The 144,179-nt window shown below is 37.9% G+C and overlaps 9 protein-coding genes, 1 long non-coding RNA gene and 4 pseudogenes across 13 annotated transcripts in view; 4 read left to right on the forward strand and 10 right to left on the reverse strand.

Moving 5' to 3' along the window:
• Window positions 1–5,538: 5,538 nt before the first annotated feature.
• Window positions 5,539–24,788, reverse strand: LOC116293854 (stress-70 protein, mitochondrial-like; annotated as a pseudogene). The gene is made up of 11 exons (XR_016119469.1): window positions 24,741–24,788; window positions 24,231–24,371; window positions 23,906–23,971; window positions 20,352–20,367; window positions 19,453–19,678; window positions 18,778–18,882; window positions 8,832–8,953; window positions 8,064–8,158; window positions 7,269–7,364; window positions 6,218–6,359; window positions 5,539–5,945 (listed from the first exon to the last, which is right to left on the reverse strand). The product of XR_016119469.1 is annotated as a stress-70 protein, mitochondrial-like (transcript).
• Window positions 24,232–38,313, reverse strand: LOC116291739 (stress-70 protein, mitochondrial-like). Its single transcript, XM_089028100.1, has 14 exons — window positions 37,734–38,313; window positions 37,580–37,638; window positions 35,789–36,058; window positions 34,836–35,034; window positions 34,273–34,379; window positions 31,628–31,790; window positions 30,305–30,397; window positions 29,485–29,694; window positions 28,326–28,553; window positions 27,654–27,758; window positions 26,910–27,027; window positions 26,036–26,130; window positions 25,363–25,458; window positions 24,232–24,371 (listed from the first exon to the last, which is right to left on the reverse strand). Exons 1-13 carry the CDS (start codon window positions 37,821–37,823, stop codon window positions 25,393–25,395), a joined length of 1,803 nt encoding a protein of 600 aa, XP_088884226.1. The 5' UTR covers window positions 37,824–38,313; the 3' UTR covers window positions 24,232–24,371; window positions 25,363–25,392.
• A 557-nt stretch (window positions 38,314–38,870) lies between these two features.
• LOC116307739 (uncharacterized) lies at window positions 38,871–54,357 on the reverse strand. The gene is made up of 9 exons (XM_089028101.1): window positions 54,035–54,357; window positions 51,827–51,973; window positions 51,198–51,660; window positions 50,517–50,620; window positions 49,627–49,673; window positions 41,903–42,066; window positions 41,577–41,627; window positions 41,224–41,322; window positions 38,871–40,084 (listed from the first exon to the last, which is right to left on the reverse strand). Exons 1-9 carry the CDS (start codon window positions 54,311–54,313, stop codon window positions 40,014–40,016), a joined length of 1,425 nt encoding a protein of 474 aa, XP_088884227.1. The 5' UTR covers window positions 54,314–54,357; the 3' UTR covers window positions 38,871–40,013.
• Window positions 44,613–47,459, reverse strand: LOC148911972 (zinc finger MYM-type protein 2-like; annotated as a pseudogene). The gene is made up of 2 exons (XR_016119493.1): window positions 46,189–47,459; window positions 44,613–45,887 (listed from the first exon to the last, which is right to left on the reverse strand). The product of XR_016119493.1 is annotated as a zinc finger MYM-type protein 2-like (transcript).
• A 633-nt stretch (window positions 54,358–54,990) lies between the features above and the next one.
• On the reverse strand, window positions 54,991–56,450 carry LOC148911973 (uncharacterized; annotated as a pseudogene).
• A 1,548-nt stretch (window positions 56,451–57,998) lies between these two features.
• On the reverse strand, window positions 57,999–59,225 carry LOC148911974 (uncharacterized). The gene has a single exon (XM_089028381.1). It carries the CDS (start codon window positions 59,223–59,225, stop codon window positions 57,999–58,001), a length of 1,227 nt encoding a protein of 408 aa, XP_088884507.1.
• Window positions 58,251–61,761, forward strand: LOC148911975 (uncharacterized). The gene is made up of 2 exons (XM_089028414.1): window positions 58,251–60,110; window positions 60,925–61,761. The coding sequence occupies exons 1-2, from the start codon at window positions 59,791–59,793 to the stop codon at window positions 61,070–61,072; spliced, it is 468 nt and encodes a 155-aa protein (XP_088884540.1). The 5' UTR covers window positions 58,251–59,790; the 3' UTR covers window positions 61,073–61,761.
• LOC116307740 (uncharacterized) lies at window positions 61,757–65,868 on the forward strand (annotated as a pseudogene).
• Window positions 65,869–67,010: 1,142 nt separating this feature from the next.
• Window positions 67,011–100,434, forward strand: LOC116307738 (bactericidal permeability-increasing protein). 2 transcript variants are annotated; one of them, XM_089028441.1, is made up of 15 exons: window positions 67,011–67,277; window positions 68,665–68,776; window positions 69,371–69,493; window positions 70,364–70,434; window positions 71,274–71,364; window positions 72,343–72,406; window positions 92,125–92,188; window positions 92,752–92,849; window positions 93,170–93,349; window positions 96,083–96,226; window positions 97,731–97,798; window positions 98,141–98,177; window positions 98,836–98,905; window positions 99,010–99,086; window positions 99,891–100,434. In XM_089028441.1, exons 1-15 carry the CDS (start codon window positions 67,160–67,162, stop codon window positions 99,930–99,932), a joined length of 1,359 nt encoding a protein of 452 aa, XP_088884567.1. In that variant the 5' UTR covers window positions 67,011–67,159; the 3' UTR covers window positions 99,933–100,434. The 2 variants fall into 2 exon arrangements, 1 of the variants encoding a protein (XP_088884567.1); XR_016119477.1 differs by lacking the exons at window positions 67,011–67,277; window positions 68,665–68,776; window positions 69,371–69,493; ... (9 more) ...; window positions 99,010–99,086; window positions 99,891–100,434 and adding an exon at window positions 76,218–78,540 and having other exon boundaries at window positions 92,125–92,189.
• On the reverse strand, window positions 75,799–79,467 carry LOC148911976 (uncharacterized). The gene is made up of 2 exons (XR_016119478.1): window positions 79,403–79,467; window positions 75,799–76,900 (listed from the first exon to the last, which is right to left on the reverse strand). It is a non-coding gene; the product is annotated as an uncharacterized LOC148911976 (long non-coding RNA).
• LOC148911977 (uncharacterized) lies at window positions 85,721–88,361 on the forward strand. Its single transcript, XM_089027876.1, has one exon. It carries the CDS (start codon window positions 86,178–86,180, stop codon window positions 87,729–87,731), a length of 1,554 nt encoding a protein of 517 aa, XP_088884002.1. The 5' UTR covers window positions 85,721–86,177; the 3' UTR covers window positions 87,732–88,361.
• Window positions 98,916–108,197, reverse strand: LOC116307737 (uncharacterized). The gene is made up of 8 exons (XM_031718038.2): window positions 108,136–108,197; window positions 107,670–107,697; window positions 105,213–105,472; window positions 105,000–105,117; window positions 104,351–104,473; window positions 103,346–103,468; window positions 102,936–103,164; window positions 98,916–102,701 (listed from the first exon to the last, which is right to left on the reverse strand). The coding sequence occupies exons 1-8, from the start codon at window positions 108,181–108,183 to the stop codon at window positions 102,302–102,304; spliced, it is 1,329 nt and encodes a 442-aa protein (XP_031573898.1). The 5' UTR covers window positions 108,184–108,197; the 3' UTR covers window positions 98,916–102,301.
• A 14,513-nt stretch (window positions 108,198–122,710) lies between these two features.
• On the reverse strand, window positions 122,711–123,989 carry LOC148911978 (uncharacterized). Its single transcript, XM_089028383.1, has 3 exons — window positions 123,735–123,989; window positions 123,309–123,689; window positions 122,711–123,034 (listed from the first exon to the last, which is right to left on the reverse strand). Exons 1-3 carry the CDS (start codon window positions 123,987–123,989, stop codon window positions 122,711–122,713), a joined length of 960 nt encoding a protein of 319 aa, XP_088884509.1.
• An 18,270-nt stretch (window positions 123,990–142,259) lies between these two features.
• Window positions 142,260–144,179, reverse strand: part of LOC116288224 (jeltraxin-like) — a 6,337-nt gene continuing 4,417 nt past the window's right edge. Inside the window, exons 2-5 of the mRNA XM_031694991.1 lie at window positions 144,176–144,179; window positions 143,869–143,974; window positions 143,495–143,732; window positions 142,260–142,717 (exon numbers count right to left, since the gene is read on the reverse strand). The exon at window positions 144,176–144,179 is cut by the window's right edge and continues 238 nt beyond it. Coding sequence (XP_031550851.1) covers window positions 142,387–142,717; window positions 143,495–143,732; window positions 143,869–143,974; window positions 144,176–144,179 — 679 coding nt within the window. The 3' untranslated portion in view covers window positions 142,260–142,386. The remainder of the gene's footprint in view (window positions 142,718–143,494; window positions 143,733–143,868; window positions 143,975–144,175) is intronic.

Here is a 144,179-nt window from a genome sequence, read left to right on the forward strand (position 1 = left end):
GAAAGCTCGCAAAAATACAAGCTACCAAGGAAGACGTAGAGGAAAAGCTAACGAGTACGTCGTCGGGCAGCAGCGCTGCCTTGCAGCTGCAGCAGTCTTTAGAATCACTCAACATGGAAGAAAATGCGCAGCAAAGAATCATAGACGAACACAAACGACAACTTGACGAACTCACAGAGCAATTAGACGAAAAAAACGCTGAATTGCAGCAGCAGGCGGAACATATTGAAGATCTAAAACAAGAAATGGATACTAAGGACGAGGCGTACATAAGAGCAATACAGGAATTACAAGAAGCTAACGAAACGGAAGACGGCGACACTCAGCACCGCATTAGCATGTTGCTGCAAGAAAGGGACGCTGCTAGAAGGAACTTCGACCGCGCAGTCATGGACGTTGGAGATAGGAACGCCGAACTTAGGCGTCTGGGTGCGGAGCTGGAAGCCTCGGTAATGCAAGAGCGGCGGTTAAACACGGAAATCATCGTTAAAGGGGAGCAATTAAGACAAAGAGAGCAAGCCATAGAGGACCTGGAAAGGCAAATACAAACGCAACGGGAAATAATCGACGATCGAACTCGCGCCGACGGGGAAAGAGAAGCAGCTCGGGCGCAAGTAGGGTCCCTAGAGGAAAGGATTGCGGAGTTGCAGGCGCAAAGAGAAGGCTTGGAAAGGGAGTTGGGGCTTACCACAAGGCAAAAAATACTGAGGGTCCTTCGGAGGTACGGCATTCCATTGGCGTTCGCCGTAACGCTCGCAGGCGCTATTGCTGGAATTATGAATGCAATTAACGGCGTGGCCTCGGGTGCAAAGGCGCTTGGAAAAAAGGTGGGAAAAGAAATGGGGGAAATGGGAAAAAAGGTGGGAAAAGAAATGGGGGAAATGGGAAAAAAATTAGGTGCGGGCCTAATAACCCTGGGAAAAACAATGGCAGCCAGCGTTCCTGGGCTGCTTGGTAGCGTTCTTAGCCTGGTATTAAGAACCGGCGGCGAACTGTTGAAGTTCGTGGGGAAGTAACATTTGGATATTAGTCGTAGCTATTGGCGTGGTATTCCTGAAGAAGATGAAGGCTTAATCTTGTCCTTGTGTATTACTGGCGGCTTATAATCGTCAGGCATCCGAGGCGTCCTCGACTGGGGATAAGTAAAGATAGTATTCGCACCGCCTTGATAATGCGGAACTAGCGGTATGGCAGTCATGGTGCTAATGGTCTTATGATTCCAGGTAGCATCCACCACGGCACTATTAGACGTCGCGGCATTAAATACGACGAAGCCTTTATACTTATCACTTGCGGCGTCGCTGGGGCGAAGTTGAAGCTTCACGTATCGACAATTAACTATCATATGAAAAGTCATCGGCGACTGATTTTCCCCACTACTATTTGAAGCCTCATACGTAAAGTGTGATGAGTGCCTGTTATTTACTTTTTTCCTATATGGAAATAGTGGGGTATTATTTTCGTCAACGATTCTAATCCCAAGATTACAGCTATTGCGTAGGTTAATGTTAAGGGTGCATATAAGCAATCCTAAACCACCAACCTTTACCCAAATTTCGGTATCGTGCCACTCATCCCCTTGGTAATAAATCTCTCCCGGATAGTAATAAAAGCCTTCTTCCTTTACATGTGGGTTCATATATTTAGAGACTTATTACCGTAAGGGTGCTAATGGTAGCGTGATTATAGGCTGTATCCCTTTGATTTTCTATGCTATTTACCGTAACCTTTCCCGTATCGTCTACTCTTATCTGCAGCTTTACCTTCCCATGGCAATCAGCAACCATGTGGAAAGTCCAAACCGATAGATTTTCGGCGCTGCCGGGGTTGGGTTCTACGGAGAAGTGTGTGGGCTCCCTGTTGTTTGTCTTATTTCTCATAGGCTGCAGTACGCCATTCTCATCCAGGAACCTAAAGCCGACGTTGGCATGGCTGCTCGTACCAATGCAAATACTACAAATGATCAATTTCTTTCCTGAGTAATTCAAATTCACGGACATGCCCGTGACATCAACCCAAGACGCCTGGGTGTATTTTTTCTCGCCTGTGTAAGTCGTATAAACACAATCTACTCCAGCTACGTAGGGGTTATTCATCGCCATATATAATAGCTCAGACCAATGCTTGCGACCGTTAAGCCGGCCTTTAATAAGTTATGGTCATATTCCTCCTCTTTTTTAGGCGCTCGGTGTGGTTCTTTCTTAGGCGCTTGCGTATGGTGCGCTTCCTTAGGTGGTTGCGTATGGTGCATTTTTTTAGGCTGTTCAACAAAGTGCCTTCTAAGAGTGTCAGAGTTCACGTCATTCACCCCAAACTTCATGTCCTTAGTAGCTCGTTGAAGTTTGTTGTTGTATCCTACTACAGAGCCAGTATTTATAGATAAATTACTAGGCATTAACCAACAACCCGGGGCTACTGCATAGTCCAGTCGGGCCTTAGAATTTTGTATGGCCTAGTTGGTAACGCTGTACGCCCTTGCTAATGTCGCCCTCCAAGATCGAACTTTCGAATAGAATCAAGGCTTCGGCTCGCGTCTCTTCTGCGGCGCCGGTATTTCCCACTATGCTTGATCGGGTGTTTACCTGAGCTCCAAGGATAGAATACACGTAAGCTTCTATGCTGCGGTTCAAACGGGCAAGGCCGGCCTTAGTTAGTCCTTTACCTTCTGGGGGTATGAAATTAAAATATTGCTTTGCTTGCTCGTCGTTGGTAATCTTAATAATCAATGAATTAGCCCCGGCATACTTACCACCCTCGTCTTTAAACAGAGGCCCGTCTCTAACTTCCTTAGTGGTCTTAGCATTTGGTTCAAAGAAGGTGCTACTGTCGTGAGTTTCCTTATGATACCCGGTGTTCCATCGCAACTGCAATGCATGAACTTCCCTGTTGCTTAGCTCGTGCCCACCAATCCCCCAATAAGCCCAAATATGTCCCAAACCATTGTTAGCGCCCGTAGTGCATCGGAAATCCTTCCCTACAACACCAAACTCCTTACAAAGTCTATCATAAGCCGGCACGCTGTATTTGTTATCTCTTGGATAAAACGCGGCATCTCCCGGCAGCGCAATAACACCCATCTCATGCAGTATTCTTCGGACGGTAAAGTGGAAGTGAAACATAAATATCGAATTATTCATCAACTTCGCACTTACACCGCAGCCGCTGGTGGCACACCAAACCGCAAAGTTTAGTTGCTGCGGCCAATAACGCATGTTAGGACCACTTAACCATTCATGAGATTCCTTAGCGGTGGTATGAACAATGGGAACGTTTTTGAAGATATCTCGCACCTTTAACGGAAAGGAATGGTTGTTAGAGACCCGCATGTTCAACGTTAAGTCCAGGCTTGGGTGTTTATCAAATGAAACTGCGGGTATCGGATAAGTACTGGTACCCAGCAATAATTCCTTTGACCAACTAGGTTTAGGTTCGACATGCAAGGGCTTATGTTCGATATAACCAGAATTCTTCAGTTGATTGTCTATCTGATCGACCAGCGTAGGTTTCAAATCCTCATTGCTGTACATCCTAGAGCCGTTATAGTAAATCCCATCGGGTCTCCTTTCGAACTTACTAGGGTCTGCATGCGGAAACATCTTCCTAAAGGCCCTCCAGTTCCAGTAATCCCGGTTGTCGTGATGTGGCTGCTCCTCAATATCATTCCCAAAAGCGTCGTACATTAGTATATATAATGGATGTTATACCATCAGCACCTCAGTTGTACCCAGATGTTCCCTATACTACACCTAACGAACTAAACGCCGAAAACTTTCGTCTGAATAAAGCGAACTTAATCCTGGCTTACTTGGAAGGGCAGGCAAAACACTATGAAAAAGTTAGAAAAAAGTACGTTAGAGCCCGGAGTACGTTACATAAGATTACGATAACTTCAGGATCCATATCTGTTGTGTTAACGGGCTCTGGCGTTGCTACTTCGCTTACTGGGCCGGGAATAATCGTTGGAGTTCCTTTGGCCGGCGTTGGGGCAACCTGTGGTATTATTTCTGCTGTTGCTACGGGTATTATGAAAAAGCTATCCACGAAAATATCCAAGCATGACACGACAATAGCTCTATCTAGGGCTAAAGTAAATACTATTACCGATCTTGTCTCAAAGGCTTTGCGTGACAGAAAGATAGACGACGTAGAATTCTCGCTTATTCTGGCCGAAGAAGACAAATACGAGAAATTAAAGACGGACATAAGGAATAAAAAAACAGTCGTAAAAGATCTTTCCGAGGAATCTCGCAAAAAGATCTATCAAGAAGCGAAAGAAGAGCTTCAAAGAAAGCTTGCTCAGTAAACATCTGCTTCGAAAAGAGCGTGACAGGATTCTATTTACATATCGAACGTCAGTCTAGAAAATATGCAGATTAAATATAATAATTTTCACATACATAAGCGTCCAGATGTGTCTGGCGTTCGCTTGTGATCGTGGACTTTGGGGCTGGGGAGGCCTAAAGTCCCGAGTTCGAGCCTCGCTGTAGATGCATTTGGACCGGTTGCTGTGAGTGAAAAAAAAGCCTCCCCCACTCACAGCAACCGTGGGGGGAGGGGTAGAAAGTGCGATTCAACCCCGCGATGGGGGGTTTCGCGAGGAAAAGTTGGAAAAGTCAGGGGGTGTCTCGGGACGCTGTCCGGAGTTCACCCTCTGGTGGGTCGTAAGAAAGATATATGTGTATGTACTAGAGGGCCTCTGGCGCGGGATGAAATAAGCCCCGTAAGCCCAAAATGCAAAAAACCCCACTGGGGATAGCTTGGTGTTCTGCGCGATGCATTCCCCAGTGGGGTTTCTGGCAAAATAAACGCCAGTTTTGCATTTTTATTTTCTCGGAATCCATCCTAACAGGGGGTGGTTGGGGTCTATTTTGTAAAATATTTCGTAAATTACGTCAGGATAATAAGGAATATCCTTATTCAGCCGACAAAACATCCACTCGTCTTTTGTCATATCAGAAACCTCAGGAATAGACTTACCGGTAATTTCAGACAAAAGATAGGGAATAGCTTTGTAATATTTCCCTAGCTTTCATTTTTTCAACGCTTTCCGTAGGCTTTGTGGGGTTGGCTCTTCTAAATGGTCTATGATTTTCTTCTTTACTTCGTCGCTTAAATGTACCGGATGTAAACCTTGGATATGACTCATCCAGTCCCTGAAGTATTTTATTCTCTTATATGGCGTTTTCTTACGACCTCCATTGGCGTAATACTGCTCTCTGGTAGCATTTGGTACGGCATTACGAATATTCTTACCACATTCGTAACACTGCGCTGACGTGTCGTCTTCTATTTGCATTTTCTTACCACAATACCAGAAACCCTTGGGCTTAGGTATGTTAACTTTGGATCTTAGGCAAATTATACAGAAGTCATTGGTGAACTTTTTACATTCATGCATATATAAGACAAATATCTTAACATTCGCGCAACATGTAACAGAACACGGGTAATTCCCGCGGGGGACGCTAGTGCATAAACACGGGTAATTCCCGGGCGATTCCGAATGGTGACCGCGAGTCCCCCTTACTGCTGCTAGAATTCGTTCCAATCCGCCATGTTTTATTTTACTCGCCACGAGGCCCCATGATGCCTCGCGCACTTAACTAATTACAAATTCAACAAAGTGGAAAAAGTAACCAGAGTAAAAATAACATTATGAAGGATAAATTAACCCTTACTGCAGAACCAATATAGTACTAATATCACCATAACATTATTACACTAATACAGGTTACATTGATTTTACATTGGCTCGTTAGAATCTTTAGAAAACGTTCTTATCCAGAACCAGGGCAAGCTCTTTATAAGAACTTCGAAGTGAATTTTGAAAGTCTTTCTATGCTTGATGTTTTATTTTAACTTTCGTCCTTCTTTTTACCGTCGGTTGAATCGGTTGATTCTGAGCTGGTGTCGGTGGAGCCGGTGGATTCTCTCTCTGATGCCATCTGGGGAGGGAATATATTGAATAAGTAAAGGAAACATAGCGGTTTAATGGAGGCAGGAGAACCGAATAATAATAATAATAATAATAATAATAATAATAATAATAATAACAATAATAATAATAATAATAATAATAATAGTAATGATAAAAATTAAAATAACCTCTACTCGAATGTGATTCCGAGTCAAGCAAACTTTGCTTTAGCTTGGATAAACAAGGGAGGGACACTAAGGTTTGATTTACGAATGGACATGAAAAGATACACTCACTCACTTTTTTTGCAAGCCATCTCGAAGAGTTTAAGAGATTCCTTTTGTAGTTCACGGTAAGCCTGTGTGATGGTCTCTGCAGTCTCGTTGTCTTTGTTGACCAAGACTTCACGTACTTTGGTGATTTCTTCCTTGAGTTTGTCAGTCTTAAGAGAAACCAAACAAATGAGTAACTCCTAGTGAATGCTCTGTTCTTATTTCGCTTTCAGGGAATCATGGGTGGCGTAGCGGTGAGAGCGCTCGCCTCTCATCAATGCAACCCGAGTTCGAATTCCGCCGGGTTAGGTGTTATAAATTGAGTAGAGTCTCTAGATGGTTCTCTCCTGTGCTTCGAGGGTTTTTCTCCGGGTTCTCCGGGTTCTCCGGGTTCTCCGGTTTTCCTCCCACCACAAAAATCTACTCCAAAATTCCAATTCGATCACGGAATGAGGGCCACAGGTTTGTTAGCCAATGCCTATTAAGTGCTACCATCTTTAAAAAAAGGATGTTTTTTTAAAAAAAAACAAATGTAAAGACCAAACAAGTAAGGCGAATAAATGAAAAAACCAACAAACGAACGAAGAAACGAACGAACAAAAGAACAAACCAAAGAACAAACGAACCAACGAACGGAATAGCGATTGAACGAATGCATGAGCGAACAAACGAACCAACTAACGAACAAATATACGAACGATCGAAAGAACGAACAAAAGAACAAACGAACAAACGAACCAACGAACGAACAAATAAACGAACGATCGAAAGAACGAAAGAATAAACATAAAAACAAACGAACCAACGAACGGACTAGCGTTTGAACGAATGCATGAGCGAACAAACGAACCAACTAACGAACAAATAAACGAACGATCGTAAGAACGAACGAAAGAATAAACATAAGAACGAAAAAACAACAAATGAACTAACAAACGAGGGTGCGAAAATAAGATGAGTTCGTATTAAACACGACATAAAGGAAAACAAACGGACAAAAAGTTAATCCACATAACAGAAAACAATGTCAGGTGACACTGCTATCGAGAAATGACAAGTGATGTTTTTCCCCCACAAACCTCTTCTGATGGTAGTAGTTGGTCTTTGAACTATTCCATCTTGGTTTCTGTGTTGTGAATCATCGATTTCGTGTGATTGACAGCCTCTGTGGTTTTCTAGACAACAAGCCATGAATATTAAGTGCAAATACAGATTTGAAGACTGAAGACTTAATTAACTTTTGCTTGAGAATCTATCGAATATGATGGCCATGTTTAAAGCACAGCTCGTTATTTTTTATTATATCATGAGTGTTTTACTGGGAAATACGCCACTTGTATTTTTCGTACAAACTACATCCTGGACCTGAGTAACATATTTTCCATATCTTCACTAGTGAGGATATCGATGACGTCACTTGTAATGTTTTCCCGCTCACTTGAGGCGCGTTGTATTTGTTTTAATTTCTTTGTGGTTTTGTCTATGTAATAAAAAGAAAATTACACGTTGGCTAGCTTGAAGATATGAAGTTTATCTTCTCGTGTTGAAAAATATTTCACTCGTTCGTTGCTCTCCCTCAAGAGATATTTTCACCACTCGAAGATAAGCTTCATATCTTCGCGCCACCGTGTAATATCCTTGATACACGCCTTATACTGTATGGGCTCCCTTTTAAGATAAATAAATAAAAAAATTAATTGATAAACGAATAAATAAATAATTAAATAAACAAACAAACAGACATTAAATGAATAAATAAACTAAACTAAATAAATAAATAAACGAACAAATAAACAACACTTTTTCGATGGAATTCGTGATATTGAAGCGAGAGCGTAGTCAGAAGATTTAGCCAATCATATGTAACGCAATACCTTCTTTTGTCTGTCACTCTCGGCATGTTTCTCCGCTTCTTTGATCATGTTTTCAATGGTATCTTTGCTCAGACCTCCAGATGACTGGATCACAACTGAAACGATAATAATAATAATAATAATAATAATAATAATAATAATAATAATAAAACGTCATTTTCTGTTTTGTACGTGGATAAATAAATGTTTGCAATGTTGTGATTATGCATTCGTCAATCAACCAACCACCCCATCCACCCACCCACCTTGAATAGCCCACTACCAAGATATGCTTCGCTTATTACACGCAAAGGCTTCACTACGAGGCTACAAGCAAAATTCAATTTCTTTCACGAATTACTGAGCATTATGCACGAAGCCTCACATTGAAATCTTTGTGCGTGACAAGCGAATCATATATTAGAAGAGAGCTATTGACTAGTGCATTATGGACGCAAGTTGGTTGTTTTGAACAAAAAGTTTGGTCTTGGTTTCTTGCCACGTCAACCAACATGTCGGCTACATGTACAAACAACTCTCGTTACAGCGGACACCCTCGGAACCGTTACTTCATGTACGTAGTAGCGAGCGTCCACAATAACAAGAATTACAGTCTTTTCTTTGGAGGAATTTTTGCCATGGATTTTGGCTCCTGCCCCTAATAGCGAGGTGTCCGTAATTTGTCCGCAAGACGATAGGTGACTGTTTATCTTTTGTCCTCATTATATCTAAGGTGATGGTATCCCAGTATCAATCATTTATGTACTCAAAAAGAATTCCTTTACTCACTTTGCTGTTCTCTTCCAGTTCCCTTATCACGAGCAGACACATTCACAATACCATTGGCATCGATATCAAACGTTACTTCAATCTGGAGAACTCCTCGATCTCGGGGCTGGGGGGATTCCAACCTGCATGAACATTAAGAGGCAGTCTCTGTAAAAGCGGCCCACTGCATTTCGGGTCAGAAAATAGTTTTCCCTCAAACTTTTACCATAGAAAGGTAATTACTAGTAAGTAATGAAAATGACTTTATTTTCTCGAAATTCATCAAAACGATTTTTTTTTACAGCGCATAAATCCTGGACCACCGTTATCACTAAATTTACATTTATCAATTGAAAATTGCCCATATTCAAGTCGTCACTGCTCGCAAAATATAAAACGCTGGAACAAACTATTATTTTTCCTGACTTTTACATTCATTCTAGTGTCAAGAATAAGCAAAATTTTGAATGTTAAGCAAAAGGGAAAAAAGGAGAAAAGTAAGTATTCATACCCATTTGACGGCTTTTTGAAATCAAGACAAACCACCCTTCACTAAAAAGCTTTTTTCTCCCAAGTCCGGAACGGATTACTTAAGTCTTTTACTTCAACCTACTGACCGAAGGTTGATAAAAGTGGATTCATAAAAACATTTTGCGCTTTTTACGTATTTTCTAACAGCAACCTCGGACTTTTTCGTGTTTTTACCAAAATATCTCATGAAATATGCAAATCAAGTACTGAAATAAACTATAACTAACCATTATTACTTGCTTGAATTTTACTATATCCGGTGTTAACACACTAAATATGATCTTGTTTTCTATTTTAAACTACTTTGAACTAAAATCGTCTCCAAAAAATACGCTATGATGCGTTTGACGCGGTATATGAACTGTTTTGAAGTTTATGCAAATTACTTATTGATAATAATGTAAACTAATTTTTCTAAAATATAGTTTCCAAAACTGTATTTCTTTTCTTTTATTGTCTTGAAATAACCTAAAAACTTGTCAAAAAGCATCTATTTTAATATATCTGATCTTCTTGAACGGCCCAAACTAAGGAAAATAGTCAAAATACAATTTATCAACCACGTCGGAATGAACAACTTAGTTCAAAACAAGTGATTAAATACGAATTAAGACCAAGATTTTAGGTTAATTTGGTAAAAATGTCGGCATTCAATTAATTTAGATATGTCCAAGCGAACGTTTAGACAGGGCAAAAATTTCTCGGTGTAATCGCGCCTAAAGACGACTCGCCTCCACCGTCCCTTCCCTACCCCTCTCCTCAAAGCGCTGCTACGCAGACTATCTAAATGTCACTTACTCCGACGATTAAGGACTCAGCGTCCGAAATGTTTCGAAAAGTTTCACAAAGCTTTTTACGGTGATTCAATTTATCCACGAGTTCCGACTGTTTTATTCAGAAACACCGAACGCAGTCCAAACTAGTATTCTACTAGTCATCACCACTCGTTTATCTAAACGTTCGCTTGGACATATCGAAATTTTAATTGAATGCCGACTTTAGGTATTAGAGCTCTTGTAGCCTGGTATACCTTGTTGTGTTGAATAGAGGCAAGCCTTAGTGGGTCACCAAAATTTTCCAAGGCTAGCCTAAAGTGAGTATGATGCTTTACGCAAACTTTCATATATTTTGCTATGAAGTTGTCTTTAGACGCGATTACGCGGAGCAATGTTTGTGCTGTTGCAACACTGTTGCGAGTCAAGATTTAAGCTCGTGCTAAATAAGGGATGGACTATTAGATAAATGATGGGGGGTTGCAGGAATTTTTATTTTTTTAATTTTTTATTTTTGCTCAACCCTTGCACGTTATTTTTTTGCGTACAGTTAGATGTTTTCCTTCTAGCAGAAGAGGTTGCACGATATTTTAAGGTTTTTAAAAGTGCTTGCTCGATATTTTTTGTGTCAACTATCTAATGGTCCGTCCCTAAGATCCCGACTTGTCAGGAGTTGTTTTGATAGATAGATTGCAGCAAAGTGGCTTTGCATATCATCATTATATTCAGTGGGCAAAATATCCCTGAAATACCTCAATCGAGCATTTTGCAAAAACTCCAGGAAATTGTGAAAAGCAAGACATTTTTACTGAATTAACTCGTAAAATCTTGGACGTAATTGATCACTTGTTCATTTGACTATAAAGTTGTTTATTCCGTCGTCATTCTCCGTCGTGGTAGATATCGATAAATTGTACTAGTATTTTGACTATTTTCCTTAGTGTGGGCCGTCTAGGAAGATCAGACGTATTAAACTCTGTGCCCCTGGTAAGTTTAAAAAAAAGTTATTTCAAGGAGGTAGTAAAAGAAAAAAATAGTTTTGAAAAGTATTTCTTAGATTAGTTTGCATTACTAGTATCAACACTCAATTTGCATAAACTTCAAAACAGTTCATATACCTCGCCAAACGCATCATAACATTGTATTTTATGGGAACTTTTTCGCTTGGACATATCTAAATTAATTGAATACCGACATTTTTACCAAATTAACCTAAAATCTTGGACTTAATTCGTATTTAATCAGGGTGTCAACAAACCATGGACCCTACCTTTTGGACCCCCTTTCTGGACCATAATCTGGACCACCATCTGGATCACCATCTGGAACCCCGGTTTAAACATTAATACAATTATTTTCATGTAAAATAACTGATTATATAAACTATTTGATCTTTTTTTCAGCGTTCTTTCTTTTCATCGAAAAAAGGCCGCCATTTTGTCTCAACCGCTGACCAATATGTCAGTACTCTATTACACAGGAAGCCCAACGTCACACGTGTTATATATTTTGAGTTTATATTGACTATTAACTTAATATCAGGTGCTGATTGTGGGGAAAACAGTTCTTTTTATAAACTGTTCATGATGAATTGACTTACCTGCTAGCCATAACTGCTTCATAAACTGCTTGCCTTTGTATACTTGTGTTATAATTGCAAAATAAAGTTATGTCTAAATTGAAATTATAGAATTCATGATCATTTGTGCATTATTTTGCAATGCCTACCATGGCAAGTGAAAAGGAAGAGAGTTGTGATTAAATTGCAATGATTATAAAATTGCATGACCATTTTAGGCTTGTTTTCAATTATGGGCTTCCTGTGTAATAGAGTACTGACATATTGGTCAGCGGTTGAGACAAAATGGCGGCCTTTTTTCGATGCAAAGAAAGAAAGCTGAAAAAAAGACCAAATAGTTTATATAATCAGTTATTTTACATGAAAATAATTGTATTAATGTTTAAACCGGGGTTCCAGATGGTGATCCAGATGGTGGTCCAGATTATGGTCCAGAAAGGGGGTCCAAAAGGTAGGGTCCATGGTTTGTCGACACCCATTTAATCACTTGTTTTGAACTAAGTTGTTCATTCCGTTGTGGTTGATAAATTGTATTTTGACTATTTTCCTTAGTTTGGGCCGTTCAAGAAGATCAGATATATTAAAATAGATGCTTTTTGACAAGTTTTTAGGTTATTTCAAGACAATAAAAGAAAAGAAATACAGTTTTGGAAACTATATTTTAGAAAAATTAGTTTACATTATTATCAATAAGTAATTTGCATAAACTTCAAAACAGTTCATATACCGCGTCAAACGCATCATAGCGTATTTTTTGGAGACGATTTTAGTTCAAAGTAGTTTAAAATAGAAAACAAGATCATATTTAGTGTGTTAACACCGGATATAGTAAAATTCAAGCAAGTAATAATGGTTAGTTATAGTTTATTTCAGTACTTGATTTGCATATTTCATGAGATATTTTGGTAAAAACACGAAAAAGTCCGAGGTTGATGTGAAGAAGATACATAAAAAGCGCAAAATGTTTTTATGAATCCACTTTTATCAACCTTCGGTCAGTAGGTTGAAGTAAAAGACTTAAGTAATCCGTTCCGGACTTGGGAGAAAAAAGCTTTTTAGTGAAGGGTGGTTTGTCTTGATTTCAAAAAGCCGTCAAATGGGTATGAATACTTATTTTTCTCCTTTTTTCCCTTTTGCTTAACATTCAAAATTTTGCTTATTCTTGACACTAGAATGAATGTAAAAGTCAGGAAAAATAATAGTTTGTTCCAGCGTTTTATATTTTGCGAGCAGTGACGACTTGAATATGGGCAATTTTCAATTGATAAATGTAAATTTAGTGATAACGGTGGTCCAGGATTTATGCGCTGTAAAAAAAAAAATCATTTTGATGAATTTCGAGAAAATAAAGTCATTTTCATTACTTACTAGTAATTACCTTTCTATGGTAAAAGTTTGAGGGAAAACTATTTTCTGACCCGAAATGCAGTGGGCCGCTTTTACAGAGACTGCCTCTTAAAGAGCATAAGAACTAAATTTACACCCAAAGTATACATAGTCTCTGGAGTCAAACCTAATAGTCCACTTCCGAGATATGCTTCGCTTGTCACGCACAAAGGTTTTAGTGTGAGGCTACAGTACGTGCGAAATTAGATTTATTATTTTCTCCTTTCACGAATCACTGAGTGTTACAATATTAGCTTACGCAGTTGTAATTAGATACTTAGAGAAGTGATTGTTTGATTAAAGAGGCATAACTATTTCCCCACCAACACGAACACGTCTTGAAACATGGTGTCAGAAATAAATTGGAAATAGCGCTTCCAAAGTAGCTGAAAAAAACGTCAAGTTCCTACTGCCGAGGCATTGAAGAAGTAATATGTCAAGTAAGGAGGAAGCTTCGACCAGCAGCGGTCCACGAGGACCAATATTCACGTCGCATTTTCCGGTACCAACGCCGATGAATACCAAAGGAGATCAAGTAAACAATTGGGACTTCTTTAAACAACAGTCGGAGGACTACGAAGTCGCAACCGGACTGTACCAGCAAGACCCAAAGATACGACTAGCAACGTTTCGCTCTGTAATGGGGAAGGAATGTCTGCAAATATTCCTTAATCTCAAGTTAAGTGACGAAGAAAAGAACGACGTAAACACATGCTTAAACGCGCTAGAAGCCTACTTCAAACCAAAGCGCAACGTGATGTACGAACGATATCTGTTCAACAGCTGTACTCAAGGCCCAGAAGAAACCGTAGATGGCTACGTAAATCGCCTTAGAAAATGCGCTTCATCATGTCAGTTTGGTCCGTTAACGGAAGAGCTTATCAGGGATCGACTCGTTCTTGGTATACGAGAACACGCAACAAAACTACGTCTTTTAAAAGAGGACAGTCTAGATCTCAACAAAGCCCTCAACATTTGCCGCTCAAGTGAATTAGCAAGCAGTCAGTTAAAAGCCATGAGTCTAGTGGATAAGACAAATAACGAAGAAATCAATGAAATACGAGAACGGAAGCCTAAATCTCCAAGCAAGCCAAGTGACAAGTACAACAACAGACGTTCCCACAGAACGCCAAGCGAGGACAGTAAACGAACTACAAGTCGACGAACGAGCAGTTACAAGTGCTACCACTGTGGTGGTTCTCAGAAACACAAGTTAGAAGACTGCCCCGCCTATGGCCGTGAATGCAAAGCGTGTATGAGGCAAAACCATTTCGCGTCTGTGTGTAGATCGAGGTCAAGCAATGTCAAAGCGATGACAGCTGAATCAGGAGAATCAGAATAAGGAGAATACTCATCCGACGAATTCACGTTGAAGATTGAAGAAGTTGGTTCGGTGAAAACGAAGGGCAAGCAGCTTTTTGCAAAGCTTGAGTTTATGAACACCAATTCCAGTTATAAAACGGATTTGGACTGCCAACTAGACACAGGAGCGACCTGTAACGTAATCAGCCACAAGGATGTAGCAATCATCAACCAAGACGGTAATCCGACGCTCAAGCAAAGCAATGTCAAACTACGATTGTTTGATGGATCAGTCATGGAAACATTAGGTGAAGTGACACTTAAGGTCAACGAAAAACATTGCTTCAAATTTCAGGTTGTCAACGGAAACCACAAACCAATTTTATCAGCCGAGACATGCCAACAATTAGATCTAATCAAGTTAAACATCGATCATCAAGTCCACGCGGTTCAAGAAACCGGAACTCTGCCCCTAACCAAAGAAAGTATCTTAAAAGATTTTCGAGACGTCTTCGAAGGATTGGGAAACATTGGTAACGCTACAATCACAGTTGACCCAGATGTCACGCCAGTTCAACACGCGCCTAGAAGAATCGCAGTTACGCTTCGCCAGGAAGTCAAAACAAAGTTAGCTGAACTCGAGAAAAGGAAAATCATCGTCAAAGAGACAGAACCCACCGAATGGATCAGCAGCATGGTCGTTGTAACCAAACCTGGAAAGATACGAATCTGTTTGGATCCCAAAGATCTAAACAAAGCGATCAAACGACCCAAATACCAAATGCCTACGATGGATGAGATGCTACCCAGACTCGGCAAGGCCAAAGTCTTCACAACGTTAGACGCAAAGGATGGGTTCTACCAAATCGGTTTGGACGAAGCTAGCAGTAAGCTTACAACCTTTTGGACCCCATTTGGCCGTTACAGATATCTACGCATGCCTTTTGGCGTCAGCTCAGCCCCAGAGGAATTCGAAAGCACCCTACACGAGCGACTGGGAGACCTAGAAGGCGTGGAAGTGCTCCGCGACGATATGTTAGTGGTCGGTTACGGTGACACATTAGCAGAAGCCAACAAACACCATGACGAAAATCTGCTACGTCTGCTCAAGAGAGCAAGACAGATCAACTTAAAGCTGAACAGCAAGAAGCTCATCATGCGGAGAAAAGAAGTGAAGTTCATGGGACACATCTTGTCATCCACCGGACTCAAGCCAGATCCAGATAAGGTCAAAGCAGTGACCGAAATGCCAAAGCCTACCAACAAGCAAGAGACACTCAGCCTACTAGGCTTTGTAAATTATCTCTCCAAGTTTCTCCCTCGACTATCAGAAGTCGCACTGCCTCTTCGTGAACTAACCACAAAGAATGCAAGATTTGTGTGGTCACGCCAGCACGACAAAGCCTTCTCAGAAGTTAAACAACTCGTGATTGCGCATCCAGTACTCAAGTACTATGACATGAGCGAAGAAGTCACTATCCAATATGATGCAAGTGAGAAAGGCCTCGGAGCAACCTTGCTTTAAAACGGCCAACCAGTAGCGTTTGCATCCCGAACTCTCACACCAGTTGAGCAACGCTACGCACAAATCGAAAAAGAATGTCTTGCAATCGTCTTCGCTTGTGCAAAGTTCAGCCAGTACACATCACACGGAGAGAGCTGATAACAGTAGAATCAGACCACAAACCTTTGCAAGCGATCTTCAAGAAATCCTTGTTAGCAGCACCCAGCAGGTTACAGAGGATGATATTACGCCTACAGCGACACAACCTGAACGTAACTTACAAGCCAGGACAACAAATGTACGTGGCAGATCACCTCTCACGAGCCTTCCTCGCAGACCAAGGAGAGCCTGGAGACGAGTTCCAAGTGTTTGCGCTAGAACTAGAAGGAATCAACCCCCTCGACAATGTAAAGGTCACAAGTGAAAGGTTAGCGCAACTACAAAAAGCCACAGAGCAAGACCCTACAATGCAGTCACTTAAGAATACTATACTAATTGGATGGCCTGACGTACGTGACAAAGTACCAGTAGCTATCAGAGACTACTGGCATTTCCGAGAGGAACTGACACTCCACAACCGCATCTTATTCAAGAATCAACGCATCATCATACCTCGAGCCCTCAGATCTGAAGTAATCGCGAGGTTACACTCAAGTCATCAAGGAATCGAGGCGTGTGCAAGGAAAGCACGAGATCGCGTTTACTGGCCAGCAATGAACCACGACATCGAAAATGCAGTAAAGGCTTGTCATGTGTGCTCAGAATATCAACCAAGTAACCCCAGCATGCCAATGCAGTCGCACGAAATACCCGACAGACCTTGGAGCAGACTAGGCACAGATCTTTTCACGCTGCAGAACAGAGACTATATAGTCTTGGTAGATTACTACTCAGACTACATAGAAATAAGTCCTCTGAAAGATACAACCTCAGCATCCATTACCAAGTTTCTGAAGGAACAGTTCAGTCGACATGGGATACCCGATGTGCTGGTATCCGACAACGGGCCTCAATACGTCAGCAACGAGTTTGCTGAATTCGCAAGAGACTGGGAGTTCAAACATGTCACCTCATCGCCATACCACCCAAAGTCAAATGGAAAGGCGGAATCAGCAGTGAAAGTAGCCAAGAGCCTGCTCAAGAAAGCCATGCAAGACCGTAAAGATCCGTGGTTAGCCTTGCTAGATTATCGGAATACCCCCACTCAAGGAATGCAGAGCAGCCCAGTACAGCGCTTGATGTCTAGGAGAACAAAGACACTAGTCCCCATAGCAACTAACCTTCTGTACCCCAAAGTAGCGGAAGACGTGACAACCAAAATCCACCTTAAGCGCCAGAAAGCCAAAAGTCACTACGACAGACATGTAAAGGTCCTACCAGACCTAGAAATAGGCCAAGAGGTAAGAGTAGCGCCAAACCAGAGAGGCAAGCCCTGGGAAGTCGGGAACTGTAAAGAGAAACTCTCAGACAGGTCATACCTAGTTGAGTCGAACGGAGAGCTACTTCGCCGAAACAGACAGCTTTTAAAGCCCGTCGACGAAGCACCGAAAGAACCAGCTAGTGACACACAAGCATCACCAGAGGCAGACAGTGCAAGGACACCTCAAGTTCTACCTGCGTCAGAACCCGCGGTCAATCCACCTGTACTGCGAAGAAGTCAGATAGTGGTTAAGAAACCTGATCGGTTTACTTGACTACCGAACGTTTATAGGACATTGATTTTTGTTACAGTTGAGCTTTAATATCCATATAATCATTTCGTAGTTTAGTCTTTGTTTGGTCATTTATTTTTTAAATCTTTAAAATCTTTCTATATCATCCCAGCCATGTATTTCAAACATTATAAAAGGGGAGATGTTACAATATTAGCTTACGCAGTTGTAATTAGATACTTAGAGAAGTGATTGTTTGATTAAAGAGGCATAACTATTTCCCCACCAACACGAACACGTCTTGAAACACTGAGCATTGTGCATTAAGCCTTGCAATGAAACCTGTGCGTGACAAGCGAAGCACAATTCGGAGGTGGGCTATTGTACTTAGGTTCGGCACACGAGTAGAGTGCCGTATGAAATAGACCTTTTTTATTGATACAGCGGCCATCTTGAATTTTATTGTTTTAATTAATGCATTATGGGATGCGGAGGGTGCAACTATAGGTTGCTATCAATAGATTTCACTTCCGGTAATAGCTCTTTTTTGATGGCTTGTAGAATCCTGGAGGCTGTTTTGATCTCTTGTTTTCTGGTTTGATGTCGTGAAAATAGTCAAATACAATAGTTTGAGGACTTATTTTGATATGTTTGGACTTAACATCCGCTAGTTGCCCCCCAGTCAACCGCTTGTTTGCCCCCCAGTCAACTCCAAAAAGTCACGTGATTGATAGTAAGCAATTGGAAAATTTATAGACTGCACAGCTGTCAGGGTGTCCTTTTATATTGCTTGATGCTTTTCAATGAGAAGCACATCTGAAAAGTAATTGAATAGCCCTTTTTCTCATTCCGTAAATACCGCTGTCTTTTAAGACTGAAGACTCATCTCCGCAGGTTTAGCCTCGCTTAAGAGTAAATCATTTGCAAATGTCAACTTTAATGTAAAGAATGTACAGCTTGAACAATATCAATGTTTTGAAATCCCACGGACTTTTAATGGTATCTGTGAATAGCTGACTTATAAACGAGGCCAAGCCTGTACTCGTGTATTTGCTGGTAGTTGGAACAATATGCGAAACATCAAAACTTGGAATTACTTGAAAACGTAACCCTGCCACTCAAGATGGCAGCCATAGGAGTAAAGAGGTCTATTGGTCTAACTTCCGCACTTCACCGCTAAATTGCTTGACCTCCATAATTTTAACCCGGTCTGCTGAAAAGAATCTAAAAGCTTTTTTACCAGTTGAAACTGTCCAAGTAGCTTGTTGTCAGCAGCCATCTCTCTCTCGCCTTGGTGGACTTTGATCTCCACCTGAGTCTGGCCATCAGCGGCAGTGGAGAACACCTAAGAAAGAGATCATATGAACAAATAGTCAGTATTTGCTTTGCCTGTAGTTTAGTTTAGTCGATAGGTGGACGTAACATTTTGTAATGTTAATTTGCCAACCAAAAAATAGCTTTTGTCATGTTTAACCAAGGCTCGGGGGGGTTTCTATTATTCAAGGCAACATGGCTGCTATGCAAGTAAGGCCCCCATCGGGAGAACCTACATAGCACTCAGTTGATGTAATGTGTTTAGAAAATTTATTGTATTTTATTGCTGTTCTAACTATTGTATTTGGTGAGATTCATTGTACTTTTACGAACACACATTACATCAACTGCTAGCAAATGTAGGCTCTCCCAAGGTGCACACTGGATACAGAATCGTCCTTAACTACATTCAACTTTAACATGGTTTTTTTTTTGGGTCCAATTACAGGCAGGCCATTTTAAAGCCCCGAACACACTTCAATCTCAAAAATGTAAGAACAATTAGCCACACTCCTAAAGAAGTCTGGGCACGACCAACTCACAGATTGAATTGGAATTTGCACATGCAATCAATGTGAAAGAAGCGAATAAGGTATCCTACCTGGCTCTTCTTTGTTGGGATGGTAGTGTTTCTTACAATCAGTTTAGTGAACACGCCGCCAAGGGTTTCAATACCAAGTAACAGGGAGGTCACATCAAGCAACAGCACATCTTTCACATCACCAGCAAGAACGCCCCCTGGATAGCAGCTCCTTGAGCTACAGCTTCATCTGGGTTGACAGCTTTGCTTGGCTGTCTTCAAAAACTCTCTTGAACTGTTGATTGAACTTTAAGCGAAAAATATTTAAATTGTTAATTATTTTTTGATACTTATTGAAAATATAAATTCAAACTACTTCAATAAATATTTTTAAAAATGATGAAAGGATGCCATGTAAATGTCCAGCAACTTTCATTGCATTTGCTTTTCTAGTTAAATGTTTGTCCAAATCTCTAGAGTTATAACTCTTTATACTTGTTTATTACTCAGTTACAGGGTTCGTGCTAAGGTAACCACTTAAAATTCAAGGACTATTCAAGGAGTATACAAGGACCCAAAAATGAATTTTCAAGGAGTATGTTCAGCTAAGTATGCCAAGGTTTTACACGGTAGTTGCACGTGGCCGACTTTCAGCTTTTCCGATCTTTCTGACTAGATCTATTTCAGAACCATGCAAGTAATGATCAAAGCAAAAATTCAAGCAGTTCCCTTAAAATCGTAAAATTCGAGTGATTTTCAAGTGCCCTTGAAATAGTGAATTATATTCAAGGAGTTTTCAAGGAGTTTAAGGAGTTTAAGGAGTAGCACAAACCCTGTACTTAGCTGTGTGTCACAATGCACACTCTGACGTTTGAAAACTGTGGTGTATCAGTGAATAAACCATGTTGCTGATGCCATCCACGCACATGCATCTATACGCACATGCATCTTCAAACTTCTTGTGTGCTTTCAGAACTTACCGAGTATTGTAAGTTTCTAAACGCAGTACAAATAATGATGTTTTATTTCTTAAGTAAGGCTGACCTGCCTCCATGAATGTGAGATCTGCTTTGTTACAACTATTAATGCACATTTCTTGACCAATTAAAGTGCATATACAGCTGTACCGTAAGGCCCCGTCCACACGTATCCGGAAATTTTCGTATCCGCAAATTATTTTTGGCGGATACGGGTTGCGTCCAAACGTGTCCGGACATTTTTGTATCCGTATATCCGGAAATTTTCGAAAACGGTCTCCAGAGTGAACATTTTCGAATACGCTCCGAATACGGATACGTGTGGACGGTCGTATCCGCAATTTTTCGAATACAATGACGTAAACACGATTTTGCGCATGCTCAATAAGAAAAACTATCAGTCAAAGGGACTAGGCACTAGCGTGCATCGATGACAGATATTCTTGGTAGAGATCTGAGTTAGTTGTCATACCGACAGAGCCAACAAGTGACTGTGGCGTTGTGGTTACTAAGGGAAATTGTTCTACTGTCTGTTATTATTAGTTGTCATAGCGACAGGCGTAACACGTGACGTGTTACTGAAGGTCATGAATTTCTCATGCCGGTGAAAGGGGGATGGTTGCGAGCATTGAGTTTACTGCGAATCCCCCAGCCCTATCCCCTATTAAAAAACGTACCTTTCTTTTACACTGAGCTGCCTCGCAACAAAACTAAGGCCCCGTCCATACTATAGTTAGCTCCATTAGCTATGTCCATACGCATCCTGTCCGTATAAGTTTGAAAGAGGATTTTTTCCTTTATGGATTGGTGTCAAAAACGCAATTCTCTACTTTCACATCCCCATAATACTTTGCGTCTTTGGGGGGTAACCAGAGGGTAAGAACCCACTTATTTTGCTGAAAGCTGATCAGACAATGTTGAAAATACCTTGTTTGGTATCCAAAAATAAAATGAAGAAGTAAACAACAGAAAAAGATAGAAGCTTGAAGACGTTTTAGGTAAATTTTAAACATTTTTTCGTAAGTCAATACATTTTCTGTAAGACCAAAACTCTTGATGATCTGTATACGCAAAAATAACTTGGAATAAACTGATAATCAGTATCGTACAGATAAAAGCAGGTACATGTATAGTATAACGTGAATTAAGAAACCTTTCGATTTGGGACAGTTTTTTGATTGGTTACCCCCAAAGACGCAAGACATTATGGGGATGTGAAAGTAGAGAATATTTGGAAAACGAAAACGTGTGGAATGGCGAAAACGGTTCGAAAACGCGACGTGTGGTCGATAATTTTTGTGAAAATGGTTTAGAAAAATCCACTACAAATATCCAGATGCAAAGAACGGCTCGTAAGCCCTTGTTTAGGGGATTTGTATAATTCCCCCCAGCACGCACTGAACAAAAGGGGTTTGGAATAATTGTGGAATTTTGAATAGCAGATATCACAGCTAAACTCTGTTGCCATCAAACAATTGTTCCTAGTCGAGGCATTTGGGTCAATACAACAAATGTGTAGAGAATAGACCCCTTGCAGCACGTCGGAATGCAGCTCAATTTGGAGGACATATTCTCAGGATTCTTGTTTTATCCTCCAAATTTGAGCTGCTTTGACGTCACATGCGAGGAGTCTATTGTACCAAATGCAAATTTTTATTGAAAAGCAATAGAGTATAACTTGACATTTCTTTATGGGACATATAACACAGAATATGCTATTGTTGATTGGTCGAGTGAGTATGAACATTTTCTCCCAACTGTCATATATTCCTCCCTATCGAAGAATTCGGTGTGACTCTTCGACTTGTAAACAGGGATTAGGTTATGTCAAAACTAATAGACCTCTTTAGCTTGGGAGCATTATTTTCCTATATTTCCATTTCCTATCACGTGTCATAGTAAAGACAATGTTTAACGATTACACATTACAAGTCACATGAATATGAATACAACTCAAACGAAGAATCTTATTCTCAAGTTAATGAAACGTGTTCTGGAATGGGAAACCAATACACCCAAGTTGAAGAGGTCCATTCTCCCCGCCATTTCGAGTTAGCTAAAAGTTTTAAAATTAAATCGCAAACATTGCACTGTAAAAGGCGTGCCTACTTTAATGTTGTTTTTTTTAAGTTGGTGCGATTTCAAAAGTTTTAATCCTGACCAGAAAATCAAGTTAGAACTGAGTTTTGATTGATACAGCGTGGCCAACGAACATTTGTAGTCTATCGAAAGTACAGTTGGCTCTGCAAATTTTGCTTACGCCCAAAAACTGGTTTGCACTTGCAATAACATCTTTCGATAAATACCGTGTGTTTTATGACTAAAGGATAATCCGCGCAGGCTTCGTTCGGGTTTCGTGCTAATAGGAGCTTACAAAAATCCAAGAGTATAAATAACTAAAATAGTGAAATAGGTTTCCTTTAGAACAAGCGCCTTACTAAGTATTGGCATAGAAAACGCTTTTATTTTTAACTTCATTAGCCTAATATTTTACCCAAAATAAGTTTCGGCTCTTTCTTGGTATTGCAGGACACCTGAGCCATGAAGACAATAAAACAATAGCCGAGAACAATGAGTTTGGAGCTAAACAATACCACCCAATACAAAAACCCTAACCCAGAATACGATATACTTATTTCAATAAAGTTAGTCACCAAAAACCTAGAAAGCTGTGATCGCTGAGAATCATGGGGAAATGTTTTATATCCAACAAGTGAAGCTTTTGACACAAACTGCAGCAGTTGAGGATGCTCACTTGTAACTGGTAGAAAATCTCAAGTCCACCAACAGTTATCAAGCGGTTGAAACATGTAAAATGTATCTAGCCATAATCCTTGTCGGTCTCAGCTTTGTAGCTTTTCAGGTGACTAACTATATTGAAATAAGTGTATATCGTGCAACACCAAGAAAGACCCGAAATTTCAAGTTGTTTTCCAGGTCCATGGAAGAAAATTCAGGAGATTTCCAAGAATTCCAGGAGCAGTTCGAAACTTGTTAGACCACCTTAAGCGCAAATCATTTGCGAAAGTCAACTGTAATGTAAAGGATGTACAACTTGAACAATACCAATGTTTTGAAATCTAACAGATTTTTAATTCTATCTGTGAATAGGTGAGTTATAAACGAGGCTAAATCTGTGCAAGAGTCTGTGGTCTTCAAAAACAGCGGTATGCAGTCGAATGCGAAACTGGTGTATATGCACCAAGCACAAAAAGCATGGATAATCATTTTATTTCTAGATACTTCAGCTTGTGGTTGCACTGCAAATGTAAACCTCAACCCACGAATTCCTTCGTCGTGAAGTGGAAAAAGTAACCAGAGTAAAAATAACATTATGAAGGATAAATTAACCCTTACTGCCGAACCAATATAGTACTAATATCCCCATAACATTATTACACTAATACAGGCTACATTGAGTTTACATTGGCTCGTTAGAATCTTTAGAAAACGTTCTTATCCAGAACCAGGGCAAGCTCTTTATAATAACATCGAAGTGGATTTTGAAAGTCTTTCTATGCTTGATGTTTTATTTTAACTTTCGTCCTTCTTTTTACCGTCGGTTGATTCGGTTGATTCTGAGCTGGTGTCGGTGGAGCCGTGGATTCTCTCTCTGATGCCATCTGGGGAGGGAATATATTGAATAAGTAAAGGAACATAGCGGTTTAATGGAGGGAGGAGAACCGAATAATAATAATAATAATAATAATAATAATAATAATAATAATAATAATAATAATAATAATAATAATAGTAATGATAAAAATTAAAATAACCTCTACTCGAATGTGATGCTGAGTCAAGGAAACTCCATCACCTTTGCTTTAGCTTGGATAAACAAGGGAAGGACATTTACGAATGGACATGAAAAGATAAACTCACCTTTTTGTAAGCCATCTCGAAGAGTTTAAGAGATTTCTGTTGTAGTTCACGGTAAGCCTGTGTGATGGTCTCTGCAGTCTCGTTGTCTTTGTTGGCCAAGACTTCACGTACTTTGGTGATTTCTTCCTTGAGTTTGTCAGTCTTAAGAGAAACCAAACAAATGAGTAACTCCTAGTGAATGCTCTGTTCTTATTTCGCTTTCAGGGATGCATGGGTGGCGTAGCGGTGAGAGCGCTCGCCTCTCATCAATGCAACCCAAGTTCGAATCCCGCCGGGTTAGGTGCTAAAAGTTGAGTAGAGTTGTTTGTTGTTTCTCTCCTGTGCTTCGAGTTCTCCGGTTTTCCTCCTTCCAAAAAAATGAGCTCCCAAATTCCATTTCGATCAGGGAATGAGGGCCACAGGTTTGTTAGCCAATGCCTATTAAGTGATAGCCTCGTAAAACAAGGAAGTTAAAAAAATTTTTAAAAAAAATGTAAAGACCAAACAAGTAAGGCGAATAAATGGACAAACCAAAGCACAAACGAACCAACAAACGGAATAGCGATTGAACGAATGCATGAGCGAACAAACGAACCAACTAACGAACAAATAAACGAATGATCAAAAGAACGAACGAAAGAATAAACATAAAAACAAACGAACCAACGAACAGAATAGCGATTGAACGAATGCATGAGCGAACAAACAAACAAACAAATAAACGAATGATCGAAAGAACGAACAAAAGAATAAACATAAAAACAAACGAACCAACGAACAGATTAGCAATTGAACGATGCATGAGCGAACAAACGAACCAACTAACGAACAAATAAACGAATGATCGAAAGAACGAACAAAAGAATAAACATAAAAACAAACGAACCAACGAACAGATTAGCAATTGAACGATGCATGAGCGAACAAACGAACCAACTAACGAACAAATAAACGAACGATCGAACGAAAGAATAAACATAAGAAAGAAAAAACAACAAATGAACTAACAAACGAGAGTGCGAAATAAGATGAGTTCGTATTAAACACGACATAAAGGAAAACAAACGGACAAAAAGTTAATCCACATAACAGAAAACAATGTCAGGTGACACTGCTATCGAGAAATGACAAGTGATGTTTTCCCCCCACAAACCTCTTCTGATGGTAGTAGTTGGTCTTTGAACTATTCCATCTTGGTTTCTGTGTCGTGAACCATCGATTCTGCATGATTGACAGCCTCTGTGGTTTCCTAGACAACAAGCCATGAATATTAATTGCAAATACAAACTACATCCGGGACCTGAGTAACATATTTTCCATATCTTCACTAGTGAGGATATCGATGACGTCACTTGCGATGTGACGTCACTGATATGACGATGTTTTTGTGTAGTTTTTCTTTGTGGATATGTCTATGTAATAAAAAGAAAATTACACGTTGCCTTGACGATATATAAAGTTTATCTTCTCGTGTTGAAAAATATTTCACCACTCGAAGATAAACTTCATATCTTCGCGCCACAGTGTAATATCCTTTATATACGCCTTATACTGTATGGGCTCGCTTTTAAGATTTAAAAAAATGAATTGATGAATGAATGAATGAATAGAACAATAAATAAACAAACAAACAACACTTTCTCGATGGAATTCTTGATATATATTTTTTATTTTCATGTTTGCTTCGCATCCAATATTGAAGCGAAAGCGTAGTCAGAAGATTTAGCCAATCATAGGACCCATGCCCAGTCTCTTCAGAGCAAAGATAGCGAGGATTGCGTTTCTGCTTTTTTCCAAATAAGGCAACAACAAATGTAACGCAATACCTTCTTTTGTCTGTCACTCTCGGCATGTTTCTCGGCTTCTTTTATCATGTTTTCAATGGCATCCTTGCTCAGACCTCCAGATGACTGGATCACAACTAAAATTAATAAAAATAATAAACGTCATTTTCTGTTTTGTACGTGGATAAATAAATGTTAGCAATGTTGGTTTTATGCATTCATTTATCAACCAACTAACTACCACCCCACCCACCCACCCACCTTGAATAGCCCACTACCGAGATATGCTTCGCTTCAGTACGACGCTACGAGCAAAATCGAATTTCTTCTTTTACGAATCACTGAGCATTATGCACGAAGCCTCACATTGAAATCTTTGTGCGTGACAAGCGAAGCATATCTCAGAAGTGGGCTATTGACTAGTGCATTATGGACGCCAGTTGGTTGTTTTGTACAAAATATTTGGTCTTGGTTTCTTGCCACGTCAACCAACATGTCGGCTACATGTACAAACAACTCTCGTTACAGCGGACACCCTCGGGACCGTTACTTCATGTCCGTAATAGAGCAGGTACATGTTACGCCACTGCCGAAATCTTGGTTGACGATAACAAAGCATTCCTCATTAGCTTCTCTTGTTCGATCAACCAAGATGGCAGCTGTTTCAATGTTATTCAGATCTCAAGGGATTTTGAGTCATATGGTTGCACACACTCTATAACAAGCGTCCACAATAACAATAATTAATTACGGTCATTTCTTTGTAAGTATTTTTCTCCCTAATAGCGTGGTGTCCGTAATATCGCGGTGTCCGCAAGACGAGAGGTGACTGTTTGTCTTTTGTCTTCACCATATCTAAGTTAATGGTATTCCAGTATCAATCATTTACGTACTCAAAAAGGATTCCTTTACTCACTTTGCTGTTCTCTTCCAGTTCCCTTATCACGAGCAGACACATTCACAATACCATTGGCATCGATATCAAACGTTACTTCAATCTGGGGAACTCCTCTCGGGGCTGGGGGGATTCCAACCTAAACATTAAAGAGCATAAGAACTCAATTTTCACCCAAGTATTCACAGTCTCCGAGATATGCTTCGCTTGTCACGCACAAAGGTTTTAGTGTGAGGCTACAGTACGTGCGAAATTAGATTTATTATTTTCTCCTTTCACGAATCACTGAGCATTGTGCATGAAGCCTTGCAATGAAACCTGTGCGTGACAAGCGAAGCACAATTCGGAGGTGGCCTATTGTACTTAGGTTCGGCACACGAGTACCGCTGTCTTTTAAGACTGAAGACTCATCTCCGCAGGTTTAGCCTCGCTTAAGAGTAAATCATTTGCAAATGTCAGCTTTAATGTAAAGAATGTACAGCTTGAACAATACCAATGTTTTGAAATCCCACGGACTTTTAATGGTATCTGTGAATAGCTGACTTATAAACGAGGCTAAGCCTGTACTCGTGTATTTGCTGGTAGTTGGAACAATATGCGAAACATCAAAACTTGGAATTACTTGAAAACGTAACCCTGCCACTCAAGATGGCAGCCATAGGAGTAAAGAGGTCTATTGGTCTAACTTCCGCACTTCACCCCTAAATTGCTTGACCTCCATAATTTTAATCCGGTCTGCTGAAAAGAATCTAAAAGCTTTTTTACCAGTTGAAACTGTCCAAGTAGCTTGTTGTCAGCAGCCATCTCTCTCTCGCCTTGGTGGACTTTGATCTCCACCTGAGTCTGGCCATCAGCGGCAGTGGAGAACACCTAAGAGATCATATGAACAAATAGTCAGTACTTGCTTTGCCTGTAGTTTAGTTTAGTCGATAGGTGGACGTAACATTTTGTAATGTTAATTTGCCAACCAAAAAAAAAAGCTTTTATCATGTTTAACCAAGGCTCGGGGGGGGATTTATTATTCAAGGCAACATGGCTGCTATGCAAGTAAGGCCCCCATCGGGAGAACCTACATAGCACTCAGTTGATGTAATGTGTTTAGAAAATTTATTGTATTTTATTGCTGTTCTAACTATTGTATTTGGTGAGATTCATTGTACTTTTACGAACACACATTACATCAACTGCTAGCAAATGTAGGCTCTCCCAAGGTGCCCACTGGATACAGAATCGTCCTTAACTACATTCAACTTTAACATGGTTTTTTTTTGGGTCCAATTACAGGCAGGCCAATTTAGAGCCCTGAACACACTTCAATCTCAAAAATGTAAGAACAATTAGCCACACTCCTAAAGAAGTCTGGGCACGACCAACTCACAGATTGAATTGGAATTTGCACATGCAATCAATGTGAAAGAAGCGAATAAGGTATCCTACCTGGCTCTTCTTTGTTGGGATGGTAGTGTTTCTTACAATCAGTTTAGTGAACACGCCGCCAAGGGTTTCAATACCAAGTGACAGGGGGGCCACATCAAGCAACAGCACATCTTTCACATCACCAGCAAGAACGCCCCCCTGGATGGCAGCTCCTAGAGCTACAGCTTCATCTGGGTTGACAGCTTTGCTTGGCTGTCTTCCAAAAATCTCTTGAACTGTTGATTGAACCTTAAGCGAAAAATATTTAATTTGTTTACTATTTTTTGGTACTTATTTAATGCATTACTTTTGTTACTTTATATGAATTCACACTACCTTAATAAATATTTTTAAAAATGATGAAAGGATGTCATGTAAATGTCCAGCAACATTTATCACATTTGTTTTTCTAGTTAAATGTTTGTCCAAATCTCTAGAGTTATACCTCTTTATACTTGTTTATTACTTACAGGGTTCGTGCTGAGGTAGCCACTTAAAATTCAAGGACTATTCAAGGAGTATACAAGGACCCAAAAATGAATTTTCAAGGAGTATGTTAAGCTAAGTATGCCAAGGTTTTACACGGTGGTTGCATATGGCCGACTTTCAGAATTTCTAATCTTTCTGACTAGATCTATTTCAGAACCATGCAAGTAATGATCAAAGCAAAAATTCAAGCAGTTTCCCTAAAATCGTAAAATTCAAGTGATTTTCAAGTGCCCTTGAAAAAGTGAATCATATTCAAGGAGTTTTCAAGGAGTTTAAGGAGTTTAAGGAGTAGCACAAACCCTGTACTTAGCTGTGTCACTACGCACACTCTGACTGTTTGAAAACTGTGCTGTATCAGTGAATAAAGCATGTTGCTGATGCCATCCACGCACATGCAGCCTTCTTTACTAAGAAGTGAAAGAAAAGAGCAGAAAGAACTGCAAATTTGTTTCTTTTTAAAAATAAAGTATGGCTTGTGCTTGTCTTCACACTTCTTATGTGCTTTCAGAACTTACCGAGTATTGTAAGTTTCTAAACGCAGTACAAATAATGATGTTTTATTTCTTAAGTAAGGCTGACCTGCCTCCATGAATGTCAGATCTCCTTTGTTACAACTATTAATGCACATTTCTTGACCAATTAGAGTGCACATACTGTAAGTTAGTTAATAATGTATATAATACATATATACCTTTGGCATTCTGGTCATTCCTCCAACCAACAACACATCTCCAATATCACTCTTACTGATCTCGGCATCTTGTAGACATTTATTACATGGTCCTACTGTCCTATTCATCAAGTCACCAACAAGAGACTCAAACTTGGCTCTTGTGAGCTTCAGGTTCATATGTTTTGGTCCACTGGCATCAATGGTTATGTATGGTAGGGTAATATCTGTCTGTAGAATGAAAATATACAGAAATTCATGTGAAATTTAGGGCTACTTTTAGTGTCGCAATGACTGTTTGTACATAGTCAATTGAGGCCCCGTCCACACGTATCCGCAAATTTTTGTATCCGCAATTCTTTTTTTACGGATACGGATACGTGTGGATGGTGAAAACGATTCGAATACGCTGCGTGTGAACGCAAACATTTTTGGTATCCACAAAAAATAATTTGCGGATACAAACATTTCTGGAGACGTGTGGACGGGGCCTGAAAGACACTGTGGCAATGCTGGTGGCGATGAAAGATTAAAGAGAGGCGAATAAGAAATATTTTTTTAAATAAATACTGCCAAAATGACCACAATTAGGTAACAACAAAAGTCAAATATATATATATATACGTATATATATATATTCTGTTATCCAATATTACATATTCTTCATTGTTTGTGGGACAAGATGCACAATCCTAAATAACTTCTAGAGTTCAATGCAATCATGGAAGAGAAAACACACATTTGTTAGCCACTGGTTTTTAAGTGCTACCTTCACAAGACAAGGACAATACATTTATATTTTAATTTACTTTAACCATCTCATTTTAGAGAACCAAATTACCTGTACTGAGGATGACAACTCTATTTTAGCTTTTTCAGCAGCCTCTCTAAGCCTCTGAAGAGCCATGCTGTCTTTAGAAAGGTCAACTCCACTCTGAAAGCAAATGCAAAAAAATTATTGTAGCAAAATTAAATATGCACCAGAGATACCTGGGCATTTATATCAGTCAATCAAATTTCTAATTTAGTGGGTGAAATGCACTGCTGCTGTCTCTAAATGCTGATTATGTAGACACAAAAATTATTTTTCCCCTCTTGTGACAGAGGTACAGTACACGTACAACACCTAGTTTCCACCATCACTCCCCTGATGGGCTCTTTGATGAGATTTGCTCCACATACTCTATCCATACATTCAAGTGTACATTCTATATTTACAACAGACAACACCCAGCTCAAATGATGATATACATATATATATCAGATTGAAGTTAATGAGCTATTGGGCTGCGTGTAGTTTTGCCGAGTTTTTAGAGTGGACTACACGCGGATGGACGGACTACACTGGTTACGAGTGCACGCGTGTTACATGCGCGTTACCGTGACATACATCTGGGCTGTACTGTATACATTTCAGACTTGTTCAAGCATGGCAAATTTCTAGTAGAAATACTATACAGTACAAACAATCTACTGATGCAGTACGGCATGCATGGGAAACTTGCCAAGATTAGGTTATTGACTGCAAATTCTCTCCTCCACTCTATTTGGAGGACAAAACAATGACTTTTCATTGATCTATTCATGCACATTGCTAATTAGATGAGGCATTTGGTTACTAAGAGAGTCAGTTACAGGGTTGTCAATAGAAGCCGGCAACTGGCAGATTCCGCCATCTACTCTTGCTAATTCTGCCGTCTACTCCCGCCTATTCCCAATTCTCTCACTAACTCAGCCGTCCTACTTAGCCACTTCCCAATGTAATCGTAAATCTTGATTAAAGTTCTTTAAACTAGAAAAATGTGTCAATAAAAATCAATTTTAACCCAATCTTTGTTGCTGTACTACGAAAACTGCAACGCAATTGAAACTTCAATGATCGTTGTCTGCCATCTTGAATTTTTGTGAGAAGAGTGAGACTGGTGACAAGTATGCCTTGATTACATGCTCAAGTGATTTCCGGTTTACCGCCTATTTCAATTTCAAAACCGCCTACCAAAAATTTTATTGACAATCCTGCAGTTATGGTTACTCAAGAGTAAAATTTCACTGTTTTGTTGTCCTCTGAAATGGGCTGTATTGGGAATACAACTGTACACTGTATCCTGCAAGGGATCTATAGATACAGCATTAGAAGGCTTCTAACTTGGGTTTACATCTTTACCTCTTTCTTGAACTCAGAGATCAGGAATGTTAGGAGGGTATTATCAAAGTCCTCTCCACCAAGGTACGTGTCGCCATTAGTTGCTTTGACTTCAAAGACACCTTTCTGGATTTCAAGGATTGAGATATCAAATGTTCCACCACCAAGATCGTACACAGCAATACTATTAAGGAAATGATAAAACAGGCATAAACATATTGTATAGCTGAGTGAGTAATCAGAATGTTTTATTGTTCTGAATAATCTTGGTGGAAGAGTGGTTTTCATAAACCCCTGAAATACAGGTGTAAACCTTAGGCCCAAAAAAGGTGTGTCTCCTGTTGCGTGACCGACCGTGATTTTCTTGCCAATTTTTCCCAACCCTAATATTTTTTTCATTCCCAAATGCACCACAGGGTTCCCAGTAAGCTCATTTCCACTGTTGTATCAGTAAAAACATCTGATCTACATGTACCGACACCAATCATTTTTCTCATGCAACAGGAAACACACTAATTTTTTTGTTTGCCCTTTCACTCGAATTCTTTCGTTTTCTATTGTGTTTATCTGACTACTACACTTTAATTTGTACACTTTTAAGGTAGTTGGACTGGCTTAAGCTGGTGTCAGTTGGACAACATTAATTGTTCGAATAGTATTCAGTATATCCTAGAAGTGACTTGATAATAAAGATATTCATCAAATTTTCTTTCCAAATTGCATGTTAAAAGTGTCAAATTTCACACCTAAGGTGTCAAAAAAACGCAGGCAACCCAAGGCTCTTTTTCAGTAATTTATTCATATCTCTCTCTCTCTCTCGAGAAAATGTTATAAGAAATATAAAACTTCAGGTATGAAAATTTAGTGGAACCCCGCTCTAAGGACACCCTCTTAATAAGGACATCTCGTTATTAAGGACACGTTTCAAAGTACCCAACGAAAGCTCCATACATTTTCTGTTAAATTAACCCACTTTATAAGGACACCTGTTAATAAGTACAAAGGACACATTTCTAGGACCTGAATGACAGTTTCCATACATAAACAGCCCCGACACTTGAAATTTTAAGACGTCTTTACTGTATTTGTTTGTTGATATAATGAGCTTAATACGGATTATATTGTCAGTTTTTGCGTATCAACGGACGACACACTGATCATTGCAGTATAGTTTGCTATTACAGCATAATAAAATAGACAACACTCGATTTTAGCAAGACTTTAAGAGATGTTCAATTAGTTTGGTTCAATCCCAGTATTTTGAACTCTGTTCAAAAAAAAAAAAAACTCACTGATTTCTTTAAATGAAATTATACAACACAGTACAGTATAGTACAGAAATGATGTACTGCTTGTACAGTAATGTACTTTTTGTTTCAGTTTAGGCTGTTGTATTGAACTGTATTGTAGCTGCAAGTGTGCAGTACAGTCAAAAGAAAACAGTCAACAAACAAATCTCACAGACGTCTTTAAATTCAATTGTACAATACAATGCAAGTAATGCAAATGTAGTTCTTATACAGTAATGCATTTTTTGTTCCAGTTTAGGCTGTTCTATCGACCATTGTAGTTCAAGGTTTACAGTACAGTAAGAGGAAATGGTTTAAAATATGTTTTCAGCTGTTTTTCTGACACCTCGGTTAATAGGGACACCCTGTTAATAAGGACAGTTTTGTCTGTCCCAACGGTGTCCTTATTAACGGGGTTCCACTGTAAATTGTATATAGAAAAAACCGTGTTGCGTGATCTCCGAAACTCTAGTCATGTTTGTCAACACTCTGTACCCAGAATAGTCAAGTTGTATTAATTTCTCTCATATTTCAATCAAAATGGCTTCCATAGATATGAAGTTTTTGGCTTTTTTATTTCACATTGCGCTGAAGTATGGACTTAAATCCATCAAAAACGTATTTACATGTAACTATTACAGTAGCAGTTAGGGATTGAACAAAAATTGAAGATTTTTTCCCCACCCTGTACTAGTCCAAGTACCTTAATTATATGGGTTAATAAAAACTACTCTATATAACCAACAAGACACCCAGTCTACACAGTGCAAAAAATAATGATTGGTCAGTTGCTAGTCATGATGACAGTTTTAGTTTTCGTTCAGTCATCAGTCAAGTGTCATCACTGTAAGCCCTGTAGAGATTTTCTTACTGTGAACCAAAATAACTGCCAGTGCTTGACACTAACTTTTTCAAACACTAGGCAAAGGACTATTAAGTCTATAAATCCAGTAGCCCAACAGTAATTTACTAGCCCAGATAATTAGTAAGGCCAAACAAAAAAATAATCAGCAAAAACAAAAAAATAATCAGCAAAAAAAAAACCGACCTACTGACCCAAATTATTTTTCTCATGCAACAGGAAACACACTTATTTTTTGTTTGGCCTAATTCAAAAACCCCACTAGTCTATGGACTCGGTGAGTCCTTATTTTCACTAGCTTGGAGCAAAGCTTTACTAGTCTTACAGTAGACTAGTCCACTAGTCAGGGCATAAAATGAAAGCTTGAAAACTTGCAAAATGCTAGTTTGTATTTGGCAAGTAAGAAAAATTGAACTAGCTAAGTTTTGTGAGTATAACCACAGTCCAATAATTGAAAGACTGAAAAGTTTAGAACTTGCATCAAGTAAAGTTTTATTACTTAGAAATAGACTTACATTTTATCTTCTGTCTTGTCCATTCCATAAGCCAGAGCTGCTGCCGTTGGTTCATTAATTACTCTTAAAACATTTAGACCAGCGATTTGACCAGCATCTTTAGTGGCCTAAAAATGGATTCAAAAAAGTACTGTGTTACCCAAAGGAACATAGTCATTCTTATCCAAGAGTTAAAAATTTTATGAAACTGTCTAATTCTTGTTATACAGGCACCTTTTTGAAGGCAAGTTTTTATTGTTGAATTTCTAACCACAACGTATTTATTCAAATATTACTGTGGTTTTCGATATTCTGTGAACTCGAAGATACAAGCTGCACATTGAATGTTTTTTCGCTGCCGTCAATCAAACGTAATCAGTTGGTACCTTTTATATTATTGACTGGCTGCAGCAAAAACAAAAATCTCAACAAGCCGTTGAAATATCTGAGAATATCGAAAACCATAGTAAGAGTCAAAAAAGAGAATAATACGCAAGGGAAAGAGATGGATCTGAAATGGGAAAAACATAGATGAAATGTATTGTAACACCATGAATGAACTCCGATATTGTAATTTTTCTTACCTGTCTCTGGGTATCATTGAAGTAGGCTGGTACAGTGACTACAGCGTTAGTTACTGTAGTCCCTAGGTAACTTTCAGCCATCTCCTTCATCTTCATCAGTACAAATGCACCAATTTGGCTTGGTGAGTACATCTGACCATTCACTTCAAACCAGGCATCACCATTGGAAGCTCTGACTATCTTGTAAGCCATATTCTTACTGCAGAGAGTTTACAAATAAAGTGATACATTACTTTAGAATTTGTAATATATAGTTTCATTACGAAAATTATTTCCAAGTACTGTACACTCATTTTAGGTACTGTTCCACAGTATTGTTTAAATGACTAAATGTATAATCAACTTTAGCACAAGAGTATTTGATGTGATGAGCAAAATGTTAAATAAATGTGTATTGCCATAGATTATTTTTTATTTGGTGACACTGATCAGCCCAGAGGTTGTTTCAGGGTTTGATCTGTGAGTTAGCCATGCCCTGACACTGATCAGCCCAGAGGTTGTTTCAGGGTTGGATCTCTGAGTTAGCCATGCCCTGACACTGATCAGCCCAGAGGTTGTTTCAGGGTTGGATCTCTGAGTTAGCCATGCCCTGACACTGATCAGCCCAGAGGTTGTTTCAGGGTTTGATCTGTGAATTAGCTGTGCCATGACTTTGATCAGCCCAGAGGTTTTTTCAGGGTTTGATCTGTGAGTTAGCTGTGCCATGACTTTGATCAGCCCAGAGGTTGTTTCAGGGTTCGATCTATGAGTTAGCTGTGCCAGGACTTTGATCAGCCCAGGGGTTGTTTCTGGGTTCGATCTGTGAGTTAGCTGTACCCTTACAGTACTTTGATCAGCCCAGATGTTGTTTCAAGATATCTACAACTGTATATTGAAGTTAGCCACACCCTGGTTTTGATCAGCCCAGAGGTTGTGTCAGGGTATTAATATATTTTTAATGTTTCATAACTTACAGATCTTTCTTGATTTCAGGAGCATCAAATCTTCGTCCAATATATCGTTTAGTAGCATACAAGGTGTTCTGTGGGTTTGTAATGGCCTGTCTTTTAGCTGGAGCACCGACAAGACATTCTCCTTCAGGAGTGAAAGCAACAACAGAGGGAGTCGTTCTCATTCCCTCCGAATTTTCTAATACTTTTGCTGTTTTGCCTTCCATGACGGCAACACAAGAGTTGGTTGTACCAAGATCAATACCACATACTGCACCACGAACACCTTCAGAACTAAAAAAAACACACAAGTTTAAATTAATACTCCAGTTTCAAGTTTTTAGTTGCTTGGGATAAGCTTTGATTTTGTGTAGAATATGCACATGTTCCATTGAAGATCCATGGAATATCAAAGTGTTTGTATTATTGAAGTTGGCATTCTTTACTTCATGGTTGGAATTTGTGAATATTTTGAAGCTACTGTAAAATGAAGCTAACCCTGAGTGAATGAGTCAGGGCCGTAACATGTGCATATTGTAGCACTTTTAAGTTTCGTCACCCACCCACCCACCCATCATTCCCCTTTTCTTTTTGGTTCTGCTTTTTTTTTTTGGTTCTGCAAATTATTGCCTGTGTACACCCCCTGCAAGTTCCCTGGTTACGCCACTGAGTAATCAAGGAACACAGCTGTATCATGATTTATATTGTGGTATATGAAAAACCTAAGCATCGGAGATAAATAAAATATTTTGTGAAGACTTTTATATCATATAAACAAAATATTCCCTTTTGCGTGATAAATAGTAGCTTTTTGATGACATAATGTAATATTGATCAATAGCTTTTCTCTCATTTTGCTGACTGTCATTCTTGTCCTTTTTTGTTTTTTGTTTTAAAATTTGTTATTCATAAAAATTAGCTTTTGATGTCTTTTCCAGTACGATTTTACAAAATTTGTACAGGAAATCGCATGATCTGGAATACAATTTTGAATTATAATTAGGAGTGATGTTTTCAAAGTTTTTCAAAATTTGACGGGCCTTTACTGGAAATTAATTAGAGGGCTTTATCACACGTATTTATAAATTCTTAATTGTAAGAGAAGATTGTATTACTTTTTGTTTATAATACACTCAACAAAATTGAGCAACTTAATAGACTCCTTCACAGTTCCCTGCGCCATCTTGAAAGGTAGCCGTGCCTTGAAGCGAGACGAAAGGTGAGCTTGCAATGATAGAGACCTTTTTTAACACCTTGGACAATTATTCACACATATCTCTATCATTGCAAGCTCGCTTCAAATGGGTCTATTGGGATTTAATTGTACTCCTCTTGTCCAATCACAATCGAGTAATTTTGTTGAGTGTAAAGACCAATATGATTTTTAAGTTTTTTGGCTGAATTGTTGAGCATATTTCATTGAAATCCTTTTTCATCAAGGAAATCAGAAGATTATTTGGTCACAATGCTATGATTCAGAACTTTTGTAAAATACTTGAAAAATATTGTCGAGTTACTATATAGAATTGGGGAAGGGGGTGTTAGTAAGATAAAGCTTATGCAACACTTTTTATAAATTACGATTTAAACTTTTGGTCCATATTACATAATAATTACAAAAAAAAAAAAATTGAAATAAATAGTGCTAAATTTCGTAGTTAAATTGAATTGATTAGCACAGGTTGAAGTCTGATGCGTTTTTGAGTCATTTTAAAAGATCGAATACCCACGTGCAAAGGTGCATAAACACGTGCAAAGTCGATGTCAGTCAAGTCCACACAAAAATTTAAAATTTTTCTAGAGAAAAAATCTTACCTGTAAAAACGGATTAAAAATTTCGAATCTTTTGCAATCAGGGAGTCATCGAGTTCATTCTATAAAAAATCAAACATTAGATCAGATAAAATCGGGAAGAAAATCATGAAATTCTTATAACACAAGCCGAAGCATGGGAGTAAAAGTGTCATACCAGATGATAAAGGCTTCCAAACAATCGCGTACCCTGGTGTAAACTTGTATTCTTGAGCAAGATTCTCCCTGCATTCAGTAAGGACGACATGTTTATCGGTGAAGGAAAGGTTGGTAAAATTAAGAGTCTTTTACACAAATCTGCCAAAATACGTCTGCAACGAAATTCGGTAAATAATTGCGTAATGTACGACCAAGGGGTATCATGGGAAGATAGCCATATATAGAATACCACAGGAAGACCAGCATTTGAAATAAGAGAATGTTGGTATGGGTTCCCTGTGCCTTTGTTTAGAAGCTGTGGTGTTTCTTGATTTCTCCACTATTTTATCCTTAAATGCAACATAATTAAGGTAACGGTCAATATTCATGTCGGCGGGGTGGGGATTGTATGAAGTTCTACATTCCCCTTTCTCCAGCCAAAAAAAGCGAAGGGGAGCGTCCTCTCCCTGAACACTCCAGTTCTGCCATGACACCCGCCTTCCTTTCTTCAAAATTCTTAGCTTAGAGCTCCTCCAGACTCATCTGGGGTGGCTGGTTGTGGGTTGTGTACTTGTGACAAAATACCTAAGTGGGAAAGTAGTAAAGTCAAAAACAGAGCGGAAAAAAAAAAAAAAAAAAAAAAAAAATTGTAGCGCACTTTAATATCTTTTGATCTCGAATAAGACAAATAATAGACCTCCTCGGCTGTGACGTAATGTTTTCCCATTTCAGACCACGTGTCATTCCTTAAAGTATCATTTCTTTGTTTAAAGTTTGCGCTCGGTTGCACATGCCGGAAGACACATGAATATGGGTACAACTCAAACAAATAATATTATCTATTATTCTCAAGGGAATGACACGTGGTCTGAAATGGGACAGCATTACGCTCGAGCCGAGGAGGTCTATTAAAGTCGATTTTCCCCCGATTTTATTTTCACCTTTTAGTTTTATATAAATTGGGCTCGCTGTGGCTAGAACAATGGGGGCACTTTTGGACAGTGCCGTGAGAAATATCTTGCTCCAGTCATTTATTAACTAGCTTTTGACTCCCAAGCCTGATAATATATTTACATCAAACGCATTTCAACTCCCTTAACGTTCAAACCCATGGCCATTCAGATCGTCGTGTTCCCTTAAAAACATATCTTAAAAATTTATTAAAATACTTTTATTACATGTTTATTATATTAACACGCACAGCTTGTTTTAATTTACATATGGAAAAGTTTTTTCAGTTTTTTTACCTATTGTTTCAGTATATTTTAGGCATACATAGCTTTTATTCTATAGCTAGTTTTTTTTTTTTTTACTTTAACCGCCGGTTACAGTGACTAAATTAAATGCGAAATGAACTGTCCTCCCTCGTGCTTGCGCTGTAGAATTCAATTTTAAATTATCAACAAGAAGAGCAATACAGCTGGAAAACTAGTTACAAAATCGAATTTGACTCAAGCAAAGATATTAACTCAATTTTTGTGAAACTGTAGAGTGCACACCTTATATCCGTGAAAAACGTTGTAAGAAATTGCACAAATTTGCACAATGTAGCAGTAAATTAATTCAGTAGACCTCAGTAAATGGCGGTAGACACCCGGGAAGGGGAGGGGTAGTGGTGCGATACTCCCCTATATTCGCTATACTCAGTGGTATGCCTCGCTAAACAGGGTAGATCTTATTCTGGAACAGTCTGGAACAGGGTATCTTTTTTCGCAAGTACTGGAACAATTAAGGTTTTTTATATGCGATAAATCATACCTTCATTATACTTTTACTCTGTTGCGACATTTACTCTGGAACAAGGTATGGTTTCCAGCGATTTTACTCTAGTGAACAGGATCAGGGTTCAGAGAGCTCAGCGACACATCCCTACACTAAACGGGCAAGAGTACTCCCCCCTCCCGGGGACTTATTATTATTATTATCATTATTGTTATTATTATTATTATGCGCCCTTATCATCATCATCATCATCATCATCATCATCATCATTATTATTATTATTATTATTATACTTTCAGACTTAATCGGTCCCTCGTCAGAGAATCACTGAATAAATGAAATGTACCTACATTCAAAGGGCTAGCTTAGTTAGCGCTTGCTCGTTAATCATCTCAAGCGATGTATTCCAATATCGACATTTGTAAATACATCTCATTCATATATTCCCTGATGACAGACCGATAAGATCCGAAAGCTTCGAGTAAATTCCTTTAAATTTACACGAAGAAGCCTCATTTTCTGCCAAATATAATTCCCACACCCTGAAAGAAATTTTAGATACAATTGAATTGTTCTTTCAGTAATTCACGTCGTATTCATGGCTACGCCCCACCGGCTTGAGAGAATAGCTGGATGAACGATGAAACCCTGATGAGAAAGCAAAAATATGTTTATAACTATGTAAAATGGAGGTTCGCATCAGTTCTCCACTGTGAGCCCTATATAGTGACTTTACAGCTTTGGTTCGATTCCTTCGCATCGTGATACCCCATGTGAAAGGAGTTTGTTTGATGTGTTGGTTTTGCCCTTGTTCGAGTATTAATTTTCTGCCGGACCTCCAATTTTCTTAGCCTCCGTTGCAGACGTCCTGCGGGGTTCAGTTCGGTTCGAACCGAACCCCGCAGGACGTCTGCAACGGAGGCTACGGTTTTCTTCCCCACGAAAAATCAACGTATTGGTTGAGAGTTACGCATATAACATTGGTTGTAGTGGTTAATATTATTGTTATTATTGTAGCAGTATAAAGTAAAACTGGTTTTTGATCATGAATCAAACTTCGTTCGCGTGGGTTCCCTGTGGTCTTAAAAGCGTTATTGGGATTCCTTTGTCAAAGGCCAGGTCTCTAATCAAAATTTAAGATGCTGGACAACTTCAAGTGTTTCTTCGTTATAATATCTGCCAGTTTGGATTTATATTTTCGACATTTTGAAAGGTTTAAATGGCGGAAAAATCACCAAAAGGGAATACAGTTGTGTGTGTTTGCTTCCAAATGAGGTAAGCTTACTAAATAAGGATATAGAGATGATGGCCACGCGAACGACAAATTTATTTGGGATACGTTTAAGTTTTTAAATCTTGTCCGACAAACAATTGCACAGTATCTGTTTTAAAGAGTACTACTATGATTGCTAGACAAAATTCTATTTTCAAAGGAAAGTACAATAGTAACGGAGTTACACTTTATTGCCTTCAGACAATTGTTACATTTGGGTCAGTTTCTATACATTTCATTGTATTGACCCAAATGCCTCGACTTGAAACAATTGTTTGAAGGCAACAGAGTGTAACTCTGATATCTGCTATTTATAAGCAATTTTCCGCTACAAGAGTTTTAAATTCTGTAATTCTGTGATATTCTAGCTAGGATTTGTTGAGCTTGTGCCGGGGACATAGCAACGAAAGCTCAACGCACGGTAACTACGGGGAGCGTCACTATGACATAGGGATGGATTGTTAAGTTTGACTGTTAAAATGAAAGAATGAAGATAGATTCCAAATATACTCACCCTTTCTGATACGTATTGCTAACACAATGATGACAATGAACATGACGAACAAAAGACCAACAGCAACCCCCAGTATGATGATGAGAATCAAGTTGTTCGCTGGAAAATATTGGACAAAAGTAGCTGATGGTCTGAGAATGGACCGAATAAACGTCTGCACGCTGCAATGTCTTTCAAAAAATAAGCCACTGTCAATTAGTCTAAGTAAAATTACCATAAACCCTGGTTAAAACTTTCACATTCTTAGAAGTGGACTGCTTATTAATTAATTTCTTTCTTTCTTCAAATTTGGTATCACAAAATATAACTGTAAAAAAGCTAGTATGTTTTGTATAGCTTTATTTGCGTCTTACTTGGCTCTGTAGTACAAATGGCGGAAGAACTTGGTTCTTGTTTAAGAGGAACTATAGAATAAATCGTGGTACAAAAAGAGTTTAGTATTGCGAAAGAGAAGGAGAGAGGAAGAAAGGAAGGAAGGAAGGAAGGAAGGAAAGAAAGAAAGAAAGAGTCCATCTCAATCAGAATTGGCCATCCACAAGAACCACAAGAAAATTCATTGCGTCCTTTCCTGCGGAAAACCTCAAACAGTTCGAAAAAGGAACAGAGGAGGAGAATGGAGCCCCTGCAGTCTTCCTCTGCAATCTCCGGCTTCTTGTGTTGTATTATAATTACACTTTACCTTTCATAGTCACGACAGGATCCATGGAAAATCCTGGATCAACAACAAAGTCTCCCAGTTTGCCTTTTTTTATTTCTCGATGGATATCATCAATGACTTGTTGAGTTTCTTGTAGCGATGAAGTGTTCATGTAGAGATCATAATCAACTATTACGCTTCCTTTTCTATTGACAAATCGAAATAAAAATTGATAAAGTTACTGGTTTTTCTGTAGCGTAAGAAAGATAGATTTTCATTGGTCAAGGGATTTTTTTTATTGCTTGGCTAATTAACCAGACATCGAGTGCTGAACCGTCGTATGGATTTACGGCTACGCTGGAGATTTCGGCCCCGGCACCGCTATCCCTGGAGGAATTACAGACTGATCAGGAAGCTCGGCCGAAGCAGGTTAATTGTCCCCTAGACCGTATATGATTAACCCCTTGCTATTTTTGCATAGCCACCAGTGACCATAAAATCATGGTCAACTTGGTGGTAATAATAATAATAATAATGTCTTTATTATATAAATAAAACACATATCTATATTTACAATTGTACCACTGAAAACTATATAAATTTAAGAATTAAAATAAATGAAATTAAAATATATCAAATTCCTAAATTATTAAAAGCTAATCTATTCATAAAAATTGCTTTATACTGCTCTGTATTAATTTTGGGTTTTATATTGCTCTGTTTTCTAAGATTACATCTTGTATGATTGATTTTTGGAAGAATGCTATGTTTAAAGGATGGTCTAAATTGTCCATGATTGAATGAAACAATTTTGTATCCATATCAGTCATTACCCTTTGAATATTTATGCGTTCTAAAACATATTTACGCTTGTAACACCTGTCTAAAAATTTTTGAACTGTTGTCAATTCAGGAGCTGAAGAACCATATACTGTAAGACCATAAGTTAATTTAGGCATGATTATAGATTTAAATAAATGACCTACTTCTTCAGGTGTTGCACCTTCTCTTCTAAAACTTCTTATAACAATTAGCAAATTCATGAATATTAATAAGGTGATTTGACCAATGGCGTCCTTGATTTACATCACGTGACAAGTTTTTTTATACCCCGCTAAAAAATCAAGATTCTTAAAGTCGGGGGCGGTTTTGAATTTTTCAGGGGAGTGCGGGGCTGATAATGAATACAAGATGCATTAAACATTAGTGGTCTATCACATTTAAAACACTCATGTTTATATTCATGAGTGTTCTAAATCTAGTGGAAAATAGCGAAAGTAACGCCTATATTTAAAAAAGGGGAGAAAACTGACCTAAACAATTATCGCCCAATCTCGGTCATTCCCACTGCTTCAAAGATATTTGAGAAGATCGTTTATGATCAACTATACGATTATTTGAATGAAAACCAGTTATTGACGGAATGCCAGTCAGGCTTTCGCTCCCTGCACAGCACTGTCACCGCGTTGCTCGAAGCAACGAACGAATGGTCAGTTAATATAGACAAGGGACTACTTAACGGAGTAATCTTCATAGACCTCCAAAAAGCCTTCGACACCATAGATCATGAAATTCTTTTGTCCAAACTATCGAATTATGGTGTAGATGAAGGCTCACTCAAGTGGTTCCGTTCTTATTTACTGACGAGGTCTCAGCTGTGCAGTGTTAACGGAAGTCTGTCTGAGCCTTGTACTGTGAGCTGCGGTGTACCACAAGGCAGTAATTTAGGCCCACTTTTATTTCTCCTGTATATTAATGACTTACCAAATTGTTTGGCGCAAGCCATAACAAGAATGTTTGCTGATGATACCAGCATCAGCGTTCATGGTAAAAATGTAGGAGACTTGGAACCAAGCATCAACACTGAACTCACTAATATACATCAGTGGTTGTTAGCAAATAAGCTAAGCTTGAATGTAGCGAAAACGGAATTTATGATTATTGGGTCCCGCCAAAAGTTCACAGCGCAATGCGATTCCACTATTAATATTGCGATTAATGGAGCTAGCGTTAAACAAGTTGATCACACCAAATCTTTGGGTGTCACTATCGATAAAAACCTTAATTGGTCAGAACATGTTAACAACATTTCGAAGAAAATCTCTTCAAGTATAGGGGCTCTAAAACGTGTTCGCCCATTTATTTCGACCGATAGTGCCATCCAAATCTACGAAGCCTTAATTCTACCCAAACTGGACTATTGTAGTGCAGTTTGGGATGGATTAAGTGATAAACTATGTGTTCAACTACAAAAGCGTCAAAATCGAGCGGCTAGAGTTATCACAAGATCTAACTATGACATAAGATCTAGCCATCTCCTTGACCAATTAAACTCGGATACACTTGCAGTTCGTCGTAAAAAACAAAAAGCCCTACTAATGTTTAAGACGATGCAGGGACGTACACCAGTTTACTTACAAAACCTTTTCTCCGACTACCATACTAAATACAACCTTCGAAATCATGATCATAAACTGTCAATACCTAAGCCACACACTGAATATCTAAAACGATCATTCAGCTATAGTGGGGCAAAATTGTGGAATGACCTACCGTTAAATATAAAAGAGGTCAAGTCAGTACGAAAATTTAAAACGGAAATTGATAGTTTGTACAGTAAGAAAAGTTGTAACTAAGGGCTCCACGGCAAACATGTAAAACAGTAACTAGCTTTTTAATCGTAAATCTTTACTTTTAAATATTTTTAGGCAATCGACTGATGTTTTTACCGTGGCAAAATAAAGAAGCTTCCTTCCTTCTAAAAATCTGATAGACCACTGATATTCGATGCATAATACTTGCCGGGATAAGCAAATAAAAACAATAGCAAAACAATTCAATCTCAGTGACTTTACTAGCTGTTTTTAGAGATAAATTACAAATACAGCACGCTTTGTCCATTATATATCATATCAGAAGTAGCCACACCCATGAAGCAAACGATATATGATTATTATTAACTTACTTAATTTATTGTTTAATATTGAATGTAATTGTGCAGTTGCTAAAAACTGCATTATTTAATAACTCAGCTGAACTACTGCCGGTTGCTACAGGCTCACAATTTAAAGACGTAGGTGAGAAATGGCTAGTTGGCATTTCTACCTGAGCTAATAAATCATCACTTATACTGTCAAATTCATTTAAAAAGCATTCGAACAAATCATTTGAATCACCCGGTAACGGAATGTTAGATAGTTCAACATCACTTATTTCTTCTAGGATCTCTGATGCACAGCATTCTGTTACAACCTCAAAATTTGGTAATTCTGCGTTAAATTCCGATGCAGTAGCCGGAGGGTCCAAAATTGAACTAGCATTTTCTAGCTGTGCAGATGAAGGGTGTTGATACTTCATAAGTGCATCCGACCGATGACCAGTTCGCTGTCGAATAATTTTTTCTTCCACACCTTGTTGAAATAATTTTGTGGCGCACGTGATTCTCAAGGAATGGCTAGTTTTTCTTTGTACGCCAGCTTTGCAACACAATTCATTTGGTAAAATGTTGTTCAAGGTATTGATGCCAAGTGGACTTTTGTCATAACTGAACTTACTAGGATCCCGATTTGGACGGAAATAAAAAGCTCCTAAGGATTCTGCAAATTGTTGTACTTTCTGAAAGTATAAATTATACATTGAAACTAAACATCTACTGTGATTTTCTTCTTTAATATCGTGGCATATGTGGGTCACTACTCGTGGAGAATATTTCATATCTTTTAGCCCGCCATGAAAGGTCTTGCTAAGACTTTCATCAAAAATTATCTTATTTTTGAAAACTTTGAAATTGTTTAATCTAATATTTCTGTGATCACTAGCACGTAAACCAAATAGTTTACCATTATAGAAGTAAATAGTATTTAATAACGTTTTGGCAGAACTAATTCCTAATAAACCTTTTTTCCAAAACAGTTCTTCTTCTTCTTCTGTTATCTCTTCTCGTGTGGGTTTCTTGTACTTCTGCGAAAGTCCGTCTCTTGTTCCTCTCTTCATTTCGGCGTCAAGACTTCTTCGAAATTCAGAAAATCTAGAAAAAGAAGAAAACTATTTTATTATTAATATGTGTATTTTCTTCGTAAATTCATGTTGCCGGTATTTTTTTATGAATTAATAATTCATATAGTCTTTAATCAATAATTAATAATAACAATAATCTCTAATCAATAATTAATGATTTTTAAATATTTATACATATATTTTTAAATATTTTTTATGAATTAATGATTTCCTTAGTCACATTTGATAATACGCCTCATAGTGGCTATGCTACGATGTAGTTTACAATCATTTCTAAACCTGAAAATTTACGATACTTTCGAAAAACTAACCTTAGGTCGGCCTTTTCCAGAATGTTGCATTTCATTTCGGTTCCTTCCAAGAAACGATTTATACCACAAACAATGGCATACAGACTTTTCGAAGGGTATTTCTTCTCCATTACTTTTTGCCACCTCTTGGACAAATTTCACTAACCAAAAATTTAAAGATTCAGCCGTCATTTGCTCTAGAGGCGTGTCAAGATTTTGTAGCGTTTCTTTTGCATTGAAATTGAAGCTACTTTCTTCCAATGCAGCAATGCGGTTCGTTCTTGCCATCTGCCATTCCTTGAATATTTTTACAGACCATTTGGTAGCTGCTCTTGTCTTGCTTGGAATTGCTGCGGAAATGCACTGCACCTCTTTTAAGGGAGTTTTTGGTTTTTTGAAACGACTTTGCGTAGACATTGCTCCGTTCGTAGCGTGAACCAAATGCAAATTTTCACCAAACTTCCTCGATATTTAAACCGATCCCCAAGGACTTTGTAGTTTTTGCATACCTTTACAGTATTTATACCAATTGATGCCATTTTACTCTTGTTCAATCAAGGCGGTATTTGTGTAGAGTGGTCGTTACCCATAAAACAAAGTGTGGTAATTAGAGTGGAACAGATCGTAATACTCTTGTAGAGATTATAAAATACAGTGGAGCAAAAGTGTAATTGTGCTGAATTCCCAAAAGACTGTTTCTATATCGTATGCTATGTTTGTGTTGATTTAATGCGACAATCAAACCTAATCAGTTCACTCTTGCATTGGAATGTATTCTCTAACTTAACAATTGCAAGCAATAACTAGTCCCAGGAGGATAGTTAACATTGGGCAAACAAGAAACCAACAACTTCGATGTTAAAATGCTTTATCTTTTTGCGTTTAACCACTCGAAACTTTTTTGTTTTTGAAGGTTATAGAAATACATGAATTTGCTAAGATGTTCAGAAAACGAGAGAGCGTGTTTTATCGGCTATAAAACTCTCGCCTCCGGCTCGAGTTTTATATGCCGATAAAACACGCTCTCTCGTTTTCTAAACATTATATAACCCTTTGTTGATACTGCTAAGTATTTCTTTAACGTGTATATTAAATCTATTGTCAGATTGAAACGTAATGCCTAATAATTTAAGATTAAAAGTTTGCGGAATTTGTGATATCTGAGCATAGACATCATTTACGCTTTGTTTCTTTCTATAGGACGGGATCCGATTAACAAACATCAAAAACCCACGAAAACAATAGCCTATTATCCTGGTCTAACGAGATAATAGTCTAGAATATAAAGACTTTACTATACGATAGAAGGTATAAGAAACAAACAAACAAAAAAACAAAAACAACAAACAACAAACAACAAAACAACAACAACAACAACAAAACAAAACATAAAACAAAAACAAAAAACAAAAAGAACAAAAAACAAAACGAAACAAAACAAAACAAAACAAAACCAAAATAATAAAATAAAAAATAAAATAAATAGAAATAAAATAAATAAAATAAAATAAAATGAAAGAAATAAAATAAAAAAAAATAAAATAAAATAAAATAAAATAAAATTAAACATAAAAATAAAATAAAATAAAATAAAATAAAATAAAAATAAAATAAAATAAAATAAAATAAAATAAAAAAATAAAATAAAATGAAATGAATGAATGCAATGAAATGAAATGAAATGAAACTGAAGATGAAATGAAATGAAAGGAAATGACTGAAATGAAATGAAATGAAATGGAAATGAAAGATGAAGGAAATAAAAATAAAAGAGAAATAAAGAAAAGAAAAGAAAATAAAAAGAAAAGAAAATAAATAAAAGAAAAGAAAAGAAAGAAAAAAAATAACAGTAAAAGTCAAAAGAAAATAAAATAAAAGAAAAAGAAAAGAAAAGAAAATGAAAATTAAAAGAAAATGAAAATAAAAGAAAATAAAATAAAATAAAATAAATATAAAATAATAATAAAATAAATGTAAAATAAAAGAAAATTAAAATAAAATAAAATAAAATAAAATGAAAATAAAATACAAGAAAATGAAAAGAAAAGAAAATAAAATTAAAAGTTAAAATAAAAATAAAAGAAAATAAAAAAAATAAAATAAAATAAAATAAAATAAAATAAAATAAAATAAAATAACAATAAAATAAAATAAAATAAAATAAAATAAAATAAAATAAAATAAAATAAAATAAAATAAAATAAAATAAAATAAAATAAAATAAAATAAAATAAAATAAAATAAAAGACGCAAAGAATTGACACTATTGACACTATAAGGTAGTGAAGCGGATGTCAGTTGAAAATTTGCCCAGAACATTCCAGCTACGATTAAAAATACGTCGACGACCCGGAGAACGCAAGCGCTTAGAATAAGATAAAAGATGGGCATTTAAACGAGTTACAACGAGATTTCGACTGTGTGTAACTGTGGTAGAGCGTTCTCGAAGCGAAAGTTAATACAAGCAATCCAGACAAAATACTTAATTAGGCCCCGTCCACACGTATCCGGAAATTTGTGTATCCGCAAATTTTTTTTTTGCGGATACGGGTTGCGTCCACACGTGTCCGGAAATTTTTGTATCCGTATCCGGAAATTTTCGAAAACGGTCTCCAGAGTGGAAATTTTCGAATACGCTCCGAATACGGATACGTGTGGACGGTCGTATCCGCAATTTTTCGAATACGATGACGTAAACACGATTTTGCGCATGCTCAATAAGAAAAACAATCAGTCAAAGGGACTAGGCACTAGCTTGCATCAGGGCGGATCAAGAAATTTCCGGATACTTGTGGACAGCGAAAACGATTCGAATACGCTGCGTGTGGACGCGAACATTTTCGTAAAATAATTAGTGAAAGAAAATAGAAAAATACTGGAGGAATTATTTCCCGTTCACTCGTATTATACTTCAAAGTTCACTCCTTTCCATGTGGGATGTACATTTAAACGCAGATAAAGATCAAAATTGAGATTTTCTATTCTTTTCTTTTTCTTTACACAGTTCAATATGATCTTTAACTGAAAAACATTTTACCAAATTTAATAGCCAATTTTGAAGTTGATATATATATATTTCTATTTGGGTTACCCTTTCGTCTCCCCGATGACGTCATAATTATATAATTTGCATATTGTATATCTCGGCAAAATATTCAATACAACAAATATATCGACAAACAAAAGCGTAATTCAAGATTGTAACCTTAAGCCATTAGGTGCACTTTATGACAGTAGGTATATATTATGGGATAAAAAACAAAAAGAGAAAAATCCTGGAATAAACTAGCTGTAATAAGACATGAAAAAGTGTACTTTTTCATAGAGTTATGCTCAGGTCAAACGTCGAACTTCACCTGAGCCGAACCTAATTACATAAAAAAAGACCGCATTGTTATCCATTGTTTCAATTAGGTTCGGCTCATGTAAATTTCGACGTTTGACCTGAGCCTAAGGTACCTTATTTCTGTCACTACAGCTTTCCAGATATGTTTTCTTCTTTCCAACTGAATTAAAAAGAAAAATTTATTTATTTATTGACGTTGGATTTAGCTGTTATTTCCACGCCCCATACTTGAAATACTCCCATTTGAACTTCACATCTGCTCTATCAGTCTTAAGGCCGGTTTAGACGGTACGGTTTTTGCCTACAACTATCGTACACAACACGCTCGTGCCATCATACAACTCGAGTCGTAGCGCGTAAATCAAGCCTACAACTCGCCTGTACGACAGACGTGAGCGTGTTGTATACGATAGTTGTAGGCGAAAATCGTACCGTCTAAACTGGCCTTTAGTGTTCTCTTAAGTAAGGAATGCACAAATTGGTCAAAATTCCACGCACAACGAGACTAAGGCTGAGCAAAGAGAACTCGAACCTGGAGTATTGCATTATATTGACACTCATCTGAAACAAACACTGGGCTGATCAAAGTTAGGGCACCGCTAACTCACAGATCAAACCCTGAAACAACATCTTGGCTGATCAAAGTCAGGGCACGGCTAACTCACAGCTCATACCCTGAAACAACCTCTGGGCTGATCAAAGCCAGGGCATGGCTAGCTCACAGATCGAACCCTGAAACAACCTTTGGGCTGATGGAAGTCAGGGCGGTGAATGTCCGACCAACAAACTGGAATTCATAAGATTTTTTAGTAGTCATCGATCTTTTTCTCAATATACCTTTAGAATGCATCATTTCTAAGACAGACATTTACGATTTCAGCAATCGGTGTCTGTTCCATGCTGTATATCAAAAACACATAGCTTGTCCGACATAGCGACAGTAACTAGGGAGGTAGAACAATGAATGCGGAATCGGTGTATTGTATTCTATTTCTATACATACGTATTTTTCCAGCTCACTCTTGAACTTTAGGTAATCAGGTTTCGTTTTGTCTTCGATAACTTCATATCGGAGGTTTGTTATCTTTGTACGAAGACCAACTCTTACTGCGAAAAAGAAAAATCAGATTTTAAGATCAGACGAATTTAATTAATGAATTTATTATCTCCATAATGTATGCTATTATTGTGTTTACTTTGGCTTATACTAACTGTGCGCCAGAGCACTGTTAACTCATATCATCAAATTAGAATCATTTTAGCGTGTTAGGTTTCGAAGAGGCAGCAAAACCGGAGAACCCGGACAAAAACTCTGAAATCTGAACTCTGGAGAGAGACTTAACAAGTTGTATACTCACATTTCATGCCAAGAATCTAACCCGTGGTGATCATGAGAGGTTAGTGCACTAGCGCTATCTAACCTTGATTCCCTAATTAACATACCATATTTGTCGTCAGGGGCGGATCCAGAAATTGGTTCAGGGAGGGGTGCGCCCCTTAGAATCAAAGGGAAAAACCTTATTTTGTATTAGTTAGATCTTTGAAGTAGGGGCACAAAGTCGAACTAGGGAGGGGTGCGCACCCCGTACACCCGTCCCCTGGTTCCTAGGGGGCTCTAAAACACACGCAAAAGATAAAGGAAAATCGTATGCCTGGACTCAACTCATACAATATAAAATCATACCGTTGGCCGAAGAATGCGGTGATGACAACGATGACGTCACCGAAGATGACGTCACAATAGAAGTCGACATCATTGACGATGATGGCATTATCGTAGGCAACATTGCCAATGACATAGTTCTCTGCTCTGAAGCCGTTGGATTCAAGTTTTTGCTTATTGGTGTTGAAGATGTGATTGGTGAGCCCAGAACAACGAAAGTAGTGGTCAGCGGTTTGAATATAGGAAGTTTGCTTGTAGGCATAGCAATGGAGGATGATCTTATAGTCGTATGTATTTGGCTTCTCAGTCGTGTTGTTGTACTTGTTGCTTGTGGATTGATGGTAGATGTGATATTTTGAGGTATTTTTGTGTCCCATGGTAGAAGAACCACTGTTTTGTATCCCTGGTGATCGTGTTTGGTTTTGTAAGGAGAAGGATAATCTGCTGTTGAATGGTAGGCATACACAAGCAGCATCGGGCCAAGCTTTTGAAAGACAAGACAATTATATTTATTGCTGTGAGCCACCAGGCAAAGTTTTGTAGGTCTACGGTCTACTGAGATCTACTGAACTTACTAACATGTGCACATTTGTGCAATTTCTTACGTTTTTCACGGATATTTGGTATAAACGTATGTATACCAACTTTACCTTGATATCCAAGTCCTTTGAGTCTCCAGTCAGTCTTTTCCTGTGAAACTCCAGTGTAGTTGTACCATTGACCTCTTCATAGTAAGTCATATTATAATCTTGTTGATAGTCACCAAGTGGCTCCTTGTACCCTACTGTATGTCTGTCCTAGAAAATACCACACATTTATCCATTAGTTAAACTATTTTCATGTGTCTGCGACCTAGACCAATCAAGAGGCGTCAGCGATGCCATGTCTGAATAGCCCATTTTAATTCGAATTAGTCAAATACCGCTGTGTTCCTTGATCTCAGACTTATTTTTGCAGGGTTAGGCGATTCTATTGTACGGTTATTCACAAATACCAACGGTTTAAGTCGAAAGAATACACATATTTAACTGATACAAACGATTTGAAATTCCGATGAACTTCACTTAAATGCATAAATATTCAAAGTAGTTCCTTACAAAATGGAGACTAATCCTACAAACAGAGATTTTGAAACTGGATTATTCACTAAACGTGTCCATCAAATATAGACATCTTTACCCTGGGCATATATAGTTTTTCCATAACAACGTAGTAGCATTCCCCAGAGTATCATTTCTTTGCTTAACGGTCATTGCGCATGAGAAACGGATATGGATACGACTGAAACAAAGAAATCTTATTATCAAGGGAATAACACGCGGTCTGAAATGGGAAAACTTTGATTAGATTGGCGAATTACTTACATAGCTTCCATCATTTATGTTTTATGCACCGGTTGCAACTAATCTTTTGTCAATCGTTTACTCGTTATTTTTCATTTTCATAGACGGCGAAAACGAGAGGATGCCCCTTAGCATCATCTTACCCCGCATTTTGTAATTGAAAACAAAAGCTAGCTTAAAAAACTTAAAAAACCATAAAAAGTCCATCGAAGTAATTGATTTATAAATGGTCTATTTAGGTTTTTAAAATTTCAAATCAAATTGTAAGTGCCATGTTTTTCTCGAGGGAAGGATATTGATGTTTTCAGGTGGATGGGAGAATGTTGTTCGCTCGTTTATTATCACCTTCAGATTTGATTGATATGATCGCGGGCATGACGATTCCATAGTCGCGTGATTTCAAAGATTTATAGCTTACGCATGCATGACAATTTTGGTCTAGTACTTATGTGTTGAATAGAAAAGTTACCCAAGTAACCAATTACCCAGTTTCTGTAGAAATGTATTTTTGCTTCAAATCGACAATTTCAAGCCACGCAATACATTTATCATTTTAATCCTACAAAAAAACGTTTGGCTTTTTAATGTTATTTATGCGAATTCGAGTAAAGGTTCGGATTTGTTATAAGCTACAAAGTCACATATATATATATATATATATATATATATATATATATATATATATATATATATATATATATATATAGATATGATATAGTTTAGAGATATCAATATTGGACATGTTCAGGTCGTAAATTAAAACACGAAATATATGTATATGTGACATTGTCATCGTGCAGCTAGCACTGATGAAATTGTGCTACGCAATAGGAAAAAATCTCATTCCTTGCTAGCTATTCTATTTTTTTCCTATGATGGATATATATATTATCTCGACTGCTTTTGAAACCCTTGTAAAGTAAAAGAAATCAAGTATATAAATCGGTGATATTCTAGATAAATTCATTGACTCACGAGGAACGAAATTCTTAATTAATATATTTATCCCTAAAAAAACTATTCTTATCTGGCAGTACCTCCATTATGAATGCCGACTCGACAGTGAAAACGTTGTCTTATATCTATTGTATTATAAATAACGATGAAAATTAGGCAAACAGGTATATTTTTAATAAGTATACGCAATACTATAAAAAAAGAGATGTATTGGCTATGATAGGTAAGACTTCAGTTGGTTTAGCCTGGTTTAGGCTTCTAAAAACTCTTGTTAATGACCTCCATGACTTGAGCTGCAGCTCAGTATGGAAAAACTAGACTAAAACTCGATCATTTTTTGTATATATAACCCGCATATTTTAAAACTAGAACTAGCTAATATGATTTAATTATAAGCTGAAATTTGAGGACTTTTCAGTGCCTTTTTATTGCGGAGAAAATCATGATTTTCTCCTCTTCATAGAATTTAGCTATGCTGTGGTTCTTTTTCCATTTCACATTGTGGTAAAAACTTTCATAGACTGATTTAAAAGTTCTAAACTAAACTAAATAACTCACCGTGAATGTTCCTTTTCCATTTTCAACTTTTCCAATAATCACATCATAGCCTTGCATTTGAAAGATTTTTTTCGCGAATCCAAAACCAATCCAACCAGTCGCCTTGACCTCCAACGCCATCAACAAGACATCTTGGCTTGCTTCATACGTCCAAGAAAATTTGACTGCTGAGGTATTTGCCCGGTCGAGGAAAGTTGAATTGTCGTAAATTCTGGTTAGTTTTCCTAATGAAATTTGAAAAACTGTAACAAGAATGACAAGGCTTTTAACAAAAATCATGATCAATTTTTAACCCAATAGCAGTGTGTTTGCGAAAACCTTTATCCCGTCAGACTAACTTTAAGTTCGATTGATGATTAATGTTGCAATTAATTATAGAACAATAAAAAAATGCTATAAAATAGTATTGGACCTTGAAATATTGTATTAGATTATGAACCGATACTCATTAACTTTGAATAAATTCGTTGACAAGTCTTGATGTGGTGGGAAAGAAAGCTTGCAAAATAATGACGTGATAAAAAAATAATGACAATAATAATGAATAATAATAACAACAATAATAATAATAATGATAATAATAATAACAACAATAATAATAATGATAATAATAATGATAATGATGATAATAATAATGATAATAATAATAATAATGATGATAATAATAATGATAATAATAATAATAATAATAATAATGATAATAATAATGATAATAATAATAATAATGATGATAATAATAACAATAATAACTTTATTGACAATATCAAATTAACTAATAATTCATTATAATATGAGACGTGATAAGAATATTGCTATAATTATAAAACAAAAAAGGAGAGATTATGAATATAAAATAACAAATATATATAATATTTACTTATTTATCTATGAAAACATATTTGTAAAATAAATTAATAGCTCAAAACACGAGTCCAGCTCTTCACACTGATATAATACTATATTAAAACTATACATTTATTATTAAAATCTAAAAAAATTTCCGCTACATTGGCGTTAAGATTAAAGTCATTCAAGAATTCTTTGTCCTTAAAAAAAGGGGTTCTTGTCCCCCTGACACACATGTGTACTGACTTAATTATTTCAAAAGACAATCGAGTTCTAATCCATGTTATAGTACTTGCATATGTGTCCCTTGTCTTCTTGGTTAATTTCTCAGTAAGTTGCTTTAGAAAAATCTGGCATTCTGCCCCCATCCCTCCATTTGTACCAAAAACTAAGGGCGTAAAAGTTACCATATCGACATCGATTACTCTTTGCTGTTATTTTCTCTTTTTTTCGCTTTCTTGATCCTTGAAGATTGTAGAAGTGGATTTGTTTTGGTTGCTCTTGGAATTAGCATGCGATACTCTTACATCAAAAAATGCAGTTACTCCCTGTGCCCAAAACGATCCAGCTTTGATGTCGAGCCTTGCATCCTGACTTGTGCTAGTAGATTTTAGATTAAATTGTTCGCCATCCAATGGGATAAGCTGTGGCTCCTTTTGAACGTTGTTGCAAACCTTGTTTAAAAGTATGGCAAGTAGATCACGGACATTGTCATGTCTTTGTGCAACAAATCCTCCCTTTTTACAAGATAGTGCATGGCTTACCGAAAAGGTTGTCCCACAAGCGCAGGTACTTGGTAAACCCGATAACGGTATATTATAACGCAGACAAAGAGAATCTCTGAATTCTTGTTTATTCAAAGTAAGTCCCTGTTCTTTAATTGGTATCGCATTGAGCCATGAGCTTGCTCCTTTGTCTCTTGCTTGGGTTACTTGACGGAGTATGTCAGGTGGTAATGCTGCATCGATTTCATCCATTTTCGATTTAGAGATTTCAGCTTTTAGTGATTGATGTTGTTTTTTCACATCTTCTGTGGTCGTATACATCGTTTTGCTCTGCGTTTTAATAGCCTCAGTGTGTGAAGCTGTTATTAGAAGTGATGCCGCATATTGCTGTGGAGCCTCTTCTTTTAGTGCAGGCATCCCTAAGCCTCCTTCCGCAGGGGATAAGGTAAAAAGCCTACTCAGCTCTTCAGGTAGTGGTTCAGTTTGACCAAAAAGCGTTGGAAGAAGCATTTCATTTATCACATTATCAACAGGATCAGTATAGTCCTCAAAAGATTCAATTGTTCGCATGAAGTATGTAAACTTGGATTTGTATCCCTTTGTAAATGCGATATAGGCCGATTGTGGCTGGCACCTTGCAATCTCTGAGAGGGTTTGTAATTCTTCTTTCCACTTGTAGATTTTCTCGTTGCAAAATTGGTCTTTATAAATCTTTGATCCAATAACAGCTCCAAGGTGACGTTTGCCTTCGCTTGTGACGTTAACCTCTTCTCCAAATACCTGTTTCGCTTCCAAAGCCAAAGCTTCCGACTTCACGATCAACCAGCTTTTGGACCCATTAACAATATATCCATTATAATGATGATAATAATAATGATAATGATAATGATAATGATAATGATAATGATAATGATAATGATAATGATAATGATAATGATAATGATAATGATAATGATAATGATAATGATAATGATAATGATAATGATAATGACTAATGACAATGACAATGACAATGATAATGATAATGATAATGATAATGATAATGATAATGATAATGATAATGATAATGATAATGATAATGATAATGATAATGATAATGATAATGATAATGATAATGATAATGATAATGATAATGATAATGATAATGATGATAATAATAATAATGTAAACTTTATTTTAGTTTTTCTTACACACAACTGTAAACCTCACTATAACCTAGCCAGTTTACAATTTTTCACTTGAATCGATTAGAAGAAAAGTTTGAATAATACAATCAAACGAACATTAAAAAGCACAACAAATTATCATAAAGAAAAGGAAAAACGAACGAACGAACAAAAAAACAAAACAAAACAAAACAAAACAAAAAACAAACAAAAATAAACAAACAAAAATAAACAAACAAAAACAAAAACAAAACAAAAAAAAAAAAAAAAAAAAGAAAAAAAGAGGAAAAGGGAGAAAAACTAATAGTTTAACAATTCAGGATTTGACCATTCCTTATTCCTAGAACAAAATATGTAATATGTTGCTCTTATTGCAATGGATATAATGTTCTTGATTGTATACTGAATGATTTTATCATCGAAACCGAGTTCAGCTAGCATTTCAAGAAATGTTGTTGACTCTTTAGAAAAAACTCCTAACGCACTGCTTGACAAATTTATAAAAACGATTGTCTTGAAATCATTAACATTGTTAGGATTCAACAGTTCTTTATACTTAGTTTGTTTACGTAATAAGTTCTTATCCAGGTTAGATTCATGGCCGACTGTCAATTCAAGTATATATAGACGTGCGTCTGAAGTGGTTATTAAGAGGTCTGGTCTTTGACTATCTCCGGTGATAATGGAAGGGGAGTTAAATGTTGGTAGATTAGCATAGAGTGTGACGTCGTTGACTGTTGACAATGATTTTGCGATGGACTGTAAGATGGAGTCATATCTCCAAGTATAGCGATCTTGCCTGATTTAGATAGTAATTGCACCCAGAAACAACGTTAAGGACCGATTCTGGCAGTAAGCGCGAGGAACGATCTGAAGACGAAGAGATGCCCCATTTGACCAAGTTTTTTCTTGTGGGAAGAGTATTATTGATGTAACGGATGGTGAAGTTATAGATGTTTTTGGGTAGTTTACATTGTGCTAGTGACCAAATAATAATAATAATGGAAACTTTATTTCATTTTTATATCTTTTACATTAACAATTGTAAATCTCACTATCATTAGGTAATTTACAATTGACTACTTGGACACATACATACACATATACATACTTCGGAACGAGAAAGCTGAGAAAAAAAATATATATACATATATAATATTTATAAAGATTAAAAAAAAAAAAGAAAAAAAAAAAAAAAAAAAAAAAAAAAAAATCAAAGAGGGGGGTCTAATACTTTAAGAGTTCTGGATCGAGCCATTCCTTATTTCTGCTGCAAAAAATATAATAGGTAGATCGGATGACTATTTCGGTTATTTTTCTTATTAAATATTTTTGTTGTTTTGCTTTCAATCCTAATTCGTTTAACATAGTAAGGAAATCAGATGATTCCTTTGCAAAAACACCTAAAGTACTGACTGATAAGTTGATAAATTTTACTTTTGTGAATTGATTACTATGCTTATGTACGAGCTCGGCATATTTACGATTTTTACGAACAACATTATTTTTAAGATTAGATTCGAAGCCAACTGTTAGTTCCAAAATGTAAAGACACTTCTTTGGGATGGCCAGGAGTAAATCAGGTCGCAGACTTTCGCCAGTTATGACTGATGGGCTTGTGAATCCAGGGAGATCGACGTATAGGGTTGAGTTGCTGGTGATTGGAAGGTGACGAGCGAGGAAATGAAGGACAGAGTTATGACGCCAGGTGAAGCGGCCTTGTTCAAGGTACGTTTTACAGCCAGCTACTACATGAAGGAGAGTTTCAGGCATGAGGCATGATGAACAGTCAGAGTTGGAAGATATGCCACATTTCGCGAGATTTTTGCGTGTGGGTAGAGTGTTATTGATATAACGGACTGAGAAGTTGAAGATGTTTTTTGGTAGTTTAGATTGGGCAATGGACCAGATGTTGTTGAGTTGTGGCAGGGAATATTTCATTACACTCGAGAAGAAGGAGCCTTTAAGGGTCAGTTGATTTTCCAATTTATGTTCCTGTGAGTAGCGGAAGTCTTTGATGACATCCTTTGTGGATTTGTAAATGTCGTATTGAATATTAGTGTTGCTGCTAGTAGACTTCCAAAGGACTTTTATTGATTCATTGGGGGAAGTTTTTAATGCGTTACGAAGGACTGTTTGACACTGGATGAATTTGACCGAAGGAGGGCAGATATTCAGACCAAACTTGTTGCGTGTGAGGAAGACGTTACTAAGTGTGCCAGAAACAGGAAGTTCAAGCCATTTACGTAGATATTTGTTCACTTCAGAATCGAGGTTTTCTGTGATCCATGTTTTAGATAAATCAGCGACAGTCAGATGCCAGGATATTTTCGAGAGGACATAGCGGCTATACAACAAGATTTTATTTTTAGGATGTAGAGGTTTGGTATCGATGTCAACCATCATTTCATTGGTGAGGGAGGTCAGTTCAGATTTATGTTCTTGATTTGTCATTTCGAAATCAAAGTATCTTCCTAGATATCGGAAAGATTTACCGATGTGGACACAAGGCACGAGATCATTATTAATCAGGAGTTTTGGCAAATACTGAGCTGATTTGGTAAGATATTTTTTGATTCCAAAAGTGCTGCACTTATCGACCCTTACTATCATGTTAGCCCACTGACACCAGATGGTAAAGCAATTTAGTAAGTGTTGATTTTCATTTTCTTGGCCGCTGATTACAGCTGCATCATCTGCAAACTGGAACCAGTGGATTGGACTTAAGAATTTGAGGGAGAAACCAAATTGGCGATATTTATTTGCTTTGATATGCTGGATGAAAGTGTTGAAGCACATGTTAAAAAGAAGAGGGCTGAGGCAGTCACCTTGGAGTACACCACGACCAACCGGTATGAAAGGAGTACTGAATTCTGATGTGATTATCGAAGTTTTGAAATCAGTGTACAAGCTGTGGACGAGGCTTTTCATATGATCAGGGATGTGATGATAGTCTAGGACAGTTTGGATTAGATTGTGATGAACCTCCCCGAACGCGTTTTTGAGATCGAGCAAGGTTATGACTAATGATCGTTGTTTGATGCGTGCTTTGTTGATGATATTGGCCATCTGTGCAGTGTGTTCGAGAGTACCAGAGAGATTAGGTGTAAAACCTTTTTGGATGTCATGTTCAATGAACTTGTTAACAGATAGGAAGGAGAATATGCTATTTCGAAGACATGATGTGAAAACTTTCAAAGGTACAGATTCCAGGGTGATTGGACGAAAGTTGGCAGGATTATCTGTGCTTCCTTTTTTATGGATGAGTATGGTACACGCTCTCTTCCAATCAGTAGGAATAGTACCAGAGGACCAAACTGTGCTGATTATTTCATGGAGGTAAGTGCGTAGATAAGGACATCTCTTAAAGCATATGATAGAAATCTGATCTAAGGGGCAGGGGCAACCAGAAGCTTTCATCTTCCGAATAACGTTAGTGACTTGTTTATAAGTAGGAGGATCAAGGTCAAAATAATAATAATAATAATAATAATGATGATGATGATAATAATAATAATAATAATAATAATAATATTAATATTAATAATATAAGTAGGAGGATCAAGGTCAAAATAATAATAATAATAATAATAATAATAATAATAATAATTGGTTAATTCAAAAAGGACTAGAACAATATGTCAACCATTTAAAAGGGGACATCTCTATTACAGAAGTACAGAAGATTGCTCTCCTTGGAACTGCACACATCATTAGAAAAGCTCTCATGAATACTTGATTCTTGATTTCTATTTTCCCTTTAAATTGATTTATTTTATTTTTTATTTTAATTCCACCTCGTATTGTGAATATATTCTTGTTTTCCCAAGGTCCATGGATTAGACTCGGGAAACTAAGAATTTTGTAAGCAAAATTGAAGCAAATTGTAAATAAAAATAAAAATAATAATAACTATTAAAACACTCTTGCAAGAAAGAACAATGGAAAAGAGAACTTGTGTAATTGAGAACTTTAATAATATTTCCTTCCATCCTTCCTTTCTTCCTTCCTTCCTTCCTTCCTTCCTTCCTTCCTTCCTTCCTTCCTTCCTTCCTTCCTTCATTCTTTCATTCATTCATTTATTTTATTTCATCTATCTACCTATTTTTTGATCTGTTCGTTTCTTTGTTTGACTAATTATTTACTTTTCCAGCTTACGAGATCTAGGTTGGTGGGTCGAGAACTTGGGTGCAGCCTTCAGAAAGATCCAAGTGGGAGAGCCTAACTCTATTCTTCATGTGGACGCATCCCTTACAGGGTGGGGTGCCAAATGGGGCGAGACGACCGCGCAGGGGATTTAATCTAGTCGGGAAAAAAGAGAGTACATCGATTGCCTAGAACTACTGGGTATTCGATGGGGCCTCCAATTTTTATGCCATGCTCAACATGATTATCATACTTGAATCATGAGTGACAATATCACCGCAGTCACTTACATTAATGGCATGGGGGGATGCAAATCGGAGATGTGCGATGCCATAGCTTATGAGGTTTGGCATTGGGCCATAGCGAAACGTGTTTGGCATTGGGCCATAGCGAAACGTGTTTGGCTGTCTGCTGATTCCTTATCAAGGAATCTGAATGCCAATCTGGATGGGGATTTTACTGACAGAGCATTCACCCAGATTATGGAGACTTTCTCTTTGACTCCTACCTTGGATTTATTTGCATCGCGCTTGGACCACAAGGTAGAGATGTATTCCTCGTGGAAACCGGATCCCTTTGCCACATTTATTGATGCTTTTACGATCCATTGGGGACGTTACTCTTTCTATGCTTTCCCCCCATTTTGTTTGTCATCTCACCAATTCGAGTTCTTAAAATATCTTCCTCCAAGAGGTACTCTCCGAAGATTGATTCGAAAAAGATATTACTGGGTGGGCGTACGGAAGTCTTGGGAAACAGCACAGATTTTTATTTTACTAAGGGTACGCAACCAAGAAGACACCTAAAGAGTCTTGGCTGCAGATGAAAACATGAAAAAAAAAAAAGAAAAAAAAAAAAAAAAAAAAAAAAAAAAAGATAAAGGTAATTAATAAGAAAACAACTAGGAGAATAAATAGGCGGTCACTGATATTGATGATGATCTGTAAAAACACTTGTAAGAACAGATGCGAGAGTCCTCAGGTAGATGCGCGTCATGTCAAGTTATCTTGCTATTGTGATGACGATTGTGGTTCCTTCAAAGATTGTTGTGTAGACTTTGAGTATTTTTGCAAAAGAAATTCGGGGAATGCCACAAAAAACATAACGGCAAACATTTCTAAGCCCTCGAGCAATGGATTTCAGAATTTAGTCAACCAAGAAAATAGAGATTTGTGGAATGGCTTTAATGGAGACAACTTAAGGGAAATATGGACGATTGGGTCGTGCCCGACATCTTGGCCAAAAGACGATGTGTGCTATCACTGTCGAAATCTTCCTAACGCTAACAAGATAACAAAATATACTTATCGCTATCTTCCTGTTTATGCCAAGGACAACAAGGTTTATCACATCCTTTCTGTGCTAAATGCAACGGAGTAGCCGAAGAGTCGTTGGAAATGTTTTCTTTTTTGTTCGAGTGTGATGTGATTCCTCCTCATTATTTCGCCTTCGAAGAAAAAATCGATTATCTCTTTATTCATTGTTCTCCTTATAATGTAAAGTGGTTTGTCAGAGGGAAGGACAGCCAAGGAGATATTGTCAATATGACATAACATCTAACAATTTTGACTTTGAAATACCGAATGTACCTATATCCAGAATTTTTGAATTTGATACACATTCTCTTTTCGTAACAGCAAAAACATCGATGCTACGGTGAACAAGTACACCTTTTGCTGTTCATTAACAGAAAATGTACATTCATTTGTGCCAATAGTTGTATCAATAACGTGTAATGTACTTTCATCAACGCCACAAGTAACATCAATAGCGCGAATCAACTTTCAATAACGATATTTGAATATGCGTGTACATTCATAGGCATCAATGGACAATCAATAGCGCGTTTGTACATTCATATGCGCGGATTGTATTTTCTTGTGCGCGAAATTCAACTTCAATAACACCAAATGACAAACAATTGCATTCATGGACAATCATTTACCCAAAAGTGAAAATTCATTAGTGCTATTAGCATAACCATTGACAATCTATAACGCGTTTGGACAATCATGAGGGTCAACGTTATATTCTATAGTGTGGTTCGACAAACATTTGCATGATTCGAATGAACAATAAGAGAAATAAAACAATCAATAGCGATTTTTTTTTACTTTAGCCTTCAATTTCTTCGCCATTTATGCATCGTGGCAAATACGTTTGCATATATCTGAACCACTGACCACTCTTAGCGGTAGTGATAGTTGCCACATTTCTCTGGAACCCTTCGATTAGCAACTGCGTTCTGTAGTGACCTAGAGCAATCCATTGTCGTCTTGCCTCAGCCCGATCATTCAAATGTTGTTGGATCTCTGGACGGCTGATGTCGGCTTTGATTGCTGCTTTAAGTGAGCTAATTGCTATTCTCCTACGGAACCGCTATTATGGAGGCAGTTTCCTGAGTTTTTTATTTGTTTTAAAGTGATAAAAAAGAACATCGCTAATGAAAATACAATCCGCGCATATGAATGTACAAACGCGCTATTGATTGTCCATTGATGCCTATGAATGTACACGCATATTCAATTATCGTTATTGAAAGTTGATCCGCGCTAATGATGTTACTTGTGGCGTTGATGAAAGTACATTACACGTTATTGATACAACTATTGGCACAAATGAATGTACATTTTCTGTTAATGAACAGCAAAAGGTGTATTTGATCCTTATTTAGAGAAATGTAGAAATGTAATACAGTCATTGCCGAGGTTGTCTCATTTAGACGAATATCAAATTCTTCTTTGGCTTAAACCAAGTACAGACGTTTCATGTTATGCCATCTTAATGAAATCAAAACTTGATGACGCTGAAGCTGCAAGTGAGGTTTCTCCACAGCAAATCAAAGTAGCTAACGTCATCTTATCTGCAACTGAATGTAGCCTAGAATGTAGCAGAAATATGAAAGATACGAGTACCAAGTCCTCGAAGATGGTACCTCTGTCATTATCAGAATGACGGGAGAAGTATTGAAAGTGGTTGGTTACTACTCAAACGCAACAACGCCAAACACGAGCCAAGCTATATATGTTTGCCGCAATCGTCAGATGTTTAGCTGCTCAGGAGTTTTCATTTTGTTGAATAATAGTAAATTCACAGCTTTGCCGAATAAGTCTATATTTGTGAATGCTTCTGGGCAATTGTAAGACTGGTCGGAGTATGTTTGGAAGACGAAAGGCGCAAAAGGCGCGAGTTTTCCAGATGAAGTTCTAACTATGATAACGTTGGTCTGCATGTCCTTGTCCATCATCGCCCTGGTGTTTGTCCTCCTGACTTATTCCTTGTTCAGTGAGCTACGAACACCACCAGGAATCAACCTAATGAACCTCAGTGTTTCTATTTCGCTGTGACAGCTGTTGTGGTTACTTTGAAGTGGACAGACAGACACACCCATGGCTTGTACTGTCATCGCTGTCATTCTACATTACCTCTTCCTTGTCTCTTTTGTGTGGACGACAATCATCGCTTTTGACACTTGGAGGGCTTTTGCTGCCAAAGGAGCAAAGCCATTGATTGATTCAAAAGCTGAATGAATGAAGCATTGCATACGTTATATGGCAGTTGGGTGGTTTTCCATTTTTTGTTATATATCGCAGTCTGTGTCCTACTAGACCTAACCGGTACCTTTGCAATTAGATACCAAGTCTACCTCAGCGTGCTGGATAGGCAACAAATTGGTCATTCTATATTTCTTTGCTATTCTAGTTGGCGCAGTGCTTATTATCAACTCGGTCTTCTATATCATGACACTCGGGGTGATCAATCTCCACTCCCTACAAGCAAGAGAGGCCTCAAATCGTTACACGAAGGAAAACTTTGGAATCTACGTACGCATCGCATCGCTCATGGGTTTTACATGGGTCTTTGGGTTTGCTGTTCCATTTGGCAATCAGTTCTTAAAGTATCTATTTACTCTGCTGAATAGCTCACAGGGAGTTTACATCGCCATAGCTTTTGGATGCAGCAAGAGAGCTAGAGGACTTTACAAAAACTTATTCCTGGGAACCATACAGCCTACAAGAACCATAACTTCAAATGCCATGACTAGTACTTCTCGTGAAGAAAAGTCGCGGAAGACTGGTTATATTATCTGGCGATAACGGAACATTGCACATAATAGTAAACTTCACTATCATCATCATTATCCTCATCCTCATCCACATCCTCATGGTCATCATCAGTAATGAACAAAAAGACATAAATATTAGGAGCAGAAGAAGGACAAGAGAAAAAGAAGAAAAAGAAGAACTAAGAAGAAGAAAAGAGAAGGAAGAAAAACTGAAGACACGATAAAAAAGAAGAAGAAATAGAAGAACGATATGAAGAAGAACAAGAGAAACTGCACGAACAACGAAAACAGCAACGATAACGATGACAACAACAACATCAACAACAACAACCACAAGACGCAGAAAAAGGAAAAGGAAAAGTGGAAGAAGAAGAAGAAGAGAGCAAGAACAGCAAGAACAATGACGAAAATAACAACAATAGGATGAGGAGAAAAGAAAAAAATAAATAAAGAAGAAAAAGGACAGGAAGAAATGAGAAAACCAAGAGGATATTGATGGTAATTCAGAGAGCTTTAAAACTTTTAAAACTTTGTAACTATATAATCAATTGATGATAATAAAAACAAAAAATTAATCAAAAGGATTACCTTAGCATTAAGAAAATAAGTAATTAAATAACTATAATAAATTACAAATATAGTGAATATTTAAATAACTAATTACAATAATGGAAAACGTATACTGCATACGCTCAGTAAAGCTAAAATATTCCAATGCGAGTTCAAATACGTACCCAAAAAAATTAAATACTTGCCAAATAATGTTATTGAAAAAAGTATCGTTGCCAAAGGCTTAAGCTAACCTGAAATAGGGTGTGAATCTATATACGTGCTCGTGCTAACAGATTGCATGTTCTCGGTAGAATTAATTGTACCAAAACTTTATTGAGTCCAAGTATGAATACATTAATCATGGCTTGCTATATTTATTAATTTTATGAAAGTCTTCAATATAAAATATATCGTGTACGATCACTTCGCTATTATTGGCTAACGAAATGAGTATAATTCTGAAGTAACGAGCATACGAGTGCAAATCTAGCGATTATCACTATTGATGGTTTTCAACCATTCCCAAGGGAATTGAATAACAAAAGACACGGCGGCCACGTTGGAGGATATAACAAAATAATTCATTGACAATTCTTTTGTTAAGTTCCTACAACATGGCCGCCGTGAAAACCATCAATTTAAACGTAATAAAACGTAACTATGAACTAACTTCTAGGCCTGCATGACAAAACTCAAAACTTGTTAGCATTGAGCCCGTGCATATCTGCAATGCGGCGTCGCACAAAAATATAAACAGATTGCAGTGAAAACCTTGCATTTGGCGAAATAAGTAAAAGAGTATGTAAATTTTCGCAATCAAATCATAAAATTCACGAGCGAAAAATGAAAGGTGATAACTTCACATGAATGTGCTACATGTGATGGTATATTCACGGGCCCAAGAGTAAAAAACTTAGGCCTAGGACAAACGTCGAACTTTCCATGCACCGAACTCATCAAAAACAAAGGATATCAGGTGGTAATGAGGCGGCATTCTTTGATGTAATTAAGTTCGGTGCATGGAAAGTACGACGTTTGCCCTAGGCCTAATAGACCTTATAATATTCACGGAAATGAAGCGTTTTGCAAATCATCTCAATAAAATGTTCAACGCCATCAAATAAGTTTGAATTTGAAGTCCCAAGTCATTCCAGGCGCTTTTTAACCGTAAAGCCTAAATCACAGCATGTCTTGTTTGAATCGGTTCTGCAACGAGACCAAGCTAGCAACCCCTCACGTCATACTAAAACCAAAGCAAGTCCAAAGAAGTGGTTTCCAAATATATAACAAACCGAACTTGTTAGAGCAGTTGCTCCGATTGCACTTAAGTCTGGAAGAAGCGAAAGCTAACTTTGAGGGTATCGAGTTGAAATGGATAATATCAGGGAAAAGAGAGCTATTTCAGCGTGACAACTGAGAACGCGTGACTATTGCGTGACTATTGCCGGAAATAGGCACTCGTACGTGTGGTCATGGCTTAATAAAGTTGTTGTCGATACCAAGTCATTATATTACATCCCAAAGGCCCTATATACGCATCATCTTTAACCATCTCTCTAAAGTTGTTTTGTGGTTACCGCGAGCTATTTTTTTGCAATTTGAGAGTGTTTGCCCGATTCCGAAAATGTGGATGCTTGTTTGTGTCGTTATCACTGTTTGTTATGGCGAAGCGCGTTCATCGTTGCCTTCTCCATCCGAGGCCAATGTACGACTCTTCCTCACCAAGAAAGGCATTGATTATGGTAAGAAATATCCTCTAGAAATTGTCAATGCTTCGCTTAGAAATTCACGTACATGTTTGTTAAAAGGATAATTCTTTATCACCGAATATCATATAAATGGCCCGGAATAAGTTAAGGACTTCGAACAAATCTCAAAATTCCAAAATCAGCAAGTCTAGAGTTGGGTTCTTATAGAATATCTCTAAAAGAGACAGGACTTTATACGCGTTATGGCTTTCGAAGAGTTAACATCAAAGGGGAATACTTAAGAATTATCAAGACAAAACATACAGTGTCGTCTTTAATTAATGAGAATCCCTCTTGAGAGGCAAGCTAATCGTTCAAGGTCATCAGGTTCAAGGGTATTAAAGATTAATATCATTTTTAACTTAGTGAATGTAATAATTTCAGTTAGGGCAAAAATAGGAAATTGAAAATTGGGCAGCGATGCTACAGGATGAAACAAATTCTTGGGGTGCATATTACGTCATAGCCGCGATGTTGGTTGACGATAACAAAGCATTCGTCATTAGCTTCTTTAGTTAGATGCTTGTCCACCATATAGCGACTTTTTCATTGCTACTTATATCTCATGCTTTTGTTTCTTTTAAAAGATGATTTTGTTTTTTTACCGGTTATTTTCAAGAAATGATAAGAATTTGGTGGATCGTGTTACAGTTTTTTGGACTTTTTTAGAAGAGGGGTGGCGACGACGTTGTGATAGGGTGGGAGGGGGGAAGGGGAATCCCACTGAAAATGCTTGTGTTTACTATTATTTATCATTATTATTATCATTATTATTATCATTATTATTATCATTATTATTATCATTATTGTTGTTTTTTGTTGTTGTGATGATGATGAAGGAGATGATGGTTATCATCATCATCATCTGATATTATTATCTTTGTTTATTTAAACTTTCAGTATGCTTAATACTTTACAAGAATAAAGCGGAACTTTTATAGTTCTAGGCTATATCCTTGGCGTGTCACTAACAAATGTCTATTCAAAGGTGCCTTTACTAGTTCGCAGTTTTTTCGATATTGCCTATTTTTGGCATTGTCTTATCAAGTTTTGTCCATCATCTATACCTACACTTTCCATATCATGTACAAGTTGTTTCTCTAGAATATCTAGGACAATATTTACTTGGATTACTTTATAATCGGGATATAGGCTCTTTATTATTATTATTCTTATTCTTATTCTTATTATTATTATTATCATTATTATTATTATTACTGTTATTGTTATTGTTATTATTATTACCCTAAAAAGCTTCTAATTACAATTGTTCTTATTATTATGTAATTATTATTATTATTACTATTATTATTATCATAATCACAATCATGATAATCATCATATTATGATGATGATAATTAAATTTTTAACTTTCTTCTAGCCAATCAACGGTTGATGTCCAACATTGTATCTGAGGTTGAAGGTCTTCGAATTCCGTCTGTGAGTATCACGAAGTCAATATGGTGGAATAGAATCGATTTGTCGCTTTATAAGTAAGTAATATTTCATTCTTAGAAGTTTCATTCGTTTCCTCATTTTTTCCTTCCTCGGATTTTTCCGTCCTTCCTTCTTTCCTTCTTTCATTTCTTCCTTTCTTCCTTCCTTCCTTCCTTCCTTCCTTCCTTCCTTCCTTCCTTCCTCCCTTGTTAGATTGTCTGTTAGTTAGTAAGTTTGTTCGTTCGTTCGTTCATGTATACTTCATGATTAAAGAGTGCCAATTGGTATTGTAAAAGGTGTACATTCCAGGACATGTTGATTGATACCAACCCTTTAAGAATCGATGTTATTACTATATCTCTTTTATTCTATGCTAAGTCCTATGAATTTTCCTTCATTAATTCCCTCCTCTCTTTTTCCTTTCCTTCCAGTTTTCCTTTTTATTTTTCCTTTCTTCGTATTCTTCTTCGTTTCCATTTCCTTTCTTTGTTTCTTCCTATAAGTTTCTTCCTCGTGCATTCCTCTACGTCCGGCACTCGAACTGCCCACATACCTTTGATATTATTTTAGACTGATTTACTTTCACCTTTAACTGTTTACGACATCACTAGCTATTTGTAGCTGACATTCATTTCATTTTAATGGAACAGTTCCAAGGTCAACAAAGTCAACCTGGGATCTTCGTCTCTCAGCTTCGGCTATGGGCACATGAAACTGTCACTTCACCTCAGCTCAGCTGAAATTGTTGGAAAATATAACTACAGGGGGGGCATGTGAGTATTTCTGAATGACCATATTGTCAATGTTACAATAGAGGCTTTGTACTATCACGTGATGGCAGGAGGTAAAACAATAGACCGTTTTCTCAAGGTTGCGTTCGCATCTAACTTTGGCCACAAAACTGGAAAACGCAAATTCAGTAAAATTGAGAAGGCAGTTTTATATTTAAAGAGGAGAATAATTGATTTTATGAATTGTTATCGAAAAACAATTCATAGCAATGCATGGCAATACTCCTGTTCTGATATCGTGGCCCGTCAAGTTCCTTAAATTTGGATGCGCACGCAACCTTGAGAAAACGGTCTATTGAGGTCTTTTTCTGGAAACTGAATGCTTTCTCATATAAATCAGATTAAAACAGATTCAATTGTTTTTGCGCCCTGTCATGCCTGCCATCGCGTGAAGGTGAAAAGCTTAAGACTCATCTAGAATTTGTATTTCGCTGTGTTTCTTGATTAGAGACTCATTTACTCAGCGTCAGGAAATCCTAAAATACCAACTGGGAGACACCGCTTGCAACAAGTTTCATGAATGGTTAAGAAAACAGCAACAGCAACAACAACAACAACGACAAAACAAACAAACAAACAAAAAAAAACAACAAAAAAACAAAAAAAACAAAAAAAAAGACAAAATTAATTTTTTAATTGAACGCATTTTAATTTTCGGCCGCCATTTTGACTAGGGGTCTATTGAACTCTATTTTTATGCAAAAACTGTGCAGAAAGTTTCTATTGTTTTGTACATCAATATGGCTTCCTTGTCACGTGAGTGAGAACGCTCTAATAGCCTATTTCATTCAACTAGCTTCCTCGTCGCATATATTTGTAAACAATATTTTTTTGTATATGTTTTTTTAATAGTATTGGCTGGGGTAGAGGGACATATCGAGTGAAACTGACGCGAGTCTCGCTCACCAAATACCTGTCCTTAGGTAAAGTATGAAACCTTTGACATCATTTCCGGTATGTCGTTTCCGTATTGCAGGGCTACATAGCCGCCATCTTGGTTGAATTTAACGAAATATTTATACTTTACGATGGTCCTATTTTGTTTATATCAAGTAACATGGCGGCTAAGTCTTTTTTTAAATAAACCAACATGACGGCTAGGTCTATTCTTGTAACAAACATCATGATATCCAACGTGGCAACCATTTCTCTTTTGTCATTTCATTTCCTTCAAAATCAGCAAAAACTACTCTCATATACATACACCTACTTGCAAGAACGTTGTCATACGATATTAGAACATTAGTAATTTAGTGAGAAAAGAATACATTAAAAGACAAAAGAAAAAAATCGGCTTCAGTGATCTTCTTTTGTTTTTGATATAATTCCTATCCCACTAAATCACTAATGTTGTATTTTCGTATGACAACGTTCTTGCAAGTAGGTGCAAATACAATTGAATGATAATAATAATAAAAGTTGATCAATTATCCACTATGAACGATGATACCAACTGAGCGATTGTATTTGGTAATACATTTTTCTTACTATTTCAACTCTGAAAGCTGGTGAAACATCATTTAGTCAATCCTTGCTTGAATGTAAACATGATAAATAGCTTTCTCTAGTATTTCTTTCTTTTCTAATAGACCCCTTGAAGCATATTACCAATGCAGCCCAATTCAGAGAACAAACCAATAGATTCTTACTCTCATCAGAACTTAAAGTCATAGTTTTGTACTCTGAGTTGAATGGCCCTGAGAATTTCTGAAAGCAGTGTTTCCAATTATTAATGAGATATCTATGCTTTTTACAACGTCAGGAGCAAATGCCAAAGGAAAACCTTATATTAAGAACAGAGGATGCAACACCTGGATTGGTGACATAGACCCAATATTTCGAGGAGAATCCAGGTACATGCGCACTAGCACTGACAACATTTCCTACCTCCATAAAAACCAATGTGTGAGTCGAGTGTCGTGTGAATAAAACCTAGTCATCGCTAACCACCATCGAAAGTATAGCATGTAAAGCCTGTAAAATGCGCCTCTGGCAGCTGCTATTCTTCGATTGCACTTAAAGTCATCGCGGCCTCAAGGGGGAGCGTTGCTGCCATTTAACAAAAGATTTCTTATTAGCATCCATTGTTAACGTAACCACAATGGCCGCCATGCTTTTGTCTTTTAAGTCTCTTGGGAATGCTTGCAACCCATCAATACAGTCCATGTATAACCCCGGAGCAAAGCCCTAACCATTTTGAATTAGTTACGTTTGATTTAAGAGGAGGGAGGAAAAACCGGAGAAACCCTGGGAGTCGGGAAGAAAACCAATTGGCCACTTTAAAAACGAGTGAAGGATTGGGAACGAGTATATAGAAGGTATTGATAATTAACCTTGTTAAAAATACATTTCCATGGCGAGAAAGAGCACATCAAAATTAACAGGTTTCTGCAATTTGGCTTCTATTGGCTTAATAACAGCTAAATTGTAAGCGTCCCCAGTAACCATACATTTCTTTGTAATTTTTGAGATGTTTGGGAGGTTGCTGCACAAAAGGTATAAAATCCAAAATCTTGAAATTCGAGAAATTTACCAGTTTCTATGTACTCTTTTTTGTTATGGTGTTTATTTTGTAACAAGGGTAGCTCTAAAAACTCGTTCCCAGTTCTCAACTTGTTTCTAAAGCTCATTTGGGGCGACAGGAATTCGATCCCCGGACCTCAAAGGTGAGAGGCGAGCGTTTTATCAACACGATATTTTTGAGCAACTACATCCGGAAATACGTCACAACTAAAAAGCTTTATAGTTATTACTATGGATGGAGTTTCAACAACACTGGCTCTTTATTCATCATGGGATAACATTCTTATCTTTTTCTTTTCTTTTAATAGCTTCATCCTTAACTTATTTGTGCAGTTAGTCAAGACATCCGTCCAACAAGATGTTCAAAAAATGGTAAGTCTTTTCCTTTGAACTCATAGCCTTCATAGCCACATTTTACTAACGTGCGAATGTTTATTTTGGTGGCTTTGGTGGGGAAGGGGTGTGCATGTGGTAGAGAACGAAACGACCCCTAAAGGTACATGACAGAAAAGAGCTGTTGAAGCTTTTTTGATTTCAACCCCTAGAACCATATAAATATATATTGTTAAAAGAGATCGTACTGATGTTGCTTTAATCAGTGGCTGTTCATTCATAAAAGAAAAAAACAAAAACAAAAAACAGCCACAACAACAAAATAACGATGGAACCTGAAAGGTATGGAGTCATGTTACGGAACTGACTTTTGAACCGGATTTTTGTGTGTACTCCTGGCACTTGTCTGCTAGTACTATCAATCTCTCAAATGAAAATAAAAGGTCTAGAAAAGGTTCATTAATTTTTTTAAGGTCTAGAAATCAAAATAGCAACGTTGTGCATATTTTAAGAAAAAACGCGAAACTTTTTAGTTTTAGTTTTATCATAACACATGCAGACATGTTTCAGCAGATATCTCTTCCAAGCTAAATTATGAAGCGAAATCATAACCCTGTGCTGTATATATAATTTCTAAATCATTTCTAAACAATTTTCCATGAAACGAGTAGAGCACGCGCGGAATGTTTACGACTTTCTGGGTGTGATTCCTAGGTGAGAAGCATTATGAATGTCCCCGGGTCGGAAGTTGCCTATGTAAGCGAGAAAATCCAAAGTTTCGACCTCATTTGCCTAGGTTTGCCGTACCAGTCACTGCTAAACGGATTTTTTCCTTTGCTTTTTCCGTACAAACGTCGCCGAAGCTTTCCCGAATACGCCATTGCCGCTCGATTCTTGGCATCGTTTTAAGATTTATTTGGTCTTGAGTCTTGAGTGTTTGGTCGTAGTTCAGTCCAGCCACATGTTTGCTCTCGGAGTTCATGTTAACTTTTCCATGGACTCAATATGTTTGCGTCGGCGCTTGTTTAAGGAGTTATGCGTTCCCGAGTTGTTTGAACCTGAAGTGTTATAACAACTGACCCCTACGGCCACCCGAGGCATGACATGTGACTGGGAGGGAAAGCCAACTGGCTGGGCAGGACGAGTCCCTTCACTCGAACTGTTTTTATCGGAACCGGGGAGTTTTGAGTTTTGGGGAAACGCATCAATTCATGAGAAATATTGGTTATGAAAGTATCAATTTATTACAGTTGTTGGCTATATGGTATTTTAAAATAACTGCTATAAATCTCGCGTTCTGATTAGTTGTGAGCGCATGCTTTATGAGAGCACATAGCACGCGCGCGCACTTTCAGTTGCGTTATTCCTATCTAAAATAACGTTTGTTGTAATTTGTATTTTATAAAAGAAATAAAAAACTAGCTTACTGTGCTGTGTGAAGTTATAAAGCACATGGGGAATGGCAGAGCACCCGAGAAGTTCTTCTCCTAACACTTGTCTCGTGATCTGCCAACCCCTGCTTGCTTTATAATTGCACACAGCACGCTCGCGCGTTCTCTATTTCTTCATTAAGTTTAGTTAGTGCTAGACCACATGCCGAAGACAAAACTCGTGTTCCCAAAACTTAACCGCGCCTATGAGGTGAATGGCTGCTTTGGCGTTGAAAATGATATACTATTAGTACTTGACAATAACATCTGAAGTTTTCGAACGCAGTAATATTTTGCGGTCGTTTTTCTAATAAATGAAGCTAGGAACGTGCAACTGCTCAAACTGTTGTTAAAGGTTAAACATGTTCATGAGCCATGAGTACTAAGGAGAAGAAGATTAAAGGGCCACTTGGACGAAAATCGCTCCAAAATTAAAACTCTTTTATTCGAGTTGGAACTTTGCTGAAATAATCTTGAATACATTAAGAACCACTCACTGAAATATCTTTCTGACATTCGAAAGGAAAGGGCCAAAACTTTACGATGTATTTTCGTCCGCCATTATTTCTTTGAATCACAGAATTCGGCTCAAGAGGAATGGCACGAGTAACGTATGACGTCATTTACTCAACCCAAACCAAAACATTGGTGGCTAAATGTATGTGCCATGTTCATAAAACTCGGTTTATTTGGCTTATTCAGAAAACATATATTGCTTCATTCGATTCCTTAACTACTATATGACTAAACAATGTCAAGGCGCTGAAATTTTTCAGTTTCACTAATACTGACGATCATAATTCGAAAATTTCAATACATCTCGGCACGCCAAGAATCACAACAAAGTTGGACGCATGGACGAGATTCTAGCGGCTCCATCGCACGAAGTGACTTGGAGGTTCGGGATTTATTCGAATCATTTTAAGGATAACAACTTTTCAAGGTATATTTACATACAAGGGCAAAGAGCAACCCCACAATTTGGGTCCGCGAGACATCCGACACAATGAAAGAAAAATCTACGAGCTGAGCGACGCCGCTGTCGCGCGAGTAATAAATAAGAAAACTTTGACATGTTCTTTTACAAAGATGATATTAGATAATCGTATGGTTGTACCTATTCTCCTCCTCCTTCTTGTCCTCCTCTCGCGGTTTTGGCCGCGACAAGAAATGTATAGTCAAAACGACGCTAATATACTATATACGTATATAATACCTCGTTGGCCGTGAGTCAAAAAATTAATGACGGACTAAAATAAATTTTGGCACTTTCCTTTCGAATATCAGAAAGATATTTCAGTGAGTGGTTCTTAATGTATTCTAGTTTATTTCAGCAAAGTTCCAACTCGAATGAAAGAGTTTTAATCCAAGTGGTCCTTTAATAATAATAATTAAAAAAAAAAAAAAAAAAAAAAAAAAAAAAAAAAAGAAAAGAAAATGAAAGTAGTAGGCACGTTTTCGCTCTTACATGAATGGCAACGTCACTGCCTTTCGAGACTTGCATGTCATGTATTTTTCCTTCTTTAAAAAACTTAGTGGCATAAGAAACGTACAGTAGTCGAAAAGGATTATCAAAAACTGACCTCTTATTAAGATATTTTGACATGTTCCATAAGTCACAATACACATTCTCTCCAGTTAATATTGTTTTTTTTGGTGATTTAGGAAGGATTGTTTACTTTAAACAGTCTGTTTTAATTAATTCAAGTTTCGAAACTAAACTACTGGTCATTGCAATTAAAGACATTTTCGTTCGCTTTGACATTTTGACATATTTCACGTTATTATTATTATTTTGTCTGATTTACGAAGGATTGTTTATCGTAACCGGATCCCGTTTTAATTAATTCAAGTTTCGAAACTAAAACTACTTTCGTTAGCAATGATTTTTTGAACGTTAGCATAATATACCAATGCATATTCTTTCCGGTTGCCAATTGTAAACAATCCGTTAGATTGCTTCAAGTTTCGAAACTAAAATCTACTAGTTGAGTGAATACATGGCTTTCAATTTTTTTTATTAAGATGATTATTGCACGAATTAAATCCATCTTCGTTCGATTTATGTAGATATCCATTTCACAATCATACAGAGTTTACACACACATATATATATAAACATACACACCCTAGTATGGTTACCAAAATCAAGATCACGAGTCAAATAACGACTGTATCGAGCTTCGAGAAATATGTAAATCCATACGCTCATACGGGACTCTCTAGCTCATGTGTGCGCTATCATTATTTGATTAAATTTGCGTACCCTAATACAAACAGCAAACTGAAAAAGTTATATGTTCAAGGATCGAAACGTCTGTGAAAATCGTCAGAGGTGACGAACTTCAATTAAAACACATATAAAATTTTCGAAGCTTCTTGCTTAGTGCTAGTAAATTGATTGTGCTTTAATCAAAATCATGATATCCGAAATTGCGATGCTGATAGCTAATTTGACTGAAAACTGTACAGGCGTTGTTCTATCAGAAACGATTGAAGTTAATTCAACGTGTTTGGAAGGATCGCCTCTGATTAGAGAACTGCCAAGCTCTCTAGAAGACTTCACAGAATTTAATCCCGAAGATACCATATTCCGAGAGCACCACCCACCACAGCATCTTGAAGGGGATCCTAAAGCATGGAAACAAAGCTTGCCACCATTCAGCAAGTCTTTCTGGGAGTGTCTGAAAAATGTGCTGCTGATCCAAGCGGTTGCAGGAACTCTCATTGGTATGGTAGCTGTTGGTATCGTTTTTCTTGATTTTAGTACCGTAACTTGGTGCTATGATGAAACTACAAACTGGTATAAAATGCCGAAGAGTGTGCAGCACCTTCGAGTTATTGCACAGTCTGTAGAAGGGTTTTTCATTCAATTCTGGGTATTCTTTTGTATCTGCATGGCCTTTCCAATATCGTTGGTACGGAAACTTAACTTGTTTATGATAACCTTAACAGCTGCTTTCATGGATGTCATATACCGACTTAACCTTCAAATGTTTGGTGCCTACTATGTCTCGTGGAAGTCTATTCCATCGAATGGTGTTTTTGTTGGAGTGATGGCCATTAGTCATTCCCTTTTGGCTCGACATTTTCATCCAAGATCCTGGAGAAATACAATAAGACTTTTTCTTATCATTTCAGCACAGTTTTTGCTAGGAGTTATCATATCATACTTATTTGTTTATAGATTATTTGAATTGTATATCAAGCAAACAGAAGGTGTGAAAGTCGTCATTGCAGGATTAAGTCCATTAATGACCGCTATTCCAAAAGTAGTTTGTCGTCTCGGTGCTCAGAGTTTGAAAGGGGTCATTCATCCTGGTAATGCATATGTTTTTGTTACTTTGGCGTATGGGGCTTCGGCCGTGGTGTTTCGTGTGATGCAAGCAGAACTGACAAGCATTGCTCTCTTCATAGCTTTGGGAATAGCACATGCAATCATAGATCTTCTGGAGAGAGTCACTATTACAATGAGAGATCATATCTTGGAGCTTTTGTATCGCTTGGTTCGACGACAGAGAAGTAGACAGCCAAAGTACCGGAGCCCAAGAAGCAGGCGTTTGATAGCTGATTTGAGCATCCAGATCATGATGCAAGAGACAAGTGCGTTGATCACTGCTTTAGGATTCGTGAATGTCTATCGATTGTTGTACAGCAATTCAATGCCTTTCACTGATTACCAAGCAATTCTAACAGACTTTTTTATCCGCGCAAGCATTGGTTTATCGATAGATTTGTTCTTTAATACCTTGTCTCTCTTGATCCAAACTCGTGTCATGAATATCGCATTCAACAGAGTTTGGAAGAAGAAATGGCGTTACCACTTAATCGTGAATTGTGGAGTTGTTTGGATGCCTGTATTATATTTTAGTCAACATTTGTTTGTTGTTGTTAAGGACAAATATGATTCCATGCATTCAGATACACATTTGCAATACAACTGTTCTTTCCCTAGTTTTTTGTAATACATTATGCCCCAGTGGGAAAGTAACTGCAGGTTCATAGTTAATGTCTGTTCTAGTTGATTATTAACCGATATTGCTCAAATAACTTATTTGTTTAAAAAAATATTTTTATGACATATCATTTTCTTTATTTGGTGCATTTTATGAATTGCTTACATTAGTTATTTGTTATTATTTGGACCTTCTTTTTGAAAAAAATGACAAGCTTTTGTGCTTTTAAAAACTGTTATTTGCAATTTATCAGCTTGAAAAAAATATTTTTACTTGGAAAAAGTGGCCAATTGTTATGTTTTAAATGATTGCGTAATATAGGGCTTTTACAGTGCAATAAGGCTTTTCTCGATAGTGAGTTACAGTCAAACGAGGTCACGCGTTGACTCCTAGAGTCGATTAATGATTTGGATTTTCGAATTATGATTTCATTATTCAGTTGAAATTCACAACGTCAAAAATGTTGATATGAAAATTCCAATCAACTTTAAATTCAATATACGACATTTTGATTGGTTAATCAGTGCTAACACCGGAAGACTAAGAAAACATAGCGGCCAGAATTAGTCTTGGCGGTGTTTATGTGCCGGGAAGGCCTTTACCTGATATTATTCGACAGGAAATTGTTCATCTCAGCAATAGCGGATTGTCCAATAAAGCAATTTCGCGACAACTGAAAATTTCTAGTTGGGGAGTCCAGAAAATACTTCAACATTACTGTGTCTCCATTCCCTCAAGGCAGAGCGTTCCCTACAAAATTACTGATGATATCCTCCAAGTAATTGAGGTATGGAAATTACAAAACCTAGTTTGTATGCTTATGAAATAAGAGAGCGACTTCTGCTCGAAGGTATCTGTAATTTAGATGATTTACCTTCTTCATCACGAGTCGAATAATGAACTGAATTTTCATTTGAATATTGCAATATTGTATTATTCCGGTTCGTACGTATAAAAGGAATAATTGACTAATGATTTCATTAATCGACTCTAGTGGTCAACGCTTGAGCTTGTTTGACTGTAATTGTAAATGTGAATGAAATAAAAGATAAGTTAAAACAATAATCAATATAAATTGACCATGAAAAGATTAACGATTTGTGAAGAAAATGAGTTAATAAATACTTTTAGAATGGGTTGAAAATGTTTCTAGTAATAATAAATATCCAGAATAAATATCGAAGAGATATAACATTACAGCACAAATGCAAAAATAACAGATTCATTGTCATAATATCAACAAATGTGTTCATTTTGAATTCTTTTCGATTAAACACACATGTATCGTGAAACAGGAATATGGCATTCGCAAATCAAGAGCATTATAGTTCATAATCATGTAAATAAATTACTATATGTACTTATGTAACTGACTAAGGGAAATTTTGGTTTCTCGAGAGACATTTCTAGTTCCCCGAGGGGAATTTATTGTGTCCCGAAAGACATTTTTGATTCCCAAAAGTGAAATTTTGGTTTCTCGAGAGACATTTTGGCAGTGAACTCTTGATAAACATTTTGATTCTGTAGAAATTCTCGATCAAGCTAGAAAATCTTCACAAGGCTTTAAAAATCCTAAAAAAATTGAGAATGTGCCTTATTACTGGTGCAAAATAGCACAAAATCATGGAAAAATTAATGAATTCACTCACCTCAGAAACTAACACCAACCACTTCCAACGCTTCTAGCTACAAAAGCACATGGCATGAATCGGAAGAGATGACTGCTGACGTCATAGACTATTTTTGCCGAGTTAGTAACGGAATTATACTGTAATATAGCGATAGCGAGCGATTTTTGCCGAGCTCGTAACGGAAATATACCGTAATACATCGTCTAAGCATCGTTGACTTTCGACAACTTTTCTTAATGTTAAAATCCGAATACTTGCTGTTGGGCTTCCTGTGGTGTTACATACTTCTTTCTTACACGAACGATGTATAATGGCTACCACTTCTATAGAAGATTCACAATTTTCCATACATTGTTTCACTGGTCAAACAGAAAGCGCTCAAGCGAGGCGCCAACTAAGGTACTTTAAAAGGCGGTATACTAATTCGAAATGGTCATTAAAATTATTTTAACATTTTGTGTAATTTTGATAAAATTTTAATAAAGATATTCTAGTTAAATGAATTGATATAATAAACAGTGAATATGAAGTAGGTTCTAGATATATAGCAGCAATAAAGTTTTAAAAATTACAAACCCCAACATTCTAATATTGAGCTTTTCTTTGCGACATATTTATATTGATTGTTTGCAATCATTGCCAAGGGAATCACCCCCCCCCCCCCCCCAAAAAAAAACAAAAAAAAAAAAAAAAAAAAAAAAAAAAAGAAAAAAAAAGCAGGCTGCCATATTTGCAGTAAATTGTAGAAAAAGAATCAGGGCAAGTTAGGGCTGCTTGTCCGCTATACCCCCACAGTATAAGTTTGGATTTTTACGAGGTTTTTCCGAAAATTCAGATTAAGCGAACCGTGATATTCAATTTTCCAGTTCAAGAAATTTCTATTGGATTTCGAATCTCCCGCATTAATCTATGTCTACTGTGTTATTTAATGGGTTCTGACCATATATGGAATCTTTTGTTTTCAAAATGTCTACCCCGATCTTTGACGCGACATACTTTCTTCTATGCAATTTATTAAAAAATCTTCGCTTGTCAGATATTAACTGCTCATATGTTCTCCTCTACTTTTGCAACTCACGTTTGACGAATAATTGTCCATTATCGGTTATGGCCACTGTTAACATTATTTGCATTTTCAACGTAACTTATATCAACATCTTTTATCCAACATTGATGAAGCAATTTAATTTATATTTTCCTTCGATCTTTTGGACACTAAATATTTGGTGCTGACATTTATTTTTTAGTGTCAATGTATTGTATCTCTACAAATAAAAAAATGCTAAAGAAAAAAAAGTTACGTACGTACAAGAAACGTTCCGCGAAACTTTTAAAGTGCCTATGACGCCTGAATCAATATTTCAGCATTGATTCTACATGAAGTAAATAGTGATACGGTAAAATATTTTTACATAATTTGAGTGATATTCATTTGTCATCATTTGTAAATTGAATCACTGATTATTGTGAGAAAATTAACTTTCAAATCTTCGTTTGCAATAGACGTCATAGCCGCCATGTTGGAAGAATTTGACAAAAGATTTTTCAATGAATTCTTTTGTTATATCTTCCAACATGGCGGACGTCCCTTTTGTTATTGTGCTCTCTTGGGATTTATTGCAAACCAAGAATAACCTTTCTTTAAACCATGAGTAAGACAATGATGTTGGCTTTTATATTTCTAGCACCTAAGTTTTCATGTAAGAGATGATCTCTCTAAAATTACTGAAGATTTTGAATCATTATTTATAGAAGTTCATAGTAATCTGCACCACAATTTGATCTGTGCAGTCATTTATAGGCATCCGAACAGCAATCTTGAGGCATTTCTAGAATCACTTAACGAGTCTCTCGATAAGATAAATAATGAAGGTAAATTTTGTCTTCTAATGGGGGATTTTAATATTAATTTGTTAAATACAGATTCTCACTTGCCAACGGAAGAATTCCTCGATACTTTAAATCAGTTTTATTATTCTCCGCATATATTACAACCTACTAGTATAACTTACCATTCTTCTACTCTAATTGATAACATATTTTTCAACTCATCAGAACATCACAATATAAGTTGCAATCTAATATATGACCTGACTGATCACCTTCCAAATTTCATTATTGTCAACAAATTTTGTGCACTTCCTAAAAAGATAAAGATAACCAGAAGAGATTATTCAAATTATGATGAAGAAAAACTCTTGTCAGAATTTCAAGCAGTTGATTGGGGGTGCATTCTCGATGACACTGAAGATGTGAATGAGCTATTTGGGAAATCTTACTCCAGAGCATCAGATATTATCGATGATAATATTCCTAACAAAGTTCTAAGTAAGAAAGAAATTAAAGCAATCTCAAAGCCATGGATTACAAGTGGAATAAGAAAATCAATAGCCATCAAAAACAGACTATACAAAAAAATTATCAACACTAGATCAGATTACTACCAACAAAAGTTTAGATTCTATAGGAATAAAATAAACCACCTTATACGTATCAGTAAGAAGAATTATTATAACAAATACTTTTCTGATAACAAGACAAATATTAAAAATATATGGAAAGGGATAAAACAAATTATATCCCTTAAGCCATTAGCTCGTGACATACCATCCAAGCTTATCACTAGCGAAGGTGAAATTACTGATAGTAAGGACATTGCAAATTCTTTTAACAATCATTTTGCAAGCATTGGCAACAAGATTGCATCATCAATTGGTAGGGTTAATATGTCACCCTATGCATACATGCCTTTAAAACCAACTGCAAAGTTTGTTTTGAGTCCAACAAATGCCAAAGAGATTGAAGAAGAAATCAATAAGCTAAAACCATCTAAAGCAGCAGGCCCCTATAGTATACCTACTAAAGATCTAAAATTGCTTCAGAACATAATTTCGCAACCTCTTGAAATTATCTTTAATGTATCATTCTCAAAAGGTACTGTACCAGATCAGTTCAAACTTGCACGAGTTATCCCTGTTCACAAAAAGGGTTCTCAACTTAGATTAGAAAACTACCGTCCTATTTCGTTATTGTCAATTTTTAATAAACTGACGGAGAAACTAGTCTCCAGAAGGCTGATAGAGTTTATTAATAATAATAATGTTTTGTTTGGTAAACAGTTTAGCTTCAGATCATCTTGCTCTACTAGCCATGCCCTTCTTTCTATCATACATAATGTACAACAAGCTATAGATAATAATTCATACTCATGTGGTATATTTTTAGACTTGAGTAAAGCGTTTGACTCTGTGAATCACTCTATCCTACTTAACAAACTAGATCACTATGGGATTCGTGGAATAGCTAAAAGCTGGTTCACCTCTTATCTAAGCAATAGGAAGCAACTAGTCTCAATCTCAGCAGTTGATTCAGATGTAATGAATATCTTCTGTGGGGTACCACAGAGTTCAGTCCTTGGCCCAACTCTATTTTTGTTGTACATTAATGACTTTCATAACTCTTCCTCAGTTTTTGATTTCCATCTGTTTGCAGACGATGCAAATCTTTTCTATTGTAATAATACTATCCAAGGACTAGAAGCACAAATTAATATTGAGCTAGTTAACATCCAGAACTGGTTACTTGCCAATAAATTGTTACTTAATATTGACAAATCAAATTATATTGTTTTTCATTCACCTCAGAAAAAGATTACCTATGACATTGAACTTTGTATAAACGCTAAGAGACTTAAACGGGTCAATAACACTAGTTACTTAGGGGTCCTGATAGACTCCAACCTAAATTGGAAAGCTCATGTAGCTTTTGTGGCCAAAAAAATCAGGAGAAACATAGGCTTACTTTCTAAAGTTAGACACTATACTTCCGAGAACATACTTGTTAATCTATATTACAGTCTCATATATCCTTTTCTCACATATGGAATTATAACATGGGGAAATACATATCCATCCACAACAAAATTGTTACATTTGCTTCAAAAGAAAGCACTTAGATTGATATTATTCTCTGGCTATAGGGATCACACAAACCCACTTTTCCTAAAATACAATATACTCAAATTTCCTGAGCTTGTCTTCTTACACAATGCCATTTTCGTTTATAACTTTAGAACTGGGAAGCTCCCCAAATGCTTCGATTCGTTTTTTGAACCAATTGAAAGAAGACATTATTATAACACTAGACTTGCCTCTAACTGCTGTTACTCTCTCCCAAAAGCACGTACCAACTATGGTAAATTTGCTCTGAAATTTGCTGGTGTGAAAACTTGGAATGCTATTGAAAAGGATTTAAAGCAAGCTCCCAGCATATCGTCATTCAAAAATACATTGAAAAAATCCTTGTTAAAGAATTATGAAACATAATTTTCCATGTTATGTCCTTGATTTTTCTCTCATGTAGATATCATTCTATCCATTTCCAGTATGAATATACGTCGTCACATACAAATATATTAACAATTTAAGTATTAATGTACATTATTATAAATATAAGTTTAATATAATTATGCTTATTCTTCCATTCTTCCTTACTTTTCTTTATGCATAGATTAGTACTAATATACATATCATACACATATATGCTTATTTTTCCTTTATTCTTGCTTTGCTATCTACTTGCCTAGTTATATTGTACATAAGTTGGAAGCTTGCTGTCCTGTATAGCCCTTATAGGTTATCATAGCGAGCTTGCATCTAATATTCAAGGTAATAGTTGAATGTAATTTAAAATTTGTAAAAGTGATGCAAATAAAACATTGTCATTGTCATTGTCATTGTCATTGATGTTTTATACAGGATATTTTACTGCCCCAGAAAAGTTTTGTATATTTGCCTCCTTTGACGTCATATCATTAATATATTTGAATATATTACTTCGAATATATTTACGAAACTGAAAAAAAACTTTCACTACTAGTGTTTAATAGTGTAAAGTGTCCGGCACTGTTTGTCCTGTACCCCATCTTTCCATGAGTGCACTTCTTTAAGTTTCATTAAAATAAAATTTATACATACAGGGAAGTTGAAACAAGTGTATCCGTGCGTCCACATTAGCGAAAATGAAGCTAGATAGGCTGTCAACAGCTTGCATGAATAAGCTATATAATAAAAATCTTGCGTTTACATCAGCGAAAATTAACCGTTATATGCATATTATATCTATTACAGCTTTATAACAAGCGAGATGCGTTGTAATTTACAGATGTCAACATAAAGCGCTATCGACAACACGAACGATACACTTCAGTATTTTTTGCCGTTATTTTCGCTGTATTTCACGATTTTGTTCGCCCGAGGTCTTTAGCGGCGCATTCGTATGGTTCGTATGGTTTGTATGGTTCGTAGAAGACGGATACGAGTTTAATTATTGATGGCGTACGCCATGAGAAATCGGCGCTTAGAAGCACTTGGTTTTGACTTGGAATGGACTGAAGCTTTTTTTCACCATCCATAGTTTGAGATTAAAACGGCAGTTTTTGCCAGTTTTCAAAACGCAAAAGGGTGATAGCTCCGAAACTGAGTGGAACTCAAAACCTGTGTTCAAATAGCGAGCTGTCATAAATGTCAAAGTGATTGACAAGAATAAAAGCATCATTATCAAGTTGAAAAGAAGAGCCGGATAACTAGCTAAAAGCTAGTGTGAGCTACGTCGGTGTTTCTAATGAAACAGTAATGATAAAAGGATAACTTTTACACCGTGAAAAGATGAAAAAACCTACTGACGTTTCGGACCCTAGTCCTCGTCGGAGTAAAAAAGGACGAAGGACTAAGAAGGACTAGCATCCGAAACGTCAGTAAGTTTTTTCATCTTATCGAGTTGAAAGTCGCTTTGACCATGTCCCGAGATGGATTGAGTTTTGCAAGTTTGCGGTGAAAACTTGACAAGAACAACTTAGACAAAATAGAAAATAATGCAAAAGGCAATGCAAAATACAAAATGACTAATTTCTTTGTCAGTAAATTGGTGTTTGTAAATGTTTTTGAATATTTTTTAGCTTTTTAAAGTGAAAGACAAGTTCTTTTATATACAATAACATCCCTCAACAACACAAATTCAAGCTCATTTTCATAATCATACTTGCTCGAACAGCTTAATAATCAGTTGAATATTTGGTGTAAATTTATATTTAATTCAATAATTTATTTTATTTTATCTGTGGAAAGATATAAAATTATTGAATGAAAGTCTTCTTTGTTTTGCCGATGGGACCCCGCGATAGGAGGCGAACGAAGCTGCATTTTTCTTAAACGAAAAACATACCATAGTTGGTTAAAAACAACCGAATTGTTAAAGGTTTACAAAGCTAAATAAAGGACGAATATTCGTTGCCGCAATATGCTCTCCGTGTTATATTTCCTCCAGCATTAAAATAAATTAAGCTTATCTATAGAAATATAAAAAGTCTTTGATTTGTTGATTCGTAGAGAAAAATGCTTCGGCCCTCGCGGGAGCTCCGCTTTAATCATTTGATCTATATCTCTATGACGAAAATTTCATTTTAAGAGCGCATTTTCTATTATCTGCAGTTACATATTGTTGCCAAATTAACAAAATACCAAATCATTAAACTATGTCCCTCATAAATTAAATGAATAGGTACAATAACTGTTTGTAGTTTAGTTCCCGATAACCTGATATTATGTTCAACCCGCGCAGTTTCGAGAAATCTGCCGTTACAGATTATTTTTCCAAATTTTACTTTCTGAACTTTGTGACGTGTATCAATACCCTGAAAAGGAAGTCGTTCTGTTGCTTTAACAAAGAGAGGTGTGAGTGGCCACCAATGAGAACGTAATTTCGAAAACATTGAGCAGTTTATGTAGTGGACTAAATGAAAATGATTGCCCAAATTCTAGCTGTGTTTGTCTATTTGTTTGAGAACTGCACTGACGGAGCTTTATCAGAAACGTTTGAGAAGACTCCCGACATAAATTCACTTCATTCAACACTTCTGGCTCAACCGTTAAACCATCTTGATGACTTCACGGAATTTAATCCCGAAGATACCATATTCCGAGAGCACGACCCACCACAACATCTTGAAGGAGATCCTAACGCATGGAAACAAAGCTTGCCAAAATTCTGCAAGTCTTTTTGCGAGTGCTTGAAAAATGTACTGCTGATCCAAGCGGTTGCAGGAACTCTCATCGGTATAGTAGCTGTTGGTATCGTTTTTCTTGATTTTAGTACCGAAACTTGGTGCTATGATGAAACTCCAAACTGGTATAAAATGCCGAAGAGTGTACAGCACCTTCGAGTTATTGCACAGTCTGTAGAAGGGTTTTTCATTCAATTCTGGTTTTTCTGCAATAGCTGCATGGTCTTTCCAATCTCATTGATACAGAAACTTAACTTGTTCACAATAACCTTAACAGCTGCCTTCATGGATGTCATATACCGACTTAACCTTCAAATGTTTGGTGCCTACTATGTCTCGTGGAAGTCTATTCCATTGAATGGTATGAGTACTTTCGTGACGGTCCTAAGCCGTTTTTTGTTGGCTCGACATTTTCATCCAAGATCCTGGAGAAATACAATAAAACTTTTTCTTATCATTTCAGCACAGTTTTTGCTAGGAGTTATCATATCATACTTATTTGTTTATAAATTATTTGAATTGTATATCAAGCAAACAGAAGGTGTGAAAGTCGTCATTGCAGGATTAAGTCCATTAATGACCGCTATTCCTAAAGTAGTTTGTCGTCTTGGTGCTCAGAGTTTGAAAGGGGTCATTCATCCTGGTAATGCACATGTTCTTGTTACTTTGGTGTATGGGGCTTCGGCCGTGGTGTTTCGTGTGATGCAAGCAGAACTGACAAGCATTGCTCTCTTCATAGCTTTGGGAATAGCACATGCCATCATAGATCTTCTGGAGAGAGTCACTATTACAATGAGAGATAATATCTTGGAGCTTTTGTATCGCTTGGTTCGACGACAGAGAAGTAGACAGCCAAAGTACCGGAGCCCAAGAAGCAGGCGTTTGATAGCTGATTTGAGCATCCAGATCATGATGCAAGAGGCAAGTCTGTTGATCACTGCTTTAGGATTCGTGAATGTCTATCGATTGTTGTACAGCAATTCAATGCCTTTCACTGATTACCAAGCAATTCTAACAGACTTTTTTATCCGCGCAAGCATTGGTTTATCGATAGATTTGTTCTTTAATACCTTATCTCTCTTGATCCAAACGCGTGTCATGAATATCGCATTCAACAGAGTTTGGAAGAAGAAATGGCGTTACCACTTAATCGTGAATTGTGGAGTTGTTTGGATGCCTGTATTATATTTTAGTGAACATTTGTTTGTTGTTGTTAAGGACAAACACGATTCCATGCATTCAGACACGCATTTGCAAAACAACTGTTCTTTCCCTAGCTTTTGGTAATGCAACATACTCAGTGGGAAAGCAATGGAATGTGCATTGAACTTATGATTTAAGCCACGTAGAAATGGGGCGTCATAGTTAATGTCTGTCCTAGTTTATTTATAAACGATGTTGCTCAAATAACTTATTTGTTTTAAAAATAGTCATGACATATCATTTTTCATTAGTTGCTACGTTTTATGAATGCGGCTTACTTTGCGGACCAATTATTAGAGACCTTTAGATCCGACGACGAGTACGAGTACGAGTACGAGTACGAGAACGAGTACGAGTGTTTAACTTTTAAAGAGAGGCACTATCTTTTCGTAGTCGTAATCGTGTACGTAGATTGAAACGTTAGATTGTAAGAAATCGGAAATCGACTACGATTCAGTGTTAACCACGTGCACAGGACCAATTTTAAAACTCGTACTTGTACTCGATCTCTTACTCGTCGTATCTAAAGGTCGCTATTATCATAGACAACGGGGCGGCTAGGAATGATAGCTAGTGTGCAGACTTTTATGTCTTATGCATAGATGTTCACTATATTATTTCTATGGAAAGCTGCCCGGATTTCTAGATTGATCCACGCGCAATCTTTATTATTATTTGAGCTTATTTTTTGGAAAAATGGCAAACTCTAGCAAACTTATGCTTGTAAAACTGTTATTTGCAATTTATCAGTTTGAAAAAATATATTTTTACTTTGAACAAAGTGGTCAATTGTTATGTTTAAAATGATTGTGTAATCATATAGTGTGCTTTTACAGTGCAATAAGGCTTTTATCGATAGTGATTTAATTGTAAACGCGAATGAATAATTTAGTCATCAATCCATGGATGCCTTTTTTTATCTATAGTTGTCATTGCACCTTCTTAAGCAATATTTAAGGTTAAAGTTACACAGATAAAAGATAAGTTAAAACAAATGGGTGAGGTGCATAAAACCATAAAGTCTAAACATATAACTTTTCTTTGCAACATATTAATATTGATGATTTGCAACCATTCCTAAGAATATATATATATATATATGCTGTCTGCATATAGTACTTCCTTTAAAACAATTCATTTCAAAACCTTCGCTTGCTATTTTGATTTATATTTTCCTTCGATCTTTTGAAACATGAAATATTTGGTGTAGACATTTATTATTCAGTGTCAGTTTATTGTATCTCTACGAATAAAAAAATTCTGTAGAAAAAAAAAAAAAAAAAAAAAATTACGTCCGTACAAGAAACGTCCCGCGTTTTAAACTTTTAAGGACTTGTGATATTTGTAAATATTATAAATATTAGACGATTTTCCTTTTACTTCCATGAGACATGAGATTCGGTTTCATTTACCATGAGAAAATGCGGATTCGCGGTTTGAACGATTTTTATTGATTTTTTTTTTTTACTGTGCGACTACACAAACCAAGGCCACCCTAATAATTTTTATAAGTAAATAAAATTCACAAATCACAATTTATAAGTAGAATAACAGGATGGTGATGAATTCTGGAGTTTAAACTGTTCTTTTTTCGTCTATTCCTGATCATATACACGTATAAACTAGAATTTATGCTTTAAAAAAAATGCATTTGTGCAGATTCTATTATCATGAATAAACAACAACTTCTTTTATATACGTTGCACTCGTAAATATCTCCATGAGTGCACTTTCCTATGTTTATTGATAAGGCTAAAGCTATACTTACACGGATTAGATATAGAGAAGTTGAAACAATTGTGCCAAATCTCTTGAGCTACTTGGCTTCGCGCACTTTAGCAACTAAGTCATTTTTTTCGCCAGATAAAATTGAGAATGGCTGTAATTACTTGCTCCAATTTTCTATGCCGGATATTAAAAATACGCTCAATGAGCCCAGTTTCGATAAGGTCTGTGGTTACGGAACGTTTTCAATTCATCTCTGTGCGGTGCAATAATGACCTAATTTGGGAAGTGTTTTGTCGCTTAAACAATGACAGGTTTGTGAGTGGCAATAAAGTAGAACGTTCTCTGCTAGCAGAGTCTCTCCTTTTTTTCTCCCTTCTTTTAGGCGGGGAGGAGGGAGACTGCTGATAAAGAGCGTTTCCTTTGATACACTGTCTTCCACGATTGTGGACGAACGAAACCAGTTTTAAAACCGGTTTTTAACCGAGTACATGTAGTGCTCATGAGCAAATGTAACACACCGTGGCGCCAAACGTTATTTGACGAGAGCGGCTGTCAAAATCATGATAGCGTTGATAATTTACGCCACGCAGGCGCGACAAGAATAACGTCCTACATCGGCAGAGTCTATTTTACTCACTCCACCACTAAACAAAAGGGCTCTGCTAGAAGGGAAAGTATTATTCAAGTTGGTCTGAGCAATATCATCGAAGACATCATGCATCTTGATACACAGACGGCCAAAATAGACTAAGTAAAGATACATAAATATCAAAAAATGCAAAAATTATTCAAATCTTTATTTCATTCTTCTCTAGTGTAAAACAATTCAAATAAAACTATTTATATTTTTGAATACTCTGGTTATTGCTTTACCTAAGCTATCGAAACAGCTTATTCTAAAGTCCCAAGCACGTGATTGATGGAGAAGAGAACGTGGATTTAGCATGGTACAATCCTAAGAGCCGCACCAACCAATACAAAACAAACAAACCAAAAAAAAAAAAAAAAAAAAAAAAAGAAAAAAAAAGAAAGAAAAAAACCCCCCAAATATTTAACGTACAAATAATAGACATAAGTAAAGATATATAAATAGAGTGCACGCACTGAACCCGTGAACAATATTTAGTACTAATTAGTAGTAATTCATACAGAATCGTTTCAGTTTCCTATTGTTTGATTATCCCTATTTAGTACTAAAAGTTAGTATTTGTTTCACGGGTTTAGTGCGAGCGCTCTATCAAAAAATGCAAAAATTATATTTAAATCTTAATTTCATTTTTCAATTTCTTCTCTAGTGTAAAACAATTCAAATAAAAATATTTATATATTTGAATACTCTGGTTATTGCTTTACCGAAGTTTTCGAAACAGCTTATTCTAAAGTCCCAAGCATTTGATAGATGGAGAAGAGAACTTGGATTTAGCATAGTACAATCCTAAAAGCCGTGCCAACCAAAAAAAATTAAAAAATAAAAAAAAAAAGAAAGAAAAGAAGAAAAAAAAAAACACCCCAGAAATTTTAAGGTACACATAATAGACAAAATTTAAAATGCATAAATTATATAAATCTTTATTTCATTTTCAAATTTCTTCTCTATTGTAAAATAATCCAAATAAAAATATTTATATATTTGAATACTCTGGTTATTGCTTTACCGAAGCTTTCGAAACAGCTTATTCTAAAGTCCCAAGCATTTGATAGATGGAGAAGAGAACTTGGATTTAGCATAGTACAATCCTAAAAGCCGTGCCAACCAAAAAAAATTAAAAAATAAAAAAAAAAAAAGAAAGAAAAGAAGAAAAAAAAAAAACCCCAGAAATTTTAAGGTACACATAATAGACAAAATTTAAAATGCATAAATTATATAAATCTTTATTTCATTTTCAAATTTCTTCTCTATTGTAAAATAATCCAAATAAAAATATTTATATATTTGAATACTCTGGTTATTGCTTTACCTAAGCTATCGAAACAGCTTATTCTAAAGTCCTCAAGCACGTGATTGATCGAGAAGAGAACGTGGAATTAGCATGGTACAATCCAAAGAGCCGCAGCAACCCAAAAAAACCCAAACATTTAACCTACACATAATAGACCAATAGCAGATATTATGGATTCATGCAAATGAGATGCAAATGAGACAACAAACAATGTATCGATCTGATACTGCCTCTCTTGTATGATTCTTAAAACAAAAGAATTTTTCATTACGGAGTCAACAGCTATTTAGCTAAAGCTGATGTTACACTGGACGATTCGCAACGAACTAAACAACGTACCGTCTAAACCGGCCTTTATAAAGAAGGGTTGGAACCATCGAGACAGCCCTAGCGTCGGGCCAACCTGTTTACATTCGCATATTTTCCCCTCACCTCTAAGGTCTCGAGTTCGAGTCCTGGATTCGGCTTGGCATGTTAGTAGAGTTTGATTTCTTTTTAGTTTACTTCCTTCACAAGACCCAACACACTAAATTCCATTTTTACTGTGACTTTAGCCGAACTCTGAATTGATATTTGATCAGCCCAGAGTTTACCGGTTCAATAAAAAGTAGTGATAAAATTTTATTCCAAGCGAAGAGGAGTGAATACAAGAGAATAGAAGGGAAAGGAAAGGAAAACGAGATAAAACGAAGAAGAGATTTATTTATTTCTTTTTTGGTGCTCTCTTGGGTCCTTATCTGTAAACGCAGAATAGGAAAAAGCGACACTTCAAACAGACTTCTGATATGCATTTATGTATTATATTTTAGATCTGTAAATCTATCACCGATGGTATCAATGAAAGAGGAAGAAAGCTACCTCAAATGTACCAAGGTAAATTAAGGAAATAAGGTGACGTATATGAGTGGGCAAAATATGACAGAGATCTACCGGCCGGGCGATTGATGGTATTTTTCATTCGAGGCTCAGTGTCATTCTTTTGATAATAGGGATCTTCACCATCCATATCAATATGTCTTCTCACATATTGCTGGCGAGTAAAGAACTAATGTTGGGAAGATAGGACTTAAATGTACTAGTGTATATTGTGTTGTAATTGCAAATATTATGGATGCATGCAAATGATACAACATGCATTGTATCCACCAGATAGCCTCACTTGTATGATTCTTAAACAAAAGAATATCTCATTGCAGGCTCAACTGTAATAACAGCTATTCTCTTGAGAAGATATGAATTCAAGCGGCAAAAGACAAAACAAAACAAAAACAAAACAAACAAACAAACAAACAAACAACAAAAACAAAACGAAAAACACAAAAAAAACCCCAGACATACAGACAGACACTTCCGTATCAACACGTGAATTATAGTAGACATTAACATCATCAAAATACACTTTTATTGCATATAATGAAATACATTTTTTATTTTAGACAAGTTCCCTGTTACAAAAGTAGCTTCAGCCGAGATTCATTTCCCGATACTAGAAAGCCCTAGTATCCAAAGAGGTTTCGTGGATTTTGTCATAGAGGTTAGAGGCGGCATTTTCAACTTTTGCAGTTCTAGAATTTACCTTGACAGAAACGAATGGGAAACTAGTTGCTAGTTCGCTTGAAGAATAGGCAAAAATTTAGGGTGCACAGGAATAATTGGTTTCCACTTCAGATGAACATTGCATGTCACAAATTGCACCGTTTAACCATAGTTAATAGCTTCTTAACTATGGTTTAACATAGCTCGCAACATTAATTGCCTGCGCAGCATTGTGGGTAATGTTGCACTGTCTGTCTATATTTTTTACACTTTCAGAATATTTTAAAGTTTTTACTGTTTTTCTCTTGCACATGTTAGGGAGGTGTCTATTCGAGTCTGTATACCCTGACCAGTGCAACCAGCGGTCAAGGAATCAACCATCTCAGTTATTACCCAAATCCATACAAGATGCTTAGCATTGTACTCTCCGATCGCATGTTCAATTCACTAGCTGAACTATACTACAAGGCAGGAGTCGTGCGCATCGATGAGATACAGGTAAAGTTATTACTATCAATGTGTTTCAAGATATTTGTTTCAAAAGGACGGAATGGAATAGATATGTGTTCAAAAACGTCTGGATAAATAAATTTTTAGAATAGACCTTTGCAGGAACACATGGATATTCTACACAAAATCGAGGCTAGCCCTGAGCGAGAGATAAATCTATATTGGAGTATTCACTGTTTAGGAATCGATGAACATTAGATTTTTAGCATTTCTTCGTATGTTTGCTTTTTTTCTTCTCTAAGAGATTCGCAGACATTTTTCACGGCAACGACGGCGCACGTTCGCTCTTATTTTGTCACATTTCCATCGTCATCTTTATCTTAAAGAATAAGAAAATGCTGTGTGCAGTTATAAAGCACGCAAGGATTGAGATTTATCAGAGACAGAACCAGACATTTGCATAGGAATGTGATGGAAATTTAAAAAGTGACGATATAGTGACGTCATTAATAATAATGATCTGACTTAAGGTGGCTGGACCCCCTCACGCTTGACCGCTACCTTCCACTTTTGGAACGCTAGTGCATAAACGTCTTTTATCCGATTGCAAATCTTTTTTGCACATAAGTCACATAAAGATTGAAAGCGGCCAAGCGAGATGAGACCGTGCATGGTGCGAAAGAATTTGGTGTTATGATCATTAGTAAACAATAGAATTCCCAGAGCATCAAATCATTGGGAAACGATCAATGTTTTCTGTATTTGTCGTTCGCTTTAGATCGCTTTAAATGAGTTCAATAGTCTTGCAATTTTGTTCAATATTAGTTTAAGTTCTAATTTGTATCCTGACGTAGTTTAGAGAGAAATGATCAGCGAATTTTAGAATAATGGAAGATCTAGTAAGATTGACTAGAAAACTGCAATGAAAAGTGCGCATCAAATGTTTACCCCGTCTTCTGCACTATACGTTTTCACAAAATCGCATAAGTCGATTACCTTCAAAATGTTCCTTTTCAAACTAGATACAGAGTAAAACTAAATGAGCAATAACTTTTGTGAATACATAGCTCTGAAATATTAATTTCGGCCGTATGAAACCCATTGCTTAGTTTTGAAGTAGATTATGCACTATATTTAAATAATCTCAAATATCTCATAATTAGCTAGATAGATTTTTTCAAAAATCCCTACAAATGAAGGCATCTAGTATATAATTATGTGGTACGAAGCATTTTAGTGTTGAACGCTCTGCAAGGCTAAAATTATTTTCTAAACGAAAACAAATATTTCATCATAATCACGTGTTATGACGTCCGATCTCATAAAAAATTGCATCAAACATTAATTCAATCTTTATGTGACTTATGTGCAAAAAATATTTGCAATAGGATAAAAGACGTTTATGCACTAGCGTTCCAAAAGTGGAAGGTAGCGGTCAAGCGTGAGGGGATCCAGCCATCTTAATACTCCAACTGTTTGTATCGGATTTATAATTTTGAACCATATTTTATAGAAGCCGTTGATATTTGGACACGCGTATTTAAATATTGGTGTTAACGCGAGCCAAGCGTACTTACTTACTGCCCATAATAGCTGTTTTCGTATAACTGGTATACGGTAGTGTCACGGCAAGGGACAAGCCAGACCAATAACATTGCTCGAGAATTTACTCTCCATCCAATCAAATACCCGGAGCACGGCATAAACAAGGCGCGGATACGGTCACGCCAAGGTCACGGCACTGTGGACCAATCACATTGCGCGAGCAATCAAGCATCAAGGTCACGGCACGGCATGCACTGCGCTTTCACAGTGATGAGAAACTGCTCTATGCCTAGCTGAAATGTAGACCAGCACAGCAGAAAAGGATGAATACACGCGATTTGATTTAATTTGTTTTTTCATATTTATTTTTAGATTTAATCTTATGCAATTTAATTTGAGTCAGACTAAAAATTTGAGAAAAAGAAATAAATAAAAAGTAAACGTACCATGAAAAAAAAAACAAAACAAAAAACAAAAACCAAAGAGATCATATGTACTCCTCAGGCGGGCTGAGAATTGCCCAGTACACCCCAGGACACTCCTTGGATCCGCCCTTTTTAATATGTATAACAAATTTATTACATGAAAGGTTGTAAAATACGGCTTTGTATAGTCTTACTCTTCCTTTTGTATTGAAATAATAAATGATAAATAATAATAATAATAATAATAATAATAACTAAAATTTGTATAGCGTCATATCTAAAACCTTATGGCCATTTACGATACTCCAGCTTCGAGTTCTCTTTGCTCAGCCTTAGTCTCGGTTGTGTATTATGATATTCAGCTATTCAATCAAAACCCGTGGCTTTTTCATCAATTTGTTTTATTCCGTAGTTCGTACATTCCTTACTATACAATGAACCTTAATAAAAGAAAAGGACACATTTGTACACAATCGAGGCTAAGCTAGACTGAGCAAAGGCGAACTCAAAATGGGAGTATTACAAATAAAATATAAAAAAATATAATGAAATATGATATGCAACTACCTAATATTAAATAAGTGGGTAATAATGTTTGTAATAGACCTTTCCCCAATTCGCTTGACTGGAAACGAAACAATAGTTGCAAGTCAAGGTTGGTCTTGAAGAATAAAATAATGAAAAATCAGTCTCGACTTACTTCAAACCTTCGTTTCGTCCAAATCCAAATAAATTCGGGAAAGATCTATTTGACAAGCGTAAGTGGCCCGTAATAAACCCAAGCCCTATCTGTAACTCCTCTTTTTCTTAGATCAATGACGTTAATCCCTCCCTGAAGGTCAACATTGACTTGGTACGCCCGCCGTTCACCAATACCAATGCCAGTGGTTCCTTTTTCACGCTTTACCTAAACGGGACGGTTAAAGATAACTCATCAAACTACGAAGTGGGTTTGGTAAGTTTGTTCACACACCTGTCAGAGCTAATGTGAAAGTATGTTCGTTGGCATGTGATATTCAAAGGACTCCGGTAACCATGTGGATTTGAATCACATGATCTCTCGCTATAAATAGAAATCCTTAAATTCTATGGATTAGCTAGCGCTATTTTAAATGGCTGTCATTCTTACTGCGCATGTTCGACGAAATGCTAAACACTCTGGGAAACCCTTTAGTGTGGTAGCCAGAAAAGTTTTTACCACAAATATTTATTTTAGAGCCTGGGTAAATAGGAGAACATACCAATAAATTGCGTCTGCAAATCACGAATCGATCTCGCACGGAGCCAGCGCGCTCGCTTGATACCGTTGTTCTTTCAAATTTCCCCTTAGTGCTAGTTTGTAATAAAAATGTTAATTTTCTGCGGTAAAAATGAACTCCCTCCAGTTTTCCGTGGCATGTCCTCTTTTTTAACATGTTTTCATCATCCATCCGGCAAAACATGTCTACAGCATTTTCACTGCTGGATGACGAAAATCGTGGTAACTAAGGAGACATACCACATACCGACTGTTTTACAGCTGCACTGCCATTTTATCGACTTTCAAGGCAATTGATATCCTTCATTACGAGGCCTTTTGTGATTACTAGTGATGATTTTCAATAAAGAGAATTATTCTAACCAAAGACAGCCCGTGAAATTTTAGGGTTCATCAGAAAAAATCTGTTAACATTTGGTCAGCTACGATTTCAAGCTCACGCCCCCTCATGTGAGCCCATACAAATTATGTCTCAAAAACACGGTTTTTGAATCTTTTCTCAAAATAATGACTATCTAGGCAAAAAACAGAAGTGGATTCAGTTAATTCAACTATTCACGGACTGTATTATATGGTTTAGATTGAATTCTATTGAAAAAAACCACCGTACGTTTTGAGTTGAATGTACGCTATTGGACGTATTTTACAAGAGAAAATGCATGACATAACCGGGACAAGCTAGAAAATCGTCTCTCATTGATATGAAACAGAACCTGTCGAAAAAACAGAAGTGGATTTGAAAACCCCGGACTTTCCTGAACATTTTGGTATATAATTCATAGGAATTTGTTAAAATTTAGAAGCGTGCTTTTGCTGATTTTATAAGCTCATACTATCTGTTGGCCTATACATTCGCCTCTTATGGTTTCTTAGGTTTCGTAGCCTCGAAAACACACTAACTACTAGTTAACGAAAGAACGGAAGATTTACGGGTCATTTAGGATGTTTTGTCACGCAGTTTACTTGTGCTATATAACTTTACTTTTAAGAACTACCTTTTGCTTTGGAAAGAGAGGGAAAAGACCGAAAAGAGCAAATATTCCAAATGTATGGGCAATTTTTTCCAATGCCCAGAGTCTCTTGCATTCCGTCGATCTTGCGCAGTAAGAATAACGGTGCTTTGGGGTCTATCATGTGATATGTTAAATCACGATGATCTCGTGGAAAAATTACAACTTTGAAATTCTGTGCATTCTTATAGCTTGTAACAGGCGACTTTAGAATCCAAGAAGAAGACAGAGTCCTGTCGGGTAAAGTTAGCAACCTAAGGTTTGTGTGGATTGAGTTTGTTTTGTTTTATAGTTGGTTGTGCTTGGAATGGTAGGAGCATGCGTGCGACCTTCAGAGCGAGAGGTCCATAGTTCGATCCTCTGGAACTCCACGTCTGTTTCGACTTCTCTCTGTTCTGTGTAGCTTTAATTAGCTTTAAACACTCGTAAAAAGGAGCACTGATAGTAAGAGGGGGTAGAGGGCGCACCTTCGATCGCATTAAACATGACCCCTTGGCTCGGGAGAATTGGGAAACCACTACCCTTTTTTTAATCGAAGTAAAATAAATTGACACTAGCAACTAGTTTTTTTCCTATTTGTTTCATGTCTCTTTCCCACCAGGTTTAATCTTACAGATTGTGCAGAAAACGCGCCAAAGGTAAACTAATCCACATTTGATTGTAAAAGGCAACGTCAAGGTCCTGAATGGGGACCCCATCCGATTTTATTGATTCATATTGGAGTGTGGGTGACATCGAATGTTTACCAAACCACCCTCAAAGACCTGTTGAAATGCTTCATACTTGATAGACTCTTCCACAGTCTCTCGCTCGTCCGTTCCGTCTCCACGCTTAGAGACTGTAACGGTACAATGACCGAAAGGACTTATGGGTCCCGAAAAGTTGGACCCAGCGTGCGTTGGGAACCAAAATACTTGTCCACAGTCTCTCTCGTTTCAATATTTTCAAGATGGCGGCGAAAACGAGAGAGACTGTGGACGAGTATTTTGGTTCCTAAAGCACACTGGGTCCAAGTTTTTGGGACCCATAAGTCCTTTCGGTCATTGTACCGTTACAGTCTCTAAGCGTGGAGACGGAACGGACGAGCGAGAGACTGTGGAAGAGTCTATCATACTTGACTATTCGAGGTCAAAATCCATATTTCACTTGCAGAGGTGGTGGGTACCGGGTTTCCCCATGCAATTAGTCACTTCTAATTTGGGTTTCATGAGATAAAAATTGCTATGACGTTATCCCTAACACAAGGACCATAGAGCACCCTACCATCCAACTCATCATAGTTTATTTTCTATTCAGGATTTGAGGGACATTATTGTACCTTCTTTATTCTCGTCCAGGGATGATCTTGCCGAAATTGTCAGCAACAGTAAGTTACCCGCATTTACAATCTCTTTTATTAAAAATTCTAACCAATAATCCCGCCGACGGTCAAGGAGTAACGTTCAAATAACCATGATCTCTTTTTCTCAGGTTTCATGAATGACATGGCGCCTCTTCCACTCATTCCAACAGTCAAGATAGTGAACAAGCGTGTTTTGTACGAGCAGGTAAGTGCTTTTGCAAGGTCCTCTAAAGCTGTTAAACTAGCTTGCATGTAAATATCGCGAGTAAAAAACGTCTGCGCATGCTCTAAGGCCGTGTAAACGTTAGTCCAAACCTCTTCATGTTACTACAAAAATATGTTCATTTGACTTTCAAACAGGCCTGACCAACGGTCTTTACAAAATGCCAATTTTAGAGTCAGTTCAAGAAACTTAGGGTTCATTATACCACGTTGTCTTCATCAAAACAGAATTTTGGTCTTACAAAAGTATACTCGTGAAATTTGTAGTAAAGCTATTTCAAAAAAGGTTGAATAAGGAATACTGAATACTGCATAATGAATAGTGCGTTCCAAGAGCGAAGTGCATTGTGGGTCATAGCGACATTGTCTAAAGTAGGATTAAAGTTTATTATTTATTCTATTTTTAGTGAATTCCATCTGAAACAATATACTAACTACATGCAGAGAGTTAATTGCTGTATGTTTACTTTTTATTTCAAATTAGCGAGACCCACAATGCCCTTTGGTCTTGTAATGCACTAATCAGTATGCAGTATTCAACCTTTTTTGAGATAGCTGTACACTCCGAGAAAACAAACATTTATTTCCTCTTTTAAACTCTTCTAAAATCTTAGAAAACGTGCTGAAAGGCATGCATGCCCAAACGTTTTTCTCTAGTGTCTATTTAAAGTACTCTACTTTTCGGTCGAGACAATCTAAAATATTATGCAATGATAATTTTAATTTTAAAAGTTGTCATTAGTTTATTTCTTGCTAAATAAATGATGTTTTTGGTTGTGTGTTTTAGGGATACACTGTGTTCGAGTGTGACCTTGTGGAGAAGAAATAAAACCATTGCAGAAGGCCTGGACTATCTATCTCTGATAGGCCTGTCGTCGCTGACGTCATTGCTTACAGTTTTTCTTATTAGCATAAATCGAACTTCGAGTAACAAACAAACATAATTCACGAAGAAAGAGAATATTCACCTTAATTATTAACAATTTTTTCTAGAGTTTATCTAAATTTTGCAAAGTTGATAAATGGTTAATACATTGATCATCAGTATATTTACGCAAGTGAATATAATAAATTGCGCTTATTGATTACAATTTATGTCTTATGTTGCTATAGCTATATTTACCTACAGGTGAATATAGCGTGCGCTTGTTTGTCGATTCGTGCCTCTTGCAGATATAAATAGAATTTGAAAAAAAAGTGCATTGGAATTTGTGCATTGAAGGTTGTCTTCCAAGAGAATTGTAAAATACCTCCTCGTGCTATGTGGCGAAACTTTATTTGATTTTCATGAAAAAGCCTTGAAAATATAAAATAAATAATGCTCAATCTCATACCCATTGATCAATGAGTTATTCCTTATTTAAATAATACTCAAAGGAAGAGCACTCGTTCTGAAGTGGAAAAGAAGATGACGTCTGTTCATATTAATTTGTTAGTTTTTTTTTGTTGAATATAATATGAAAAGTGTCGATACTTTTGCACCTTGTCTGCTTCATCCGACTGGTCGATCTTGCCTACCTAGTAAAACTTCTCCACCTGCTCTGTCTGTTCTATTTGGTCTGGTCTAACTTCTGCTGTGTGTCTGTCCGTTCTACGGCGCTGTTCCTACCTGCCCACCTTGTATAGCTCCTGCACTTGGTATGTCTGTTCTACCTGGTCCATCCTGTCCATCCTGTCCACCTTGTCTAACTTCTACTCTTGGTCTGTCCGTTCTAACTTGTCCATCATCTGCTCTTGGTATGTCTGTTCTACCTGGTCCATCCTGTCCATCCTGTCCACCTTGTCTAACTTCTACTCTTGGTCTGTCCGTTCTAACTTGTCCATCATCTGCTCTTGGTATGTCTGTTACTCCTGGTCCATCCTGTCCGTCTGGCCTAGTTTCTGCTCTTGGTCTGTCAGTTACACCTGGTCCATCCTGTCCACCTGGTCTAACTTCTGCTCTCGGTCTGTCTGTCCTTGTTGATCTTGCCTACCTGGTCTTGCTTCCCACCTACTCCACTTGGTGTGCCACATCAACCTAGTTTATAAGTTTACCTGGAGATGGTTGAAATGGCAAACCTGTACATCTGGTACAGCTATTATCTTATTTTCGCATGGCCAGAAATCTCGGACATTTTGCTCCTGCGGTCAAGTCAGCGGAATTACCATATGAGATATATTCAATACAGCGACATTCGGAAAGAAAGACTATGGTAAGGGTTACTACCAACAGTTAAACAACATTTCATCGGTCATTTTACATGAAAACAGAAAGAAAAAAGTAAAAGCCTACCCAAATTATTTTGAAGTCGAAAGAATAATATCTAGCACGAGTGGAACAATAGATAGGTTGTTTATGTGTATTGTGAATGAAATTTCACTTGCATTTACGTATTGTTGCTTTACATAGGTAAGATTACAACTAAAATAAGCCCTCAAAGTACTTTGAAGCTTTTCAAAATCATAAAAATCAAGCTGAATCGACATTTTGTTTTGTAATTCGAAAATTTGATCTCACCGGAAGTAAAAGTGCACAGTCTTTTATTATTGATTTTGGGCTTCCTTTGCAAGTCTTCCCAGAACTCTCTGCGGCATAGCTAAGCCTGATTTCAGATGTTTAATTTGGTATCAAACACGCTCAGAAAATGCCTTTTAAAACGCCAAAAAAGTGGCGATTTTTGTGCGTCATCTTCGCCTTCCGGAAGCAGGATACACTCGACATAGAATATTAACTTCTTTTGTGAAAAATCAAAAACTTTGACTCCCAAAAGGCAAACGTTGCTGATGCTGAAGACTTCCAATTTCTTTGCCAGCGATCAAAGTAAATATTGCCCTACTTAGATCGATCTTGGCAAATAAAAAATTCGCATGGATTCTTTGGAACCAAGTGAAGATGCATGGATACTTCTGGCTAATCTATAGTGGATGCTAGGGAGATCGGGGATAGCGAAGGGCAAAATTAAAGCCATGGAAAGGCAAAGTACGCCCATTGAATTTTACTTTTTATATAGGTTGTGTGAAATAACAATTAGTTATAGACTTAAATACAAACTTGGCAAAATAAAAAATAATAATTCCCAAGGTTTTATTTACATGAATATTGTCGTCTTCCATACATTCTTTATACATATTGATGCGATTTCGAAGTACTGCGATTGGGGAACTCCGCTTTGCAATCGCGGGCTCAATGTTAGAGATTTCTGGCCATTGACATATAATTTAAAGTGGAATACAGAAAGTAGAGCAGATCAGATTCACGTTTCCTAACCTTGGCTGACTCATCAAGTTAGTCCAAGTTAGGATGTTTCCTTCCTGAGTTGGACATTTGCCGGCGAGATCTGATATTTCAGAGGCTGTCAGGACCTTGTCCCATATGTTCAAGCTTGTGAGATTGCCTTTAAAAGCTTGATTTGGATCATAGCCTCCTTTGTAGCTATCTTGTTCCTGGCCAAGTACTAAGGCCCCGTTGCCAATCGTCTCACCTGTTGCTACATTGGCTTTCTCGCCTCTCTTGACTCCATCGATATACAGTACCACCTTACCTGTCACACTTTCCCAAGTGAAAGCAAGATGATGCCAGGTGCTGTCGGTGATGTACTGACTTTGATCAGTAAAATCTCTATTGAAAAACAGATATAGACAATATACTATGAATATCGTGGAAATCTCAATGCACAAGAGCCGGCGACCTCAACCATATATTTTTCCCATAGGTTGGTAAAGGAAATGAGCTAAAGGTATTAAAAGGTTGATGAAAAACTTCCTGTACACTGATGATAAAAAAGTCATAGCTACAAGAGATGGTTACTAGTAAAAAAATTGTCAATGATTTAAGTCTCAAATATGTTCTTACTTCCATACGCCGTTGATGGATATCTTTGTTTCGGTTGTTTTTAAAAACACAACGATCACGTCACTGGATACTGAAGTTGAGTAGCTTAGCGGCGTATGGGCTCCTGCTTTTGCAGCATCCATCTGAAACCAAATGCTGACAGACAGCTTAGTCAAACCAGCCAGAAAAGGATTATCAAAGAAAACCAAATTATCCACTGATCCTCCGGGAAAGGACATCATTTTGCATCCTAGAAAAAAGAAAGTAAGATATCTTGAGATATTACATATTAATATATTTCTGAGAAAAACTGTTATTTTAGTCATTTCCAGGTTTGACTTATTCATTCGTGATATTATTTCTTAATGACGTTTTGAGTTTCACCTTCTTCTTTACATTCTTTTCCTTCTAATTGTTTAAAGTTCACTTACTTCTGCAGGTGACACCATCTCCTCCAAACCCGGGAAGGCAGGTACATTGGAATGAACCAGCCTTGTTATTACATGTGGCGTTTGTAGAGCAATTATGAAGACCAGATAAGCACTCGTCAACGTCTAAAATAAGGTAAAACAAAGTTAATAGTAAATAGATACCGTCTACCGTCTTCCGCTACCATAATCCTCATCATGTATCATCATCACTACTGTATCAGCATCATCGTCGTCGTCATCATCAGCATTTTATTCACTAACATTACATACTCATTGTCATTATCTTCTACTTTTCATCATCACTTTTCATTCGCCATAACCATTACCACCCTTATCTTCTTTTTCTTCGTGGTAGTTTTCAACCATTCCCAAGAGGATCAAGAGACAAACACATGGCGGCCATGCTGGCGAACCATTACAAAAGGAACTAATGAGAGGTCTTTTATTGAAGTCCGCCAGATGACGTAACATGAAAACTAAGAATTATTATAGCTATCATCACTTTCAATTTTTAATGAACCCTAATTAAGAGTAAAGCTTCTTAATTTTATAATCTATATATGTCTATTTAATTACAAGGAACTAGACCAGTACCTGTGGAAAATTAAAGGCTAATCAAATACCTCCTTGTTTAAGAAATCTTAAATTTTGATCTAGAAACATCTATAAATCACCGAAACTGCGCATACACTGACAACCAAACAGTCACGCGTTCACACAGCAAACATGGCGTGATTGTGAGCTGATATAAGCGTGCGACTTTTCTCGGAAATTCAAAAACTAAATCTTTTCGAATAAAAATCTAATTGCGCACTTCGTGGCTAGTAGAAATGGCGATGTGGTTTTGGTAACTCCTAGCTTAGCCGTTTTTCCGTGATTGGTGGAGAATATGTGATGATGATCCACATATGATATCTTCTGTAATGAGAAGTTTTAATCCTCTCTGCTTTTCTATCTCCTTCTTCTTCCTCTTCTATTTCTCCTCCTTGTTTGAAATTCACTTACCCCTGCAAGTGACACCATCTCCTTCAAACCCAGGAAGGCAGGCACATTGGAATGAACCAGCCTTGTTATTGCACGTGGCGTTTGTAGAGCAATTATGAACGCCAGATATGCACTCGTCAACATCTAAAATAAAGTAGAACAAAGTTGATAATAAATAGATACCGTCTCCCGCTACCACAATAATTATGATGTATCGTGTATTATCATCATTACTATCATCATCGTCGTCATCATCATCCAAAACACCACCATCATTATTATCATCTTCGCCAACTTCAGTATCATCATTATCACCACTAACATCACCGCCACCACCACCATCATCGCCATCATCTTCATAATCGTCATCATCGTCATAATAATCATAGTAAACATCATCCGATTACTACCATCACCGCTATCATCATAATCACCATCATCATCATCATCATCACTGTCATCATCATAATTTATGAGCAACAACGGCCAAAACTAACATCATCATCACCATCATCATCACATTAGCAATATGGTGATATTTTTTTTACTATCTTCCTCACCACCTTGCATTTACCATTGTTGGCATCACTTTGCAATTGAACATTTTGACAAGTAAACTTGTAAAAATTCGTCATTTATGTAACAAAATCTACTACCAATTAAAATTTACCTATTTCGCAATATTTTCCAGTGAATCCTTTAGGGCAAAGACATCGATATCCTGTAATGGTGAAACCTGATTGACAGGTTTGGTTGGCACTCGTGCAGGGATTCACGGCGCATTTATTCTGCAAAAATAGTAATGCTTATTATCAATCGAAAAAGTAATTATTACAGCTTATTAAGGTACGGAAGTCAGAATTGTGATTTCTATGAAAGGTACCTCTGTGCCTCTGTACGAGTATCCTGGTCTTTCCTGATAGTCCTGTGGGTATTGGTAACGATCAGCATCGTTCAGTTGACAGACCATCATTCCAGGTGACGATGAAGGTCCAAGGTTGTACGACACGCAGTCATTGTTTAGATAACAATTGATTCGACACATTTGGTCACCTGATAGTGTTAGTTCATCAATGACGTGGTTCAATAAGGCCTTATCTGATTGCAGTTTTTCATATGATGTAGTGAACCTGCAGTTCGATGCTGTAGAGACAAGTTCAATGTTAAATCCGTTAATTGGTTAATATGTATCCCTCGTGGATTAAGGATTATTGTTATATAAATTTCATTTGCTGGTTAGTCACTTTACATATCTTGAACGTTATTTCGTTTCTTTTTTCATGAGAAGAAGAAGACAAAGTAAGACAGAAAGGAAAGGAGAAGAGCGAGACCAACAAACAATATGATCCTCATAAGTTCTACATAATTTTGTTTATTCTTTATTTTTTATAGAATAAAGTTTGGTTTTTTGTTTCTGAAAAAAAAAAAACAAAACAAAAAAAAAAAAAAAAAAAAAAAAAAAAAAAAAAAAAAAAAAAACAAAAAAAAAAAAAAAAAAACCAAAAAAAAAAAACAAAACCAAAAAAAAAAAAACCAAAACAAAAAAAAACCAAAAAAAAAACCAAAAAAAACAAAACAACAGTGGTATGAGGTGCATAGATAAAATTAATTTACGTGTACATTATGTTGCACAGTATTGTGCGGGCTGTTCTATACAATTCACCACTTGTTTGACTCTTTTTCCTCAAGAATGTAGATCAGTTGTTATGTTGTAAAATTGTTTTTCATGAAATCTTAAAATTTATTTCAAAATTAATGATTTTTAAAGTAAGAGATACTCCTAGTTCAGATTTGATATATTCTAAACTCAGGTAAAGGATACTCCTAGTTCAAGAAAGGAATAACTCTAGTTTTCGTAGTTCATCTATATATACTTTTGACAGCGTAACCAAGCCCCAGAGTTTCTTAACTCGAAATATTTGACAGGTTAATGGCTTCCTGATTTCTATGATTGCAGGACGTAATTTTCTTCGGATGTTAAATCCCCAAGTTTTTTTATCATCAATGGGTATATATCGTTCTTCTCGAACAACCTCGTATCGAGGCATCTTCGAACTTTTTTTCTGCATTGCTCTTACTACGGGCCGTTGAAATATGCGTTCATGTCGTCTGTTTGAATTTGTATTGGTCGATTTGAATTTGTTTTTGTGCATTCGAATTTGTATTTGTGTATTTGAATTTGTATTTGTGAATTGCACCTCTAGGCAACCGTACCTCCGTCCGTACATAAGGGTGCTCGCTTGATGTTAAAGGAAAACTGCTCGAAAATGCACAGAAAATATCGATTTGGAACAATTTTAAGGCCAAGGACAATTGAAATAATTATTATTATGTAGTCAAAGATGAATCAAAGAGGAATCATCAAGAATTCGGGTCATTTTCAGCAAACATTAATTCGCATATTTTTTACCGCTCTAGAAAAAGTTTCGTTCGCCTCCGATTGGCACAAAAAAATTATTTCAATAGTTTTGACATTTCTTATAGATAATTTATTTTCATGTTGAATGTAATTTTCAAAGAATGATTACTTGTTACGCACAATATTCGCCGTTTATTGAGCTTTTCTCCAGCTAGTTTTCTCTCTGTTGCTACCATTGCAGTAAAAATACGGTTCTTATAAAAACAAGAAAACATCGTTATGCAAAAAAAGCAAAAGTAAGCTTATATTTTCTTTCACCTTTTTTAAACCAGTTTTCAAGTCTGTTTCATAGTGTTGATTTGTCCATAAAAGTTCGGAAGTCTCCGAAATTTGGATTTTAATGAAAGATATCCAAGGTAAATTTCACTAAACTTGACATTGTATTTGGACTACCTAAGCGTAAATATGTCGGCCATGCAAAACTTTGTCGAATAATTTTTCAGGAGCAAAACTAGCCCCTGTGGGGGCTGGTGGTGAGTTGTTTACATGTGACAAAATTAGAGAGAGTAGTTAGGGAGAGTAGTAAGGTCGAAAACAAAGACTCTTGCGAAGAAAACGATGTAGTGCATTTCGATTTCATTTTTCTCACTTTTTCACATTTTTTTCATATGGGGGACATTATCTTCATCTCGAAGAAGAAAAACAATTGAAGATTTCTCCCCGATTTTAATTTTATTTTTCAGTTTTATCTAAATAGGGAGTGCCTAAATTTATATATTATCTTTTTTGATAACTCGTTTTCCATATCATATCACTCACTCACTCGCAGACTCGCTTGTTCGCGATATCATATGAAAACTCGCGAATAAAAACGATATCGAGCAAATAACAAGTCAGTAATCTTTTATATACCAAAAATTAACAACCACGGGAAGTATAGATATGTTAGCATTGCTTACTAGTGAAATACATTTTTCTTACCTTCAGAATGAACCAGTCTTATGAGTACCTGTTAAAGATAAGAAATAAAATTGTTTTTGAAATTTTTTTTATTAATTTCGGTACGCACTGTCTAAAATCGGAGCCCCTAGTACAATCTATGTTGTAACCTATTGTTTTATCTTATAGGAAACATGACAAAAGAAGTGTGGTAGATTGTGCTAAATAGGTTTTCGAAAACGTTTATTTAGCTCCCACGAAATGTGTATTTCTATGACAGAATATTGTAAAGTCCGTGCATCCACTCATGGTATTCCTTAAAAATACATATAATTTTTCGAATACTTGTTTCAAAACAATGGCTTCATACAAATATCGCCTTTTAAAAGCTCTGTTAAGAATTTTTCTTTACCTTCTCTTCTTCTTTATCTTTAGTAGTTGACGGTAAAATTGATTAATTGTTTCCCTATGTAAGAAAGTAGTGTAACCTAATTATCATGAAACGTACCTGGAATGAAAATATAAGATACCAAACTTGATCGATGTACGACAACATCCTTCAACTCCGTCACTTACAAAAACTTAATTAGAGAACTCCCTTAAGCAAATTTATTATTCTAAAGATAAAAATGGGTTATCCGTTATTTACGAGGTTCAATCCTTCTGGAAGACTGAATAATGCAGTAGATGCTTTTGATCCTTTTTGGAGTCTGATTTGTTTTTTTTAACAGCATCAATAGAAAAAAAAAAAAAAAAAAAAAAAAAAAAAAGGAAATAGAAATAATCAGGAAGAAAGGGTATTTAGCCCATCCAGAGAATATTTATTCTCCAGTTTTAACGGGAATTCGAAAGGAAAAACACAACTTTTGGCATATCCGCTATACGTAGTTACATATCCTGGGGAACATCAATTGGCAGATTGCCCAACATACCACACGATACCACATTGTTCTTAAATTTAACGTAATTGCAGACACAGGAAGCGAAATAAAACGTCTGAGTAGCCAATATATCTCAATTCCCTTCTTTTGCCCTCATGCTTTTATCAGCTTCTTTTGATCAGTGTTTGATCTGATATCAAGACTCACCATCTGACCAGATACGATGATTTGTTATTGAGAATAGGAATTGGGCTTGTGAAGGTCAAACGTCGAACCTCATGTGAGCGTTAATTAATTACTTTCTTTACTTTCCCATACCCATAAAACTTTGCGGCTGTGGGGTTAACTAGATGAAAAAACCCGTTTTATTGCTTACAATTGCATTTGCAATCCAAATTTACAAGAAAAATACCACTTTCTTGCTTCACTTTAAACTTTTAACATAATTATTATCCTTAATCCGCGACAGCCTTGTGAACTTCGCTTGATTTTGCAGTATGCGGTGTATTCATTGTGGATCCCCTCCAGGCGTTATATTTATGATTAATTGATAAAACGAAACTGCATTTATTGCAATTCCATACTTTGTTCATGATTAATTGATAATGTCCACATTGAATCCCACCAACACATTCTGTGTAGCGATGGCTACGATTTTTTCTTTGAATAAGTGACAAAAGAAACTGAATACGTTAAGGGGTTATTTATTAATTTTTTGTGATGCGTGATCGTGAACAATTGAGAGTCATATTCTTTAAGAATCAAACCTCGGCCTGCCAGTTGGAGGCTTATTTTGAAAGCCTCTGCGAGCAAAGATCTACATGATCATACCCCTCTTCCCTGAGCGCACTTACTCTTTGGAGACTCGCTCAGTTGTGCTATGCCTTGTTTATTGTAAACTTTTATCTCAATCTTTATTCAATTCTAATGTTAGTTTTAAGTGAACGAATCAAAGAAAATTGGTTATTCTGATAATTTAAATATTTCGAACCGATAGTTAGTATCAAAGGCTTAACACATGCACCTTCAATGATCATGTTAGATCGTTGGAAAAAGCACGACAACAAACAGTAGTGCTTCTAATGTTTCTTGCTTTCAGTGATACTTCAACGGATTATCGTTTAAAAACATATATCTATCACTGTTTTTTAAAATACCGTATTACACTTCATTTTAATGAAACTTCGAGGAGAACATTAGCCTGCGTTTTTGTTTGAGTTTTATATCAATATTCTTGTGCCTTCTCAGGTGCCACCAAGCGCAAGCGATAAACAAATATCTGTACCGGTCACGTGAGCTATGAAGGATAAAAAAATTGAAAATTTTCAAAAGATGTCCAAACAATACCCTTGCATCCGATCTTTTTTGGCCATTAAAGAAAGAAAGTAAGTAAGAAAGGGGGGGAAAAAAAGAAGGAAAAAAAAAAAAAAAAAGAAAAGAGGATTGAGAAAAAGATGGAAGGAAAAAAGGGAAGAAAAGAGTAAAATAATCCCTTGAAAAACCAGACATGAGAAAACAAGATTTTGTGTAAGAAAACTTTTTTTAAAATAACTGAGTTCTAACGCGCACTGATTGGCCGAAAAGCCATTTTAGATGAGAGTATCTAAAATGCTCACGTCATCATATTTTTTTCAGAAAGTTTTTCACTCTTCTCAAAGCGACAATCGCAGCAGTTTTTTCGTGTAGTTTACTCATTGTGCCATCGAAAATATAAACATTACTTTTGAAAAAAAAACGTTAAGAGAACAATATTTATTGGACTTTTGCAAGCGAATTCGTTACGCGCTTCTTGAACGCTTGAACAATCTACTTAACTTATCTCCCTTACTACGTGTTTTCTCCAATTTCGTCAAACATTGTGAATATATTTTTCATATTTCCTTATTAAAGAATAATGAAGTTTAAAAAGATTAGTGCTTTTTGATGTTTTAAATCTAATTTTCTATCTATCTCTTGACTTAAGGAATTTAAGAGTGACTGTCTGTAACCATCGAGCAAAACGTGGCAAACTTCGAAAAATCGATTTCGCTCATACTTTCAAGTTAGTTAGGGTAATGTATCCTAAGAATCGCTGTATAGTTGGTTTGATCAAATAACGCTTTATTATGGAGAAAAATGGAATTTTTCAAACACTCCCGAAAACGCCGTTCGCGACAGTAAATTTTGACTCAACTTTCGCGGCTGCTGGACAAAAAATAAGCAACACTGGGAATTAAAACAACCCATATTCTTGAAGTACAATCTATTGAGTACGATATGCGTGACTTTGGGATCAATTGTACAATTTTAGGATAACAAAATAATTTTATTCGCTAGACGTGTGTTTAGAGTATCAAAAAGTAGGTCTTACAAACATATTCATTCTGAATGTGCTTAACCTCTCAGTCGCGTGAAACTTCGCTGGTTGATTATTCAGATGTTGGTCTTTCTAGTGATGTAAAGAAATCTTTGGGCAAATGATTGTGTGTCACGCAGTATGTCTTCAAACTTTGGTCAAATTACTCATTTCTGACCTCTGGCCGCTTTCTATAACAGACAAGATACTAGCGTTTATAAGTAAAATATAAACTCAAAAACAAGCCTAAAACACTTTCATAGCCTTAAATAATGTAGCTGTTTAAGAATTCTTACCTGGCAAACTCTGAAACCTGGATTTTTATGAATGTTTTTAGACACAACATCGATCTGGTTTCTTTCATTACCGACTCGAACTTGTCAACGGCCGAGTGCCACAGGGAGCCCAACCTTTCTTGTTGTGGTGCAAAACACAGGAAACCCAGATTGATTAAAAAATCGTTTTAATTTGTTTTAATGATGATGCAAACACACACAATAAAAAATTTCACAACTATTCCAGTAAAACTTGCTGAATTACATGATAATCTATAATATGAATGACTAATAAAGAGGGGGGAAACCTGCAGTAGAACCTTACTAATGGTAACAGTTCTAAATTGATTTTAAAGAAGTTAAACCGTATACACTACATGCAATTTTTCTGCTCGGCATGTCATCATAAATGATCACCGGCCTCTAAGGTTCATAATTAGTACCGAACAAATGTATGTGACAGAGGCACCCACGATTTTATTGGAGTAGATGCAGAACATGAAAATCTTTGGAAAGTTTTTACGCATCCTTCTTCGGAACAGGTGAACAGCGTGTCATCATCGGTATCGCTGTTTTCCTTGCGGGAATCTGTAGTGGTCTTTGGTTTGTATTTCCTACTTTGTCTAGGTATGACATCGCAGAAATCTGGAACCTGGTCATCAGAATACTCCATCTTCCTAAGGGTGGGTAAGGCTAGAGCTGACGATGTCTTCGTTGTTTCAAAATTTTTGCTTTGGATGCAAATTATATTCATCTTGAGTCCTACATATTTTCAAGTACTTTCACCAAAACTAATTAAACCAAGCCCCAATACTCCTCTTTATAGTTCCATTCAGTGATCACGAATAATAGTTCCTAGCCGAGGCTGGAGTTACCGCGCATGATAAACTATAGTTTTGCTATGCGCGGAAACTCCAGCCTCGGCTAGAGACTATTATTCGTGATCACTGAATGGAACTGTAAAATGGAGTATTAAAGAGTGACTGTCTGTAACCATCGAGCAAGGCGTAAGCCTTGACAATGATGTTATCTTCAAAAAGCGTAACATTGTGGTTTGGAGAGCATACGGCGTTGGAAAAGGAAAAAAGATACCCAACACGAAATTTGAAACAACTAAGACATCGTCAGCTCTAGCCTTACCCACCCTTAGGAAGATGGAGTATTCTGATGACCAGGTTCCAGATTTCTGCGATGTCATACCTAGACAAAGTAGGAAATACAAACCAAAGACCACTACAGATTCCCGCAAGGAAAACAGCGATACCGATGATGACACGCTGTTCACCTGTTCCGAAGAAGGATGCGTAAAAACTTTCCAAAGATTTTCATGTTCTGCATCTACTCCAATAAAATCGTGGGTGCCTCTGTCACATACATTTGTTCGGTACTAATTATGAACCTTAGAGGCCGGTGATCATTTATGATGACATGCCGAGCAGAAAAATTGCATGTAGTGTATACGGTTTAACTTCTTTAAAATCAATTTAGAACTGTTACCATTAGTAAGGTTCTACTGCAGGTTTCCCCCCTCTTTATTAGTCATTCATATTATAGATTATCATGTAATTCAGCAAGTTTTACTGGAATAGTTGTGAAATTTTTTATTGTGTGTGTTTGCATCATCATTAAAACAAATTAAAACGATTTTTTAATCAATCTGGGTTTCCTGTGTTTTGCACCACAACAAGAAAGGTTGGGCTCCCTGTGGCACTCGGCCGTTGACAAGTTCGAGTCGGTAATGAAAGAAACCAGATCGATGTTGTGTCTAAAAACATTCATAAAAATCCAGGTTTCAGAGTTTGCCAGGTAAGAATTCTTAAACAGCTACATTATTTAAGGCTATGAAAGTGTTTTAGGCTTGTTTTTGAGTTTATATTTTACTTATAAACGCTAGTATCTTGTCTGTTATAGAAAGCGGCCAGAGGTCAGAAATGAGTAATTTGACCAAAGTTTGAAGACATACTGCGTGACACACAATCATTTGCCCAAAGATTTCTTTACATCACTAGAAAGACCAACATCTGAATAATCAACCAGCGAAGTTTCACGCGACTGAGAGGTTAAGCACATTCAGAATGAATATTTTTGTAAGACCTACTTTTTGATACTCTAAACACACGTCTAGCGAATAAAATTATTTTGTTATCCTAAAATTGTACAATTGATCCCAAAGTCACGCATATCGTACTCAATAGATTGTACTTCAAGAATATGGGTTGTTTTAATTCCCAGTGTTGCTTATTTTTTGTCCAGCAGCCGCGAAAGTTGAGTCAAAATTTACTGTCGCGAACGGCGTTTTCGGGAGTGTTTGAAAAATTCCATTTTTCTCCATAATAAAGCGTTATTTGATCAAACCAACTATACAGCGATTCTTAGGATACATTACCCTAACTAACTTGAAAGTATGAGCGAAATCGATTTTTCGAAGTTTGCCACGGATTTTAAATTTTGCTTGATCGTTACAGACAGTCACTCTTAAACAAAAAAGCTGTCGACAACATACAACTTTATAAAATTTATCTTTGTTTTTTCAACTTAAGCTTATAAGTCAACAAATTATTTCGTATCTCCCCCAAAAATATCTTACTTACATTTTTAAAGTAAATCCAATTCTGTTGTCTGTTGATAACAAAAGTTCAACTGATAAATTTCAAAGAAGCTTTTGTTCATTCAACTCGACTTTTTCTCCAATGTTTTTGAAGTCGTATGAATTCTTTTTACAAGCAATCAAAAACATAAGCAGCAGCTTTCTCTTCAAAGTAATTATCCTAGTACTTTTGTCCAGTTTTTCTTCTTGACTTGCTCCATCAACTATATTTACTTTAAGCTTACATTTCTTTCGAAAAGTAGACGTCGAGTTCCTCATATCACAGCCATATGAACAATCTTCACTACCAGCTTTTGTTTTCGTGAATTCATCTCGTCTGTTATATTTGGCATATACACCTGAAAAACGTAGCAAACCACGACAGTATTTTTCCTTGGTCTTCCCAGTATTATTTAAATCATTTCTTTACCATATGAAAAACATTTTTTCACTTGCAAAGCTCAAAAAACGATTGACGACGTTCACAAATCTGCTCGAAATTGTTGACAATCATGCTTTATAAGCCTTTTTGTGATTGGTCAATTTTGTAAACTCGTAGTGTAAGGAAAATTCGTGATTTCATACGAAAGATATTACACTATTTTTCGCTATTTTAAAAGCTTGTTATTTCAAAAAAACGATTTTAAAACAGTTTTCCATGTTAGATACTCTGATCTAAACACTTGGGATGTTGAGAGAACCATACTCGAGAAGCTGCAAATCACTCCGCTACGCGTCGTGGTATAGCCAAGAAGCTAAGTTATCGATAGCCTGATAGCTAAGCTATTGATAACCTGATAGCTAAGCTATTGACAGCCTGATAGCTAAGCTATTGATAACCTGATAGCTAAGCTATTGACAGCCTGATAGCTAAGCTATTGATAGCCTGATAGCTAAGCTATTGATAGCCTGATAGCAGGAGGAGAGGAGGATGTAATCTTACATCGACCTCTCATCGACCTCTCATTGACCTCTCATCGACCTCACATCGACCTCACATCGACCTCTCATCGACCTCACATCGACCCTCAATCATAGAAAAAATAAGTAAATATAAGATTTTCATAAAATCAGTTATTAATTTTGGTATTTCAAATGGTCTTGGCCGTTGAAATAAGAATTGGCCATGGGCTTCCTGTGTTTTTCAATAACTAAACCGGATATGGGCTTCCTGTGGATTTGTGCATTCATAAAATTTGATGATGTGTCTTATTTATCACGTGACAAAAAATGATTGAAGGAAAGAGACATAACAGCATTAATATTCTTGAATGCCAAGGGAATTTTAGAATTATTGTATTATGGTCCAGTATGAAATAGAACGATTGCTGTTTATATAATAAAGAACAAGATAACAGAACTATTTTCAGCTGATTTTTGCATAATTAGGAAGAACTTAGTAGGTCTTATTGTTTATCGTTTATGAGTCGTTCAGTGCATTGTGTTGGATACAATAGTCATCAAATACTCGAAGTATTTATTGAGTTTCATGAGGGATATCTTTAGAGTTTGGAAGATTTACGCTTGGTTGATTGCTGAACTTTGGTGTTTGCTTTTAAAAGAATTATGGAAGGATGTTATCAAGAATTTACTCAACACATAAGATTGTTTCAAAAAAACATTTATTTTCATTAGTCCTTTGAATTCATTGACGGTAGCGTAATATCCTCGAGAGCCTAACTGGAATAACGTAACCATTGCGCTTCTCAAAAATTAAATTTTTTTTGGTCTTGCTTGCTTGGTTGGTTGGTTGAGTTTTGGAGTTAAAAATTCAAAATCCCCGCGCTATATAAAGTGGATTGGCAAACAAAAGACACGTTTAACAATAAACCCATGACGTCAATTGGTCGTCATGGTAACCCGAAACAATACCTACCCGTCATATTATGGTAATGATTTAATAAACAATACTCTCCCCGTCGTTTTATGCTAATATTTGATGAATTATTAATGTCCCCGTCCTTCCCCGTCCCCTTCCCCGTCCCCTTCCCCGTCCAAAATCCGGCCCGTGCGGTGCGGCCTATACTACTAATTTCATTAGCCATTCAACGATGGTCGAGCTTGACTAGACAATATTGATATTTTGTTGTATGGAATTAAATATTGATATAATGATGGGTGGGCGATCATCAATATGCTGCAACTTGCATATGGAAAAAGGGAAAAACCAACTATGAATGAGTCACAGGCCCTTCAGGTCATTTTTGAGGCACCCGATATCAGTATACAGAGTAGGGGTTCTAAGCCGGGTGGATCAGGACTTTCCATACCCATCGCTGGGTATCTGGATAGTTCATATCTATTTTTTATCTCACTGTACTGTCTCAACTTTAGATTCGTTTTCAAACCTCTCCTCTGGATATAACTAGATAAATTGTTTGTATCTTTAGAACACCTCTTTTCTAAGATAGTACGATGGGTGAAATAGACAGTATAATATTAATATATATATGTATATTTTAAAATAAATTTTAGCTCCACCTTTTGAATTTTTCATCGGGCAGAATTCTATTGTTCTATGCGACATGAACTTACAGTTGAATGATTTTCAAAGATCGGTATAATTTCACGAATACATTTTAGGATATGCATCATTAACTTATTTTCGCTAACACTGATTGGCTAGACCAAAGACAAAGAACTGTCAAACGCAAATGATTGACAGCATTGAACTCCCTTGAGTCATATCAGGGTAAACATTTTGATTGACAGCACTTGATACATAGTTAATATTAACTATTCTTGATATGACCATGAAGAATTATTCGAATGATAGTCAAAGTTTCAATGAGTGATCACAGGAATCATTTGTTTTTCTTGACAACAGAAGTTGAGAAGTAAACTAAAGCGACTTTATTTGGCTTAAAGTAAAAGTTTCAATGAATGATCACAGGAATCATTTGTTGTGTTTTTCTTGACAACCGAAGTCGAGAAGTAAACTTAAGCGACTTTATTCGAATGATAGTTAAAGTCTCAAGGAGTGATCACATGAATCATTTGTTGTGTTTTTCTTGACAACCGAAGTCGGGAAGTAAACTAAAGCGACTTTATTCGAATGATAGTTAAAGTCTCAATGAGTGATCACATGAATCATTTGTTGTGTTTTTCTTGACAACCGAAGTCGGGAAGTAAACTAAAGCGACTTTATTTGGGTTAAAGTTAAAGTTTCAATGAGTGATCACATGAATCATTTGTTGTGTTTTTCTTGACAACCGAAGTCGAGAAGTAAACTTAAGCGACTTTATTCGAATGATAGTTAAAGTCTCAAGGAGTGATCACATGAATCATTTGTTTTTCTTGACAACAGAAGTTGAGAAGTAAACTAAAGCGACTTTATTTGGGTTAAAGTTAAAGTTTCAATGAGTGATCACATGAATCATTTGTTGTGTTTTTCTTGACAACCGAAGTCGGGAAGTAAACTAAAGCGACTTTATTTGGGTTAAAGTTAAAGTCTCAAGGAGTGATCACATGAATCATTTGTTGTGTTTTTCTTGACAACCGAAGTCGAGAAGTAAACTTAAGCGACTTTATTCGAATGATAGTTAAAGTCTCAAGGAGTGATCACATGAATCATTTGTTTTTCTTGACAACAGAAGTTGAGAAGTAAACTAAAGCGACTTTATTTGGGTTAAAGTTAAAGTTTCAATGAGTGATCACATGAATCATTTGTTGTGTTTTTCTTGACAACCGAAGTCGGGAAGTAAACTTAAGCGACTTTATTTGAGTTAAAGTTAAAGTTTTCAAGGAATGATAACTTGTTGTGATTTTCACTCTTTGCACACGCCTTTAAAAGCCTTTGTGTCCCTTGTTATTATGATGCGCTTGGTGGTTCCAGTAGGCGGAGCTTGTGTTTCTTTTGGAGGCCGCGGTAGATTTAAACCACACTGATTAGTATGCATTTCGCTATCTGTTTTCGAAAAATTCCATTTAATGGCAAAAATATTTATGGAAAGTCAATGAAATTTCGCAGAGGTAATCCTTCGATGTCTGGAAACATTTCCCATATGAAAACTTTTTGACTTCTTAAGTGATTGTAGAAATATGAGCTAAATCATCAGCTCTTTAAAAAATCTTCATACTTCAGTTCGTTAAAATAGGCAAACTTTAAATAGCATTTAATGGCAAAGATATGCGATTTTTCAAGTTATTTTTTTCGGATCTTGCAAGTGGAACTCTAGTTCTACAAAAGCCGTATGAAAACTTTTTAAGTTAAGTGCTTCTTCATGCCAAAAATAATCGTTTTTGATGACAACTACGGCCATTTTGGCCTATTTTCTTTGTAAATGAGCACGAGCAATCGAGCTGAACATTTGAATTTGGCGCTTTTGAGCTCATAAATGTCCCGGATGTGACGCCCCATTCTGCCCAATGTTTTGACGCGGCCGGCGCATCGAAGCTTTCCGGATCACAACATTGGTTTCACCTCACCCATCTTTCTTTCTCACTTATACTATCATTTTCGTGAAGACGAATCCAAAAGGGTTTTATCCAAAAGCGAATTTGGTACTCATTCAGCGTTTTGGAGTTGCCGAAATGATCAATCCACTCATCATCATTATCCTATAATGTACTCTTTGGGTCAGGGATTCATTCCCGCGGTTTTTATTTTGACTGATGTCGTAATCATTATTCATCTTTATTATATTGTGTTTCAAATGATGGGATCAGGCACGCGCCATGATTTCTCTTTTCATAAGCCGATAATGTTTGAATTTTGACCGAATCTGAATTGCTTTTCACATTAGTGTATCTGAGTCTTGTAGTCATGACTACAGTATAGACCCCTGATCTTTTGATCTGCGTGATTGCTAGTTGTATTCGCCTCAGCTGTGCAACTGTCGCCACGATATGCAAATAATAACTTCATGTATCGAGAAACTTATGTGAATACAAAATAAGTTAACTTGTAATTGAAACTCTTTTCACTATTTAGCTAAGTACGATGTTTTGATTGTCAGTATATAATTGTTCAATTATTAAGTCATTATTATTATTACTTGTCACCTGAAACGAAAGCCGTAAGCCAATAAGTTGATACCTCATAGCCAATAACTGATAACCGATAGCCAATAGCCGATAGTCGATAGCCGCTGCATCGCACAGAATTGCCCATCAACTCTGGTCATTTCTAAATGAGAGATATTATGTGAAGAATGGGAAAGCACTTTTTAAAGATACACTGTAATATCTTCATACTATTAAATGATTTGAAAAAAAGTTGGAAAAAACGATTCAAAATATTTTCAAAGCTAAATTCGCGGGCATTTTCTCCAAATTAGGTACCAGTCTCCACTCCGACAGCTTCTCGAACCAGTAACAAAATATATGCTGAGATCGTTAGCAAATATGTCCGTTTTAAAGCCAGATCTGGAGACGAAATTATGAATATTGAGCAATATAGAGGCCAGGTTTTTAGGGCTATACAAATGGCGGTAGGAGGATGATTTCAAAAAAGCACTGGAAAGTCGTCATTTTGGACTGTTTTGCTTTGTTGGGTCAAAGTTAAAACTCCTGAAAAATCGCTACTTGCTTTCAGCTTCAACGAGAGCTGGATTTTGGAAGCAATTAAGCAATGGTTGTGCAACCAATTTCAGTTGTTACTTTGAATAATTTTCTTCACACAACGAACAGCAGGACCCCAACGAAGTGCAGGAATGATAAATTTCCATACATATAAACACTACGAAAGCTGAAATTGACCCACAAAAAATCGCACGTTTGCAAATTGAATCACCAATATAAATGGTAAGATTATATTGTGTGGTTGTCATTCTTTAATATTCCTATGTTACTTTTCTGGCATTAACTTTCGATTTTCTTCACGAAGCGCTTAAACTTTCAATATTATGACTTTTCCTTATAAATATAAATGGCCGTGAGAGGAAAATTGATATTCGGAAACTGGAATCTAGTAATTTATTCTCTAATTTCCAGACCTCTCATCGGACTCAATATCGATCTCTCATTGACCCCACATCTACCCACATCGACCTCTCATCGACCCCACATCGACCAACACACGTCGTCACCAAATCTTTAAATTACTTACACACCATATACTCAACCTTTTACGATTAAACCTTCGACGTGCCAACATGCCTGTCTGTAATATTAAGTAATCTTACGTAATCGTAATCTTAAGTTTATGAGTGATCATTTGCGTCACGTACATAACCTATATGGGGATGAAAGGAAAAAGTGGTTAGGGAGGGCAAGGTTCTCAGCACCCCCAAACCACATGTCGAGTTTACTACCGGCACGGCCAGCACGTAGTCAAAAAGAAGTCAGATGCGTTCGAAAGATAACACGCTCTGTCACATATCAACGAAAATTCCAAAAGTATCGCTGTCTTTGACTACTGAACCCTGTCCAGAATTCAACTTCCGCCATAAATTTTCTCTCTTGGTCGTGGGACCCATTCAGTGTGGTAAAACCTATTTCGTCCAACAAATTTTAGAAAGAATCGTATCGCGTTTGAAGAGCAGAAAAATATCTGCATCCTATGTTGCTATAATCAATGGCAAGATGGTTACAGCACTAGTTAAAAGATTCGTTGGGAAAGATGATTTGATTCGGACGGGGTCTTCCTGAGCTTTCTGAGGATTTAAATGTGATTAATCCCAAGTAGAACAAAATAATCATACTGGATGATCTGATGGCCGAAGCGACAGACAGTCCTGTAGTAGCTCGATTATTTACCCAGGGTCGTCATAGAAACGCTAGTATTGTCCTCTTGCTTTGGAACATGTTTTATAAGGGAAAATTTAATACAGATATTAGTCGAAATGCTCAATATCGGGCTCTCTTCCGAAGCCCTAGTGACAGGAAGCAAATTGAAATCGTTGGAGAGCGAATTTTTTTAAGAATAGAGACCATTTTATGTCCGCCTACCACAAGGAGACCGAAAGACCATTTGGATACTTATTGGTGGATAAAAAATCCGATACACAGGCCGATAAGCAAGTTCTTGGAGACCTATTAAGCTGTCAGGTTTATCTCTTCTCCACCAAAACTAAGGTGAGCAGTAGTATCGAGTCAGCACTGAATAGATTACCGCTGGCCGTCACTAGGCTCAGCCATGACTCAGCTACCACTAACCAGTTAATGCTAGGTCGGCCATCTTGGATTATGTGTTTTGCTCACTCGTGTAAACCCGCACATCGTCCTATAATCTGGTCGACTGCAGCTATCCCCGTGTGGCAAAACTACATCTCGGGAGCACCAGCATTCCGAAACATTCCAGAAGGATACTATATCATAGAAATGTATAAGACATCGCGTAACAGTGCAGATCCTAACCATCTTGGTGTCGACCGCATTGATGGAGAAAATTATTGGCCTGTCAAGATAAGGCACCGATCTACAGGTAGCATGAAGTGGATAAAACTACACGAAGATGAACCCACAGTCCGAGCCATTGCCAAGGAGAATATGGCTAATGAAGCCCTAACCACAGTTGTGGACCAGTGGAAGCAATGTAATATCGGTAGCCTAGAGTAATTCATCTATTTATTTATTTATTTATTTATTCATCTATTTATTTATTTATTTATTCATTTATTTATTTATTCATTCATTCATTCATTCATTTATTTATTTATTTATTTATTTTTCAGCATCTCCAAGCGGCCATGTAATATTCTGTTTAGTATATGATTATCAATGAAGTATGTTTTCTCTTTTAAAAGAGATATAATGAAATTAAAAGGAAAAAAAAAAAGAAAAATTTTTTAAAATATTACAAGATATATAAAATTCATGATATAGAGTGTCAACCACATATTCGTGAAATAGCACCGGCCAATAACACCAAAAACACCAAGACAACGCTAAATAGTGCTACTAGTCGGCGCTAAATACGGCTATATGGCCAGCACTCTAGTAATATAATATAAGTATAAATATTTAACTAGGGTTATAAAATATATATGTATATAAATAGATAACCCTTTAAAAATGAAATACTAGGCCAAAGGATCAAATATGATTAGATAAGTATATATATATATATATAAAACTATAACATGTTTGAGATATATATACATATATACATATCCCCATTTTTCCTATTGTCTTAACTGGATTTTCAAAGAAAGACAATAGCAAAAAGGGGGATACATATATATGTATATATATCGCCAAATTGTCAGAGTTTTAGGGATTCGGTGTATATATATATAAGTAAGTGTATAAGATTGTTTATATAGAAATTTTAATTGCCACAGACAGAAAATTAGAAGCAGCAGGAATTATTTAGGGAGAGATTACGAAAAGAACAGCATTTAGTGCAGATAGACTTCCAAGTATTAAAGTTATCGACATCATAAGTGATAGAAAGGGCGTGGAAATAGTGATTAGTGAGAAAGGGTTCGAAATGATTCACCGAGGTAGTACAACGGATGGATGCAGATAAATTATTCCAGAGCTTAGGAAGGTGGTTAAAATAGCTACTTTGGAAAAGTTTCGTGCGACATTTAGGAATCAGCACATCAAGAGCAGAGCTGTGGCGAGTAAGCTTAGTGCTCTTAGGCTTAACGCAATAATCAATTGGTATAGAGTAATGACCAGAGCGGCATTTATAATAAAACAGTAGGTCCTTATATTCAAGCCAATAGGATAAAGGTAGCATCCTAAGTTTAGTAAGACGTTCATGATAACTAATTTCGTCTTGCCAGTTAGTATGTAGTATATATTTGATTGCCCTTCGTTGAAGGCTCTCTAGTTTACTAATATTAGCAATACTTTGCGGCGCCAACACGATCACTAGCGTAGCTTAAGTGGGGCCCGACTAAAGTAAGTTAAAGCAACTTCCTGGTGGAAACGTCAAAAGACTTCAAACTGTGACGGCGTAAAAATCCTAACATCTTGTAACTTTTCGTTAGGACACTGTCTATGTGGCTATCCCACTTTAGATCAGAAAAAACGATGACAACGAGGTCTTTTTCATGAGTAACGTCTTCTAGCATAGTATTATCTATGTTATAATCAAAGATAACAGTGACACTTTAACGAGCGACAGTCAATACTTCACATTTAGAGCTGTTAAACCTAAGCCTCCAATCCTGACTCCAACAATATAGACTGTCCAAGTCATCTTGTAGAGATATACAGTCATCGATTGTATTGACGACTGCAGCACACTTGGTGTTAACAGCAAAGAGAGCAACTTGATTGTCGACCACGGTAGGAAGGTCATTGACATACACAAGGAACAGCAGAGGCCCAAGTATACTTCCTTGAGGAACTCCGGAAAGTACTGGGGGACTGTTTGATGTACTACCATGGACCAAACAGCGTTGGCTTTGACCTTTGAGACAACCCTCAAACCACTGAAGGAGAAGACCAGAGATACCATAACGGGAAAGTTTTAACAACAGCCTCTGATGAGAGACGCTATCAAAGGCTTTCGCCAAATCTAGGAATATGATATCTGTCTGAAATCATCTGTCCAAGTGTTGACCAACCTCATGATAGAAAGCCAGTAGTTGTGTGACGGTAGATCTGCCTGGCAAAAAGCCGTGTTGAGAGTCATTAAAGATGGCTCAGAGGTGGTCTTTCACACGAGCATAGATACAGCGTTCAAGGACCTTAGAGACTACACACAGCAACGAAATCGGCCGATAGATTGTTACATCTTCTCTCTTCCCCACAGGACAGGCACCAAAGAGCTTTTTTCCATTCCGTAGGTACTTTGCCAGCAGCTAGTGATAAGTTGAACAGCCGACAAATAGAGGGAGTCAATTCTTCGGCACGCTCCTTCAGGATGAGCGCTTGCAGGCCGTCAGATCCTGGGGCTTTGTTGGGATCAAGCTTAGAAAGAACCAGATTAACATCATCATCAGAAATCTGAAGACTGTCCGATAGAGGGATGCCAGAATCGGGTGAAGCAGGTGCAACAGGTGCATCCTCAGACTCTTGTGTAAATGTTGAATGGAAAAAACCTATTAAAGACGTCAGCTTTGTCAGCACTCGAGAAGAGTTTGACTTAGATTTATGTCAAAAAAATGACCAAAAGCGCTTGGGGTTTACTTTTAGTGAATCCTCAAGAGACTCGTTATATTCCTTCAATTTTGTATTAATTAGATCTTTTGACTGTTTATGTAATGACGTAAACTTATCCAGGTAATACACGCTGTTATTTTTCTTCGCTGCACGTTTAGCCATTTTCTTTTTCTTTAGAAGATGTACGACATCTTTGTCGATCCACGGAGGGGTATCTGAATCCTTGATCCTGACTTTAGGGACATATGGTAATCGATAACTCTCAGCAGTTCGTCTTTCCATTTTAACCAACGAGCGTCGATATCTGAGCCTGGCACATAGTCGTTAATAAGTAGTATAGGGAATGGGGGTTCCAGCGCAATCTCAACACGGGCAAGATCCGTGTGAAAAATCCACCTATGGACGACCCCCCACTCCAAGTGTGGTTGAGGGCAACAGCGCACTTAAACATATTAGTCTATATATGGAGTGCGAAGAATGTAAGAAGTTCGTTAACGACTTTTGCATAATTTGTCTAAGACCTAAAGTTATCGTACCTAAGCCAGAACCCTTTTGGTGTTGTGGTAAAAAAATGCAAATAGAAGACGACACGTCAGCACAGTGTTACGAGTGTGGTAAGAATATTCGTAATGCCGTACCAAATGCTACCAAAGAGCAATATTACGCCAATGGAGGTCGTACGAAAACACCTTATAAGAGAATAAAATACTTTAGGGACTGGATGAGTCATATCCAAGGTCTTCGCCCGGTATATTTAGACAACGAAGTAAAGAAGAAAATCATAGACCACTTAGAAGAGCCAACCCCACAAAGTCTACGGAAAGCGTTGAAAAAATTAAAACTAGGAAGATATTACAAAGACATCTCTTACATTTTGTCTGAAATTACCGGTAAGTCTATTCCCGAGGTTTCTGATATGAGCAGAGCCGAGTGGATGTTTTGTCGGCTGGATAAGGATATTCCTTATTACCCTGACGTAATTTACGAAATATTTTACAAAATTGACTCCAACCACCCCCTATTAGGATGGATTCCGAGAAGATGAAATGTGCAGTCGAAATCCCCCTACGTTCTTTTCAAAGCAGATGTCTACTGAGCGAGTTTTCTTTGGAGCTCCTCCTTTGCCTCCTTGTAGATCTTTTTGCGAGATTCCTCGGAAAGATCTTTCACGATGGTTTTTTTATTACCCGACTTTAATTCGCCGTATTTCTTTTCCTCCGCGAGGATCAAAGAGAATTCTACGTCGTCTATCTTTCTGTCACGCAAAGCCTTTGAGACAAGGTCAGTGATCGTATTTACTTTAGCCCTTGACAGGGCTATTGTCGTGTCATGCTTGGATATTTTGCTTGACAACTGTTTCATAATGCCCGTAGCAACAGCAGAAATAATACCACAGGCTGCCCCAACGCCGGCCAAAGGAACTCCAACGATTATTCCCGGCCCAGTAAGCGAAGTAGCAACGCCGGAGCCCGTTAACACAACGGATATGGATCCTGAAGTTATCGCAATCTTATGTAGCGTACTCCGGGCTCTAACGTACTTCTTCCTAACTTTTTCGTAGTGTTTTGCCTGCCCTTCCAAGTAAGCCAGGATTAAATTTGCTTTATTCAGACGAAAGTTTTCAGCGTTTAATTCGTTAGGTCCCTCCCTAGGTAAATCAGGATAAAGTGGAGGTGCTGATGGTATAACATCCATTATATATACTAATGTACGACGCTTTTGGGAATGATATTGAGGAGCAGCCACATCACGACAACCGGGATTACTGGAACTGGAGGGCCTTTAGGAAGATGTTTCCGCATGCAGACCCTAGTAAGTTCGAAAGGAGACCCGATGGGATTTACTATAACGGCTCTAGGATGTACAGCAATGAGGATTTGAAACCTACGCCTCAGCTGAAGCATCCTAAGCCTAAACCCGTGCAAGGTTGGTCAAAGGAATTATTGCTTGGTACTGGTACTTATCCGATACCCGCGGTTTCATTTGATGAACATCCAAGTTTGGATTTGACATTGAACATGTGGATCTCTAACAACCATTCCTTTCCGTTAAAGGTGCGAGATATCTTCAAAAACGTGCCCATTAATCATACCACCGCAAAAGAAGCCCACGAATGGTTAAGTGGTCCTAACATGCGTTATTGGCCGCAGCAATTGAACTTCGCAGTTTGGTGCGCCACCAGTGGCTGTGGTGTAAGTGCAAACTTGATGAAGAATTCAATATTCATGTTTCACTTCCACTTCACGGTTAGAAGAATACTACATGAAATGGGTGTTATTGCGCTGCCAGGAGATGCCACGTTTTATCCAAGAGATAACAAATACAGCGTGCCGGCTTATAACGGACTTTGTAAGGAGTTTGGTGTTGTAGGGAAGGATTTCCGATGCACTGCCGGCGCTAACAATGGTTTGGGGCACATTTGGGCTTATTGGGGGATTGGTGGACACGAGCTAAGTGATAAGGAAGTTCATGCATTGCAGTTACGATGGAACACGGGATATCATAAGGAAACTCACGACAGTAGCACCTTCTTTGAACCAAATGCCAAAACCACTAAGGAAGTCAGAGACGGACCTCTGTTCAAAGACGAGGGCGGTAAGTATGCAGGGGCCAATCCACTGATTATCAAAATTACCAACGACGAGCAAACGAAGCAATACTTTAATTTCATACCCCCAGAAGGTAAAAGACTAACTAAGGCCGGTCTTGCTCGTTTGAACCGCAGCATAGAAGCTTACGTGTATTCTATTCTTGGAGCTCAGGTAAATACCCGATCTAGCATAGTGGGAAATACCGGCGCCGCAGAAGAGACGCGAGCCGAAGCCTTGATCTTATTCGAAAGTTCAATCTTGGAGGGTGACATTAGCAAGGGTGTACAGCGTTACCAACTAGCTATACAAAGTTCTAAGGCAAGGTTGGACTATGCAGTAGCCCCGGGTTGTTGGTTAATGCCCAGTAATTTATCTATAAATACTGGCTCTGTAGTAGGATACAACAACAAACTTCAACGAGCTACAAAGGATATGAAGTTTGGGGTGAATGACGTGAACTCTGACACTCTTAGGAACATTCCTCACTTCGTAGAGAAGCCAAAAAAGGAACACGCAGAAAAACCCGAACCAAAGAAGAAGCCTCAAAAGAAGGTTTTGTCAACCATACCTGAGGAATATGACCATAACTTATTAAAAGCCGGGCTAGCAGCTGCAGGCGTTGGTCTGAGTTATTATATATGGCGATGAACAACCCCTACGTATCTGGAGTAGATTGTGTCTATACGACTTACACAGGTGAGAAAAAATACACCCAGGCGTCTTGGGTTGATGTCACGGGCATGTCCGTGAATTTGAACTACTCAGGGAAGAAGTTAATCCTTTGTAGTATTTGCATTGGCACGAGCAGCCATGCCAACGTGGGCTTCAGGTTCCTGGATGAGAATGGCATACTGCAGCCTATGCGTACGAAAACGAACAACAGGGAGCCTACGCATTTCTCCGTAGAGCCCAACCCCGGCAGCGCCGAAAACATCTCGGTTTGGACTTTCCACATGGTTGCTGATTGCCACGGGAAGGTAAAGCTGCAAATGAGAGTAGACGACACGGGTGTAGTAACGATAAATAGCATACATGACCAAAGAGATCGACCTTATAATCACGCTACCATTAGCACTCTTACGGTGCTTAGCCTTTAAATATATGAACCCACACGCGAAGGAAGATTGGTTTCTACATTTTTTGGAGGAGAAGGACTACTTAGAACAGCATTGGCATGACACCGGGCTGTGGGTGAAGGTTGGGGGCCTGGGATTGATCATGTGTACCATTTGCGTTTCGACGGGGTATTCGTGTAATGTCGGGTTTAGGATCGTTGATGAGAATAACCACCCATTACTACCCTACAGAAAAAAAGATAACAATAGGAACCCAGCTCATTTCTCGTCGGAGCCCCCACCGTTAAGCATAGAAGACTTAACGCCGGAAACTTTTCACATGATAGCCAATTGTCAATATGCGAAGCTTCAGGTTCTTCCCAACGACGTTGCCTACCTTCGGATAAATGCCGCCCCGTCAAAAGATCCTCCAACGAATGCTGTTTGGAATCATAAGACCATTTCTACTATGACCGCCATACCACTAGTTCCGCATTACCAAGGCGGCGCGAATACTATCTTTACTTATCCCCAGTCGAGAACACCTCGGGCGTCTGACGACGATAAGCCTGACGTGATACACAAGGATAAGCTTAAACCTTCATCTTCTTCAGGAGTACCACCCCAATAGCTACGACTAAGATCCAAATGTTGTTACCCACGAACTTCAACAGTTCACCGCCGGTTCTTAATACCAGGCTTAAAACGCTACCAAGCAAGCCCGGAATGCTTGCTGCCATTTTTTTACCTAAGTCCGTTAGTCCATTACCTAATTTCTTTACGCCCGCGCCTGTAGCCTTAAGCGCGTTAAGGATGACTCCTACTACGCTCGAAATAGCAACCGCAAATGCCAGTGGAACGCCATACTTCACCAGAGCTCTTTTTACCTTTTCCTTGGTGGTAAGTCCCAATTCTCTTTCCAGGTTTTCCTTTTGCGCTTCTAATTCCGCGACTCTTTCCTGAAGGGCTTCTAATTCCCTTTGTGCTGCCTCCCTTTCTTCTTCAGGGCGAGTTAGGTCCGCAATTATTTCTTGCTGCCGCTCTATTTGCCCCTCCAGGTCTTCGATAGCCTGATCTCTTTGCCGGATTTGTTCCTCCTTAGTGTTGATTTCGGCAACCAACTGCCGCCGTTCCTCTAAAGAGCCAGCTATGGTGGTACGTAAGTTCTTAGCTTCTTCCTTGCTTATGTCTAGGTCTTGCAGGGCAAGTTCGAAGGCTTTTTGGGCTTGGTTCCTTTCGCGCAGGGCTTTGTTTGCTCGTTCTCCCGTTTCTATTATTCTTTGGTTTTTATCGTTAAGTTCTCTTTTTTGAGCATCGAGGAGCAGTCGGTTTTGTCTCATGTAATCTGCATCCCTTTCCTCCATTGTTTCCTTTAGTCCTTCGACTTCCCTTATCGCTTCAAAGCCTTTTTGTTGTCGCTGCATTAAGGCTTTGACCCTTTCAACGGCTTCGTTAAGGTTTTCGTCGTTTTCTTTTAGCCTTTCCATTAAATTAGGTTTCCCTAATGCGTCTTGGATTTCTTTTGGGAGATTACTGGCGAGCTTGTTGGAGTCTGTCCTTTGGTAAAGATTATACCACGTATCCCTTCCTTGATGCTGGATTTGAATTTGCCCCTTATCCCCGGTTCGAAAATTAAGGCGGGCCAAGTCTGCGTTTGGAAATCTTTCCCTAACGTTGTCGAAAAGTTCCCTTAGCATTCCAATTTTCAGGTCTTGTAATTCCAAATATTCTGGAATAGGTCGCCCTGGGTTCCTCGATTGCCACTTGTCTTTTAAGGAACGCCAGGCCTCGCGGGCCCTGCTGCCATACCTGTTGCTTAATTTCGTAAAGAGGCCCTGTCTGTCTACGTTGTCATTAGGAAGCAAAGACTCGTATTCTTCGTCATTAATGTCTACTTGGCCTTCTTCGGTAAGGGGGTCAAAATCCGTTCCTTCTACTTCCATTATATATGATAAGCTCAAAGTTAAATCCCAACGTATTACCTAAGCAGGTTGGCGGGCTGAAAGCGGAACGCACCTTTCACCGGGTCACATTCACACCTTCTAGCGCAAAGCCAGGGGAAACGCTGTACGTAGGCGTGCCCCGCCTAACGGATAACCTAGTATTGGTTCCTGGCACCTTGGCGTTAAGGTTCGACCTAGCGGTGCAGCCCAGCACTGCGGATGAAAGGATTATCGTTAACAACGTGGGCCGCAACATTGTTTCTAAGATGAGAATCAAGTTTGCTGGGGAATCCTTGCTGGACTTAAATAGGTACGATCTGTATACCACCTATAAGGATCTATGGTTAACAGCATTTGACCGCGCGCAAAGGATAGAACAAGGAATTGGTAGTGTCATTCTACGTAAGGTCCGCACACCTGTTAAGACGCAGCCCACGGACTCCAGCGGAGAAACCGCAGTGGCAGACGCAAAGCGAATAAAGACAGCCTATGGTAGCAAGTATGTCATACCACTGGACTTTGAAGTGATTACGAATCACGGTGTGTATTACCCAAGACAGTTATCCGAGCTACAGTTTGAAGTAACCTTAGCAGATGCTAATAACATCATTGGTGGGCTGACCACTGCACTTACCAAAACAACCCCATACTCTATTACCAACTTAGAGCTACAGTACGAAACGGTGTACAGCGAAGAGCTGGCCCGTAGCGCTGGCATGGAATACAGCTCCGGAAAGGCATTCCTTTACGATCACGTCGTGATGTAGAAGACATTTAGCTTCTTGGATAAGACGGATGAGGTTATCAACCAAAGCATTAACCTCCCCCGAAGAAGTCTCACGGGGTTGATGCTGGTGTTTGCTAAGCCCTACGAGGCCGGTAAGCGCGACTCCGAAGCCTTTCACAACCCCAACATTACTAACGTGGGGGTCAACATAAACGGCGTTCCAAACAAGGTCTACTCCCAGGGAATAAAACCTGAAGACGTCTACAGGGAGGCAAAGCGCAAGTTTGGTGACCAAATTAGCCCCGAGGAATTCTTTAATGATAAGTACGCGCTGTGGATTGATATGCGCACCATTAACGACGAAGACCTGCATGGTCAGGGTTTACGTCTAGTAAATACGCAGGATGGCATAACATTGGAGATCAAGCGCACCAAAAACGCCAGTGCCGGCGACGGTGATAAGATAAACTGCTACGTTTTCGTCGTGTCTGACGCGCAACTGAGCGTAGAAATGAATCAGCTAAAGAGCGTTGCCTATTGATCCACTCGCTCATCCTTTTGATAAAAAAATATCGTTGGTATATAATGCTTCGCGTATTCGAAAACAACGAAACCAAACTGCAATGCATAGTGCAAGGCGATAAACTATACTTCAAAGCAAAGGAAGTGGCGGCTGCGTTGGGTTACGAACGCCCAAAAGATGCAATTAAGGTGCATGTTCGTGAAAGGTATAAGGTAAAGCTTAGCGAACTTAGAGTGGAGGTGAATCGCCTCCCCTCGTATTCACAGCCTAATTCCCTGTACGTAACCGAATCTGGGTTGTATCAACTAATATTTAGCTCTAAGATGCCAACGGCAGAGACATTCCAGGATTGGGTCCTCGAGGACGTTCTTCCCGCATTGAGAAAGACAGGTAAGTATGAAATAGAAAGGCGGTTCGATAGTCCTAACAAGTTAGTCTTCAAAATGGAAAATGAGTTTGACCTGCATAAGAAAGTCGTGGACTACATACGCCGCTTCTACCCACAGATGCTCATAGCGCCCGGCTTAGGGGAATTGCAGGATTCTGACAGCAAACGCATAAAATGCTGGCAGAAGGGTTATCAAAGGGGTCAACCCGACCTCTTAATACTGAACGCGCATTTAAGGTATGAAGGGCTTTGCATCGAATTAAAGACGCCGAAAGGAAATGGCATACTCTCCGCAGACCAACGCAAGATAATTTCGCAGTATGACGCGAATGGTTACCTGACCATGGTTAGCAACGATTATGACGTCATCTGTCGTGCCCTTAGCAACTACGCGGAAGGCATCCGTATTCCCTGTCGGTGGTGCTGCAAACGCTTCAAGACTACGGAGACAAGGGCAACACATTTAAGAATATTTCATAGATATAATGAGGCTGAATCTGATACATTGGCGTGACCTGATAGAAGGCGCAGCATACGAAATAAAAAATTACGTCGTCTTCGAAGACATCGACCGTTTACGGTTAGTCCTCAAAGACTTAGAAGGCAAGGAATATTCCCTTTGGGCGCCGGATTGCGTGCGGTACGTAATTCAGGGCGAGGAATTCACCCACTTACGCAGCTATGGTAAGGTAAATGGCCGATGGAAGTTTGACATTGAAAGAAGAGTCACTCCATCTCCTCTTTGTAGTTAAGCGCGTCTGCTAAAGTCCGCTGCGCTTTAGGATCCGCGGAGCACCAATGCCCCACAAAGGATCCTTCGGAGAATACCCTGTCGCAATGAAGGCAGGTGTATTTTTTACGCGGTTTGGGGGTCGTAATGCAGTCGGCAGGTAGTTCGCAAGTAATACAGTCCATATATTGAAAGGGCGATTAGGAATCCTCCAAAGAATGCCATGAAGTAGGCTACCATATACTTAGGGGACTCTGCGAGGCCCCTTTGAAGGGGTCTTTATTTTTATTTATTATTATTCATCGTCAATAATAATAAATAAAAATAAGGATGGGATTTGAGACTCTTTGCACGAACCCTACTTTACTATTTTAAGCCGCCTACTAATCATTACGGGCTTTCCTTGCCGCCTCATTGCCGGCATGCCAAGCTTCGAAGCGATCTAAGTACTCCTTGAAACCGCCTTGGCCGTCGTAGAGGCACTGCCAAACATGTTGGTCACTTCTTTGACAGCCGCAGCGCTCACAAGTTGCCTCCCAATATTCTCTATCCTCCCACCTTACGCCTTCGACGCAGTCAAACTCCGCAAAGCGCTGGTCAATTTCCTTCTTCCGGCGCGTTAACTTCCTTTGGGTTTCCTTTGGGCAACATCGTGCAGCAACGTCGCCGTGCTCCTCGCAAGCCACGCTCAGCAGGTCGTAATTACCGCGGCATCGATGTCGGTGCCATTCATCGTTCTTGTCCTCCTCGCAGCGCTCACATACATTCTTTAGACAAACGCGGTTATCAACGTGGTAATCCAACATCTGCGCGCTGCTAAAGAGGCGATTACATACCTTACAACGTCTTTCGCGTGCCTTCTTAGCGCACACCTTCTTTTCCAGGTGGTATTTTAACATTTGCTTGCTGCTGAACTCCTTGTTACACCGCTCACACTCCATATATAATAAGGATTTAATAACCCTTATATGGGATACCGCATAAAGTCCTTAATGGACTCTTTTGCCCCGGATACTATTTCAAAGAGTGTCTCAGAATGTTGACGTTTAGGTTAAATCTTTGTTAAGGATGCCTGGAAACTATTTCAAAGAGTGTCTTAGAATGTTGACAATAAGGTTAAATCTTTGTTAAGTATATGTGGAAAGCCCGTAATGATTAGTAGGCGGCTTAAAATAGTAAAGTAGGGTTCGTGCAAAGAGTCTCAAATCCCATCCTTATTTTTATTTATTATTATTAAGAATAATTAAGGATATTTAATAATAATAATAAATAAAAATAAGAACCCCTTTGAAGGGCACGTCTTAACAAAGATTTAACCTTATTGTCAACATTCTGAGACACTCTTTGAAATAGTTTCCAGGCATCCTTAACAAAGATTTAACCTAAACGTCAACATTCTGAGACACTCTTTGAAATAGTTTCCAGGCATCCTTAACAAAGATTTAACCTTATTGTTAACATTCTACAGGGGATATCGCATGAAGTCCTTAACGGACTCCTTAGCCCACGTTGCCATAGTTATCAGCGCGCCAAACCGTTCTGCACGCTTCAGACCGCACATTTCGTCGTACAATTCCTGCACGCGCTCTTTTAACCGGTCTATCTCCTCCCTTTGCATTTCTATGGTGTCTCTTTTATCTTTTGCGTCGCCGGCAATCCTTCTTACTGCGTCCACTGGGTCCATCGTATATATAATGGATCCGAACCATATTCCTTGTAACGCGTTGATAGTAGGACCCACCGGCTGCGGAAAGACCCAATTCGTCGTGGAGCAGCTATTAGGACCCTTTAGATACCGCTTCGACTACATCGTGCTATTATGCCCCACCTACGTGAATAACCGCACCTGGACGGGTGTAGGAGTGAAAGACGACGACTTCTTTGTGGACATACTGGATCCTAACGAGTTATCCAGCCATCTTAAGTTCTGGCACAAACAATTCCCTAAAGATACGCAAACCTTGCTCATACTGGATGACATCGCCTGCGGGGACGACGTAAAAAGACGCACCTCCGAATTAGTGAAGCTCGCTTTCAGCGGCAGACACGACAATATTAGCGTTTGGTTGCTCTCGCAGCAGCTTACCAGCGTCTCTAAGCCTTTTAGGGAAAACATAGGCTCACTTGTCGTATTTTATACTCCGAGCAAGTCTGACCTGGAAACCATCTTAAGCGACTACGGCGGTGAGATATCCAAGGAACAGTTACACGAATACATGCGGCATTTAAAGACGCACCAACATTCCAAGATGATCTTCTCTTTGAGGTTTCCGTATTCCATAAAGATATATGGACATTGAGCAGCTCTTAGATGAAGTCCCCACGCAGTTAGATGAAAGTAACCTCAAAGAACAACTCAACATCCTTGTGTCTTCTGGGAAGTGTAAAGAAATGATAGGCAAGGAACTTACCCATGAGCAGGTTAATAAGTTGTCAGAAGAGGAAGTCAAGAAGTTCCATAAGAGGTACGAGGCTGCCCTTGCAAGTAAGACCACGGACGCCGTAGCAGACTCCGCTATCCGACTTGCCACTAAATTGCTTGGACTTGCGCTGCCCATAGACGACGTGGAGCAACTCCAGAAGGACATTAGCGAGGACTACGTTATTGCTCAAGAACTTAAGATAACCTGTGGGTGGTTGTCTTTGAAGTGCGGTAAGTTAATGGCAGTCGCCTCTGCGGCACTTCACGTAGCTCAGCATGTCGACTTGAAGGAACTTGCGGGCACCTTTGGTGCCTCTTGGAAGGACTTCAAGAAGGACAGAGACGTTGAAAAGGTCTTCCAGGCGGCACTTGCCGAGGTACCTGATCAAGTCGCCTCAAGTCCTCCTTAAGTACTTACCCAAGTCATCCTCAAGTACCTAGTTAAGTCATCCTTAAGTACTTAGTCAAGTCGTTGTCAAGTCATTGCCAAGTCATTGTCAAGTCGTCCTTAAGTCATTCCCAAGTACTTACCCAGGTCATCTTAAGTTACCTGTCAAGTCCTTCAAGTCCTTAGATATAAATGGAAGCAGAGCAGCCCCAAGAGGAGCAGAAGATTACCAAGGCTAAATCTCCAGGCAGAGTCGCTGCCGGAAAGAAGCTCGCGGAGATGAACAGGAAGAACAAAGCAAAGAAAGAAGAAAAAGTGGAGGAAAAAGAAGAGGAATCCTTTATCAATCCTGGGTACGTCATTGGCGCGTTAGGAGTTGCTATAGCAGCAGGCAGCCTCTACTTACAATGGCGGGCAGCAAAGCCAAAAGTAAAATTGGAACCAGCACATTATGAACCTGCGGAGCCGCCCGTGAGAAAAAGCAAAATCCCTGAAATGGAGTGATAACCTTCTCGCTTTGTAATATAATGTCAACCGCGTTATTGAAAACTGTTGAAGAAGCAGCTATCATTACTTCCATCGTTGCGGGTATTGGTTGGGTGGGTAAGAAAGTGCTCAAAGAAGACTTTACTGAAGACCCAAGCAAGAGCTTCGCTAATTTTGCTAAGATGACCGCTGCCGTAGGCGGGGCTATCATGGTAAAGGATTACCTACGGAAGGAAAAGTACCTGCCTACGGTGTGATTTTCTAATATATATGGCTAGCGTAGTCGTAGGCGGAGTTATTGCAGCTTTAGCATTCACTGGAGCTAATTATGGTGGTCAGTATTTGGATAGATTAGTCAGAGGCGACAAAAGCGGCGCCGCCGAAAGAAAGAGACACGACTTAGCGCTGGAGAAATATCAGCGAGACGTTGCAGCTTGGAATGAAAAAAGACAAGCTTACAGGGATTGGTTGGATAAGAATTACCAAGACAAGATGCAGGCAGACAAGAACTTCGAAAATACAGACTACGCCTTTAAGCTCTATGCGCAAGCACACCCCGACTTTAGGTTAAGAAAGCCTCAGTTCAAGAATTACTACCAGCCTTCTAAGAAACAAAAAGACAATGAATTGGTCTTCGTAGGAGTCGCAGGGCTGGCGGGAGGCGTAGCTTTGGCGTATTTAGTCTAAGCTTGGCGCTTTGGCGCCTAGAATATAATGATCGTCTTTTTGGAAAGCGACAAGAATGACTTTACCACTTATCGGAACCCCCCCATCAAAGCCCATAAGGTTCGGCTGGTTAGTTGCTCTTTGTACAATTCTTGGTATAATTTAGTCAATGGTATGGTCACCGTGCATAAGGGATCTAACAATTATCAAAGCGTAATGCTACCCGATGGACATTACACGCCAATCACCCTTGCTAAGGAGCTCGCCAAGCGCGGTTATACTCTCACCACAGGGCTGCCGCACGAAATGACCTTCAAACACAATCTTCCTAACAATTTCTCGGTAACCCTAGGAAAAGCTGATGCATTAGGATCTTTACTAGGTGTCTCAGGCAAGGAAATTACCAACACAGCCATACCTGTGAAATGGAAAGTCGCATCCTCTTACGAAGTCTATTGCGACTTGGTTCATAGTTACAACAATGGAGAAAAGTCTTCTCTTATGTCCAAGTTTCCACCTAAGGGTAATCCATTTGACCTGGTAGAATACACTCCCATTTCTTTAAGCTATGACTTATCTAATTTGGTAGAAAGCATAAACATCACCATCAAAGTGGACGGAGAGACGGTGGATTTTAACGGACGTAAGATCAATCTCGTTTTGGAATTCATATAATGGGCCGCGTAGAGGACAAACTCAAAAGGATTTACTATGGGCCCGAAGGCTATTGGAGAGGAGCGTCGGCTATTAAGAAACTCGCAACCGCGGCCAGGGTATCAGAAGAAACGGCTAAGAATTGGTTAAGAAAACAAACCCTCTGGCAGGTTTATCTTCCCGTGCCCAAGTACATTCCCAGGCCCAGCTTTACCGTAAATACCCCCAATGAAGTTCATCAAGCGGATTTGCTTTTCTTGCCGCACGACAAGGTGAGAAAGAAGACCTATAGATACGCTTTGACCGTAGTTGATATCGCAAGCAGATACAAGGACGCCGAACCCATAACCAGCAAGGATTCTGGGGAAGTCGCAGAAGCCCTAGGTAGGATTTATAAGCGCGTCTTGAAATGGCCTAAGCTGCTGCAAGTGGATGCGGGGACGGAGTTCATGGGCGTGGTTACTAAGACCCTGAAAGACCACGACACTAAGATTAGGAGAGCCGAAGCTGAGTACCACAGGGGTCAGAGCATCGTCGAAAGATTCAATAAAACCTTGGCCGAGCGTCTCTTTGGGTACCAGTATTGGAAAGAGCTGGAAGATCCCTCCAAACGCAACAGGGAATGGACTCAGCGGCTCCCCCAGGTCGTCGCGGCTTTGAACAACGAGGCGGCCAGGGCTACGGGAATGAAACCCAAGGATGCCATAAAAGAGAAACACGTGGAGCACAAGTCCTACGTCAGAAGTTCGAGGGCGGTCTTCCCCCATGAAAAAAAATTAGGTAATGTCACGGTCCGATATCTCTACGGACCGGGTGAATTAGAAGGAGGATCCAAAAGAGCTACGGATCCTAATTGGTCTTTGGAAACTTACCAGATCCGAAGCGTAATAGCTAAGAAGGGTCAGCCCATCTTGTATTATCTTCACGATGGCCCCACACGTGGGTTCGTCATGGAAGAACTGCTTATCGTGTGATGTCCGAATGCTATCGTATGCACTCCGTCATCACACATCCATCGCTTACCGTCAAATGCAGACAGTGACACCTTCTCCTGCGTGACGTTATGTATCTGATGACCATAGCTGCGCAGGCTGTTCATCTTATGCCGCTGTTCCTTGCGTGTTCGTAATACGTTGAGGTAGGACTCGTGCGTAATGTCATTCTTAACCACGTACTTTTTTACGCCTTTAGCTTTCTTTTCTACGCCGTCTAACTTTAGCACGCTGTACATCTTTGGTTTCAGACCCACGTACTCTACTATGGGTTTTCCTAACATTTCGTCTTTCATCTTCCCAATTACCTTCTTATTCTTCGCAGAGTAAAGGAAGTGCTCCTTCGGGTAACCGCTGGTGTCGTACTCGTCTATGTCGGGGAGACAGTCTTTGTAAACGTCTTCCGTTTGCACTTCTAGAATTAGGGAGTCGGTGTCTGTGTACAGGAGGCGACAGCGGTCTCCGTACTTTGGCTTAAGCTTATCGTAGTAGAACTCGTACATAAGCAGCTTCGATAGATCCAGCACCGTAAAGCCTGTGTAAACGGGCTTGTTTAGTAAGAGGTTTGCCCTTTTCATGTGAATCACGTAGAAGTTCAGCATTTCTACGTATCTAACGAAGCCTGGCTGTGACACGTATGCTTCTGCTTCCTCTTTGGTGCTGACTATTTTTACGCTTACGCGCTTGCGGATGTTCTCCATTGTCTTTCCGAACACGCTGTTGTTCATCAGTTTGAAGAGGTTTTTCTCGAAGTCATTTTTCGCTGCGGTACGCTTTTGCGTGTTAAAGTCAATGTAGGGGCGCATCCAGGGTTCCTGCGTGAATTTTAGGACTCTGTGGATCTTCTCTACGCGCATTCCGTGTCGCACGTAGAACTGCAGGTTGCGGTAATGTACCACATACTTCTTCTTATCCATCAGGTTCATAGTTAGTTTCCTGTACGGTTTGTAACCAGGGCACATTTGCTTTTGCAGCGGACTTAGCTGCTTAAATGGTATCTCTATCGCTTCTGGTGCTAAGGGGAACTCATTGTGTTCGTCGTGCAGGCGCTCTGGGTACTCCAGATCCACTTCTAAGACGTAACCCTTGTCTTCCTCCTTTCCTACCTGCATGTAGAAGTCTATCGGCTTCACTGGATCCCATTCGAAGTCTCTCACAGGTAGGTACTGTGACATTGCCCAACCATAAAGGTTATTCGCATCCAGGTAGTAAATGTATGTGGTTGGTTTCTCTGGGTCGTGCTCTACTAAGGGGTTGTTTGCGCGGGCGTAACGTCGGCTGGGCCCGCATACGCCGCCACGAATACCGTCTTCCATAAACCGATACATGTCGTACTCCGTTAGGAGATCCAACTGCGCATTTGTCTTCTTTAACAAAGCACTCCAGCTGAGCCCAGGAGCCGTGTAGAAATTAGCGGGATCCAATCCGTAATATTCCATAGCCATCTTTCTGAAGCTTTGGAAAACATCTGCAAGCAGCACTACGTCAGACCTTAGGTAGATGTCGTGGTAGTCCCCCATGTTCTCACAGGAGTACTTTTCCCACACGTCTAACGCATGCTGGTACTCCTCATCCTTTATGCCGGACTCGTTTAGGGTGCTGTAGAAGCGATCTTTGGGTGGTAGGGACTCTTTGAATCGATCCCAGGAATCCATGTATTCGTATGGGTAGACTCCTTTCCTTTCCGCGCCATATTGACTGGAAATGGGAAAGTTGGTGTTATACTTTACGAGGTTTGCTAAGGAGTCCGCCATAAACTGCTGCGAATCTAAGAACTTTAGCTTACCCACAGTTACGGACATGTAGCGCTCTTTGTTGTTGGGTATGCATTTGACGTCGGAGCCGTCTGTTCCTTGTAGTAGCAAATGGGAGTCGTAACCGCGGAGGTTGTGAAAGAACACCGGAATCTCCATGTCTGGATTTACTTTGAAGTTTATATTGCATTTCCAATGAGCCGCTCCTCTGTATTTACCCGTGATGTGGCAGTGATTCCTAACCTTATCCACATAGAAATCCTCAACAAATGCTTTGTGGCAGTGAATGCAGTGCGTGGAGGGCTTTCCCGGCTTCTCACCTTTCTTAGCATACTTCCCGCATTTAAAATGAGCTTCTCCTAGATACTTTCCATCTTCATCCCACGCTTTCTTGGCTCGTCTTCCAAACTGAAGAAGCGTATGTTGACAAATGTGGCATTTTTTTGCCTTGTTAAAAGCCTCCTGGTTCTCTTTGGTAAATTCCATCTTCTTTGGACGTCTTAATTGTTCTCTAATCTCCCCCTCCTCTTCTCGCAATGCTTCTAGAAACTCATTAGCTGCGTTCTTACCTCGGTAAATCACAGGAGGGTTTGCTTTACCGTCTGATTTGACTACTATGTAACCAAAGGAGCAGATCTCGTGTAATCCTACCTTATTCGTGGCACCACGTTTCTGCTCTTCCTTAGTTATCAACGCTTCGAAGTCTGCATATATCACGTAAGGCACTTGCATCTGCTTTTGATGGTCTGCGTATGAAAGCTCTTTGTTGGTGGGTATCTGGATCCGTTGCGCCACTTCTTCGACTCCGCGGCAGATCTCATCGTGTTTCTTTAGGGCATTTAAGGATGTAAATGACAGCAAGCAGCAGTCACAGAAGTACTTTTTGCCTTTGTGCTTAGTATGTCTGTAGAATAGTCTGCTAATGTGTTTAACCCATGAGTAGTGTCCGCCGTGGTAGAATAAATGTACGCGCTCTCCTTTACTTTTTGACAGAACTAACGGTACTATCGTCTGCTCTCTGACTCCGTAAACGTTAATTGCTAGATCGTTTATTTCCTCAAATATGGGGATGTCTATCAACTGCATGGGAAATTCCACACCATCCCACTCTAAATCATCTGTGGGATACTTACTTGTCCTACAGGGATCCTTCTCTGCTGGATACAGTGCAGACCTGATTGCCCACATAAAGCATCGATTGTCTTCATTCTTCACGTTTACAATAGCCTTCTTCCTTTCTACCCACGTTGGTAGCGGTACGTAACTCCCCCCTCGTATGGGTACGTACCTGGCCATACTTATCTCTATTCCTTCAACCTCCTCTACTGTCCAACCCGATCCTTCTTTCGTGTAGTTAGACAGCGACTCCATTATTGCTTCTAAGGCTTCACTGAGTGACCTATCCAGATTCGTGGATTCTAATATCACTAACGACTTTGATCGCAACATTGCTGTCGTCATTACCTCGTCTTTTGACAAACTTACTTCTACCATTATACTCGCTTTCAGGGCTCCTAATTCTTCTATGCCTTTTCGAAGAGTCCTTTTAACCTTCCTTTCTGACTGGCGCCAAAACTGTCTAACGTCAATCTCACCGTTACCGGGTATTGACACCGTGCTGAAGTTGCTTTGGGATTCCATCTATATAATAGGAAATATTTTATACCTAATACCAAGCACTTTTTAGGTCGTCGTAGTCGTACTCACAGTCCTGACAATGCCAAAACAATTTAACCTTAGTCTCAAACTTCTTACCACATCCACAATCATAACTACTCATACACTTCGTCTTCATTTTCAAATGCTTTTTCAAATCCGCTTCTTTCTTAAAAGTTCTCTTACATTCTTCGCACTCCATATATAGACTAACATATTTAAGTGCGCTGTTGCCCTCAACCACACTTGGAGTGGGGGGTCGTCCGTAGGTGGATTTTTCACACGGATCTTGCCCGTGTTGAGATTGCGCTGGAACCCCCATTCCATATACTACTTTAATAATACTGTTCACTTGAATTTCCGACCTCAGAGAATCGAGATCAGCTGCTTTGAAATTATAAACTGACCTTGGAGGCTTACTAATGCAATGGTGGTGGGCGATGACATCGAATTCTAGGAGGTCGTGATCGGTAGATAAACCATCCTTAGCGGGAGACATAGGAGCGATGTTGGTAATACGTGGGATTAAGTGGGATCACTCCGGAGTTTCCAAAGTGGTCGCTGATTGGTCATAATTCTAAATATAGATATGACCTTCCCGAAGAGAGCCGAGAGGTGGCACCGGAATTTCCGCAACACCGCTGATTGGCTGTAAGGAACTATGACGTCATGATAGGGGGTCATTCTAAACAATAGATGTGACCTATCCGAAGAGGTATGACGTTGCCACAAAGAGTGTTGGGTTGATCCACGATCTACCCGGCGTAGAACCCCCATTCTATATACTAGCTCCCTGTTGAGGCTACTCAACAATATTTTTTTCCTTTCTTTGTTTCCGTGCGTGCGTGAATATGTTAGACATTTTTTAGACTCAATTAATCCGTTTTCCTTTGGGAACATTAACATGCACATAATTAGATTTCTAAGTGCTGGCACAGAGTTACTTTGCCTGTCGTGGTGAGAGTGTGAACGTTATTTTTCGATGGAATCTAGTTAGATTACATTTCTCTTTTTGGACGACCTTCACCTGTAAGTATTGTAAGCTTCTCGTATTTAGTAGCATTACCTTTCACTGACACTATTTGTATTTCAAGGAATTCACTACATAATAAACCAAAAGGCCGTACGTCGAATCAGGTCGGGTCCTTACATCCCGATGTACCCTCGTTGGTCATGGCCAAATGGGAGCACAGAAAGGAGAGCAGATCAAATTCACATTTCCTAATTTCTGCTGACTCATCAACTTAGTCCAAGTTAGGAGGTTTCCTTCCTGAGTTGGACATTTGCTGGCGAGATCAGATATTTCAGAGGCCGTCAGGACCTTGTCCCATATGTTCAAGTTTGTGAGATTGCCATTAAAAGTTTGCGCTGCATTAAATCCTCCTCTGTAGCTACCTTGGTCCTTACCAAGTACAAAAAAAAAAAAAAAAAAAAAAATACAGAAAATGAAATACAATACAAAAAAAAGAGCAATGCTGCCACGAGGAAAAACATTTGGCCTAAAGTGGTAAAACACGATTATGTTTATTTATAATGAATTAAATTATATTATTGTATATAGTAAGTTAATTGCACGTTGTAAATGTAATATCTAAAGCAAACAAAAGTATATTTGTTGATTTTTAAGACTGCTTTCTGTTACACCAGGTCCACCTATTCAACCTTCCTTCCTAATAATTTACTATTTTGTCCAATCTTGGCATTTTATTGTGGAACACAGAAAGTAGAGCAGATCAGATTCACGTTTCCTAACCTTGGCTGACTCATCAACTTAGTCCAAGTTAGAATGTTTCCTTCCTGAGTTGGACATTTTCTGGCGAGATCTGATATTTCAGAGGCTGTCAGGACCCTGTTCCACATGTTCAAGCTTGTGAGATTGCCTTTAAAAGCTTGATTTGGATCATAGCCTCCTTTGTAGCTATCTTGATCCTGGCCAAGTACTAAGGCCCCGTTGCCAATCGTCTCACCTGTTGCCACGTTGGCTTTCTCGCCTCTCTTGACTCCATTGATATACAGTACAACGTTACCTGTTACACTTTCCCAAGTGAAAGCAAGATGATGCCAGGTGTTATTAGTTATCAACTGATTTGGATATGTATACTTCGCCTTTTCACTGAAAGACACGATTACGATATTAATCACATCCTTTTTGTTATCACTACCAAATACTGCAATCTGATTGGTTCAAAGGAGTGCGATTAATTCCCAAATCGCATCCTTAGCAGCTCTTAATCGCATTCTAAAGAAAACATTTTTTTAAACAATAAAATAAAACAAAAAAATTAAAAAAAAAAGTTTTTTTTAGATGATTTTTTTGTTCGCATTTAGTTCTTCTACTACATTAAACTGATTATTCTGCACTCTTTCTTGTGCCTTTTTCTTATGTATGATTACAAAAAGGATATGATTAAGTGGTTATTGAATTTCGTGTCGTGCAATTTTAGTCTGAAATCAAACTTGCAATTACAAATCACACTCTCGCTACGCGGTCGTGTGATTTTGTAATCGCGCGTTTGATTTCAGACCAAATTGCACTCCACTCAGTTCAATTACCATCATATACGATATACTATGAAAGCCGTATGGAAATCTCAATGCACATGAGCGGCCCCAACCAGGGTCTTTTCATAACTCTTAAAGCGAACAAACTAAAGAGAATAAAAGGTTGACGAAAAACTCGCTGTCCACCTCTGATGACAACTTGAAAAAAGTCAAGTCTACAAAAAATGGTAGCTAGTAAGCAATAATTGTGAATGGAACGCTTGAAGAATGGACCGAGATAAAATAATTTTAGGCTCAAAAATGTTCTTACCCCCAGTCGTTGTAAATGCATATCTGTGTTAGGGTTGGCTTTAACTTCGCAAGAATCGTGTCCGCTTTTGTCGAAGTTGCGTAGCTCAGCAATGCATGCTGTCCATCTTTTGCAGGATCTATCTGAAACCACATGCTGACAGACAGCATACTCAAACTAACCGGAAAGGGATTTTCAAAGACAACCAAGTCATTAACTGATCCTCCGGGAAAGGACATCACGTAATCAGAGTTAGTTACTAGACAAAAAGAAAAAGTATATAAAGAAAGATGGACACAGATATATATATGTATCTAAATACTTATGGGGTACATCACACAACTCTCCTTTCCATTCATAGGGACACCGACATTTATATCTAACTAAATACTTACTGGGTACATCACACGACTTTCCTTTCCACTGACAGGGACACAGACATCTATCTTTTCCAATTGCATGGAAACACGTACCTCCATTAAGACACGGATCTGATTCACACTGTAAAAAAATAATGAACCGATTAATGGACCAAATGTTAGTTCACTATGATGGATAGGATGAACAAATAGATGATGAGTGGGATAGATTAGATGAAAGTGGATAGGGAGATAGATGTATATGAATAGATGCTTGAATGGATGAATAGATAGATCGGATGGATGGATGGATGGATGGATGGACGGAAAGATGTATGATTACCTTC

Source organism: Actinia tenebrosa, unplaced genomic scaffold, assembly GCF_029948245.1.
Source record: "Actinia tenebrosa isolate PJP-AT-01 unplaced genomic scaffold, QUT_ActTen_1.0 PGA_scaffold12__29_contigs__length_12842862, whole genome shotgun sequence".
Classification (NCBI taxonomy): Eukaryota; Metazoa; Cnidaria; class Anthozoa; order Actiniaria; family Actiniidae; genus Actinia; species Actinia tenebrosa.

What these genes read in the sequence shown, in the direction of transcription:
- LOC148911978 (XM_089028383.1), bottom strand. Translation starts at nt 123,989, where the DNA reads ATGGAAAGACGAACTGCTGAGAGTTATCGATTACCATATGTCCCTAAA. An exon ending in CTCTTGAGGATTCACTAAAA is followed by an intron (nt 123,690 to 123,734) that starts GTAAACCCCAAG and finishes CATAAATCTAAG; the next exon opens with TCAAACTCTTCTCGAGTGCT. An exon ending in TATCGGCCGATTTCGTTGCT is followed by an intron (nt 123,035 to 123,308) that starts GTGTGTAGTCTC and finishes CTTCTCCTTCAG; the next exon opens with TGGTTTGAGGGTTGTCTCAA.
- LOC148911974 (XM_089028381.1), bottom strand. Translation starts at nt 59,225, where the DNA reads ATGACAAATCAAGAACATAAATCTGAACTGACCTCCCTCACCAATGAA.
- LOC116291739 (XM_089028100.1), bottom strand. Translation starts at nt 37,823, where the DNA reads ATGTCGTCCTTACTGAATGCAGGGAGAATCTTGCTCAAGAATACAAGT. An exon ending in CCTGAAATCAAGAAAGATCT is followed by an intron (nt 35,035 to 35,788) that starts GTAAGTTATGAA and finishes AACTCTCTGCAG; the next exon opens with TAAGAATATGGCTTACAAGA. An exon ending in TCAATGATACCCAGAGACAG is followed by an intron (nt 34,380 to 34,835) that starts GTAAGAAAAATT and finishes ATCCATTTTTAG; the next exon opens with GCCACTAAAGATGCTGGTCA.
- LOC116307737 (XM_031718038.2), bottom strand. Translation starts at nt 108,183, where the DNA reads ATGTTGTCGTACATCGATCAAGTTTGGTATCTTATATTTTCATTCCAG. An exon ending in TGGAAAATATTGCGAAATAG is followed by an intron (nt 104,474 to 104,999) that starts GTAAATTTTAAT and finishes ACTTTATTTTAG; the next exon opens with ATGTTGACGAGTGCATATCT. An exon ending in TCCATCAACGGCGTATGGAA is followed by an intron (nt 102,702 to 102,935) that starts GTAAGAACATAT and finishes GTTTTTCAATAG; the next exon opens with AGATTTTACTGATCAAAGTC.
- LOC148911977 (XM_089027876.1), top strand. Translation starts at nt 86,178, where the DNA reads ATGAAAATGATTGCCCAAATTCTAGCTGTGTTTGTCTATTTGTTTGAG.
- LOC148911975 (XM_089028414.1), top strand. Translation starts at nt 59,791, where the DNA reads ATGACTAATGATCGTTGTTTGATGCGTGCTTTGTTGATGATATTGGCC. An exon ending in GTGCTGATTATTTCATGGAG is followed by an intron (nt 60,111 to 60,924) that starts GTAAGTGCGTAG and finishes TTACTTTTCCAG; the next exon opens with CTTACGAGATCTAGGTTGGT.
- LOC116307738 (XM_089028441.1), top strand. Translation starts at nt 67,160, where the DNA reads ATGTGGATGCTTGTTTGTGTCGTTATCACTGTTTGTTATGGCGAAGCG. An exon ending in GCTACCTCAAATGTACCAAG is followed by an intron (nt 92,189 to 92,751) that starts GTAAATTAAGGA and finishes TTTTTATTTTAG; the next exon opens with ACAAGTTCCCTGTTACAAAA. An exon ending in TGCCGAAATTGTCAGCAACA is followed by an intron (nt 98,906 to 99,009) that starts GTAAGTTACCCG and finishes TCTTTTTCTCAG; the next exon opens with GTTTCATGAATGACATGGCG.
- LOC116307739 (XM_089028101.1), bottom strand. Translation starts at nt 54,313, where the DNA reads ATGATTTTTGTTAAAAGCCTTGTCATTCTTGTTACAGTTTTTCAAATT. An exon ending in AGAGTGAGCTGGAAAAATAC is followed by an intron (nt 49,674 to 50,516) that starts GTATGTATAGAA and finishes TTTTTAATTCAG; the next exon opens with TTGGAAAGAAGAAAACATAT. An exon ending in AGCAATACGTATCAGAAAGG is followed by an intron (nt 40,085 to 41,223) that starts GTGAGTATATTT and finishes CTTTCTCATCAG; the next exon opens with GGTTTCATCGTTCATCCAGC.